Here is a 140,090-nt window from a genome sequence, read left to right as displayed (position 1 = left end):
AAAAGTAAAATGCTAATAAGTTTAGTGTTTGTTGACGGTTATAGTAAAACAGACCCATTTTGGTATTAAATTTGAGGTATTATTTTTTTCGTAAACAAAGTTGGGAGAGGGCTAGTTTGGCCAAAAACTCGCTAGACGTTTAATAAAGTAATTGACGTCAATGAAGTGACTAGCAGATAGAGTTTTATAACTGCTTTATCTGTTTGAAATCGTGTAAACTAGAAATAAATTAACAAATATGAAGCAAGATCTACTCTTTCGAGAAAGGAAGTCAAATGAAGAAGTGGATCTGCTTCTTGTTTCTGATATGTAAGAAAATTATTTCTTTTAATTTATTTTTTACAACCAAACATCAAACGTAGAGATGTTTCTAAAAGTAATATTTTTTTCTCACTTTTTAGCAACCAAATACTCACCCTAAAAGATAGTTGTAGACAATAGTTTTTTTAGGTCGACACAGCTTAGCCGTATAGAAGTCGAACATGCCGACTGTGTTCATATTCTAGTCTTGTCATTTAACTATTTTTCTTTTGAGAATAGTGAAAATCTTGTTAACCCATCAATTCTAGAAGATGATTAAGTTTTAAACTCTTGTCTCATAATTTGAAAGAAAGCTTATCAATTTGATGTTGCGGATTTTAGCTTGGTCAGATACTTCTTGATCTGCATGTCATATTTGATAACTCATAGAAAATATTACTAAATTTATAATTTATACTACTTAATCCATAGATAAACTATTTTAATCTTTAATTTTTTTAATAATCTATTATATAAAATGGTTATGAACGGTAATTGCCCTTGTTTATTATCATTACTATTGTTCTATAAATAGAGCTAAGAAAATATTACAAAAAATATTTAGTTACAACAAATATGTAGATATTTAGGAATGTTAGGCGTAACAAAGTCTGGTAGAATATTTGAAATTTTGTTACGTAAAGGTTGGAGAAGATAGATAACGTGGTCTATTATTCCCTCTCAAGTGAACTAGGTTGGTACAAACAGTAACTTGTGCTGCAAAAATTACAATCTGTCGACTTAAGCTCTTGGTAAAGATATCATCAGTAGTTTGATTGTTGGTGGGAATATGTGGTACAACAAGTGATTTGCGTGCCACTCGTTCGCATATGAAATAATAGTCGACTTCAATGTGTTTGCTTTGTCCATAAGAAATAGTGTTCTTTAAATACCTTAGAATACGTTTGAAAGCTACTAAATGAGTCGTACGCGGTGCATGAAGAAATTGGCAAACTTGTTGCACAATATATGAGATATCTGAACATATGAGTGTTAGATACTACAAAGCTCCAACTATGCTATGATATTGAGAGACGTTAGTTAAGATCTCTCCATCATGACGTGAGAGTTTGCCACTAGAGGTTGTAGGAGTATTGATTGGTTTAACTCCTAATTTAAAAAGTTGTAACAGATCAGCAATATACTTGCTTTGGGATAAATGCAAGTCATGAATGTCCATATGAGCTTTAATCCCAAGGAAAAAGTGCAGCTCACCAAGATCCTTTGTGGCAAAGTGATATCCAAGGTAGCTAAGCAATTGATTAATAATAGTAGATGAAGAGAGGGTGAGGATGATGTCGTTAATGTAAATGAGTATAAGGAGAGTGCCATGAGAGCTGTGATAAGTGAATAAGGAGGCATCGACAGTTAATTGGATGAAACCAAAGACCAATAAAAAGGAACTAAGTTGTTGCTACCAAGCTCGAGTTGCTTGCTTGAGACCATAAAGTGACTTGTGTAACTAACAAACATAGTTGGATAGTGTGGATCGATAAAACCTTCAGGTTGTTACATATAGACTTCCTCGTGTAGAACACCATGCAAAAAGGCATTTTGAATGTCAAGCTGACGAATTGGCTAGTGATTAGAAAGAGCAATAGACAAAACAATCCGAATAGTGGCAGGTTTGGCAACGGGACTGAAGTGTCGCCATAGTCACAATCAGCTCATTTTGTAAAGCCTTTAACGACTAAGCGAACTTTAAAACACTCAAAAGAGTCATCCTGTCTGTGCTTGATGCGGTAAACCCACTTATTGTCAATAATATTTCAATTCGTTGGGGTAGGAATAAGTGTCTAAGTTTTATTTTTGATAAGAGCATTAAACTCCTCTGTTATTACTGCATGCCATTGTGAGTCTTTAATAGCGGAACTATAGCAAGTGGGCTTTACCAAGGTATTATTGCTAAGAAACACAAGGGGCAGTGGGTATTTAGTTGCAAGGAAAGACTTTTGTTTAAAGGTCCCAACCATGCCACGGGTTATCATGCTATGAGTACGAGTAGTTAGCTGAACCAATGAAGAGGGAGATGATGAAGGTGAAAATCAAATTAGGTAGTAGTAAGAGGAGAAGATGAGGCTGTGGTGTGTTCAAATGTTGAAGAAGTAAGGTTACGGTCAGTTTTTCTAAATGATGGTGAAGAAGAGACGTCCAGTGAAGGAGACAATGTATGTAAGGGTGTCGTACTTGATTCATGCTGTGAAGAAGGTATAAGCAATGGAGAAAAAACAGGAAGAAGGTTGTGATTCTACATATGAAATGGGAGGTGATGGTGCAACAGATGGGAAGAAAGTCTCATCAAACACATGTTTGGATATATAGTAGCGATTACTTGAAAGATGTAAGTAAATATAGCTTTTGTAACTTGCAGAATGGCCTAAGAATACGCATGGTAAGGATTTGAATTGCAACTTGTATTGAGTATAAGGACGTAAAAATGGATAGTAAGTACAGCCATATACCTTGAGAGCATTATAGCTAGGTAGGTGGCTACTGAGTTTATGGAATGGCAAAACATAATGAAGAGACTTGGTGGGAAGCCGATTGATAAAATTAATGGTAGTAGCAAAAGTAAAGTCCCAATATTTAGTCGAAGCAGAGCTTGAACTCATAAGAGATAAGCCGGTTTCAATGATATGGCGATGGTATCGTTTTGCTGAGCCATTTTGTTCAGGCGTGTATGGACAAGATTGCCTGTGTACAATGCCATGGTGATCAAAGAATTCATGAAAAGAATTATTTAGATATTCTCCACCATCGTCTATTTGAAAATTTTTTATTCGCTTGTCATATAAAATTTATACCATGTTCTTAAATATGATGAACTTAGAAAAGGCATCAGATGGATGATATCATATAAATTTGCTAAAAGCATTAACAAAAACTATATAGTAATAATACTCTTGAGTAGATATAACTGGAGATGGTCCCCATATGTTAGAAAATATCATTTCTAAAGGACTAAAAGCTAGAAAGGAACTAGGTTGAAAAGGAAGCCTGCAAGTTTTGCCCTGACGACAAGCTAAACATAAGTTAATTATAGTAGAATTGCCTAGAATGGGAAGATGATGTTAACTAAAAACACGTCTGCAAATAGGAAGGGCTGGATGTCCCAAATGTTTATGCCATGTGCCCGAAGAACATGTCCACCAAGCAAGTATTGACCACTAAGTCTTTTATTCAAATTTAGCTGATAAAGTCCATTTTTAGTTAGTCTCTCTAGTAGAACTCGCCCTGTGTGCTACTCCTTAACAAAAAATTTGGACAGGTGAAATTCAAAATAGTAATGATTATCCTTTATAAATTGAGAGACAGAGACTAAATTCTTCTTGATGTGAGAGACATGTAAACATGTGGTAAATGAAACGTAGAAGTGCAAGATGAGAAAGATAAAGAATCGACATTATGAATATCCAAACCTAAACCATTTCCAACATGAATCTGGTTAGTGCCTCCATATTCAGAAAGATCTGAGAGAGTTTGGACGTCACTAGTAAGATGATGCGTGGCATCGGAGTCAGGATACCAATCATTATCTCGCATAAGATCATTGACTACAGTATTGGCTTGTGGTGTTGGAGCAGCAAGTTGATAGTTAGGATCAAACCGATGATGTCGCTGAAGAGCATTGTGTCCATATTGATTAAAGATTTGGCACTGAGAATGTCGTCGCTGTTGGTTATCTTGGGGTGAGTGAATACCTGATTGTTGCTATGGTGCACCATGTCCATGATTACCTCCGCGGTTGCGAGAGTTGTTGTATCGACCATTGCTTTCGCAATCTTGCTGAGAGGAAATGCGTGAAGAGGTACCGATGCTGAGATTTGCCATGGACAAATTGAGATCATCTGGAATAGGTTGGGTGGCAACATCAAGTCGCATCTCATGGGTGAGGAGAAGGCTGTGTAACTCGTCAAGTTTCACTCATCGAGGTTTCAATGGAAGTGACAAAAGCATCATAGTCACTGCTCAATCCATAAAGATTGAAGAGCTAGAGATCTCACTCTAGGATGGGATTGCCCGAGGCAGCTAAAGAATTTGCAATAGCTTTAGTTTTATCCATATAATCATTAATGAATAGATTACCTTTCTTCATAGAATGAAGTTGTGCACATAGACGCAATACATGTGCTCTAGATGGTGAGGTATAAAGAGTCTCCAGGTGGATCCACAACTCGCGTGAGGTGGCCAGACCATAAACATGACCTAGAGCACTAGGAGATAGGGATGATAGAAGTAAGCTCATAAGAATTTGATCGCTAGTCTCTCATAGCACAAACTCTGATTCTCAACAAGATTTGTAGAGTCAAGAGTGGCTAGTATCTTGGCAGGTGGTGCAATGGTAGTACCATCAACATGGCCAAGTAGTTGATGACTACGTAGGAACGGGAGGAACTAAGAACTTCACATTAGATAGTTGGAGCGTTCTAGTTTAATGGAGACAATATGGTTAATATTTTGTGTTAGTGAAAAAGTGGGAAGTGAGATGGTAGAGATAATGGTGGTTGATGGGTTTGGAGAGGAAGTTTACATGTTGATATTCTCCATTCGTTGATGGATGAGCTCTGATACCATAAAATACTTTATGAATGGTAATTATTCTTGTTTATAATCATTACTATTGCTCTATAAATAGAGCTAAGAAAATATTACAATAAATATTTAGTTACAACAAATCTATAGATATTTAGGAACGTTTGGTGTGATAAAGTTTGCTAGAATATTTGGGATTTTGTTATGTAGAGGTTGGAGATGATAGATGACGTGGTATATTATTATACATTTATTGTGAGTTTTAGATAATCCACGATTGTTGAAAAGTTTCTATCCAGAGAGATAAGAGAGTTTTTGTAAGGCACCAAATAACTTTTTTAACGATGATGTTTTGAATGTTGTCAGTAGATGCCCTTTTATAGATAGGTGGTTGAGTTTGATAAGTCTACCTCTTTTTTTTCCAAGTGTTTATATGCATAATGCAATGATTGGGAATAATAAGTCTTATTATCTATTTCACCTCTAAGATAATTGAACAACTTCCTAGTAGCCATTATTTATTTATTCTATTACATTCTAAATAACATTGACTAACTATAGATATGCAATAATGGTCATGTATGCACTTAAACTTTCTCACTCAAGATAGAAAATATAACACCAACCTTTTGGTCACACTCACCCCCACATGCCCATATCGCAAGTGTGACACACATAACGGTCAGAGTTGATGTTAATCTTTAAACAAATCTAAACTCATTATAATCCATTCTATAAATAACTGATACTATTATCGAGATAAATATTTCAACAAATATATATAAACCATCAATTTACAACCAACCCAAGAATAAAAAAATATAGATCAACATGTTTACTTGAATTTTTATTTGAATCAATCTAATTTTTATCGTCATACCTTCTAGTGACGTAGTTTTAGACCTAACTTAGATATTACTACATTACTAGAAAATTTTACTTTTACATGAACATCGGGTCTACTTCTTTAATTATACTTTTTATTTTTTATATAGATCTAATATCTAGTCTTTCTATGAATTTTGAACTTTAAAAGACTTGAATTATATTACTGGATCATGTTATAATTGTGTGGATTATACACTTTCTTACTAGCATTTGATTCTATATTTTAGTATTCTAAATTAAAAATATTCTAATTGTGTTCAATTGTTGTTATTTTCAAGACATTTATTTTTTGGATTTAAAGTAGGATGTGATGGTCATTGGATGATTGCCTTCTTGAAATTTTATTATTTTTATAGATGTTCAGTATTCTTTATTTATCTCAATAATTTGTAGCCTCTTTAATTGAGCATGATAAATATATAAATAAAGATAATATCAAGATATTCATAATGGACGTCGAAACTCTCTTAGATCTTTTTGTTATGCAAGAATATCTAAAAATACCATATGAAATGGATGTCTGTAATTTATGAATAAGAAAATGAGAAGCTAAAGAAGAGTCTCCAAAAAGTTAATAAAATCTCATTGGCATGCAATTATTAGACTTTTAATTAAATAATTTGTTATATATATTTGACAGCATGTTATATCGATCTTGATTGGCAGTTGCATTATTAATTTCATTGATTTGGAGTGACTGTTCACTGGTATGGTTGTTTGTGATGGTATTTATGAATGTCTCTCGGATTGAAAAATTCATGACAAAATAGTTTATATTATACTGGGTAATGCTTAGTAATGATATAGCAACTAGATATTTGAGGGCTAATTTCGATTCAGGAGAAAAATTATATTTTAAAGCAACATTCTTTCAGGTGCAGAACTAACCAATAATATTAGAGAGAGAGGGTGAAATACTTGAAGAAGTCTCCTAATTATTTATTTAAATTTATGAAATTGCTAGACTAGTTAGCTTAACTACAACAAAAGGTGATTATATATTAATATTCCTACTATGCTTGATTTCGCCTTCACATATAAAATGTTTAGCCTTTATACAGATAGAGATGCAAATTATAGGTGGCGTTTCTATTAAATAAGTCAATTATAAATGATGCAATTAATGTGTTTTTTAGATCTTCAATCCTTTCACCAAACAATTCCTTCCAAAAATTCATAATATTAAAAGAATATTGATAGAGAAGTTAAATTCCTTTGATGAATACGTAAATACAATGACGATAGTAATAAGAAATAAATTTGATAAATATTCAAGATATAAGGTAAAGCTTGCCAAGTTCTCTTCCACCAGAATTTATTTCAGAAGTGAGGTTGTTGATGTTATTGATTCAATTCAAATTACTTTATATATAGAAGTAATTACTCAGTTGCCCAAGAACATAGGTTTACTACATTAAATATGGCTGCAAATATATCAAAGATTCTACATTCAAGTAACAAGAGACATATTATAATGATCACCTTAAAATTTGATGATTTCCCAAAGTTTTTTAGTACCATTGGACCTTTCAAATCAGAGTTGGAGATATATTTGCAAGAGCTCCAGATGAAACATGTAATTCTAACACTTTTGATATATAAATTTGGTGAAAAATGAAAACACTAAAGTTTTCTATTATTATCTCTAAGATGACTAATGACATTTTATACTAATCATTGTTGTAGCATCATAATCTGATTTAAAGTGCTGGAAGGAGGATATTAGATGATCATTAAAGAGTTCTATAATGCTGAAGGCAACGGAAGATTTGGTTTGCATTGAGAATTGGATTAGAGATATTCAAAAGAGAATGAAATGTTCATATGTAATTTAATTAAACTAATATTTCAATTTTCTTTATTTTTAAAATTTTAATTAAAAGTAAAATCTTTTTTACTTTAAGAAGAACATATTCAATAAGATGTTTTTTGTATTAATTTGCTAGATTGTTCAACACATGTCCAAGATGATTTATATAACATATTCATATTAATAATGTGAAAGATTGTATTCATATTAGTTGTTTTCGTTGGCTAACTTTTTTCTAATCACTTGTAGATTGAAGGTGACATCGGTGATCAAGATTTATTGGTTTTAAGCACGGAGTGTATCAATTGGTTGAATTTTTTATAACCAAATGTTCAATTGTTCATTTTGTAACCCTTATGAGAATTTTGAAGTGATCAATAGCTTAAACATATATTGCTAGAACATATGGTGTTGGTTTTTATAACCCTTGTGGCCTTGTGGGGGATCTTTGTTAGTTTGTTAGCATTACTTTTTATAACCAAGTGAACATTCAATCACTTGAACATATATTATTGGTTTTGATTTGCTGGTTTTGATAGCAAGCAATTGTTTTGGTGACTTTTGACTACTTTTAGGAATAAATATATTGAAATATGTATAATTATTGATAGTTCTTTATGTAGCACTAGAGGTGATCATTTGGCCCAATCCACTCATGCCCAAGGTCCGGCTCCGACCTGGTTTAGGTCGGCCCAAGCTCGAATAACCAATGGGCGACACAGGCCAACAAGTAAGCCTAACCCGAAAGCCCAGCCCATTTGGCCCTGATAATACCATACTTCTGTAAATAGCTTACAACTAGGTTAAATAGTCATACTATGCTCAGCAATCTGTATATTCCAATAGTAATTTAAGTACATGAGAGACGTAAAATACTTCTTAAATAATTTTTAACATTTTTTTTTCTAAAAATAGGACCAACAGATATATTTTTAAAAATGACACTACTCACCTAATGAGACATATTAAAGAAACTCTAGCTTCCTCCACCCGGAGGGTGAAGATTCAATTCTTACACCCATTACATGCGTCTCTCAACCTCTACCCGATTTAGAAACTCTGGCTTCCTTATTAGACACTTCTAAGAGGTTAAAGTCTATGGCTTAAAAATATTTCAAATAGATTAAAATGATGTTCAAGATATTGTTATAAATTGTAGAGTTAAATATCTTCATTGTGGTCATAATTTTTTTTTGTATTAATTAAGAATGACACTATTCACCTAATGAGACATATTAAAGAAAAACATAAAAAGGGTCAACATGATATTAATTAAATGTTGCTTAGTCAAGGTGCTTCTAAAAATCTTTCTAATTAATGGAATTATAAAAATGTTCATAAAGAATTAGTTAGATATATTGTTCATAGAAATAAACATTTTGCTACGAATGATGATTTGGAACTTAAATATTGTTACAGAGAGTAATGCAAAGATGAACACGAAGACTTTTACGTGGAAAAACCAAAAGGAAAAAAGCTACGAATCCAAACTCGAATCAAAATCAATTATTAAACTTGTAGCAGTTTACAAGATTAACTTACAAAATAACTCGTCGATCCACACGACTTTATTTAACTGAATCTTGTTCGCTAGAGCCCGTGATTCATTACTTTTGTGATTAATCTCCAATTTAGTAGCCCTTGAGATTGATCCTTCGTCTAGATTACCCTTAAAATGAAAGCTTGGTGCATTGAAGATAAGACTGACCTTGTTGGTGAAAGAACGATATATCCCTAATAACTCCCTTTCAAAAGCAATAACCAATATCTCTAGGGTTAGGACATCTCAATTGTTATATTAGTTCACAAGATACGACCAAATCAAAGTTAAAGAAAGTCTCACGGAAGTCTAGAAATATCATATTATGTAGGGCATTCGAACATGGCCCGAGTGTGTTCGAACGCGCTGACTTAATTTTCCAAGTGCGTTCGAACACCTATAGGGTGCGTTTGAGCTGCCAAAACACCATCTCTGTATGTGCGACCCTTGAGTCTACATTTGAATGATAGAAATACCTTTTCTTTATGTGTGAATGTCTGAGACTGTGTTCGAAGTAGTGTGAATGCTTGAGACTGTGTTCGAAATAGTGTGAATGCAGTGACTTATCTGCTCTATATCTTGAATATATTCAGTCCGAATATTTTCAAAACTTTAAAATACTCATGTACATGTATAAAAATACTTAGATTATTTTGTACATATTTGTCAACGCTAAAAACCTAACAATCTCTCCCTTTTATAATTTGTGATAAAATATCTAGTTTTACAAAAATTATAAAGAATTCTAAATGAGCATTCAACACAAGTTTAAAAGATCTGAAAACTCAAGCTGCAAAAAATAACATATCAATCCAAGATCAAGTGAAAGTAACATGAAGTAAAATGATCATGCAAATAAGGGTGGCAAAAATTGACCCGACCTGATAACCCGACACGATAACTTGACTCTTAATCGGGTTCGTGTCATAATCACATCAACCCATGTAACCCGTTTAATAATCGGGTTGTATTCGGATTTACACCAATGACCCATTTTGACTCGTTTGACCCATTTAAGTATACAGGTTGGATTGGGTTGGATCAACCTGCTAACCCAAATACACACACACACACACACAAACATATATATATATATTATAACCTAAATCCCTAATTACTCGTGCACTCTCACAGCCTCACTTCACTTGTAGCTGCCTCCCATTCTTCCTCACACAATTGCCTCCCACTCCCACTCTTCCTCATGCCGTTGTCACCCTCACCAGATCTCCTCTCTTTCTTCCACACCATGTCCTTCATTTGCCGCATGGAGATCTCCGTTGACTCCCTTTACAAGGCTAAGAACAGGTTCGTCTTGCTCGCACACAATGATCTCATCAGCCCCATCCCCGACTTGTTGGGAAATTACTCCAAGCCCGTGGGATTTGACCAAAGTCCACTCATGATAGTCCTCTATTTAAACTGCTAATAATAAATCTTTACAAAAAAGACATCATCTCTTTCTAAAACCCAAATCTCTCCTCATCTCGTGATCTCTCTCCTCTTTCCATTTAGGTTTTAGTGGCTTATCAGAGAGATAAGCTTTACGTGCACACCCACCGTGCCCACATGGCATGTGCGACTCACGCGATAAGACGGATGGGACCGTAACACACTAGATACATCTGTACTCACATCATTCGTCTCAAGATAAATTATGCTATTATCCAAATAAATATATTAACAAATCAATATCTAAATCCACAAAAATTATCCTAGACTATTACATAATCTGACAGGACCCACACATGCCACGATAAATCATCAAGATATAACAAATACAACTAATATAATATCGTCCAACTTGTATAATATTTCCTATTATATAAAACATGATCTAATACAATGGAACACAAAAATATACATAAGTACAACTGAATTTCTAAATAAGCTAACATTTATACTATCTTACATTTAGCTTGCCCCATCTTTGCTCTAAAATGTATCTCCACGATATCTCAACGTGCCTCATATCTAGGTAGTTAGAAAAAATAATAAAAAGAGTCATGAGCTAAAGACTTAGTGAATAGATCTTACTCTGAATCGGTAATGTCAAATAGAGAGTAAATAATGTATTGGATAATATAAATTAAAAATAAGCATGGTGTCATGCATGAGCATGTATATATATGTATCTTTAATAATATATATGTGTGTATAATCAATATTATTTCATGAATGAGCATATTATATACTCAACCAAAAATATATCTTATGATGAAATTATAATATAACATCACCCAATATAACAACATATGATGTATAACAATCATAACTAAGTGATAATGTCTCATTAGTAATGATGTATGTTATATGTCAACCATTCATAATCATATATGTCAGGGTCAAATATAATTCACATATCTCTCACTATCACAATCATTAGTCTCCAGTCTGAATATCATTCACCATGTTAGACCATGGTATTCAGCCCCAAACTTGATACATATCCTATTATCATGCCACAAGCTTAAAGTATACTCTATCGTACGCTAAAAGTATCTCTAAAGATAATCATACCTTGTCATACGCTAAGGGTATCTCTGAAGATAATTATACTCTATCGTACGCTAAGGGTATCTATAACGTCCTCGCCCGGCATGGGCACGTGCACACCCATGCGTCCACACGGCATGTGCGACACACGCAACAGGTCGGACGGGGCCCACCACGCATAGATACACTCATATGCCCATGTAATCATGACATCATAAAATAAAACTTTCTAACATATCCATACTCACATAATCTATTACTAAATAAATCATACTATTAACCAAATAAACCTATTAATATATAAATATTCAAGTCCACAATAATATAAACTAGACTACTATATAATCTAGCAGGGCTCACACAGGCCACGACAAATCATTAAGATACAATTAAAACAACTGATACATGAGTACATTATAATCTGACTTATATTATACAAATCATCGTCTGATATAATAAAATACAAATATAACAAACAATGATACAACTCGATTTCTATATAAAATATTATCTATACCGTCATGCACCTGTAGCTCACCTCATCATTCTAAAATATCTTCTCAAGATATCTCAAGTTGCTATCACGTACTACATATCTGAGTGGGTTAGAAAAGAAATAAAGAGAGTCATGAGCAAAAAACTCGGTGAATAGACCTTATCTTAAATCAGTGATGCCAAATAGATAGTAAATCATGTACTGAATAGTATGAATCACATAGCAGTATCATGTCATGAATGAGTATATGATTGTATCCTCAATAATATATAAATGAAATATAGGTATCATGTCATAACTGATCAAAGTATATAATTCTCGACAATGTATAAATAATTTCATATCATACCATCATTATAACTCTCTCTCAAATATGACACATATGATGCATGTCGACCATGATTATGCTATGATATCAAATGCAATCATAAATGATGTATATTGGCCACTCGGTAATCAAGTATATCAAATGATAATGAAATCATATGCATTTCTCAACATCTCAATCATCATATTAGACCACTATGCACAGTCAACATCGGGTACCCGGTCTCAACATCATGCCCGAAAACTCAGAGCATACTCTGTCATCTACAAGGAGTATCTTAATCATAACCATATCCTTCCATCCGCTAAGGGTATCAACATCCATTCAGACTGAGCACCATTCTAGTTGATAGAAGCACGTGTGGATAACTCGCCACATATGTCCTAGCGAACGGCATGTGTTTGAATGTCTGCTACGCATACAGACTAACGACCTCGGACGTAAGGCCATAGGATCACGACTATGTCGAGCGATCAATCATCCACCAAGCGCGCCCTAACCCTTGCTCCCACGTATCCTCACGCTTTCTATCAACTATCCTATTAATCACATTTCATGCTTTCCTTCTAATGATAGATCATATGCATATATCTAGTACAATAACAAGTTAATGCATAACAGAATTTTATGTGGAATAGGAATTAAGAGAAAAATGATGCAGTGTAGTCTCCAACCATATAGTCAACACATGCATACCCATGCTAATCTATCACATGCATACTCATGCTATAGATCAATTAGATATAAAATTATAACAGTATAGTCATTTCTAATCATCTCTATTTATCATCATCATACTCATATCCAAGATCAACCTAATTACATGCATAATAAAAATATGCTTGACTGTAATCATTTCTAAATAAAGTCATATAATCATGCTAGAAGCCAAAATATATATGTACATAATATACAATATAACCTAATTTGAAAAAGGCGTCTAGGAGATAAGACTACTCACATCTGATCAGAAGACAGAATCACATATCCTTCACATCTATCAACCGAGAGTTAATTCATCACTAACCAGAACCATAGGGTCTCACATAAGGGGTTCAGGATTTAAAAATATTTAAGTAACATGAAATTAGCTATTTATCTAATTAAAATCTGTTCATGTAAAATTTGATAATTTATTAGGTTTTAGAATTTCTACTTATAACTAGTTAGATTTATAATTATAAATAAAGTATAAATATAGATAAAAATCTAATTATGATCAAGTTATGGTTCTAACTTTATCTTGATTAATTAAGAGCTTTGTAGTCTTTACTTTATAAATAAATAAATAAATAAGCCTAGTATTTCATTTGTTACAAAATAATAATATATAATAAATTATTAGAATTACTTAAAATGTATATCATAAGAATATTAGTATATAAATCTAATAATTATAATTATTAATCTAATAGAAATATAAATAAGTAAACATAAGTATTACCTATATTTATGTGTAATAGCTTATAATAGTATAATCATTAATTATACTAATTATAATTAATGATAATCATACTAAAGAATTTATATTAATATTACAATAATTAATATCTAAATAATCTATTTGCATTCATTAAGAAAGAAATACCTAAATAAATAATGAAATAAAATAAAATAAAAGAGCTACCGCTAGTGATGGGCATGGCATTGTTGTAGAAAGATGGGGAGAAGAAGCTGAGGAAGAAGAAGAAGAAAGGAATAAGAATGAAGAAGAAGAAAGAAGAAAAAGAAGAAGGGAATGAGGGGTGCTGGGCCAATGGGGAGGGGCTTGGTCGCTGCTGGCCAACTAGCGGCCGACCTCTTGCTGGCGACTCGACTCCAACAAACCCGAGCCCAAGTGAGAGAGAGAAAGAGAAAAGGGAGAGAGAGAAGGAGAGGAGAAGGGAGCGGGGCGATGAATAGAGATAGAGATAGCGAGAGAGAAGAGGAGGAAAGAAGAGGCTCACCATCATTGGTAGCACGGCTATAGTGGCGGCGAGTCGGTGGTGGTAGCAGTGAGAGAGAGAGAGAGATAGTTTGAGGGAAAGAGGAGAGTGTGAGAGAGAGAGACCAAAGGAGAGAGAGTGGAGAGAAGAAAAAGGGAGAGAGAGGCGGTGGGGAGGAGGGGGGACGGTGGCGGCTACGACGGCGCTGAAGCCCATTGCGCCACGGGTCGGCAACTGGGGGCACGTGGCACCCTCAGCCCGCCCGTAGTTGTATGGCACGAGGCCGACCACGCTATGGTCGGCTACGTTGTGCCATGCACCAATTAATTTTGTTTTTAAGATAGGTTGTTACAGTATCTTAGTAATAATCTATATCTTGCCATACACTAAGAGTATATCAATGATAGTTGTATCCTATCATATACTAAGAGTTCAACCATTAGTCATCATCATACTCTATTATACGCTAAGAGTATGTCTAATACTAGTCCGGACTAGATATTGTTACAGCCATCACATCGCATATACATATATCTTCATGATTTCCTATACATGATAGATCATATGTATGTATCCAATACTATAACAGGTTATGCATATCAGAATTTAGGCGATAAAAAAGCCAAAAGAAATATGATGCAATGTAGTCTCTAATCATATATCTATCACATGTCTACTCATACTATAAATTAACTCGACTAATAAAATATGCACAAGATTTGTCTCTAGTCATTTCTAAATCATCTACATACTAATGCCCGAGATCAAACTAATAAACAAATAATAAAAATATATTCAACTATAATTATCTTTATATAAGATCATATACTCATGATGCAAGCTACCCACAGTCTGAATATATAATATATCATAATTTAAAAATTATGTCTAAGAAGTAATACTACTAACAGTCTGATCAGAAAATACAAAACATGTATCCCTCACGTCCGTCAACCGAGTGTCAACTCATCGCTAGCAGGGTTCACGGGATCTCAAATAAGTGGTTCGGGATATAAAAATGTTTTGGTAAGATAAAGTTAGTCTTTTATTCCAACTAGAATCCATTCGTATAAAATATGATATTTTTATTAGATTTAGAGTTATTACTTTTATCTTTATTAACTAACTAGATTTACATCACAGATAAAATTCTAACATTATAAATATACTATTATAAAATGTCAGTCATAAAACAATAATAAAAGGTTACTCTTTTTATATACAAATAGTTTAAGCAAGAAATTATGAACTAAAATAAAAGCGCTATATATATAGTAAATAAAAATATAAGTATATATAAAAATCTTGTAACACCCCAAATTAAAAAAAAAAATTTCCCTCTGACCGGCATGTGCGTTAGACCCTGCCACTCCCCCCCCGTCCTCTCTTCTCCTTCTTCTTTCCTTTCCCTTGCCGTGCACGCCACCCTCCCCACCGCCTTTATCTCCTTCTTCCCCTCATTGCAGCCATTTCAACCACCCCATTTTCTCTTCCACCTCACTACCTCTCTCCCTCTCTCGCAGGTTGCCGACGCCGAAGCCAACGAAGTGTCGGAGTCGACGGAGCCCCAGAACCGACGAAGCTGAGCGAGCGGATCGCAGTAAGCCTCAACCTCGTCGTTAAATATTGATAGCTAGCTCCCCTCCCTCTCGCGATCATCCTTAGCTGCCGCAATCCTGCGTTCGGCCGCCGGTCCGAGGGCTCCGGTGGGAGGAGAGAAACCCTCCCTGATGGGCTTCGGGCCCTTGATGAAGGGAGGAAGGACCCCCCCTCCCCCCATGGCTGCCTGCCATGGAGCGTGGCCCACCGCCGTCGAGCCCTCCTCTTCTCTTTCTTTTTTCTTCCCCTCTTTCTTTTCTTTCCCCCTACCTACTCGTCAGACTCGTAGCCGTGCCGCCGGTCTTGTGCTGCGCCGTCAGCCTCGTGGCTGCGTCGCCGGCCCTGTGGGCCTCCCCTCCCTCTGTCTCCTTCCCTTGGAAGGCAAGGGCGTGCGAGGGTGGGGGTGGTTTAACCCCCCACCCACACCCCTGCTGGGTTGCGGCTTAGATCGCAGCCCACGAGACTTGTGGGCTTTGGTCCAGCCGCAGCCCATGAGCCCATCAGGCAAATGGGCTACGATTCAAACCGCAGCCTATGGACCCGCAAGGCCTGTGGGCTGCGGGTCAGACCGTAGCCCATGGAGCCCGTGGGCTGCAGTTTGGACTGCAGCCCACGAGGTGTTTCCTCCTTACCTGCTGAGTTGGGCTTGAGCCAAACCCAATAACCCCCAGCCTAGCCCATTTGGGGCCATTTGGACCCTATAACCCCGTTTATCCATTTCTACCTGCCTAACCCCGTAATGATAATTTATTATCACGTGAATTTTAGGATAACATAGGACTCACCCTAGGAGAGTATATGCCTAAATATAAATTCTCTAATAAGATAATTAATTCTATTAGTTGGCTAATCTTACGTATGGTTTCCTTGCGTTAATTAATAGGATTGACACCGCGTGAGGAAGGTTTTGGGATTCCGGAGGAGCCGGCTAGCTGAGGAGATTTAGTGTAGACCCCAGGCGAGTAGAGTTATATAAGTTTAGAATAATGTAGTTACAGTCATTATATCTGTCATGACACTGTAGGAAATATCGGTATTAATACATGTATTTAGTGTACCATATTATATCTTTACATATGCAGTTATTGATAATTTACTCATCATGATATTATGAGAATGTTAATGTAGCATAAGCATCAGTGTGATAATGCTCTACATGTATCTTGTATGATATACCCTTGCATATATATATATATATATGTTGTGAATATAGAATGTAACGATCATAATGACTATGACATGCTTTATACACTCATAGAAACTGCACCACTTTCACCTATCATTATTACTCGGATTCTGACTAGGTAGTACCCTTACTAACTCAGCCCAAGGTTAAAGGTAGAGTGTATCTTATATGACTATACTATTAGCGGCCTACACCTGAGGTCGGGAGCCGGTGTGGCATTCAGGTAGTTATACTGCATAGTCAGGACTAGATTATGATGATAGAAGAACATGATTGTGAGGCGGGGATATAACTCTAGCAGTACCCGACGACGTAGGGTTAGAGCGTCTGTTGATGAGCCGAGGGCTCTCGATTCTCCCGCTGAGGGCGGTGATGATTTAGAGAGAGAGAGTGAGATATGGGCTTATGACCTGGGTCCTTAGCCTGATGGCCACAAACAACCGGTCACTTGTAGTGTCGCTATACACGTGTAGGTGGCATTACCGCTAGATGTGTATATATCCCCCTTCGATGTATTAGATGATGGATGGTTATGTGATGGATGATTATTCTGGAGAGTATTTACCCTGTGTGGTGAATAGTTCGGTGTGCTATGATAAACATGATTAATGCCTTGGTAGGCACGAGATGACTGAACTATTCTTTTATTGCTATGGATAACATGAAAACATTATGATTGAGATTTGTATGAATAAGAGATTGTATCAAGCTTTATATCTGTGTATACTTATCGTGATAAGTTTAGGAATTGGCATGTTCCCGGATAGTGACTGGTAATCTTTATCGATTGCATTGATTTAGTAACTCATGGTAAGTTATTTCAATAAGCATATTGTTATTGCTAGCAAATATAGGCATACATTGGATATACATATGTGATTTCATTGTATGGATCCTACTCGCTGAGCTGTAAACTCACCACCTCTTAGTGGTATTATTTCGAGTAATAAGGAGTAGCCGTCTTTCTTTCTTTCATTATAGCGTTATGATTGATGATGTATTTTGGACTTTAGCATTGTATTTTGGATGTATATTTAGAATGCTTGTTGTGGCTTGTGGAACTTGTATCTAGACTCTTATGGTTAAGTTTATTTATGGTGAATTTGTGTTGTTGTGTGTCTTGTAAAATTATTGTACTGACAGGTCATATGATGCACCGCGTGGGGGGATTTACCCACGCGGTTTACATGTGTATTTGGAGGTTTGGGTGTTTCAAATCTAATTATAACACTCTATCTTGATTAATTAGAAACTACATAGTCTTTACTTAGGCATATAAAATAAAAAATAAATATACATCCCTAATATCTTATTTGTTAAACAATACTATATAATATTTATTAGAATTTTCTCAAAAGGTATATATATTATGAGTATTAGTGTATATTTATAGATCTGATGATTATAATCAATGAATCTACTTATTCATCTAATAAACACACACACACACACACACACACACACACACATATATATATATATATATGTATGTATGTATATATTAAAATAGTACATACATTATGGTTAATAGTTTATGACATACTTGCTAATTAATTATACTAATTATAATTAATAATAATAATCATATTAATGAATATTGATTATTAAAATAATTAATGTCTAATTAGTCTATTTGTATTAAGTAAAAATAAATACCTAAATAAAAAGAAAAAGAAAAAAAATAATATCACAGTGCTATAGTGCTAGGTTGAGCATTATGAACCTGTGATGAGTTTTTTCAAGTGTTGAGCTATTTGCTGAATCCAACAACTATATCTCTAGTTCTCTTGGTCACCGGAACCTATGATGAATTTTTTTCAAGTGGTTGATCCACCAATATTAGTGACCATCAGGATCAAACTACCAATCTCAGTGACCCTTGAGACATCAACTCACTACAAGAAAGAAAGCAGCAATAATCAATAAAAAATCTTTGATGAATCTCATCTCTCATTATCTTCTAACTGTCACAAACATTTTAACAAAACTCTTCTAGGGCTTCAATTTTTTTTTTTCAATCAGCATTCACCCTTGACTTAGGGTTGGTTGGTTTTTATATGTATAAAGAGAAAGACCAAAAACCTAATTGAAGTCGGATCGAAAAATTTTAGTTTTGGCTCTAGTGTTCGAATGCTCGAGAATTCATTCGATTGGTCAGTGGAATGCAAAGTGATTGTTCCAACGTCTATGAGTATTTTTTGTATTGCTCCAAATATCATGACACAGTTTGAACATTTCAAATACGCTTTATACTGTTTGAAATATTATAAAATTATTAAAACACCTTTTAATGATTTAGAATATATCTTTAACTCATCCTAACTCTCCTAAAATATATATAAATTCAAGCCTATAATCATGCTTATACAAAATATTCTGAATATATTCGGATAGGTTTCTTGTACACAAATTGCTAACATAAAAATTTAATGAGATTTAGAAAACCTCTCACCTCCTTAATGGTGTTAATGGAAAAGATCAGAATAGCTATTTCACTCTCAACTTTTTTAATCACGTAATACTCAAATATTCATTTCATAAGTTTTCTATAGTTAAAATGGTCCGTGTCATTTAAAGAAAGTGTGTGGGGTCCATAAAGAATTTAGCACCATTTTAGTGGTCTAAAGTATAATTAATTTCAGTTCTCTTGTTTTATGTAGTAGATTTTATTTCAGTTCTCTTGTTTTCGAATTCGTTTCTACATAGAATCAAAAAACTGAATTCTACTCAAATGATTTCAAGAACCCACAACGAAACCACTGTATCTTTAATTCTTCTCATTGTCGGCTCTGACCATCAGCTAAGGGATGACATGTACTCTTCACTTCTAGATGCTTTTGTACAGCTGTCACCAGCCTGTTTCACCTCCTCCTTTGACTCCGCCGCCTCTCTCTCTCTCTCGCACGCGCGCGCACACACACACACATTAACCTTCGCTCGCATCGTCTGCCTGGCTATCTTTGTCCACATGAGGGGTAGCCGGTTAGGCAAAATGGAACCCACGGTGCAGCGGAAGTAGTCGCCTTGAGAAAGGTCAGCGGACCTTCCCCTACCTTTCCCTGGTTTTCAAAACTTGGACCTCTCATTAGCTTCTCTTTCCCCCTTCGCCTTCCTCTCTTTCTCTCTCTCTTTGCTGTTCTTTTGAGATTTTTGGTGAGTTCTTTTGCTCCCTTGTTGATTCCTAGTAGCTTAATTTGGCGTTTTTCGATTTGGGTCCTTTTCGATTCTTAGTATTGAGATAAGATCGGGTCTATTATTTATCTGCTTGTTTCTTGTTGTTCTCGTTGGTTTGATGCATCGGCAAAGATTGGTTTTTGTCACTCTTGACAATTGCGTAGATATGTTCGACGAATTGATGGAAGAATTGTGCTTCATATTGATGTTTGTAGAGTAATTTAATGATAATTGTCAGCTAATTATGCTATTGGTTTGTGCTAGCTTCTCATACGGTAGGATCTTTCATTAGTGGTAGAGAGGATGTCAGGAGGGGGAACGCAGAAGAGCTTGAGGAAATATCTCGGGGCCATTAAGGATACAACAACTGTCAGCTTGGCGAAAGTGAACAGTGATTACAAGGTCAAAAGTCATGATAGATGTGATGAGTGCTGTGTAGAATTTTTCTTCGTTTACTTCACTTATGGAGTGGATCTTATGGTTCTGCACTTCTGTGTATCAGGAATTGGACATTGCAATTGTGAAGGCCACGAACCACGTTGAGCATCCAGCCAGGGAGAAGTACGTAAGAGGTGTGTGGCATTTCTTGCAATCCTATGTTGAAAGTTGATAGATTACTAGAGCTTCAATTTTGCTGTCTGGTTCATCGACAAATTTGCATCTTCTGACATTGTCTGATATTACTTCATATGACAATGGAAAAAATCTAGGGCGCGGTAAGATAGAGGAGGAGAAAACAAAAGAAATTGACGAAGAACTCTTGAAATTAAATGTTTGTCTGATAGAACTTCATTATAATTCTATAATTTTATTTTATTTAAAGATGCTTAAAGTTGATGTCTGACATCATTAAGAAATTGATGCTACATTAAGCATCTACTTTGAAACTCTGAATAGTCTTTTTTATATATAAAGCTCCTTTTGCCTAGTCTTGGTTATTTCTTAACTTTCAATTAATAATTTTTTGTAGCAAACTTTCCTCTTCCATTACAAAATATGTAAGTGTTTCCTGTTTGTTTCTTTCTTTTCCTTCTGTCTGTATCGGTTTGTGGTATGAAGGTAATTGATTGTATTTTTGCATAAGACATCATTACTTGGACCAATCATTGTCACTATTTGCAGCTGGACACTTCCATTTGCAGAAGATCCCCAAACAATCAAATACACAACACAAAATCTGAGATATCCTACCATAATTTACCTCACTAATTTGAGCCAAACTAACAAATATGCAACCCAAAGATCTGTTTTGTTGGGATCTGCTAACACCACTTGGGAAACCTTGCCCACCTCTCCTTTGCATTCTTCATCTGCATTGTTGTCCTTTTTGTCTTGTGATTGGCTTTGTTCTCTAAGAAAGCAACTGTCTGTGAAGAGCAGAGATTATGGGTTCGAAGTTCTAACTGATAACCACAGATATCGAATATATCAAAATATTGTCTTTCATCTTTTCTTTTCATAACAAAATATCCTTCATTGTTCATATATGTGAAGTTCCCAGACAACTCATATGAACATGTCCTATACTTTTTCCTTTTGTAGATTATGATCTATCTCTTATTTTGTCTCTGTTGTTATTTATGTCTAATAATATATTACTTATAACTCCAGTTAATGGTAGTTTGAGCTTATGGATTTCATTTGGTTGGCATAAAATGAGTTTTCCACTACGAAGTTTCTGTTAGTGTAACTACAATGCTTAATTTGAGTACTAAACTATTTCTTCTGAGTGGATTTGTGTGGATAAGTAAATGTTTGTTTTGTATCTTAATCAAGTCATCTTCTTTTTCAAGTTATTCATTTCAGCGCAAATTTTATGCAATACTTCAAGAGTTATCTTTGCGCGAATCTGGTTTCCTCTTGCTTTCATCCTTCCCTTGTTTGTTTGTATACCTAATATGATTTCATGGAGACCATCAACTCTACCTGATACAGTATTCACTTTACTGGTTTGCAGCAATTTTTGATGCTATTTCAGCTGCAAGACCTCGAGCAGATGTGGCTTACTGCATTCATGCTCTTGCTAGACGCCTTGCAAAGACACACAATTGGGCAGTATGTTTCCATGCACATTCATTATTTCATGTTTACCATTTTTATAGAGTTTAAGTCAGTTATCATCAGCTGCACATCTTTCATGCATTTCTTACTATTTATACACATTATGTCACGACCCAAATTAGGAGTCATGACCGGTCATATATCGCAATAGACTTGAAATCAAGATTCTGAGACTTAGTATCAGGATCAGGATCAGGATCAGGATCGATATATCGGTTGTATCGACTGTATCGGTTGTATTAATTGTCTTGGCCGCCTATTGGATCGGACTATTTTAATTTCGTAAAATTTGAATATTATTTTAATACGTTCTAAATTTAAAAAACATAATAGAAAAATAAGAAATAAAAATTAGTCATATATGAACTTTAAAAACTAAAAAAGAAACTTACTCAATTATAATGAATTTTGACTTAAATTAGACAAATTTTTATACTCGTAAATTATTACTGTAGAACAATATGAAGAGAGAGATCTTTCTTTTCTGCTATTCTATAGCAATAAGAAAAGAGGAGTTAAAAAATGAGTGAGAAAGAAGAAGAAAAATGAGAAAAAAAAACTCATCCGAATTCACCAAAGTGGACTAGCCAAAGGACTCATCTGAACGGCCGTTAAATAAACTCGGTGAAGCGTAAGAGTAAGAGGAGAGGGTGCGTGAGATATGGAGAATAAAAACTAAAAATTTGAAAATAAAACAATTGATGACATCAATTATTAATGTCTCCTATATTAGATATATTTTAGATGCGACCTGAATCTTAAAAAAAATATAATTTCAGCCGATATTGTTGTTTTCAGCTGATACGGCCAAAACTGCCCGATATCGGCCAATACTGGCCAAACTGACTGATACTGGCTGAAATTGGACTGAAATCAGTCTGGTTGGGATCAGTTTTGGTTGATCCCGATTCGACTTGGGATCAGTCGATTTTGGGATCCATACTTGAAATACACGAAACCTCAACTAATTATCCATAATATAATAAAACTCAAAATTTATTTAATATCTCCAATTCAAAAACCTTCAAAGACATAAAATACCTAAATTATACAATCAATGTCTTCTAAATATCACTAAGGCAACATTTATCCTTTTAATTTAAAACTGAAAACAACTATTATATTTAAAAGTGTGAACGCCAAAATCCTAAGTGGAGGTAGAGTCTTGGTGCTCATGTTCATTCGCCATGTGGACTAGCAACAATGATTCGCTTGGTGAGGAAATTTTACTCTGACAGCGCTTCGACAATCCAAACCCAGCAACGACTTGGTGGTGAAGGAAAAAGAAAGCTAAGGGGAAGAAAGGGGAAGAAAGAAGAGAAGGAGAAGATCTCATACCTCTTGAGGAGGGGTTTGCTAGGCTTTATAGGTAGGGCATTGCGGAAAATCCAGTAATCGCTCCTATCCTGAGTCGGAGAAGGAAAGAAGATAAGAGAAGGAATGGAGGAGGAGTAGGGTGAGGCACGTGCCTCACATGCGCCAGCCCTCTCCTTTATTTTTTGAATATTACACATTCGGTTTGCAACTATGTGTTGACACAGGCTCTGGAGATCAACATTAACTTCTTCTTGTTACTAAATCCTATAAGCTAATCCAAAGTCACCTAATTGGTTTCTTCGTGCTGAATTTCACAGCTTGCTTCATTTATAATCCAGTGTTTTAACCCTTTAGGTCCTCAGTTACACTCTTACATCACTCTTACATAAGAAAAGGTATGCAATTATGTATCACCTAAGACAACAACCACCTTCATCCACAGAATTAAATTGATAAACCTAAAAGCCTAAAACCTCAAGATAAGTTATTAAGTTCCAAAAGTTGAAATAATTGCAAGTTACTACTTATTATCTTGTTGTTTGTTACTAAGCACACATTTTTCCTTGTTCTTCATTTTAACTTATAAAATCTAGTTATTGTCCTGCGCATCGATATTTTAAGTTTGTCTTAAAACACAATGGGTTTACTTCTTGAAATATGAGATATAATTGGAGTGTTTCTATGTAGCATTTGGGAAATGGCTAGATGTTTTTACTTTTTAAGTAATGGATGGGTTCTTTAGTGTATGTAAAAATTCCCATCTGCTATGTTTTCTGCAAATAGCTCAAGCTGCTCAATACACATCTCATAGAAGTTGGTATCAGCAAAAGTAGGAACATATTTACTCACTACTTCATTCATAAGAAAGATGTTTTTCCTTAAAAATTGGATTTGCACACTCTACTCAATTGTCTAAAGTTTTATTTCGTGCGCTTCCAAGCAATAATTGTTTTGCTAGGGGCACGATGCGTGTTGACATTTGCTCGACGCGTTAGGTATAGCCGGCATGTGTTGTACTAAGGTGATGTGTCGTTAGCATTCTAAAATAGTGTTGACATGCAAAAAAATAATCTTTAAACCGTTTTAGGGCCAAAATAAGTCTTAGGAGCTAAATGAAAGTCCTTTAATTATAGATATTAGTGTAACTTGTAACATATTTAATTAGATTCTAATCTCATGATTTTTCCCAATTTTTCTCGCTTCCTCTTTGTTGAGGCAAATAACTTGGGGGAAAATGAAATTTCTCTTGGATTTCTAAAATTTGAAGTATAATTTATATAGATCAATCACCAAAATACAAAGAAGTATTAGAAGCGATGAAAGTGCCTATAAATTAGGTTTCACTTAAAATGATATGCTCAATTGCACTAGATATTAGTGTAACTTGTAACATATTTAATTAGATTCTAATGTCATGATTTTCCCAATTTTTCTTGGTTCCTCTTTGTTGAGGCAAATAACTTGGGCTTGGATTTCTAAAATTTGAAGTATAATTTATATAGATCAATCACCAAAATACAAAGAGGTATTAGAAGTGATGAAAGTGACTATAAATTAGGATTTCTTAGTATGAGTGGCTATGAAGGAGTATCGAGATACTCGAATCAGTGCCGATAATTCACTAGTATGATGCATATCGTCCTCTGCAGACTGGCATGACAATCTATACTTCTAAGTACCTAATGAGAATGTGAAGAGATAAACTATAAACCATTTTGTTGTAAGCCATATACCGTTGCACTTGTAGTTTTTTAGACTGTTAATAAATTGCAGAACTCAATGTATGTTCCATGAGTTCAATCAAGTTGTCTTTAATTTCTTAAATTGGGTTTATTGATTTCTTAATAGTAATCTTTGTTGTCTCTTATCTCGTTAAATAGCAATGCAGGTGTCAGTTTCCTATAATGTTTCCTGATTCATGAGGTATTTTCTCTTAAGGTCGCACTAAAAACATTAATAGTCATACATCGTGCTCTGAGGGAAGTTGACCCCACTTTCCGTGAAGAACTCATTAATTATGGAAGAAGTAGAAGTCACATGCTCAACTTGGCGCACTTTAAGGATGATTCCAGTGCAAATGGTACTTAGATTTTGATCAAATAATGATGATGCAAATAGTGCGAACTGTTCCATGACTTATTAATTTTTTGGTGTTCAGCATGGGATTATTCTGCATGGGTACGCTGCTATGCGTTATTTTTGGAGGAGAGACTTGAATGCTATCATGTTCTCAAATATGATGTTGAGACAGACCCCCCGGTATGTGATCTAATATGCTTTTCCTTTTCCCTTTACCCTTCAACATCTTTCTGTATTTTCATGTGCCATGCAAACTATCATGTGGTTCTCATTCTAATTAAGATACGTAAGCATTAGAAGATTGGAAACCTCCACATATTTCAATTGTTTCCACCTGGAGTTTTAGTAGACAAGTACCACAAATTATATCTTGTTTATGTAACAAAGGCTTCCCATTTGGTGTGATGGTATGGCTTGCCCTTTGCATCCAAGAGTTTATGAGTTTAAGCCTTGCAAACGACCTCTGGAATGAGAATAAGATTGTGTATATTGCCTCCTCCAAGACCCTGCATAGGCCGGATCTTCGTGCACTAGATGCCCTTTTTCTATGTGGTAAGTGCAAACTTAGGCCCCTTAAGTATTTGCGATATAAACAACACAAGAAATCTCCCTAATGTGTACCTTGAATTGAAAAAGATGATAAGTTGTTATCCATTTCACAAAACCATCCAGTTACACCCCTTGGAGAGCTTATCAAGATGTATTACATGATATCAGAATTTATGATGGTGATTAGCATGGAATTCATTAAGGGCTTGATTGAAGATTAATGTTATCTTGGTACTGATAACCATCATGGATTTTGTAACAATCGTGTCTCAATGCGCATCTTTTTCATGAAATACTAACGCTTCGTACGTTGGGCTAGGTGTTTAGCACTGGGCCACTAGCAAGGAAAGATCTGTGGAGACAGGATTTCTGTGTTTCAGAAAGCAAAACTTTGATTATCTGACTTAGGAGGAACTATTTGATTAAATTCAAGAACATTGAGATAAAGTGATTTTTTTCTGATGGTGGTTACATACAGTCAGAAGTCCAATAATCATCTTGTCAGTCTCCAACTCTCCGTGCCTCTTATCCCTGTCCTTTCTACTGACTATAGCAAAGCTGGATTGACATGGATTGCAACAAAGAGTCATTTACTAAATCCACTGATTTTTCAGTATTCTTATATAATTTGTGAAGTAGGAAATTCCTCAGTAGAGTTTTACTAGCATAGTTAGAAGGAAAATTCTCATCTATATCATCTTATTTATGTTACACTGTTACACAGAGAACTCGAGATCTTGATACTATTGACTTACTGGAACAACTGCCATCATTACAGCAACTTCTGTTTCGCTTGCTTGGTTGCCAGGTAATCCACTTTCTGCTCTCTTTTAAAAGTTTTTTATTATTGACTCTCAAGTGATATCTTTTGATATAAACATAACACTTCTTTTTGACATTGGAACTTGATGTTAGCCACAAGGGGCAGCATCCTTCAATGTTATAATTCAACATGCACTTTCCATGGTAAGCTTTATAAGTTTATATTCAACTATGTTGAGTCAGTTTACTAATTATCTCTATAATCAATATCCAAAACCTTAACTTTATTTTAATTGTTATAAAAGGTTGCTCTGGAGAGTGTTAAGATCTATAGCGCCATTAGTGATGGCACAATCAATTTGGTTGATAAGGTACAACATTCTTTGTTCATTTTTGGCAAGCAAATTTTCCCACTATGAACTGTGTTGGCTGACTGATCTCATGGCAGTTTTTTGAGATGCAACGTAATGACGCCGTCAGGGCTCTTGATATCTACAGAAGGGCAAATCAACAGGTACTTCTTTAAGAGTTTTCCTTGTATAGGGACATTCTCCTTTCGTTCATATTTTATGCCCTAGATCATCAGTCTACTTTGCATTATCTGAACCTTTGGTTGCTCACTATTGTGATGATCGGTAGACCCAATATGGGCTGATCATTGCTAGATAGTTCAAGCTTTCAGTATTACGATAAATTGATAATTGCTGATAACAATATCAATGAATCTAATTGTTTACTATTGAAGTAAGAGGAAATCTTAATGTGATATAGAGGACACATTTTGTATGTTTAGATAAGGGTTTTGAATTTTTAATGAGTGCTTATATGAGCTACTTGCCCTGTAAGGGTAGCTGGAATAATGTCTTAGTCTTTTTGTTTGATGGCAAAGACAATAACAATGTGAGGCTAACTTCTGGCAAATGGTAGATGGGCAGAAGATGTATTTATTGCATTGTGGTCATGAGACACCTTCAATTAATTCATTTCTTGGAAGACTTGTCTTCAGGCTTGGTCATAAAGGACATGGATGATCTGCAAGCAATAACTTATGGACACTAACCTTCTCTCTTAGGACCCTGAGAACTGAGAAGTAAGCAACTACTTAAAATGCAACTAGAAGTCCAAACTAGTGTATCTAAAACAGAAAAGGTGAAGACAGATGTATTTGCACTCAGATACCCAGACACTTGCAAGCAACCCCCAAAAATAATATATATACATATGCATATGTGTGTGTGCATATAGTTATAGACTCTTGGAAAAACAACTCTATTTCAACTTTACATATACTTATGCATGTTCTTTTCTCCCCCTAACTTCTAATTTGCAGGCAGAACGACTTTCAGAGTTCTATGAAGTCTGTAAAACCATCCATATTGGGCGTGGAGAAAAGTTCTTAAAAATTGAGCAGGTTTTGGATTCAAGGCTATGCCTTCTTTATTACATTTCTTTCTTTTGATCTTTTACCCTTTTCCAAACTACTGATGGCCATCATATGAAATAGTAAAAAGTAAAATTTAATTAATTTGCAGCCACCAGCATCATTTCTCACAACTATGGAAGAGTATGTTAGAGATGCTCCACGTGCTTCAACCGTTCGTAAAGATCAGGTTTGTAAGTTCTTAGTGGTTTCTTTAACATGATTATGTGCTGCCTGGATCATAATATAGTATTTGAATGTGCATACATAGACTTGGTCGCCTATGGTGGAACCACTGTGACTGTCTTGCTTTAAAGCCATCAGTTGTTTAGATATTTTACATTTACTAGTTAATCGCATGTGCTTCATGCACCACTGGGGTTAGGTGAGGGAAAGTGTCAAGATGAGGATAACAAAAGGGGAGACACTAATTTTCCATCTTTCCCCAATCAAGATGGTTCAGTTATTAGGATCCCCTCTATCACGGCACTGCTGTCCTCTTTTAACCAAGGGAAGAACCTGCATTATATATTGCAGCAGACTATCAGTCACATCAAGGTTCCGAAATTCCTTTTGCTGCTTCTGTGGATCTTGACATTTGTTATGTAATGGTTTTGGAGGAGCATTAACTGACTTATTCGTTTTCATCTTCTATATTCCTTCCAGTTGCTGTCACTATCAGGTGTAGGCTATTTGCTGACTTACAGTGAAACTGTTTTTTTTTCACTGGGTGTTTGCTAGAACAACCAATAATGGGCATATTTAAAAAATATAAGTGTCTGTTTAACATTGCATATTGTTGCCAGATACCTCTATAACTTGATTGTTGAGTAACTTGAATTAAGGAGATAACGTATATGAATTCTTCATCTAAGGTTCTATAGATTAATGATCCCTAAAGGTTCATGTCTATAGGTCCATACACTCGTCTAATAGGATCAGAAATTCAATTACTTGTTCAAAAGACTATTCCTTGGTCCTGTCTTTGTTGATCTTGGCAAATTATTGGCAGGCCTTGTATGAATGAGAATTTCTCTTTTACCTTTTGGTCATGGGTTCAGGGTGCATGCTACAATCATTATCACTGATGAGGTTAAACCAAGGTTCCAAAAATCGGTATCGGGATCGGGATCGGCCGTCCGAAAAAACGATACGTATCGGTTGTATCGGCCGTATCGGCCGCCTGTATCGGATCGGACTATTTTAATTAAATAAAATTTTAAATATTATTAAAAATGCTAGAGAAATTTCTAAAAATTTAGAAAAAATTATAAGAAAATAAGAAATAATAATTACTCACATATAAAGCCTAAAAAGTAAAACTATCTTATTCTCCCTCTCTTCTTTTCTATCCTTCTAATTGTTAGTCTAAACTCTAAAGTATTCATTCTCTCTCACATTCTTTTTTTTATCTTTTTTCTCTCTCTTTCTCACCTTTTTTTTTAATCTTTCCCTCTCTCTCACTCTCTCTTCCATTTTTCCTCTCTCATACCCTTTTTTTTAATCTTTCCCTCTCCCTCACTCTCTCTTCCATTTTCTCTCTCTCATACTCTCTTTTTTTTAATCTTTCCTCTTTCTCTCACTCTCTCTCGCTTTTTCCCTCTCTCTCTCTCCTTTTCTCTCCCTCACTCTCCCTTCCTCTCTCTCCCTCCCTCTCTCCCTCCCTCTCTCTCTAGCTACTGCTGACAGCAGCAGCTGAAACTCGAATCCTTGGGTTAAACTAGCTGTAGAAGATCTATCATATAGATGGACATAAGACTTTGGTAGAGTGGCTATATGAAAATTGTTTATTGAAATTTTGCACAGTTATGGAGATCGGAAGTGAATCTTCAAAGATTGGCAGGAATCTTTTGTTACCTTCTCATTATCCATTCAGTGCATTGAACAGTAGTGGATGTGTCTGCCAGGATGCCATATTGTTATTTTTATTAGATAATCAATTAACTCAAAAACTTAAGCTATTAGATAATAGGCCAAATACTCTTAACACACCTTTTCACATGCGACACCCATATACTGCATGTGAATAGATGGAAGATAACGAGTGTGCTGCCCTCCACAATGCTAAAAAATAGATAGTAGAAAATAGAAATCAAATGAGGCTATATGAAGTTTGAACTACAGACCTCTAGAAAACTAAGTTCTGATTCTGTGTTATATAATTAGTTGACCCAAAAACTTAAATTGTTAAGAAAAGGACCAAATCGTAATAGATAGAGAAGAAATGTGCTTCTTCTCACTATATTAAACTTTTATCAGACTCTAAATCCTAACAAATGGTGAGAAGGTAGGTAATCTTTGTGTTAAGGGAGTTACTACTCAATGGTGGCAACAAATTACTGACGAACAGTGGCTTTCTAGTTACTGCAATAAAATTCTTGTTTTGACAATTAGTCATACTGTAAAATTAAAAATCATCTATGATCTTCATTATCCTCCTTTACTTCTAAATTAGAATGTTGACCTTTATTCAGGCCATAGAGGCTGCTCCAAAGATACTGGCAATAGAATACAAGAAAACAGCTGAAGCACAAGAAGCAGCTCCACCACCACCACCTCCAACAACAGCACCTCCTCCACCTCAACCCCCAGAACCAGTTAAAGAAGAGGCCCCCATAATTGAGGAGCAAGTAGATTTGCTGGTAACTACATATTTTGCACCAGTTATTCCATAGTTTTGAATGACAACAGTTCCTCTTACTAATAGTTTTATTCATGCTTCTTCAGGGATTGAGAGATCCCAGCCCTGATACATCTGAACTAGATAATAAAAATGCGTTGGCACTTGCCATTGTCCCAGTCGGTAAAATCCTTACTGATATCCATCTAGTTTCACTACTCCCAACTAAGAAAATGACCCAATATTTTCCTTCCTATTTATTGCAGATAATGTATCTACTACTGCACCTTCTAGCAATTTCAGTGCAGAAAATGGCACTACTGGCTGGGAATTGGCTCTTGTCACTGCACCAAGCTCAAATGAAACTGCAGTCACATCAAGTAAATTGGTACGATTTAGTGTTCACAAATTTGCACTGACTGGAATGATGATTATGTGTAGGAATCCCTTCTGGGAAGCTAGTCAGTTCATTAGGCAGGGCTTGCCCAAATAGATGGCCATTTAGGCAGTCGCACAGGGCACTCATTGGGGCATGAAAAATTACTCCAACTAATAGCTTATAATTAACATATAAGGTTAATTACACTTAGACCCTTGTGAATTATCATTCATATTTATATGGACCCTTCTCATTTATTTTTACAACACTTTTGACCCTCTTACTATCTTATATGTACAGCTCCCCAAGAGCTGTTGGTGGAAGAAATTTAAACTTTAAAGACCATTTTGGCCTCAATATCTCTTTCTTTCTTTTCTTTTCTTTTTAAATATGTCCTTAAAGTATCTAAATTGATCACATTGCAGCCACATGACATCTATTTAACAGAAAAATCAAACAAATAACTAATAGAAGGGATATTTGAGAGATTTAACATAGTTTATGAGGGTCAATGTGTTACGACATTTGAACTTGGGATTTTTGTAAAAATGGACAATAGTTTATGGGGTCTAAGTGTAATTATCTCTAATATAAAAATTGGAAAGATCGATATTGCAATGTCGATCACATGACCTCAAGATAGTCAAACTTAAACTCCAACAAGTTTGCTAACTACATATTATCAGGCAGTAAGAAAGAATTTATATTGTTGACATCTAAATATTGAGCTGAAATGGGCCCAAATGGGTATTGTCTCAGCTTTGTCTTTAGGGGACTAGTTTACTTGCTTTCATTTCTGAAATTCTTTGAAATCATTGATGCATTCAATTTGATGACAGGCTGGGGGGCTGGACAAGCTTGTACTAGACAGCTTATATGAGGATGCAGATAGACGAGCAAACCAGACCGCAAGCTACAATCCATGGGAGATGGCACCAGTGGCCGGTCCTTTGATGCAACCTATGGTTCAAGACCCATTTTATGCCTCCAATGCAGTGGCGGCACCTCATGCAGTACAGATGGCTGCGATGACCCAGCAACAACAAGCATTTATGCTGCAACAGCAGCAAATGATGATGATGGGTCAGCTACCACAGCAAGCCACTGCAAATCCATTTGGAAATCCTTACACAACTGGTAGTGTTCATCCCTATGGCACAGGGATGCCTCTTAATTCATCAAATACATATACAAGACTTATTTAGAGACCAAGTGGAAACCATTTTTACTTAGAAATTGGTAGTCAAATTGAAGGATCCATTATAGTGTGAGCATGAATATATTGGTTAATAGTGTTGGTAAATTCTTAGTCGACGGTTGTATCATATGCCTTGTATGTGCAGGTAAAAAGCATTTCCTAAAAGTGAGGAAACTTTAAGATTTGATTATTTGCAATCATAAGCTGTAATATTGTGACATTCTTTTTGTGAAATACTAGAGATTTTGGCCTTTCAATGTCTTGAAATTTTGATGCAACTTGATTGTTGGCTTGGGCTTAGCTATGGAAAATGAGTTGATGTCACTCCAATATTCTGCAATAGAGCTGGGTTATCCTAAGCTAACATACCGTTTGTACTCTTTCACTGCTCTAGTAGAAAAAAATTGTTATAGAAAATTCTGGTCTTTTAATAAACCAGAACCAGTCTATACAGATGTCGTGTAAGTTTACAGCTTTAACGTGGATTTTTTTTTCTTAAAATCTCATCATTGAATGTCTATCCTACCACAGTTGAAATTTTATTAAGCTTTAGGGAAATTTATAAGAACAAATATAGCCTATATGTACTGCTTTTATTATCGATAACATCTTGCAATATAGATATTAATTATTAAAATGCTTTCAATTTGATCATTGGCCACATATAACAAATATGATACCGTTACTCATTCAGGGGAGTCCGCATGTTTACCGGAGCTATCAAATTAGTCGCACCAAACTACTTCAGAGCAGTTTAAGATTGCCGACGCTTTGATATCGATTGTTAGGGAGGCGAGGAGAGCCCTAGTTCAAGTGTAACAACATAGTTATTAAAATTAGCCTAGATGTAGACTAATAAATCGATGAACTGATAACCAAGCCAGTTCAGTTTTGTTATAAGACCGAAAAAATAATTGATTCATTAAAATCTATCAATCCTGGTTCAATGAACTGTGCAACTCGGACAGATTTTTGCAAACCGACTAGGTTGCTCATTACTTAGTTATTCTTAATATTTAATTTATTCTTTTTTTATTCTAAGAGTAATTTAATACTAAAGTTAAAGTAACTATATCTTTAAAAATTAAAGTGTAATTAAGATATGATTTTGTTTGTCATAATATGATTTGATGTACCTAAGCCTAAAGAAAGGCTAAATAATAGAAGAACTTTAATTATATTGCTTTTTAGCCATGTTTTTTTTGGCTTTTAGAATGAATTATAAGTACGAATAAATATTTAATATATTTCTAGATAGATAATGATTCGCCCAGGTAACCCACTAGTTGAACATTAACCTAGTGACCCGATATATAATTGATCAATCTTTGGTCTGGTTCTAACAAATGTATAGCAAGGTTTAAAACAAATCTTAAAATAACTCGATGTAAGACATTTTATCCACATTTTTCTCTCTTTTTTTATGGCGGACTAAATCTCGTATATGACACTCAATGAGTATTTACTTTATAATAGTAAATAATTGTGATGATACTACAAAAAAAAAAAAAAGCTTTATTTTATTCTTATTTTAATGTTTCCGTCATCCAATAACTATAATAATGTTACGAACTGGCTTGATCTGATTCGAAACGGCATTGGACTAGATTGAGACATAACTTTCAAAGAAAGCTGCGGATAATCTAACAGTTGGATTTTCCTGAATTTTGGATATGTTATTGCCCTTAAAAAGAGCTTTCCAACGAATTTAAGATTGCAAGGTTTGGATGACTAGATCTTGAGATTTCGACCAAACAGCAACTGAAGGTTAGATAAACCTTAGATTGATAGCCCTTCAATAGCTAGATAGGTGCTAGGTTAATTCCTTTGTTTGAAAGGTGAGGACTTGTTGTAGAAAAGGGAGATTAGAAGTTAGAGGAAGCCGACCTAAGACTTGGATAGTGGAAGGAAGGAGATGAGAGAGGGAACTAATGGTTAGAGTAAGAAGAGAAGGAGATAAAAGCACAATGCCGACTTCAATTATCAAGTTTACTCCAATTAGGGTTTCCCCCACATATTTATAGAGGCTCACCCTAGGGACCCATCAACTAAGTTAAAAAATTCTAACAAACCAATAATTTTTGCCCCAGTGCCTTCGAACACACTCGATCTTCTTCGAACGCAGAATTACAATTCTCTGTTGTTGAGAAGTATGCAGGCATTCAAATGATCACGTTTGTACGGCTCGATTCCATTCAAATGCATAATTTGTGTTCTCTATTTTTGTGAACGCGTGTAAGCGTTCGCGTAACCCATTCGAATGCGGTTCCTGTGTTCGAACGTCTCCTGACAAAAATCCTATTTCTTCAAACAAAATCAACTAGATAAATAGGCTCATCACAATGAACCCAATATCGCGAGTGAAGCCAATATGGACTGAGTTGTATCACTCCACCACGCTTTCATTCACCTTGCCCTCAAGGTGTTAGCTCAAGATAGCGATTCATGAAGTCAAAATTGGGCATCCAAGTCCCCTCGTCCACTATGCGTCCCCACCACTCCACCAAAATCTTAGTCACCCACTTGCTTGGACTCGAGTGCATCGTTTGGCTAGGATTCGAACTGGAATAGGGGTACTTGGTTCGGCTTTTGACTCATCGGGTTCAGCCCTTATTGGCTCGGGTGGAATAGCTCCAATCGACTCAGTAGGGGGAACTCGAGCCTTAAAGACTTGGGATGTGAAAAACTAGATGTATCCTCACCTCCTTGGGTAAGTCTAGGCGGTACGCCATTGGCCCAATCCTCTTGGTCACCTAGTATGGTCCATAAAACTTTGAAGCCAACTTTTGATTAGGAATGGGTTTAATCGAGTTTTGCCGATATGGTTGGAGTTTGATGTAGACCTAGTCCCCAATCGAGAAGGACCTCTCTTAGTGCCGCTAGTCGTAGACTTGCTTCATCCGATTTTGGGCAATCACTAGGTGCATCTTGAGTCTCCTCAACACCTCATCACAATCTTGCAAAACCGCATCCACCTCAATTTGGTCGGCTCGGGCCAATGGCAAGTATGTATGCAAGGTCGGAGACGGCTGACCATAAACAACCTCAAATGGGGTCATGCTAATAGCCGAGTGAAAGGCCGTGTTGTATGACCACTCAGCCCATGACAAATAAGATAGCCACTGCCACGGTTGCCCGCCGACAAAGTATCGCAATTACTGCTTTAAGCAACAGTTTAGCACCTCAAATTGGCCGTCCATTTGAGGATGGTAGGCTGAATTTATACGAAAGATAGTCCCTTGGAGAGCAAAGAATTTCTGCCAAAATTTACTCACAAATATAAGATCATGATCTGAAACAATCGATTTTGGCATACCATGTATCTTGGCCACGTTGCGCACATAAACCTCTGCGACCTTCCTTGCCGTGTAGGGATGTGCCAAGGCTAAAAAATGTGCATACTTACTAAAGCGATCTACCACCACCATGATAATGGAATATTCTCTGGCCTTGCATAGATCGTCAATGAAATCCATACCGACATCCTCCCAAACCTTCATTGGAATCGAAAGCGGTTGTAGCAAGTCAGCAAGTTTTGTCGACTCCGTCTTTGCTCTTTGACACACCTCACAAACCTTCACGTAGGCTTGTACATCCTTATTCATTATAGCTCATGTGCAAATTTAGCTCAGTTGTTTATAGGTGTGCAATACCCCTTCATGTTCAGCTATGGGGGTGTCATGGAAGTGGTGCATCAACTCCAAAAGCAAGTGGTGGTCAGCTAGAACAACGATCTTGCCTTTGTCCACCAAGAGTCCGTCCTTCACCATAACCCCTTGCATACAACTGGGATCTACAGCAAGGTCATCTAACATCCTCATGATGTTCGGATCCCTCTTGTAGGCCTCCCGTAGTTGCTGAAAAGAAAGGAAAAACCGGCGCCAACTTAGGTGGATTTGGGCACCTTGATAAGACATCGGCGATGTTGTTTTTGGTCCCTTTCTTATACACCAACTCGTAGTCGGATCCAAGTAGCTTGGACACCCACCTTTGCTCAGCTAGTGTGTGTATGTGCTGCCCAAGGAAGTATTGCAAACTCCTTGATCGGTGCGGATTATGAAGTGTCGCCCGATGAGATAAGGCCTCCACTTAGTGATAACATAAATGATGGCGAGCATCTCTCTTTCACAGATAGATAGCAGTTGTGAACGCTTGAAAAGAGCCTTGCTCATGTAAGCCACGGGTCTACCTTCTTGTATCAAAATAGCCCCAATGCCAACTCCAGACGCGTCACACGCAATGCTGAATGGTTTGGTGAAATTAGCTAATGTAAGGACTGGGGCTGAGATCATCGCCTTTTTCAAGGCTTCAAATGCTTCCTTTGCTTTTTTCGTCCATGTGAATGCACCCTTCCGCAGCAAGGGGAGCCGCAACCTTGCCATAGTTTGCCATAAACCGACGATAGTAGCCGATTAAGCCGAGGAAACCACGTAGTTCCTTAGTAATCTTGGGCAGCAGCCATTTCACCATACGTTGGATCTTCTTAGGGTCAGCTTCTGCACCATCTTTAGATATGATGTGGCCCAGGTAGTCAACCTTTTGTTGCCCCTATGAACACTTGGAGTGCTTGGCCTTCAGTTTGTGTTGCTGCAATATGCCAAGTATTGTCCGAAGATGTTGCAAGTGCTCCTCTCATGTACAGCCCTATACCAATATATCATCAAAGAATATTAGCACATATTGTCTCAAATGAGGCCTAAAGATATCATTCATTAAGCTTTGAAAGGTGGTAAGAGACTTGTAAGACCAAAATGTATAACGAGGAATTCGTAGTGCCCATCATGAGTTCTAAACGCCGTATTATGCACATCTGATGGTTCAACTCTAATTTGATGGTAGCTTGGAGAAGTAACATGTACCCGTCAATTCATCTAGCAACTTTTTGATCACCAGTATGGGATACTAGTCTTTGACGATGATGGAATTGAGAGCTCGATAATCCACACAAAACTGCCACGATCAGTCCTTCCGCATAGGCAAGACCGGTGAAGAATAGGCACTTCGACTTGGTCTTATCACCCCGCTGGACAACATTTCTTGAACCATCTTTGTTATAGCCTCCTTTTGGATGAAGGGATAACAGTATGGCCTCATATTTGCTGAACCCGCCCCGGGCATGATCTTAATGCAATGGTCTTGCGTCCTAGGTGAAGGTAATCAATGTGGTTGCTGGAATACATCTTCAAATTCCTACAAAATAGACTTTAGGTCAATGGGTAAGTGCATTGGATCATCCACATCCTTGGCTCCTTCAATGAGTTGCATGAGAAATTCGTGGCACCTAGGTTTCGACAAGCCCTCTAGGGACTACAGTGCTCCCTTGACTTCCTTGCTTGATGCAGCTACTAGACGGATCGGTTGGCCTTCATGACTGAATTCCATTGCCATGGTGGTGAAGTTGAAGGTTACTGGTTTAAGATTCCGAAGCCATTGCACCCCAAACACTAAGTCGGCTCATCGTAGAGCCAACAGAAAAAGATCAATTCAGAAGACATGGCCTTAAATATATAGCTAGACCTTGCGGCATATGCCCTCCATTCTCAACATGGTGCCATCACCGATAACCACATCAAAGCCGTTGGAAGGTTCCGACTCTAATCCTAAATACCTCACCATTCGAGAATCCACAAAATTATGAGTGCTTTCTAAACTAATAAGAATTAGGACTTTATTCTTCTTGATCATACCTTTAACCCAAAAAAGTTTTTGGAGTCGACTCGCCGGCAAAAGAGTGAAGGGAGAGCTCGGCTTGGACTTCAAGCGGGTTGTCCTCTTTGGTTTGGTCACCTTCTTCCTCTTGCTACTCTTCAAGATCTTTAGTGGGATATCTTTGATCATCTCCTCCATGAGCATGATGGCAGCAAGCTGTTTGGAGCATTTGTGGTCTAGTGTGAAGCGCTCGTCATAATAGAAACATAGGCTCATCGAGTGCCGATCTTTGATCTCCGTTGGTGTGAGGCGTCGTCCTATCATCCATGGCTGTCCCCTAAGGTTAGGGGCTGTCCATGGTGGGGGTGGCCGATTGAGGTTTGGCTGAATTGATAGGTTCTACGGTACCAAAAGATAGACTTTGATATCAATGATAGGTTACGAAATGATTCCTTTAATATCTGAATTTATTATAGGAAGCAATCTACTATGCAAAGGGAAAATATTCACCAAATATCTCCCGTAGTTAGAAAATTACGAAACCAAGTGGGATCGATCCTTAACTCCTTGATATATGTTTTCTTGTATTAGGACGAAAATACGATATAGTGCGGATGATGGTGGTGGTGACGGGTGGAGTTGATGTTAGGGTTATGGATGATAATAGAGATGATGGTGGATGATTGATGTTGTTTAAGGGATAAAGACGAAGGGAAAGAAGTGGTCGAGATCCCAAAGAAGAGGGAGGACTCGACAGACGAGCGAGATTAAAAGTTAGAAGAGACCTTGCCAACGATAGAGGTGGTAGATTGATAAATAGGGAGGAGGGAGATTAGGATAGAGAGGTTAGAGAGATGATAGAGAGGCAAGAAATCAATATTCCAATAGTATAATGATTTTGGCTGGCATCCACATCTTTATAGAGGCTAGCCAATAAGCTAAAATAATAATTATTAATCCTAATTCTAGTGGACTCCTGCCGATCGCGTTCGAACGCACAAAAGGTGTTCTCTGTCGATGCGAATGCGATGTAGATGTTCAAACGCACCCGACCGCATTCGAACGCGTATTTTACGTTCTTTATTTTTGCGAACCTGATGCAGGCGTTAACAAAGGCATTTGAATGCACCCCCAACTGTTTTTGAACGTAATCTACAAAAAAATTATTTTAATGAAAATAAATAACTAATGCATTAAAAAAAGACCTTAACTAAGTGTATCACGAACCCACCCCAAATGTGCCATACTCGAGACCGGCGATCTAGGGTTAGAGCACTGGTTACTAGTGCTCCATGTTGGACGGTGTGTCTCCTTTAACTCTTTTATCTTCTCTTCCATCATTTGATCCACTGAGAACGCTTCCAACAAAGTAGTAGGATGAGTCACCTTGACTTCCGCTTGAATATTAGGACAAAGCCCGTTGATAAAAGTGCTTTTGAGAGCTGAGCGACCACCCGTTGATTTGATTGCTAATTCTTTTGAACACCTCTTGATAGGCTCTTACAAAGGTCTTTTAGGTTAGCTTCGTCAAGGTGGCTTGGAAGTTCTCATAGTCGGAGGGTTCAAAATGCACACAAAGTGCATCGGCGAACTCCTCCCAAGTGGTGAAAGCACGCGCACGATGTGCTGCTTGAAACCATCTCACTGCTATGTCTTCAAGATGGAATGAGGCCAGAAGCACCTTTTGGTGGTCAGGTGTCCCTTGATAGGTGAAGAATTGCTCCATTTTATAAATCCAATCCAACGGGTCACCTCTGCTGAATTTAGGAAAATCAACTTGATCAGTACGGGGTTGTAGCATTTGGTCGCATCCGTACTTGCATCCTCAGTGAAGCGGCTCTTGTTTGTTGGATCCTTAGTTGATATGGGGGCTCCTCCCACTCCTCCCAAGGCTCATCCTCTAGATATGGGGTCATAAGTGCCATCGGGTGCAAGGGTGGTAAATCGGTGCGGCGCCTGTGCAGTTCGCCATGTTGTTGCCATGGTGCCTCCAGGAACGGTCCTCGTCGGCTCCCATCTCTTGGTAAGGGATGATGTTCTCATCTTCGATGATGCTTAGGAGTACGCATTAGAGGATTTTGGTTCCTGTCAGCAAGGGTTGCCTTGATCTCCAACAATGTTTGTGCCATGAGCGCCATAGTTTGCACGAGATTAGGAGGGCCCTTTGTCCATCCTTGTGAGCTTTGTGGGGATGGAGATCTTAACGAAGTCATGTAGTTCGTCTCCAAGACTTGATCGCTTATTTGCTTTGCCGCCTTCAATCTAGTGGTGCTCATTACAGTTCAAAGAACGTTTGCTCTAATACCAATAGTTACGAACTGGTTTGATTCGATTCGAAATGGTGCTGGACTAGATTGAGGCATGACTTTAGAAGGAAGCTGCGGATAATCTAACCATTGGATCTTCCTAAATTTTGGATATGTTGTCATTCTTGAAAAGAACTTTCAACAAATCCAAGATCACAGGGTTTGGATGGCTAGGTCTTGAGATATCGACGGAACAGTGGCTGAAGGTTAGATAAACCCTAGCTTGATAGCCCTTCAATGACTAGATAGGTGTTAGGTTAATTCCTTGTTGTGAAGGGGGGAGAAATTGTTGTAGAAGAGGGGGATTAGGAGTTAGAGGAAGCCGACTAAAGACTTGGACGGTGGAAGAAAGGAGGTGGAAGAGGGCGCTAATGGTTAGAGCAAGAAAAAAAGGAGATAAAGGTACAATGCTGACTTCAATTATCAAATTTACCCCAATTAGGATTTCCTCTATATATTTATAGAGGCTCAGGGACCCATCAACTAAAAATTCTTAACAAACCAACAATTTTTGCCATAGGTGTTCAAACGATGGCGTTCAAATGGTTCGATTCTGTTCGAATGCACAATTTGCATTCTATATCTTTGTGAACATGTGTAGGCATTCGCATAACTCGTTTGAACATGGTCTCTGTGTTCAAACACTTTTCAGCAAAAATTCTTTTATTTCTTCAAACAAAATCAACTAGATAAATAGACTCATCCAAATGAACCTAATGTTGCGAGTGGAGCCAATATGGACCGAGTAGTATTAAATGAATTTTTAGAAAAAAAATAAATTTGTAGTTAATTAGGTAAAATTTTCAAACTTATTAGAGAAATATGTGAGTTTCTAATTTATTTGTAAAAATAGATTACCATTTGTGTTCTGTCTAAGGAAACACTATTACTTATTGCAGAGTGTTAAACCTGAAAAAAAAAGCATGTGCGGCCCCTTCTCCTCTCTTCTATTACGCGACGAGGAGGAGGTGGCCATGGGAATTTCGACCAACACGTCAGATTTTTTATTTCTATCCAAAACCTACATATAAATCAAAACCCTTACCCTGATTCTTTTCATTATACTATTATATATATATATCGTTGGAGCTTGCGCCATGGGATTCAGATTGTTGGAATTAGAGATCATCATGCGAATTACCGGTGGTGATTCTTAGTATGTGGATGGGAGGTTTCAATCATTTCACCTAGACTTAAGTAAATGGGTTCAATCACACCTTTATTTTGTTTTTTTTATCAAATCACGTATTTTTCTATGTGCAAGTTAAATATCATATTTCTATGTGCAATTTAAATATTATATTTTTCTATACAATTTATACTTCTATGAGCAGATTAAATATTATATTTTGTGTGCAAAATATATGACTTAGTGTAACGCCCCCACTCAGCACAGGCATGAGCTCGCCCACGCGACTACATGGCACATGTGGTGCACATGACAAGATGGATGGGGCAGTCATGCATAGATACACCTATATTCAATATAATCCATCTTAGAGATAAATCATATTATCAGTCTAATAAACTTGTTAACATATGAATATCCAAGTCCACAATAATATATACTAAACCACAATATAATTTGGTAGGACCCACATAGACTACAACAAACTATTAAGATACAACTACTACAGTACCATTCAACATGTACAATATCTCATATTATACAGAATATAGTCTAATATAGTAGAATATAAAAATATACAACATTGTACAACTTAATATCTATATAAACTATCTTCTATACTATCAAGATACAGCTATTATAGTACCATTTAACATTTATATAGTCATTTGTCTTAATGGGTCTATACCCTATGCATCCACATCAACTAGAAGTCACCTCGAGATGATGCTCGGGACTTTTCTTCATAGCTAATCCGGTTAGGGTCATCAGATGGTATCACTATGTGATCAACATACTCTGTCTTTTCCACTAACCATTAAGAGAGGTTAGAGTCACCTAGAAAATTTCTCATTCATCCTAGGACTGTTCCCTAACCCCACCAGGGTCATCTAAGAAAGTCACCGCATTAATCTAATTTAGGACTTTCCCATAGACTTCTAGATAGACTTGAGTCACAACGAAAAATCGTAAGCGATTTATACTGGGATTGTTCTCTAAGTCGTACCAATACTAGTCTCATTTTTCTTTTCACTAAAATTTAATATTTGCACAAGGTATGGCGATGCACTGAGTATAATGATTAAATACACACAAAAAATGTAACAATTAAATTTGCACGTAAGGAAAAAATAAATAAATTTGTACACAGAAAATTACATGGTTTGATAAAGATACGAAATATAATAAAAATAAATATATGAGTGAACCCACTCATCTCAGTCTAGGCAAGACAATTGAATCTCAAATCTCTAGCTCACGTGCTAAAAATCACCATATTTAATATTAAATAACAATAACATTTTTAAAAAAAAATATTAAAATTTTTCTATAATTTAACTCAAAAATTAATAATTTAGGCCAAAATAAGCCCAAATTAGTTAGGTTGGGCTGCAGTTGGCCCGCAGCCCACCCAACCAACACTTAAATGGATTGTGCCCAAGGCCCAATCCAATTAAACTAATGGAACCGGGTCGGGTCCCTTGGATTCGGATCCAACCGGACCCGAATCCAAAAACTTGAAGGGAAAATACTAGACTCAGGTTGCCCGAGTCTACCTTCTCCAAATTGAAGGGAACTGAAGGGCGAGAGAGAGAGAGAGAGAGAAGAGAGAGAGAGAGAGAGAGAGAGAGAGAGAGAGAGAGAGAGAGAGAGATGTCGGCGGTCACTGTCGACGATGGTCCATCGGTCGCACCCTAACCTCCTCAACACTCTTGCGACCCAGTAGACCACGAGAGGTAGAAGAGAAAGCCGTAGATGACGGTCGACAGCTCGACTCCATGGCTGGCGGCAATGGAGTCGTCTCTACCACACATCGAGCCACAAAGACTTCAGGGAAGCGTGCCTGCGATACGAGGTTGACGACGCGAGGCTTTGGCACATGAGCAGCAGCGACTCGAAGCCGTTGGTCGGCATGAGTCGCCAACGAAGCCGAAATCCCACAAATTAAGTATTTTTGTTCTAACCTATTAAACTAAAATTAAAGTTGAGAGGGGGTGGGAGAGGGCTTACCAAGGAGTCACGTGGTGGTCTCTGATGGCTCCGGCGATACTCCGGCAGGCTGATTCCACTACGTGACTCTGATGGTGAGAAAGAAGAAAGCGAAGGAGGAGAGGAAGAAGAAAATGGAAACAACTAGGGGAAAAGGGGTTGAGGAGAGAGAGAAATATTAGGGTTTAATTTATAGAGCAAAATCAAAAGTCTAAATTAGATTTGGATTTGGCGAGATTTCTGCGACTGCCTCGTAGCATGCCGGAGAGGGAGAGAAGAGGGGGTTGCAGGTGCAGAGCATGTGCATCCCTCCTCTCTCAACCATTTTTTTCGGTTCTTACAACTATTCCCAACAAAAAGAAATTTCGTCCTCAAAATTAAAATTAGTGTAATAAAAGGATAAATTAATATCGTAATAGTCGCTATGAAGATTGAGGAAATAGCTCCGGATGCTTTTCCCTCATTTCATCTTCACGCTCCCAAGTTGCTTCTTCCGGCTTGTGGTTTTGCTCTAAAATCTTCACGAAAGAGATTACCCTATTGCGAAGAGTTCTTTGCTGAGTCTTTACAAGTTGCTCCTCATAAGATAGATTTTCTCGGATCTCCAAAGGCTCAAAGTCGATCACATGGTCTGCACTAGGCACATACTTTCTCAACATGGACACATGGAAGATATTATGTACCTTAGCTAACCTAGGTGGTAATGCTATTTGGTATGCCGGGTAAGGCACGACGACCGAAAGGGGTAAGTATAGGGAAAGAAAGAACAAAAAAAGAATTTATCGAAGGGGTCGTGCGGTTGGCTTCGTTAGCTTCGGTGTCGACAACTCGGGAGAGAGAGATAGCGGGGTGGAGGGAGTAAAATGGCAGGGGCATTGGTGGCGTGCATGACAGGGGAAGAAGAAGAAAAGGAGGACGACCGAACGGGGTGGCAGGGGGACTGGGACGCACGCACGCGCTCGAAGCGTGTGCATGTCCCCCTTCCCTCCTTTTCTTTTTAAATTTTAGGGTGTTACATTTTATTATTACTTTTTTGTAAGCATGCTTAGTAAAATCATCATTTTGTATTGTTGGACTTGGATTTTTTTAAAAAAATTATATTTATGGAGTTTAGATTTATTTGATTTTTAAGTAGATTCCACTTACTGAGCTATAATTTTGGCTCATGAGATCATTTTTTTAACACTTTAGGTTCTGGCCATGGCAATTAAGGGAGATGTACTGGGACCTTTACCTTAACTTATGATTTACCATTTTATCTTTTAATTGTATTAGTCTTTATGTTCTAAACTATCTGTGATTTTAGTTTGGTTGGAGTCACATTAGTGTTGCCATTTAGTCATGTTTATTATTTATTAGAGTTAAATATGTATATTAAAATTCTTGTCTTTGTTGTCATCGTAGACCTAGAAAAATATTAGTTGTAATTTCGTGTATCTCAAGTATAATAAGATACATGGTCAGTCATGATTTTAATTTCAGGTCGTGACAGAAAGCAACACTAATATTGCTTCGAAGACAGTGCTACTTCAAGTAAACTTAAAAGTATTCAAACTTATTAACCGGCATTGGTGAGTAAATAAATTTGTGAGCTTTAGTGATACCTAAGTGTGAGATTGAATGCTATAGTAGTAGTGATAGTGCAATTTGATAGTAAAGAGTTTTGAGTGAAAGAGTAAGGGCTCAGTTAGTACAACATGTGTGGTACAAGAAGAGTAGGTATATTCATGAAAATAGTGAGTTGGTGAGCTTAGATGGCATACGAGTTATGAGATTGAATTATGTGAGAGGAAAAATATAGTGTAGTGGTAGTGAGATTTTAACAAGAGCAAATTTGATACTATTACAATAATTATATTATTAGAGTTCCATAATATTCATTCCATTCTACAATATCAATTGCTTTACTATTACTAAAACTAATGGCTACTTTAAAATTTCCATTCTATAAAATAAAAATCTAACTAACCATGATTAAAACTAAACTTAGATTATGAAAAGACTATTTTTTTTTTCCTTTGTATAAAATAATTAAAATGGACCAAAAGCTATATAATAATATATGATTTCATAGTACAAGAAAATAAAATTATATCTTTTGCAAGAAAAATATCAAACATAAATATTCTATATTGGGCTGTAAGAAAAAGGTTATCTTAATCATTTATATCTATTTGTTAGGTTTAAAATATCATTTTTTAGAAGAGTAAAAAGATATTTTAGTGGCAATTATAATATTTTAAGATATATAGTGTCGATTATAATATTTTAAAAGTTTTTAGTAGCATAAAAGCTCCTGGATATTTGCATAAAAAATTCTTTATTTTTTAAATAGTAAGTGAGCATATTCTCTTATATAAATTATATATTTATATATATTATTATAAAAAAATATGCATTTAGTATGAAAAATAAATAAATTTAATTTTAAGAGTATAATCCAGCTATTATTAAAATTTGTCAATTTTAATTAAAAATTCGTCAGTTAAAAAGGATACGTTTCCATCGTTTTCCTTTCTTTCCCCCGATTAAGTCATAAAATAATCCCACAATCCACCCCGATTGCCGATTATTCTTCCCAACCTCGACTATCCATGAAATTATCCTCCTCCTACTCTTCCCCGTATCCTCACCCCTTCTCGTCGAAACCCTAGCCATGGCTCGCGGGTTCCGGGGCGTGAGGGATGACCTCTCCGAGCTCGGCCGTCACCTCGTCGATGTCGCCTGCTTCCTCCACCCTCTCCTCTCCCCCTCCTACGTCGACTCGCCGCCTTCCACGCCTCGCCGCTCGCCGTCGCCGCGGCCGCCCTCGTCGCGGATGATTGCTGGAATCCTCGGCGACCTCGCCGAGGTCAGTGGGGCCCTTCGCGGTGGCCTTTCGCGCCTTTCCGTTGCGATTCGTGGATCTCCCGAGAGGGGCGTGGGGGCCCCGGACGATCGGGCGAGGGTTGTTGGAATCTCGGATGATGTGCTAGAATTTGTTCGTGATCTCGTGAAGTCCCCTGAATCCTGGGTCGATTTCGCGGTGCCTGTGGGTGAAGATGGTAAAAACCTAATTCTTTTATTGTAGTTGCTGTAAAGTTTTGCATCTGTAGGGAGTCATTTGTCAATTAAATACAGCTTATCCTTTTACGTTGTATCCACTGCTTCATTCAAATTTGGCTAGTCCTAGATTCGCTGGTTACTTGTTAGTACGCGATAAGATAATTAAGCCAGGCTCAACAATTCTGTTGGTTGCATTAGATAATTGAGCAATTAATGTCAGACTTCCTATTTGGTCGGACTGTCAACTTACTGTCTTCTAAGTCAAGATTGAGGACTAGCTATGCATGATCACTAAATGTACCATAAAAGGCTTGCGATCGAGTCAGTATAGTTCTTTTAAGTCCACTGGACCAACAACTGATTCACTACAACAGAAAGTAATTACATCTTCTTGTTTTAGGTGAATGGCACGGCGTGGGTATGGATACACATTAACAGCAAGGTTAATGTTCTCACTTCTCACACCTAAGATTATCACAGTGGACTCCTGTTGTTTCTAATGAACTTTTGGAGATCCTGTATGTATGTCATGGTGAAGAGCTTCGTTATGGTTGATTTGCAAGGAATAAGCAAGAAAAAGAGGACAGGAGGATAGGGAAATTTAAATAACATAATAGGCTTATCTAAACAAGACAAGATAGTGTGCAATTACTAACAATATAGCTATGATTTGTCAAAATCATTGTTTTAGAAAACTTTCGCCTTAATACCTAGACTCCCACCTTAGATAGAATATAAGTAGGCTCTACTTAGGTCCCACCTAAGTGACCGGCTTAGCATCTCATAATATTTTAATATGTAGATTGACTTCAAAATTCAAAATGATTGTACATGTTGATGAATTAATGGATTCAAATAGCTTATTCTATATCTTAACAAGAATAAATTAGTGTATTGTTTAGATTACAAGTATTAATTTTAATTTATTCTCTAACTATTATTTCTTTTATTTATTTATTTATTTAATTAATTTATTTTTAATTGTCTTAAATTCTGGGTGCCCACTTGGTGCCTAGGCTCTGCATCATCCCTTGTCCATCTGTCTACCGCCTACAGTCTTCTAGAACCTTGATTAAAATAATGATGAATGCCCTGTAACATTGGTAATTTGGTACGTTGTTTGAAGCTACGAATATTTAAATACCACATGTGAATATTGGAGTTGCCTAAACAACTAAAATTCTTGACCATGGATATGATTTTTCATAATATTTTTGGTAACTTCTCCTACCTTTGACCTTCTGCACTTTAATCCATTGAATGTTTGCACTGCTTCTACCTCTTTTATCTTGAAGTCTTTATTGATTTTTTGGTACTAGTCATGTTCTGTCTCACTTGTGATAGTTGGCAATTGCATTTTGTTTTGCCTCATCATAACGCTTTTCTCATTCTGTGCTTTAACAAATTCTGTTGCTAGTTAATGTTATTAAGAGTCTCATTTGTAAAATTTAGCACATGCCATAAAGTTTGTGTTATTGGGTCTAAGATATGCAAATTCCAATCCTCAAGCCAAGCTCATCTTTGGGTAGATAATGCAAGCCATTAACCATATGTAACCTTGGGCCCTGACAGTTTATTGAAAGTAACATTGCAATAAAAAGTTATTGGGATTGCATTAGTAGTTCCGCTCATTAACCGGAAGCTTCATAGACGTAATGGTTTTGTTAGATACACTAGGCAACCACAGTAATCTAGTGGTGGAAAAATCAAAATGTAAGACAGTTGCTAGATATTTGTGTGAATTGTAAAATGTTCATTTTCTTACTACTGTGCTGTTGCATTTAGCGGAAAAACAAAAATGAGGCACTTACAATCTGTAAGGATAGGAAGAAACTAAATTTAGGATTGTTGTCAGTCATGATAACTTTAGTCAGAATGATTTGTTTCACTTAGGCTGTGGTCGTTGGTGTTCTTAGATTGGATCTGGCCCTGATTAATATTAAGATGACAGAGCACTGCTGTTCCAAATTTCAGAAATCAGAAAAAAAAAAAAAAACAATTGTCAAGAGCCACTTTTCCTGGTTAATCAGATAGGTAATTTTACGATCAATCCCAGCTTCTCCATAAAGAGACGGGTTGATATCAAATCATTTCAGTATTACTTTGTCTTTGATTGTTTTTCCTATTTGCTTGTTAGTATCAGAAGTATGCTGACTTACATGATTCTTGCTAGTTGTTATGTAATTTGAAGAAATAAGTTGTCCACCATTGAATTTTTTTAGTCAAAAATAAGGTTTGAAAAATCAGTATTGGGATTGGCCTTCGGAAAAAACATTACGTATCAGTCGGATCGGCCATATCGGTTGCCTGAACCAGATCGATTTTTTAATTACGTAAAATTCTAAGTATTATTTAAAAATGCAAGAAAACTTCTAAAAATTTAGAAAAAATTTTACCAAAAATAAGAAAATAATGAAAGAAAAATTATGGTGTAATAAAATATTAAAAATAAGAAGAGATTAGAAAGAGAGTAAGTCATGGTGCAGTGAAGAAGAAGAAGAAGAAGAAAAGAGACGAAAAAGATAGTGGAAGAAATAAAAAAACTGAGAGAAAAAATAAAGAAATAAATTAAAAAACTATACACCAGAGTTCCTCGGAGTTCGTCGGAGTTAGATCTCTCCATAAGAAAAACAACGATTATATGGTAAGGAGAGAAAAAGAAAGAAAGAAAGAAAGAGAGTAAGAGAGAGTGAGAAGAAAGTGTAAAAGAGAGAAAGAGGGAGTGAGAGAGATGCTTTGTTTAAATTTGATTTAGCATGATTTCTTAATCATTTCTTCAAGTTTACTTCATGAACTTTGGTGTTTCGATCATCTTTGTTAATCTCTCTATATCGAATTGGTGGTGGTTCCTTTCCAAAATTCAACATTTATTTTAATTTCCTCTTATCTCTTATTCCTTATTATTCTCTATCTTCCCATTGCAGTAGGACCATGCAGCTGGACAACATTATACACCTATTATACTTAAATAATATGGTTGCCTTAGTGCCTTGTGTCGATATTAGATTGGCCCCCTTGTATCAATTACCATATATCTTCAAGTCCCCAAGCCAAAAGCCACTCAACTTAAGTGGGAGAGAAGATTAAAGGGCCTACATTTTATGTGAGAATTCCCTGATTTTCATACTAGGAAGTTTGAGAATACCAAAAATGGTGAACATTGAAAGGTGGATCATTTAGATCTATAATTTGTAGATCATCTCATTCAAGAATTTAGGGTGAAATTGAATTTCAAAATTTGAATTTCTCTAAATTGTTTATGTCACGACTTGAAATCGCGGCCACATACCCCAATAGACTTGAGATACACGAAGCATTCACATTAACTTTCCAAATCCACAAGATAAAGAACCCAATATAAATTAATAACTCTTAAGTCAATTAATAAAAATTCTCAAGGTAATAAAGAGGTTCAAAGTATGACCAATGTCTTCCTGAATATAATATTAAAAGAAACTAATGTGACTAAGGGGAAAAATTAAATCCTAAGTGGAGGTTAAAAGGGGTTCTAGTCAAGGTTCCAAAAATCGGTATCGGGATCGGGATCGGCCGTCCGAAAAAACGATACGTATCGGCTGTATCGGCCGTATCGGCTGCCCTGTATCGGATCGGATTATTTTAATTAAATAAAATTCTAAATATTATTAAAAATGTTAGAGAAATTTCTAAAAATTTAGAAAAAATTATAAGAAAATAAGAAATAATAATTACTCACATATAAAGCCTAAAAAGTAAAAATATCTTTTTCTCCTTCTCTTCTTTTCTATTCATTCTCTCCCACATTCTTTTTTTTATCTTTTTCTCTCTTTCTTTCTCACCTTTTTTTTTTAATCTTTCCCTCTCCCACACTCTCTCTCATGCCCCATTTTTTTTAATCTGTCCTCTCTCTCTCACTCTCTCTCTTGCTCTTTCCCTCTCTCTCTCCTTTTCTCTCCCTTCCTCTCTCTCCCTCACTCTCTCTCTCCCTCTCTCTCTACTGCTGCTGACAGCTGTCAGCAGACAGCTGTCTGCTGCCTGCTGCAGCCACCTGCAGCAGGCCAGGCCGAAACCGAGTGGTTTCGGCCTGGATCGAGATCGGCTATAGCCGATCCCGATTCATTTCGGCCGATCCCACTTGGGATCGGCCGAAACTCAAATCCTTGGTCCTAGTGCACCATGTTCATTCACTATGCCAATAAATATTCAAAATTAAATTTGTTAAGATAATTTTATGAGCTAACAATTTTAACATTATAGGTGAATCCACACAAAAAAATAAAGCCAAACATGCTCATAACAAGAATACTAAAGCACGAGTATAATAATACAATGGTAAATTGATAACAGGCTCAAGTATCATAATATAGAACTTCTCAATCTCAAATAAATATCATATTTCTCATCTTGGGCCTTTGGCCATGGATCCATATCAATTAGAATTTAGCTTCGGGATGATGCTCAAGCCTTTTTCTCATAGTAATCTGGTTAGGGTCACCATAAAATATTACTGAGTGATAAACGCACTATATTTTTTTCTAATCATTGAATGACTAGAATCACATCATGTTGATTTTTGGTATAGCCTGGAACTATTCCCTAACCTGTTAGGGTTGCATAAACAGATTACCGTATGATTAGTAATCTATCTGTTCTCTAGACTTCAAAGTAGACTCTAGTTACTATAGGGAGATTTTAGATCTAGCGTAGGACTATTCTCAATGTCTTACCTACCCATAACCAATGTTTCGTTAGATGCACAAAGAATAACATTTCACAAAGTACAACATTGTCTGAAGTATACAATTGCACGGAAGATAACATAACGCAAAGAATACCATTGTATGAAGAGTATGGTAATTAAAACAAGTAGTATATATATTTTGCAAAATATGATGCAGGGTAAAATTAGGTGAATCCACTCATCGGTGATCCACATGAAATAGCTTAAATCAATATTCCAAGTACAAGTAAAAATCTTCACTTTTATCTATAAATAAATTTATATTTTAATTTAACAATATACTAAAATTACAACTAATTAACTTTCAGGCTCGCAACCCATTTACTAATACGCTTGAGCTAGGACAAGGTCCAAACCCAACTAAGAGGGGAAAGTGGACTGGGCCCTAGCTAGCCTATCCTAGGTCACGGGCTAGCCTATAACCCATGCAATCTTATCTTATGGGTTAAGCAAGGCCCAATCTATACCCTTCTTCTCCTTCAAAGAAGGGGCAATAAAGGAGGGGAAAGCGAGGTGCAACCAGGGGAGGGAGCTATCGGCGCCTCTGTCGGGTGATCCAAATCGACGATATCGAAATATTCCTCACTATTAGGGCAACCAAGATGAGGTGGAAGGAGGTCTTTCAAGACAACTGGCGGGGAGAAGTGCACCATCTATGGCCGACGACCATGGTAGTAGACAAGATTTCGCACTAGGCCTCATAGGCACCATCAAGCAACAACAACAGTCTCATGCAGAGAGAAACTTGTCCAGAGGGGTGGACGCGATCGACGTTAATATTGATAGTCATATGCGGAAAGAAAACTCATCGACAGGAGGCTATGTGGTGTATCTTCCCTAGAACTCCAAAGTGCATGAGAAGGCACGTGCGCTTACTATTTTATTTTATTTTTTTGGAAAAAATTTCATTTTGTACCTGTGTGTGTGTGGTGGGAGGGATGGGGAATTGATGACTAAAACTCATCACTGTCAAAGTATATATCTTGTCGATCTGCCCTTAAATTATTCATCCCATACTAATGTTGTAAAAAAGCAACTACTTAATCTGGCAGTGAAGCTTTCAATTAGCTCACATATGGTGCTTGCACAAAGGTAGGCTCTCCTGTGTAGCTGAACAATGAAACATTAAAAATGCTATACTAAATGTTTTATTATTAATAAACTAGTAAATATGTAAAAATAACTACATAATATATGAACAATTGTTCAAGCTTCAGTTTCGGCCGATCTTGACTCATGATGATGTTGCAAAAGATGAGACATTGACGTAGCCAATGTGGTTGTGCTGGTGGGTATAGGCAAGGCAGACAAGGTTGCGACATGTGTAGGCGGTGCCGTAAGTGAGATGAAGTGATTTTTTTTTTTTTTTGAAATGAGAATGAGATGAAGTGGGAGACACGATAGAGATAGGGAGAGAGAATGGGAGAGAGAGAGTGAGGGGAGATTAAGAGAGTGAGTAGGAGAAAAGGAGATCTTTTATTTATGTGAGGAAAAAGAGGGTGAGTTAGGATAGAAATTGAGAAAGTAGTATCTTTTTTAGTTTTAACATTTTGAGTAATTTATATTTTATATCTTTTTAAAATTTTTAAGATTTTTCATGTATTTAAAAATAATTTTTATAATATTATGTAATAAAAAAATAGTTCGATATCGGCAGGCTAATACGTATCATTTTTTTGGACAGCTAACTCCGATCCCGATATTAGAAACCTTGCAATTATCTTCATCAAAGAGATCCACATGCATAATGATAATATGATCTCATGATTACTCAAGTAAACCAAGAAGTAATATTTCTAGTAATTTGTTTAGTTGAATATCAACAAAATTTTAGTCACCAAAATCTTAATAAAGATAGATACATTAATAAAAACAATCTAGAGTGCATTTGCATATTTGATTCCCTAGTAGGACCTATATGTGGTCTAACTGCATGAAAGGACCACATAATGCATATTTGGGGCAGTTTACCTGTCAACACTGCCTATGCAACCTCTTTATGTCCCATACAAACCTATTAGATTTAAGGCTAAATTACACCTAGATTTCATGAACTCTGGTCAGATACCATTTATATCCTCTAAAAAGAATGTGATGTTTAGGCCTCCTGAACTATTATAATTTTTATAGAAGGTATATTTTTAACATAAAAGTTAATTTTACAAAATTGCCCTATATTGTTATGCATATTTTGACTGGAGGGAAAGGAAGAAAGTTTGATAATGATCGAGAGGGAGATAGATTGAGAGAGAGGAAGATGAGAAATTGTATCATGATGGAGCTTGGGATTGGGGGAGAGAAAAATATAGGAAATAAGAGTTTGATAGAGATAAGAAGGGAGACCGGTTGAGAGAGTTTGAGAGGAAGAAGAAGAATCGAAATAATATTACAGTATAAGTTGTTTTTGGGAGGGGAAAATGTGGGGAGAAGATGAGAGGGAAATGATTGGCAAAAATTGGTAGGAAGGGAATGTGAATGTTTTGGTAAATTTGGGTATGAAGATGAGAGCAGTTTTTGGTACTAATGAAAGCAGCCAATCACATGCCAAATTTGGATGACCAAACAAATGGTACGCGAAGAAAAGGGGTCATCTTTTAACATTTGAATAGTTTTTTTGGGTTGGTTGGGGGTGGGTTTCTTCTATAGGGGATTTAAGCAATATGAGTCATAGTTCAGGGAGTTTAGGAATAATTTAACCTAGATTTAATGTAAAATTTTGATGAAATGGGGAAACTATATTATACCTAATTTCTAGCATGTTGGTAGAATAACAAACCTAGATTTAATGTAAAATTTTGATGAAATGGGGAAACTATATTATACCTAATTTCTAGCATGTTGGTAGAATAACAAACCCTTTGAAGAAAGACTAAAGCAAGCAGTAGTATTAATTGATCATTTGTGAATATGAATTGCATAATTTTAAAATCAAAGACTTTCATTAAAAAGCTGCATGAGGGATGCTGAGCTATGCCAGCCATGATACTGCAGTCCTAGTGGCAAGACTGGACATGTCCTTTGGCACCGCATGACATTTATTAGCTAATGCCACCCTAACTGTAAATGCTACAAATTTCTTATTTCTTCTCATCATTCCCTGTGCAGTAGACAAATATTGCAAGATTTTACCTGATAGAATCAAGGCAGTCTTACAATCAAGGGCTGCCTAGCTTTTCTACACTTTTCTAACCCTCAATTATGTTATCCTTTTCAAATTGCCTTCCCATGGAGCCCTCAATTGTTATTAGCCTTACCAGAATTTCCAATTTGTTACTGGTCCGTCTTATGTCATATTATTTACCACGTAGTTTTTGTGCTATAATTGTATTGTTGCAGATTTTAATATGTCTCATCTTCAAAGAGATCATGTAGCAGCTGTTGAACGATTGTCTCCAGAGTTAGCAGAATTGCGTGTTAGACTGTGCCCTGCTTATATGAGTGAGGATTCATTTTGGAAGATTTACTTTGTATTGTTGCATCCGAAGCTGAATGAGCATGATTCGGAGCTGTTATTGAGTCAACAGGTATTAATTTAACTTATGTGTCATGCTTAATCATTTTCAATTATTTTTTTATATCCTAATAGTCTTATCAACCAAATTACATTAATTCTTGTTGGTGCATGATTTTTTTTTGTTGTCTCCCTAAGGTCCTAACTTATTAGACTCTGTGTACCTTTTTACATATCCAAGCAAAGAGATGTACCAATTTGAGAAAATGGTAAGATTTTTGTTGTTCCTTTTTACTGAAAAATAATGAGCTTTAAGTTTTACTCAACAAGGTTGTCTCTTGATTTCCACCTTTTCCTATTGGTAACAATATTGTCAAATACGACTTTGCATTTTGCACCTTTTCTCTATATATTAAATGAAGTCTTGCTTTATTAGATATTATTTAATTTATTGATATTGTTTTGGAAAATGACCATGTTATTGATTATTCTTCAGTTGCCACCTCGGAAAGCTTAGTGGTTATCTTAGTTTTTTGTGTAATGTAATGTTTTACTACGAAAGATAACCTTGAATTTTCAGAACAGTTAGCAATGTCACCAAACTGATGGTGATATTAAGGTTTCTGTTCGATATATGTAATTGTTATTTCTCTTTTCTAATTTGTATATTGTTCTTTTCTTTTTTTAACTTCATACTATTTTCTAGAACGTCCAGACTTCTTCTTAGGTGCTCCCAGTCGTGGGAACTAGGTGGTCTTTAAAACCTTAATATTTATTAGATAATTTCGCTGGTTATTGTTACTTTATGCTCATATCATAGTTGGGCAATTATATCTTGCAAGTATGTACTTACGATTTCCTGAAGCTTGCTCGTGTATTTTATTGAACCTCACAAGTCACAAGTGTTCAAAGATGATATATTTTGACCTTGTACTGTAAAGATTAAATCTTCCATTATGTTATTTATTAGAATTTATGATTTCTGCGACTCTAATTATCCCCTGTGAAGTCTAGCTTTCTAGGTTGCCTTCTCCTGATTTTCTTTCTAAGAAGTAAGGAAGTATGATGCAGAACCTCATTTTTTTCTCTAATGTTTCTGATTCTTGTTATCCATAAAACTTGTTGCTATTGAAAGAGGTTATGTATATCTTGGACCCATATCTAGTTACACATAGAGCTTTTTCTCATTTTTTCTTTATTCTTTGTGAAACCTTGTATCAATGTTTTGAAAGGCGTCGATAGTGGACGATCACCCCACTGCTTAGCACCAAGGCAAAAAGCGGGTGATAAGGCGGGCTAACATTTTTATATTAAAAAAATAAAATAATTGTTATATAATATATTTATAATTTTTAATACTAATATCACATAACATAATCACAATTCACAATTCACAACTATAACAAGTTCACAAATATCACAACTAAATACCCAAAACAAATAACATGATAAAAAATTAAAAATTATCTAATTCATAATAAGTTAATAAGAATCACAATCAAATATCCAAAACAAATAACATGATCAAATATTTAAAATTATTATATTCATAGCAAGTTCACAATCATCAGATCCAAATATCTAACAAGTTCACAATCATCACAAGAAGCACATTCATAATAAGTTCACATTCAAAATTAGACTTCTAGTTTTCTTTACAATTTTTGGGGGGAGCTTTATTTACTAATAATTTATTATCTGAATCATCATCAAGCTCTAACTCAATATTATCATCATCCTTTATTTTCTCATTTGACTGGATCAATTGCTCGTCTAGAAAAGTGGAAGGAGTGCTATTAATAGTACCTCGAGCAACTCTAACACTCATCCTTGATGATAAAAATTCTTTCGCACTTGATGCTTCTATTACCATCTCCCGAGTTAATCCTTTATCCGGGAAGACCTCTTGCTCTTGAGAATTATTATCTAACTTATCAATTGCATTATTTCTCTCTTTTGAAGCCACAAGATTCTTCTCTTTTGATATCTTTCGATCTTTTATTCTTGCATTAAATTGTACATAAACTAGATCATTTAATTTTCACTTCCAATCTATTTCTCTTCTTTGAATGAATCTAAAAACAAAGACCAAATTAACATTAGTCAATTATAATTTAGGATTGATAATTTCATCTTTTTTTCACATCTGGATGAGCTACATGTCAAATTAAGAATCTTAAATGTCATGGTAATGAGTATAAGCTTTATATACACTTCGCCAATGAGCTAATAACCATACAAATTAGAAAATAACTTTGTAACATATTAACATACATAAGTGGATAAGACTAAAAGACATATGCTTTATTACATATGTTGAACTATTAAAAATACCTTGGTTGAATTTATCATTATTAACTTCTCTTACCAATCTTGCTAGTGGTTTCCTAAAATTTTTAGCAGCATCCTTCTATGCTTTCAACCCTATATTTATAATGTACACTTGAATGGACATATCTGGATAAAAGTTCTTAACACGACTAAGAACATCATCCATTATATTTAAATCACTCTCAATTTCATCACAATCTTTATAAAAGTTATCCTAGCTCACAATTGACATATAAATTCGTAATGCTTCTTCCTTTTCAATTTGTCCAAGTGTCAGTCAAAATGGAGCAATTATTTTTCTTCCATGCATCTCTATGATTCTTCAAATTATCATTTATTTTGGCCATTTGCTTATTCAAAAGTGGCTCACGTAAATCATGCATAGATACTGGCTTGAACCCTGAACCATACTGACTAACGCTTTCATCAATACATGAAATGATTTATTACTGACGTCATTAAAGAGAATGCCACACTTATAAACCTAATGAGCTAAGTCCATTAGCAGTCTATCTCTTTGTTCTTTTGTAAAAGTATCTTTTATACTTATTTTTACCAATTTATCCTACTCTCAAATTGCAATTTCTGGATTAATAGAGGTATATCTGTCTAAAGGACCTCTACTTCTTGGTCTTTTACTTCCAACATCTAAAATTTTTTAATCTTTTCTTTCTCCAAATATTTTTATTTCTATCCTCAATTCTGCTTTCTCTTTTGATTTATCCTCTTCTCTTTTTGTTCCCCTTTATATGCTCTTTAATAACTTTTGTTGCCTCATCTGTAGCTTTTGGATAAGGTGCAACATCGCCCTAATATGTGCAATATGCTTATTGAATCTACTAATTCTTCTCTTTGTGATCTTCTCACGAAATCTGTATTTTATCGTGTTAGCATCATTTTTATTTGGAAGGTATCTATATTGTCACTTTGGATCATTAGAGCCAATAGGTACAAAAAACTCAGATGATGTTGATTCAGCTATGGATGGCTGTGCTAGTAATGGCACGGCACTTGACATTACTGGCATGACACTTGGCACGGGGTGTGCCAGTGGCACACCCCCGTGCCGACTAATGCCGATCGGCACGGGTGCATGCTGACCCGTGCCAATCATTGTGCCATGTGAAGCCCTTTTTTTAAATTTTTCTTATTTTTATTAATCATTATCGAATCAATTGATTAGTTGATTATTTAGAAGGTTTAAATAAAATTGATAATAATAAGAATAGAGATGATAATGATGATGGTGATAATGACAAGACTTAGTCTAGTGCAGTGATGATGGAGATGAGGCATGCGTTTCTGTTACACAATCTTCTGAAAGAGATTATTTTTACAAAGAATTTGAGTCTGTAAGTAGCAACACACCAGGAGAGGCTCACCCATAGGATAATATGAGTTCATTATAATTACCATCATATCAATCACACCCACTATAGCTAGGATAATATTATATTCTATATCCACATTCTGCATATGCTTATGGTGTATCTATGCCTATTCGATGACGTTTATTTTCGTACATATTTAATATCTATATTATATTATAGGAGAATTGCAAAATTTCTATTTATATGAAAATTATGTGAGATATTATAATGAGCAATACTATTAGTGAATAAGTTTTGAAAAATATCGACAGTATTTAATGCAATATTCTCATATTATTCTTGTGGCGACAAATGAAGTTTTTAATCCTTCTCGTCATTTTACGACAAATGAAGTCTTTGATCCTCCTCGTCATTTTATGTTTAACTAGATATAAATTTTAATTATTAAACTATTATCAATTGATGTTATGTTTTCAATTATATTATGGAGTATTCAATTATATTATAGTGTTCAATCATTAATATTAGTTTTAATGAATGTCTTTAATCATAGTATGTGTTGAATAATATTTATATTTAATTGTTGCTTTATCTTTAAGGATAATGGTAACCCTATTATTAACTAGTTCATTTTTATTTATTAATTTTTTTATTAATTTTATAGTAATAGAAATAGATGTCCTACCGAGATAGAATTTGTAACTTGCTATCCTCTTGCCTAGCAGGTAAAGATCTACCTTTGATCCTATTAACATTGGACCTAGTGCTCAGGTAGTTTGGCCAATAGTAGGTTAAGAAATATTGAACGATAATGTGGGCAGGAGTTTTTGAGGAATACAAATAACCTCGATTTTTTTTTTCTAAAATGTCATTTACAAAAATAATCTAAAGATAAATCATTATAATGTAGATTTTAAACTTTTATACATATATTTAAACCAAAAATCAAAAATTGACATATCGAAACCAAAACATCTTTAAATGTCCTAAAAAGCTTATTAAAAGTATTATAAATGCGTGCCGGTGGCACGTAGGGGCGTGCCACTGGCACGGTCGACTAGCATGTGCCATGCCGATTGCACTGGTACGACCATCGTTGGATCTTGCCATAGATGCTGTTTGAGAGGAATTAATGATCATATCTGACTATTTGTGAATGAAATTGGGCAAAAAAAGGTAAAAAGCAAATATAATTCATATTTCACATTTTTAATTCCTCCAAATAATAATCAGTAAAACACTAATTAGTGAGGATAACTCTAATACTGTAATCAGTAAAAAAACAAACAGTAATCAGTAACTAATTAGTAATTACTAATTACTGTTCACGTGAATCAGAATCACATTTCAAAATCCTCTAATCAGAAATTTATACATACTTAATTAGCAGTCAATTAACTGCAATTCCCCAAATTAATAATGCAAGACAGTGAAAAGATAAAAATAAAAAACCAGTAATCTTAAATCTTAATTCAATAATTCATAAACCAATTAAGCAATTAGCAATTAACTTTTCTAAATTTCTAATTAATTCCTATAGCTGGATACCATAGTAGATTAAGAGTAAGTAATTGAAAAATTAAGCTAGGGAAAATTTGGAAATTAAGCTAGTAAGCTCGGGAATGACTGACTGACTGAGAGAGACTGAGAGAGTGGGAGAGTGAGAGACTGATTCACTGGGAGAGAGACAGAGAGAGAGAGAGGAAGACGCAGGCTTTCGCCAGTTGCTGCACGCTGCTGCCAGCCACTTGCCGCCTTCATTGTGGGAAGATTGGTCCCTGCCTTTATTGCCGCCGGTCGTGTAAGGGAAATAGCCTCTAGGGTTTGCAGCGAAAAAGTGAGAGAGATGAAAGAGATATTGAGAAAGAGAGGAGTTGGATGTTTTTTTTTTATATATCGGTTAATTATTAAACCCGATCTGCTATAAAACCTGATCCGTTTCACTTATTATTTGCATTCAACTTGGTGGGCCGAAGCGCCTGCCCACCTAGTGCTATCTAGCGCCTAGGCGGCTGGCCGTCTTTCGTCGACGCATTTCAGCATACGGCGGCCGCCTATTCCACCTTTCAAAACATTGCCTTGTATACAATTCATTTGCTTGTACAATCTTCGATTTACTCTTGGATGCTTCTAGGGTTCTTATATACTTTTGAGAGTTTAAAGACAGTCCAATTAGAGTTTTTCTATTAAGTGAAGAAGGTTCTATTTACAACAATTATGACCCTAAATGTTCTTTTATTATGTATCTTCTGTGAATTTGAATTTCGAAGGGAAAAAATATTGGGATTTCTTGCCATAAATGCATTATGAACTCATGACTTATAGATAAAGTTTGTTGCTTGTAATATAATTGTCTAACAGTTGCTATACATAATTAGCTTTGTCGGTGAATAAGTTTAAGATGGGCTTAGGTATGTATATTGTCACAAGTTACAACAATAATAACCTTAATTCAATATAATATTTTTATTTATATATATATATATATATATACACGTATATATGTGTGTATCTACACCTGACATATCCTTGGTGTTTTGTATGATGTATCCTTGTTTTTTTAAGATTTTCCATATATAGATAATATCTGCTTATCTGTATCATAGCTTATTAGTATCCTATATCCATATCCATGCTTTATAGATTATGTGCTTACTGTTGTTCATGGCATGTTACATGTATGTGTTTTGTACTGTTAATTATGTTTAAATTTATGACTTTTTATATGTTGAAGTTTTCACTTTATTTTTCTGAAAAGAAAAGTGTATCGCATTCTATAGTGCAGCTGTTCATAAGCTTGATGATCGTCCACTTCACGTTTCGATATATCAAGATAAGTTTTAACTCGACATTGATTTCCTGTCAATTGTAATTTGAATTAGGTATTCAATTATCTTTTATTATATTAGAACCCATAATAGCTTAAAAGTCAAGCTTGATTTAATATGACATTAAGCAAGCTTGGTTAAGCTTGGAGTCAATGTTGATCTGAATTTGACTCATTTAATTGTTGTGTTCTGCTGCACTGGAAAGTTGCTCAAAATCACGATCAGAACATAAATTTAATAAGCCAACCTGCCAAGCTTGACTATGAATCTCAGGATCAAGAGGAAAAAAAAAACTCCAAGGTTGATCTCATGTAGTCTAGATTGTGGTCAGCTTGCTTGCAGTCTCTCTATCTGTGATGATTACACAAGACATGTATGTGAATCACTGCTCTGCTTTAACCATCCTTCATTAATTTGATGCTTTATGAATATTACCATCTTGTATCCTCCTTGAACTTGGAACAATCATTTCAACATTGCTAATTTTAAAATAAAGATCATGATTCTACATCCTAAGAACCAAGATATTCTTGAGCTGTTACATTTTGATGTTGTCCATAATTCCGGCTTACAATTGATCCTCATTTTAGACTATACTGATTATGAGAATGAGGCATCTAATTTGATAGTTACTGATGTTGTATAAGAGCTCATACCAGATTCTATCTGTAATTTTCTTTTACAGCGTTCCAATTGCATATTGGCATTGAACTTTGCCTGGAAGCAGCAATGTTGGAAGATGCTTAATTTCCAAATTGATGTTAGTGTATTACATTTGCAACATAGATGGAAAACTTGGGCACATAATATGCGTACTGACTTCAGGCAAAATTTTATTGGCTAGAAGCAATTTTTAAGGCAATCTAATTATCTTTAATATAGGAACATGACCATTTCTGACTTCTCACAGCTTTGATGAGTCATAATGAAGAATTGAGAAATGAATTTGAATTCACAAAATTTATCTATATATTTTTATATTAATGAATGTAGAATGCTTGTATTGGACCTTCCTTATCTTTATATTGGCCAGACTACAACTTTTTGAAAAGTGAACTATTTTGTAGCCATTGGATGTGCCTTGAGATTTGTAAAATCTTATCTTAAGGTAGAAAGAAAGTGAGAGAACTCTATACCTGCATCTTGGGATAAACTTTTTATGATCTTGGGAAGTAATCAATGTCATGAAATAAAAAGTTCTGTGCTGGCTGTTAGCTATGTAGCAGAATTTGAGCTATGTAGATTAACCTGACCTGGGGTTGGCTGTTGAAAGATCTAACATGAAGTGCTTGGAGGTAGAGTTATATATCTATATACTGTTGATATTCGTACTTGAACTGGAGTTTATGGCTGTTCCTTTTGCAGATTGTAGACTCTATGCATGTAGTGATGGAGATGCAACAACATCATAACTCTGAGACAGAGAGCTTGCCTATTATGCACAACAGGGAAAGTCAAATTGTACAAGAAGATGGTCAATCTTTGGGGTCTCAGACATTCGTTAAGGTAAGGTCTGATCAAAGCATTGGTAAGCAGGTGTTCACCAAGACAAGATCAGAACAAAGCATTGATCAATGGTCAGAGATACCTTCTGATGTGGATGCTCTCAGTGATGGTAAAAGGCAGCTTAGAACTGAAGACTTGTTATCCAGTAACATAGATGGTGGCAATGCTGTTGTTCTGGAGAAGTACATGGACTCACTTTTAGTAGATGAAAACAAATTGCAATCTCTTAGTCCATCAATTAAATGGGACCACATAAGAAGAAAACCTACTCACTTTGGTGATTATAGTAATCATGCTCAACAAGCATCTCATGTTAGAGTAATATCAAGTGATGAATCGAGTGACTGGCATGCCATCGGAGATGCTGAAAATGACATTATCTAGAAGACACAAGTTAAGAAGATCATTTTGAGTCCTTTGGCTCAGTATTTCTTGTCTTCATGCTTGGAAGCTGTAAATTTGTATATGATGTTCTTGGAATAATGCTTGTTCAGGAAAAACTAATTCACCTATCATATGATTATAAAGATCTGTGCATACATATAAGCTCTTATCTTTCATGCTTAATTATAGTTTTCTCCAGTCAGGATTCAAGATACATCATTTTTGAAGTTTAGTATCACAGTATGATCAGGTGGTTGTCTTGGGGTTGCCTAGAGGCGCAGTCTGAATTTCTTTTGTCTATTTTGATGTATGGTTAATATATTATTATGGTAATGTGTAAATATGCAAACTGTTAGAATTGGGTCAGGCTGGGGATCGAATTTTGAACCGATCAACCAACCGCTAGATCAGTTAGGGTAATTTTGTACGCAGTGATATGATTCTAAGGGTAATACAGTCATTTACTAATTATGATTTAATTTTATTTGAAGCCTAGTTGGTCTATCTGTAGAGAATTAATGTGTAGTATATTGTAAATTGGGGGGTTGGGGGGGATTACGTTTCCTAGGCCTGACAAATCTGATCCAAGTAATCAATACATTATAAACCAAGCTTTATCCCAAGTCTCACTGATATCTTCCTTACGTTGTTACGGAGTGCTTCCTTAAGCCTTTTATATAAGCTAGTGAGTGGTCCCGACCAAAGCCTCTAAAGAAAGTATTTACGGTAACAATCTGATTCCAAGAAGTCATAAAAAATTTGATCAAAAATAAATTAATTAAATAAACTTATAGATTACAGAATATAAAATTTTGAATAGTTGAGTCTAGTGTTGGACATTATCTCCTTAAGACTAATTCGTCCTCCACTGATTGCTTCTGGAACAGTGGACATCAGTTTTTCAGGATACGACTGTCTTGCACTCGAAAGGAAGTAGCATTCGAATGCCATGCTAAACCTGAATCGTGCTGTGCTCTTTCTTAAATGCAGACTCAAACTTAAGACTCGACTCAGATTTAGAAGGAATGAACCAAATTTCTGTGTAAAATTATGCAGACTGACAGCCTATTTATAGAATTAAATAGGCTCGACGAAAGGATGCAAATGGTCACGAATAGATGCACCATTTCGGATCTGAAACCAATTAACAGTTACAACGTGAAGGGTTGCACCATTTTGGATTGGGTTCAACCAACTAACTGACTGATTAACTGTTCATCGAAAGGACACACCACTTCGACGAACCAGACCAGATTTGAACCCGTATCAGGCAAAAAATTAAAATTGAACTTAACCCGTGCGTGCGAACTGAATCAAGCTAAGCAGCACACGCATGTGAGTTAAGCTTCATCATTTTGGATTGGGTTCAACCAACTAACTGACTGATTAACTGTTCATCGAAGGGACACACCACTTTGACGAACCAGACCAGATTTGAACCCGTATCAAGCAAAAAATTAAAATTGGACTTGACTCGTGCGTGCGAACTGAATCAAGCCGGGCGGTGCACGCGTGTGAGTTAAGCTACATAGTAACCTTTACCCACAAACGGTATCCCTTTTGGGGCCCAAAGCCCATAAGAAGATTGTTACTCATATACCATACTAACATTTTTCAAATATCTAATATGGTACTAAACTTACTTTTCTTTATTTTTCATTGTCATGATATCTACTTTAGAGTTAATTTTCATTCACTTCTCTTCATGAATTTGACTAAGTGAATATATGACAATAAAATACTCTTTGAGCTAAATTAATTCCACCATTAAACCATCATTAATAATGTGTGGGCCCCACTTAAAACTTAGCTCAAAGTTAATAAAAAAATTAATGTCAAATACATGAAATTACCAACAGAAAGCTACCCTATCCTTAAGTAGGCCCACATCAAATAAGAGCCAGTGCTTCATGTTCCCATAGAGATACTTTGCGTCTATTATGCCAAACCAACTATGGGTCAAGTCCCATAGCGGGGAGACAAAAAAGTTGTAGTAGAACAGTGGTTAATGATCTCACTGACAATCCCACAATTTGGACAAGTGCTTTTAGGGCTAAGGTGAAGGTAAAAAAGGATATTACTTGTCAGCAATTTATTCTAACAGAGCTTTCACATAATTTTTTTATTAAATTTTGGGGGTTATGCAAAATCTCTAAATATTCTAGCTCCCATTGAGGCTGATCAAGAATACTAGACTTTCTAAGAAAGTAATAAACAGTACTCTTATCAGTAGCAATACCTCGAGGATGGGAAAATTAGATCCACCTATTAGCCTTATAATGAATGGCCAAGACGATGGCAAAATATTTTTCACATAAGGCATAACAAAAAATATTAAGGATACTATCTTCATTCTAGGTCCTGTTAGCAATAAGATTAGAAACTAATGTGAAATTTTGTAAAGAATGCATTTTAATAAAAATAGGCCATTTGCTAACAGGGATGCTAGATAACCAAAGATCAGCCCAGATGCTAATGCTGGTGCCATCACTAATGGGCTTGAGTAATCCCTCTCTAATATTTTTCATGAATCTAGAACAAGGCACCAACTCCGAGCACAATTCGTAGTATAATATTATTTTCAAGGATGCATGAGACCATATTTATTAAGAACAATGTTGGCCCGAGGATCATCCACCTGATTACGGATAGAAAGAACTTTCTTGGCAACAACTAAAAATCTAACTATCCAAAGGTCACGAATAGCTAAACCCCCCATCTCGTTTAGGCCTAGTGATTTTGTCCCATCCAATCAAATCAAGGCCCTTAATTTGCTTGCCTTAGATAACTTGAAAATGCGATCAACTATTGCCAGAGGAGTCCAAGAAGATGAGAGGAGATGAACCGGCATAAAGTTGATAACGGAGCTAATCAGGGTAACACGCCCCGCTTTAGAAAGCATGACTCATTTCCAACGTGCTAACTGGGATTCAACTCTTGCCAAAAATTCCTCATGGTATTTACTTAAAAAACGTCGAGACAAGACCTTAGCACTAAGGTAATTGGAAGAAAAAGAATCCTCTTGTATATTAAGAGCACTTAAGATAACATATTTTCATTTGAAGGAAAATTTGTACGGTATTTTTTTTTTCAGATTTCTCTATTAATGCACAAATTTTTAATCCTATGATACGATTGAAAAACATTCATTAACTCTCCATAAGATTGCACGTTATCTTGAATAGTAATGAGAAGATCATTTGTATACATGAGATGGCTAACATGACATCTATAGTTAAGATATCACCATTTAAAATAGAATCTCTCATTAAAATAGAAAACAAGTTGGTCACAATGATAGATATGAGGACAATGGATCCCCTTGCCGAACGCCTCGTTTACTATTAAACCAGTGAGAGGCACTACCATTCAAAACCACAAAAAAACTAGAAGACGAAATAGTAGCAACAATCCACTTAAACAAAAATATCTAGAAAACCCATATGAGTCATAGAACTAGTAATGACCTCCCAATCATAGGCCTTTCAAGATCAATCTTAATCATTATAAATTTTTTAGAAGACCTACTCCTATTTAAAGAATGAATAATTTTCTAAACTACAGCAATGTTATCATGAATATGCCTACCTTAAATAAATGATGTTTGCTCAAGGCTAATAAGATTAAGAAGTAAGCATTTCATTCTGTTAGCCAAAATTTTAGCTAAAATTTGATAATTCAAATTGCAAAGGGAAATAAGTCTATAGTAACCTTAGCCGGGTTAACCATCTTATGAATAAGGGAGATATATGTTTATCCCCAACTAGGAGGGAGAGAATAAGATTAAAAAAAAAATAGCGGATGGAATGGACTAAATTCTCATCAACCTCCTCTAAATATTTCCTATAGAAATTGGCTTGAATATCATCTAGGTCATACGCTTTCCTAGCTGATAAAAACCATAGAGCATTTTTTTACCTTCGACTCAAAGGTCTTTGTAATAAGATTATTATCGTAATTTCATTTTTTTTCCTTGGACCAAAGTCTCCGATAAAATTTAAGAAACTCATCCTCATTATCCTTAGCCTCAGACACATCCCACCCCTCAAAGGTAGTTAGAGAACCAACAAAATTACAATATTTAATGCCGCATGCTATTTTACTTTTTAAAACTTATTTAAACTTAGATATTTTAAAACCTTGTAATTCTATTGTTTAATAATATAAGTTTCAAAATATATATAAGTTACTCTCTAACTACATCAAGAGAAATGCCAGCGATTCTAGGGAATGTTTTTCCTCGAAAACCAAATTTTGATAAATATGCCATTTACCTTTCTGACAGTGGAGATTTGCTATTGATAGGCAGCCTAAAAGAGGAGCAAAATGGCATTGATGGGTTCTCCTAGAATGCCCTCTCAATGGGAGATAATTTGCATAGTCTAATAATCAATCCTTGCCTACCTTATCAAAGCTCAGTAAGGTTCTCCTGTTATGACTTATGACGCTTCCTTACTAGGAGCCTACTCTAACGCCATCACATGCCTCTCCTTTAATTGAAAAAAATTTGATTAACTATTTAGTATAAATGCTATTTTGATATATCTTGACTCAGGTTGCATTCCCTATCCTCCTAAGATGTTCAATTTTGAGAAGATTTGGCTTCCTCACTCGAGCTTTGACAACCTCATATGCCAATGGTGAGACTTTGCTTCTTCTTCCCAAAATGCAATTGCTTCATTTCTCTTTAAGCTTTATTTCTTTCAAAACATACTGTAGTCTTAGTGACTCTCATATTTTTATAGTATTTTCCGTTTGAAGGCAGCTATCCTTATATTCTCTCTCTTGATAGATAGGAAGATGTGGCCCCCTATCCATGGCTCAAGGAAGGGATTTCAAACATCAAATCTTTCAGTCTTATGCAAATGATAGACATACAAATAATTTCATCTTTTCCCTACTATTTCTTTTAAGCCTATAAGGATCACTTCAACTCCCCTCTCTCTCTCTCTTCATTGGTTTTCTTGATTATTTAGACCTCTCTTTTCCCTATTGGGGGCTTTGATCTCTCTAAGCTTAGACTTGATCATTGGGCCCAGCCCGCTCGTGCTCGGCCCGGGCCCGAACTACCAATGGGCGGCAAGGGCCAACCCTTTGCCCGCCCGGCCCAGCTCATTCAGCCTGCCTGAAAGCCCGCCCGTTAGGCCCACCTGCCCGTTCAGCCCACTGCTACAGTGAAAAATAACTGGAAATTTTGTACACTGTACCGTTTTATAATTTTTTTAGCCCATCTCTCCCATCACAATTCAGCCCAAGTACAAGTATTGTTTAAATTTTTTAGCCCACCTCTCATCACATATCAGCCCATGTACTATTTAATTTTTTTAATATACTTTTTTTTAAACATAGAAGAGCAGAAATATTTTAAAAAATGTGACGGTAAAAAATATTCTAAAAATAGCTTAAAAAATTCTGAAAATTAGCAAAATAGGACCTCTACTTTTTTTTTACCATTTTACCCTTTTAACAGAAATAAACAACTAGTTTATAGGGGTATTTTGGTAATTTTAATTTTCCTCGTGCTTATAAATAGATGATAAATTTTCTAAATTCATCACACATTCTTAAATTCTCTAATCTCTCAAGTTCTTTCCACATTAAAAGTTTCAAGATTTTTAGTTTTCAAATTAGTAAATTCTCTCCAATATGGATTCCTTTGATGATCATATAGAATCTCAATTGGAGGGCGGAGATTCAATTAATCCTACACTCGCATCTCAACCTCAACCTGATCTGGAAACTCTGACTTTGGCTTCATCATTAGGCAGTTCTAAGAAATTAAAGTCCGAAGTTTGAAAGTATTTCAAAAGGATTGAAACGAAAAATGGTCAAACTAATGTTATAGATTGTAGAGCTAAATGTCTTCAATGTAATCATGATTTTTCTACATTAACTAAGAATGCCACTACTCACCTAATGAGGCATATTAAAGACAATCATAAAAAAGGTCAACTTGATATTGGTTAAATGTTGCTTAATCAAGGTTCTTCCGAAAATATTTCTAATTTTTAATGGAATTATGAAAATGCTCGTAAAGAAATAGTTAAATATATTATTTGTAGAAATAAACCTTTTGCTATAGGTGATGATCCGGAACTTGAAGGTTGTTTACAAAGAGGTTTTAATCCGGCTTTTAAAAGAATTTCTCATCATATAATTAGAAGAGATGTTTTAAAATATTTGCTGAAGAAAAAGAAAAATTAATTTTAGATTTTAAAAAATTAAAATCTAGAATATTTTTTATTAGTGATATTTGGACTTCATACCAACATTGGTCTTTTATGTGTATAAACGCACATTTTATTGATGATAATTGAAAAATGCAAAAACGAATAATTTCTTTTCAAAAGCTTGGTGAGAGTCATACTAGTGAATATTTTTTTCGTACTATTATTCAAGAGTTAACAACTTATAATATCCAAAATAAGGTTTTTTTTTCTCTCACTCTTGTAATGCATCTAATAATGATTCCACAATTTCTAATCTTCGATGTTTTCTTCTTTTACTTTATAATGGTGAATTATTACATAATAGATGCATGTGTTATATTATAAATTTAATTGTATAAAGTGGTCTAAAAGAAATTACTGAGCTAATTCATAAAATTAGAGAAATTATACATCATATTATTTTTAATGATAAAAGAGCTAGAACATTTACAAATATGTGTAAAAGGTGTGGATTAAAAGCTAAAAAACTTCAATTGGATGTACAACATAAATGAAACTCTACTTATGAAATGTTAGAATTAATACTCGAATATTAAAAAGCTATAACTTCTTATGTTTCTTTAAATATTAATAACGAACTAGAATGTCCTACTGATTTAGAATGGGAAAATACAGAAAAAATAAAAGATTTTTTAAAACATTTTTTGATGCTACTAATATGTTATTAAGCTCTTATTATCCTACAATTACAATTGCTGGTATGCAACTTGTTAATATTGTTCAACATTTTATTGCTTTTCAAAATGATCAGACTTTATATAATATTTTACAAAAAAATGGAAACTAAATATGCTAAATATTTTGAACCTTTTCCTTTACTTATTGGTTTTGGCATTTTATTAGAACCTCAACTTAAAGAGACCGGCCTTTTCGATATTTTTAATGGTTTATATGAAGCTAAACAAGATGACTACGTTTCTCGTGCAGTAACTATTAAAATTTATTTTGAAAGGCTTTCTAATGATTATATATTATATATAGTTCTTCTTCCTCTACGCCTTCATCTTCTGTTATTCCTCCTGAAAGTGATAGTACTAAGAAGTCATTGCTTGCCCGACTTAAAATGAGGAGAACTTCATCAACGTCGGGGGGAATCACTGAGCTTCAAGCATATTACAATCATTTTTTGTAAATGAGGATGAAATAGATATTTTAGTATGGTGGAAGGCAAATGAGACGAAATTTCCAATTGTTGCTACCATGGCCCGTGATATATTGACCATTCCTATGTCTACTATACTTTTAGAATCTGCTTTCAGTACAAGTGGGTGATTGATTGATCAACGTAGATCATGTTTGGGAAAAGAAACAATTGAAGTGCTGATGTACCTACAAGATTGGTATGCTGCCGAATCTAGATTGCAAATGGACGACCATTTTGCAATAGAAAATATATAATTTGAGTTTTTAAATCTCAATGACTAATATAATTCTATTTTACTTTTTATAATTAATGGATGGATTATGCAAATGATAGATAAGTAGGTGGGTAGGTGCCAACCTAGTTGGGATGTGCTCATTCTATAATAATACAAAAAATATCCTCCTAATTTTGGTGTAACTATTTGTTTAATTATAAATTTTTTTCTATTTACTTATTTGTTTAACTTTTTTTTTTCACATCTGCTCATTTATTTTTATTTATTTTAATTCTAATTTTTCATTTACTTTATTTACAACGCCTTCTCTGTATGTGCGAATACCTGTTTTTTGCATTCGAACTGCCTGAATGCATTCTCTGTATGTGTGAACTTCTAAGGGCGCGTTCGAACACAGTGCGAATGCGGTGCGAACACGATGTGAACGGAGTACTATGTAAATTTGGGTGAATAATAATATGGAGTATTTTATATAAAACTCTTAAAAAATCCCACCAAGTGGCTGATAGCCTGAGTAAAAAAAATAGCCACCACCCACAATGGCACAACTCCATAAGATGGCAAGACCACAACTCTTTATCTCTCCATCTACCCATTTGCCCAAGGCCCTAAGCTACAGTAGCCTACTTACCTCAGTACCTTGGACCCTTGTGTTTATCACACTCGGATCCATTTTTGTTGTCAGCGAACCGCCGCTGCTCGGCGCACTCAGCCACAGCGAAGAACTCCTCGATCTTGGCCTCAAGCGGTGCCATCTCGGCGGTCGATTCCAAATCGGCCCGTTTGTCCCTTAGAGCACTCATCGGCGTCGTCTCTTCCGGTCAATATACCACAATGGCAGCTCTTCCGGCGGCACCTCGCAAGAGGCATTGCTCAAGCAGCATGAGATCCGCTCGAGATCTACAGTGGAGCGTCGCCGACCGTCGGAATTCTACTCCGTTCTCGACGTCCGCAGCTTCATCAGGACATTAGGGCTTCGGAGTTGGAGGTCGGAGATCTGGAGCTCTGCCATTGCCCTTGCCTTTCGGCCGCGAGATCTCACCCCCTCCGTCGTGGCACCGCCGCCAAAGCCAGCGTCCTAGCTCTTGTCTAATACCTCACGGGTCGAGGTTGCTAAAAATCTTAATTGGTAGAGCCCGGCCCGGCCAGCCTGATATCTCACGGGCCAATAGGTGGTAATGGGCTAGACTATTCTAGCCCGGCCCGAACCGCCTGATGATCACGTCTATCTAAGCTTTCCCTTCTATTCTCGAAGGATGAAGTTTGCAAGGCTATGTTTGACCTTGGGTGCAAACAAGGTTCCTAGCTCAGATGACTTTCTAATCATTTTTATTAGCGGGTTCTAGGACACTACAACTTCAAAATCTTCACGAAGATTATGGCCTCTTGTCTCCGCCTTTAACTTGAGAATTTGGTTCTTGATTCTTGGTTAGCATTTATCAAAGGCCGACTTATCCTCGACAACCTCGCAATCTCTTACAAGCACATCTCTTCTTTTACTAGGCTCGCTTCTCGGGGAGTCCTAATCAAGCTTGAGTTCTCAACGGCCTTTGATTGCATTAGCTAGGATACCCTCCTCTTTATCCTCTAAGTGCATTGCTTCTTGCCAAAGTGGAATGTGGGTCATGCTATGCCTCTAATCCTTTAAGGCAGTAGTCCTTGTTAATGGGCATCCTTCGAACCTCTTTTTTCCTTAAGGAGGGCCTTAGGCAAGAAGACATGCTCTTCCCTTGCTCTTCATCCTGAGTATTAATCTTCTCGCTTGCTTTCTTTTTAGAGCCCAAAGTCTAGGTCTGGTTGAAGGTTTGGAAACCCCCTCTTTTGCCACGCCTATCCTACGGTTTGCAAATAATCCTTCTCCTCTCTTCTAGAGTATCTCCTTGATCCTCAACCTCAAATATATCACCCTACTCTTTGGTCTCATTTCTAACCTTATCATAAACTTTGATAAATCTTGTGCCATTTCACTCAACCCTTCTTCCAATTCTTCTTTCTAGGCCTTTATATTTGGTTGTGCACCAGGTTCGCTCCCGATTAATATCTCAACCTCCTTGTTAAACTTGGAATGCTGGCTGCCTCAGAATGGTTCCCGATCATTGACAAGTGTGAAAAGAGGTTGTTAGCTTAGAAGGCTAGGACCCTTTTTATGGGAGGATAGTTGACCTTTGTTAAATTGGTGCTATCATCTATTCTAACTTACTTCCTGTGAGTTTTCTAGGCTCCCAATTGGGTTATAAACATGATTAATATCCTTAGGCAACCCTTCCTCCAAAGGAGGGGTAACAATATCTCTAACTTTCAATCTTTAGTAAACTGGTAATTAGTCAAAATTGTTTGGTAGGCTAGGAATCCTTAATCTGTGCCTCTTTAATATAATGATCGATCACCCTTGACTTTTACTTCAAAAGACATGTCCCCTTGAAGGATCGCCATTAGCTTTATGTGGAAAGATACCATCAAATCTTCTAAGGCATTTTTGTCTACTTTATGACATACGGCAATTAGACCAAGTTCTAGGTGGATAGGTGGGCTAGTGGTTTGCCTCTTTCAACCTTGTTCCCGAAAGCTTTTGTCATGTCATCCCAACAGGGCATTTTCTTCTTAGAGGATCTATTTGTTGGCCAAGAACAATTGACCAAGTGACTTCCTCATAAATTTTGGATCTTGAAAGTCTTTTATTGGAGATTCCTCCTCCCACCCAAGGGCCTAACTCAATTCTTTTAGCCTTCGTTCACTTACGAATAAGAGTAGAATGGGCATAGCTATTCTAATATTTAATACCAGAAGAAATGAGATAATACTAGTATAAGTTATTCTAATATTTAGTTTAGTACTATTATAAGATGTGATATACCATAAAATTGATATTACAATAATAAAATTATATTAAGAATTAGTGATATTTTAAACCAAATGATGAAAGTACCCTTAAAAATATATATTAAATACTATGGAATGACCTTTCTACTACAGACTTCCCTACATTATATTGTATTTAAAGCATACTTCCTGCATTTCCCTTTTCTCCACATTATATTGCATTTAACGCCTATTGCGTTGTCGGTTCTAAATTGCGATTTGCTTAACCTCTCTTTGCATCTATAACAAAAACATCGATTTGCAACAAAATGCTGCATTCACCCAGGTAAATTTATACATAACAGTTTGCGTAAATTCACTAATCTCCTATCTTGGATTGGATTAACGCAAGGCAATTATTCCTCGCCAGGAGGGCTATAGATGATCAATTAGGCACTTTTTGGTTGTTAATTTGGAAGGAAAGAAATCTAAAGATTAGACGTGCACTCCCTCCAGCTTATGATCGATCTCCTGCTCTGAGATCTGGTGCCAATAGAGCTTTGCACTTTCCCCCTTGCCCTCCCTTGTTGACTTTGAGTCCTCCCTCTTTTCTCTATACGTACTAAGGGCTTTTGCCCGGATTTCTTCCCCTTCTGTTAATAAATCTAATTGGGCTAAGCCACTTATTCTCAATAATAATAAAAAGAAAATAATCTACAGCATTGTTAAAACCCATGGGTTTCACTCTCATTCATTAAATAAATCCGTAAAGAGAGGAATTCATATGCAAATGCTAGAAGATAATCAGATATAAAGATAGTGGCTAACTTCGAGAGACCCAATTTTTGTTTCTTTTCCTGCTAATAAATTATGATCGAACAGGATTTTTTTTGAAAGAGAGTACGGAGGTAAAATGAGCCCTACTAAATACATGTGGCAAATAAGAAACATGGCGATATTTCTCTGTAAGTATTTGCTCAAATAAGAGTCAAATGTTGTAGAAACAAAGATATGCATCTCAATAAATTGAAATTACATTAGCCAGTTTCATAAAAAGTTCAAAACCACAATCTCGAAATAACTAGAGAGAGGAATTACATTTCTAGATGCAAAGCTACAAATTATATTATACAAGAAGCATATCTCGTAGAGGCGGCATAAAAGAATATTGAAACAGAAATTTCTTTTAAAAGTAAAAGGATATCTGTTTGAAACCACACCGAACTATTAAGCATAATAATTTAAGCTGGATTTCTTCTTCGCTTGGACTTGTATGATCCCTTCATTGAAATCCTCATGTGTCACCTGCATGGGCACAAAATAGAAGTTGCAGATGTTTTTAAGTTCTTGACAACTAACAGACAAAGTTCTAAACATAAGGTTTCTACTATTGCTTGGATGTGAGACAAGAAATACAACTGACAAGCTGGGTGAGCAACTGAGATACTTCTATATTCTTCAACTAGTTTTTCTCCACAACAACAACAATGAAGAACACTTGTGCAAGCAAACAATGTCTTGAAAGGAGTTAATATATGCCAGTACTACAATGAACATTCTGAGATTACAAGAGAGATGAAAGAGCAGATTACTATGACAAAATCTGACAAGCAGCAAAGACAGGTGGGGCCATGTATTGCCTACAGGATGTCATGGGCCTCACTAAAATCATGTACATTATTTTAGGCTGACCAACTGAAGTACTTTCCACATCCTTCATCTTGTTTTTCTCAACAGAAAATAATAATAATAATAATAATAATAATAAAATAAAAAACAGGCATGCTTCAGCTTGTGCAAGCAAATGTTTTGAAAGAAGTTAATGAAGTAAATATATGTTGGCACTATCAGACAAACATTCTGATGTATCACAAGAGAAATGAAAGAGCAGGGTACTATGGCAAAGTCTTGGAAGCAGCAAAGATAGCATAGTCATGTATTGCCTACGAGAGGTAATGAGTCTCACTAAAATCGTGTACCTTAATTAGCACAGAACATAATTTCCTTCAAAATGTGATAAAAGAGTTACTGTAAGTGGCCACCACATCTCATGGAGACAATACACCTTGTTCTTTATTTGAATAGGAAGTCTCTCCATCAGTTTTTTCTATTTAGCAATTTAAAGGAATCAAACTCCACCCACCTATAGATTTGGCATTTTCTACTACAGGATTCCTAAAGATATGATTTGCTTTGATGGGTTCCCCATTAGGATTAGTTACCTTAACTTCATTGTGCACTTCACAATTACTTCTCCACTATTTTGAAAATCAAAAGGTCTAGGCAAGAATAGAGGCTTAGAGAAGAGAAGTTAGATTATATGATTATCATTAATTTGCTAGTATATGTAGAGCTAATTGGCTCTGTATGAAAGAATTAGTGATATGCAATTATAATATTGATTTGCAGTTTAAGTTGGTGGCCCACAAAGATCCACCTATGGTAGGAAAAGTTGACAATGAAGTCTATACGTTGGATAAGACAGCCTGGGATTCAGTGTGGGCCACCCTGTCTAGGCTGGTCTGAGTGAGCAATCGGATGAGTGTCACCACATCAATCACATGCATCTAACCACCCCAATTGCATCCGAAAACAAATACAGGGGGTTATAAGATTAGAGCGCATATAATCAGGACCATTAGACGCATACGGTCGATGAGTTGGTTTGCATCCTGCATCTTACGACGTGCTCGTACCGACCTGCAAGGGATCGGCTTGCACCAAGTCCCAATCTAAGACCCCTAACATTTTATGATGAAGATCTACATAAATATAAATGAAAATTTTAATATTGGGTTATCAAAGGACGAGAAGAAAGAATGTTAATATTTCTCAAATGAGAAAAAGACCTAGTGAACTCAAAGCAGTCATAAGAGAAGTGTTAAAGACAATAAGAAAGACAGCAAAATAATCAAAGTTTAACATGAAAGTAGAATTACTATGTAAATGAGGAAAAGAGATTCTAACCTCAGTTGCATCTCGCCGCAATGCGAGCATACCAGCTTCTACACAAACAGCTTTCAACTGAGCACCATTAAAATCATCTGTTGAACGAGCCAACTCTTCAAAGTTGACATCAGGGTGCACAGTCATTTTCCTTGAGTGTATCTGAATAATAAAAGAAATCAAAAAGGTTTTCAATTATTTCTGAAACATTCAATCAGATAGTTCTTGGTTATTAGGAAAAAAAGTGCTAAATTACTCCATGTGATTTCAATTATGTAAACTTAGTCCCCATTGTTCCACATATATAGAATAGATCCCTGTGTCTTGTAGCTTTATAGATTTGATTGGTTTCATATCTTTAAAAAAGAGAACCCTATAGTTTAGTACTATTATATAATAAAAGAAAGTACTTGTGATATGTGACCTTTTCAAAATTCCCTCTGACATTAGGTCAGGGCATATTAGGAAGTGGAAGAAAGTGACTTTATAAGTGAGCTTCTAGAGATGTCACTTTCTAGGAAATAGTTGTGACTTCCTAGTGTTTGCAAACTTTTAAGTGTTTGATGAGATTGGTAGCTATGGTAAATTGGTAATTATGTTCAGATGCAACACATATGAGGTGGTTAAGTGTCATTCTCTTAAGGATAGAGCTGATTGAGTCAAAATTTGACAACTTGGGTGGTTTCAAGGAGACCATTTTCCAATCTACTCTCCATTGAAACAGTAGAAAGTGGAGCACTTCCAAATATTGTCACTTTCTTCCTTTACTTCAAACACAACCTTATAGAGGGACTAGGGAGTAATCTTTATGGTAGAGTAAAACATAGAGACTAAATTGCTGCAGAAAATAGGAACACTTATATAAAAATAATACCATAAGGCAATTTATAAAAGTTGCAAACCACAGAGATCTCTTCTATAACAATGAAACCTATAGGACCAATTAAAAACATATGAACAAGATTGATTTAGTTTTTCGTTCTTTTTTCCCTACTCAAAAGATCTAGATGTGAACAATGAAAAGAACATAATGAAGAAAAGTGAATTAGGGATGTTATTAGGAGTTTTAGGACCACCTGCAAGATTCGGGCTCTTGCTTCTTCAGTTGGATGAGGGAACTCAATCTTTCGATCCAAACGACCAGATCGCATTAGAGCTGGATCAAGTATGTCAGCTCGGTTGGTTGCAGCTATGACCTGTTAATCATCCAAAGTCATGTAAAGAAATAAACAACTAAACTGACAAGAGACTAAAATCTAACCAGATTGTTGCTTAAAGAGAAGCATTTACTTCACTACAAGGATTTGAAAAAACATAATTTTTAAGCAAATAAATGACAGCTTTTGAAGGTGTATTACAAGTGACAATAACGTCTACCACCATCGACTGGTGGTGCTCCTTAAGTCATGAAAATAACATATATATACTACGAGTTATTGACCAAAATACTGCTACAGTGTAATTTATTTCCTAAAGCACATTACTTTAAACTATTTCCCACTACTACAACAGAGAAATCGTTGTCTCAAGTTACGATTTTTAGTGGATTAATTAATTTTCCAATACTTGTCTTAGGCAACAAATTTTTTTCACCATTGTTTCTAAATAGAACGTTTTCACAGAAAATGTTTTATAAACTATTATATAAACAATTTGAAATTGAAATTTGGAGCTATGATTTTTTTTTTGCGATTTCGAGGACAGTTGGCTGCGGGGAATGACTATGTAAGTCTAATTTATAAATCTTTTCCAATTCACGACGATATATTTTATGACTAAAATGAATAGCCCAATACAAAATTACAATAATCTAAACTTTATCTTTATATTTTAGCCTATATCTTTCTCATCCAAGGTTCAATTAAACTTTGGTCATAATCATTATGTTCATTTCTCTTTAATCTTCGCGACGATATATTATATGTCCAAAATGGACTTGTCGTTACAAAGTTATGCTCTTCCAGAGAATAATTTGATAAGTAAATTATTTTATCAAGTTAAAACACATTGATTTCTGAATAAATCGCTTTCCAGAAGAGTGATTTACAAATCACCTTCCAAAGAAGTGATGTATTAATCACTCTTACTAACAATTTTTGAGTGTATTGAAAAACTAATTAATTTACTAAGAATCATCCTCTAAGATAGCGATTTCCCTGTTGTAGTAGTTTGGGAAATAGTTTGAACAGTATTGTACTTTAGAAATACTTTTTACTGTAGTAGCACTTTGGTCGAAAACTCTATACTAAAGTTAACATTGCTTTTATCTTGTTTTCCATATAACCCACCTTGGCAAGATCCTCGTGCACTAGATAGGCTTCCGTGATGGGTTTTTGAATTTCTCAATCAGACCAAAAGGTAATTAAGGTATATTGTTGTACCATGTAGCAATGCTCTTCATCTCTCTATGTATTGAGACAGTGAAATTAAACCAATTAACATCAATGTTCCCAGCTAGTCATTCTGCTCCAAATATAATCACACTGAATTCATAGTCTCACACACCATAACAAAGTATGTCAAATGTAGAGAAAGGAGAACTATTTGACATTATTCCCGGAAGAAGGAAATAAATAATGAGGAATATTATCAGTTTAAATAACAAGAAAGCCTCTTCCACTGCAAAGATTGGTGCAGACAAAACTTCATACCACAATTAATTACAAACTTGAAAATGGAGATAACATGTGAAAGAACTAATAGAAAGAGCTCATTCATAGGTTGGCATTATTTACATCAATTAAAAAACAAAACCTCAATAGGTAGTAGTAAACTCTAAAGTGTACCACCATAATTCTGACAGTACAAGCCTTCTACAACTAGGACCATTTTGTGTATGTTTTCTTTTCTTTTATGTCAATTCTGTAGTTATAGCTTTTGGACCTTCTCTAGCAACAATCCTAATAGTTCGGTATAACACTAAAATGATATTGGATTGTTACCCATACGGTTGTACAATCCCTCAATTTGCTTCCCACCACCTTTACATGTAGAGCCAGGTATATTTCCAAACAACAAAGACAACATTGCATTTTCCAATTCTTAAAGATAGCAATTTGTAACATACTTGCATGTATGTTGAACTTAAATCAGTTGCATACATCTAGTTTCACTGTTAAGTCAGTCATTTCCCTCTGTTGGTTGGGATATTAAATGTGTATGATATATGCCCACTAAGATCAGATCCACAGGTCAGACAGTCTGTCTCAAATGTTTCAACAGTCTAAAGTCATCAATCTGGAGTAACAACGTGTTCATTGACAACATAACAATTTCCATTCAGAAGATACTTTTAAAGCAATACAGGTCAAACTATATATGATACTTATATATAATTATATATATGCATCATACATATGCATATAGACATATAGACAAATAGACAAATATGACATCATACAGGAGAAAAGTTCGATAAAAGGGGACCTTACTATGCCCCTTTTTTCTCTTATTCCTCTAATGGTATAATCTTTATGTTTCTAAGATAGGCTAGGTCCAATAATCTAGTAAGAGTTCTGTAGTTCAAGAGACTGAATTAAATAAAACAGAATCTTTCTCTGACATTCTTTCTTTTCAAATCCTAAACATCAGTATTTCTTTTCAATCTAAATATATATAGGTCTGAACTCACTTCAAATGTCAATGAGACTTTACCAGCCCTATCGACATAGTAATACCACCAGTTTAGCTTGTTCTCATAACTATAAACACCAGTGTAATAAGTTCATTTAAAGATATGTATAACTGATGCAAGTGCAAAAGAAAGTGAGATATAGAGAAAGGGAAACTTCTCTCAATGAAGAATGTAGAAGATATAGGCCAAGTTAAATTGACTACCAAAAGGTTCCTAAATGAAGAATGTAGAAGATATAGGTCAAGCTGAAGAGTTGTGAACCAAGGTTCCATTTCATTGGATTCAACAAATTTTTTATCCCTCATTCCAATGTTTTCAAACTTGAAAACTATTTCGGATTTGACTTCCATTGTGCCTGATCCATGAAATAACTCCAGAAGTTTCATCTGTCCACATTCTTATGAATGAAATCAACTGTAAGTTCATTTTCAGCCTATTGGACATATATAGCTATAATAAAAGCTATATACCGCACTATAAAAAACCACGAATACCACAAAGAACACACTTATCATCATATTTTCCGAAAGCAAACGCATAGGCATTGGTGATTGGGAAACTGCCCTGCATATGCATTATGCAGTTATAGTACATATGGGCAGCATACGTGGAAAATATATGCATATGCACCACTTGAATTCCAACCTTTTGGTAATTCAGAAAAGGAAAGATATGTTAAGAGCTTGGATCAGTGCCCCAACTATGTTTTGCTTCTCAACTGTGCTCCCCTCTGGCCTTTCCCTCTTAAGTCATATGAACTACCAGTATCAAAAACTAGTGTTATGTCCATGTCCTGCAATCCTACCTATTACTGCTGAATTTTTTGAATCAAGCATGATCACCTAATATAGTAGCGTGGATAATAAGTACCATCTAAATTATAATAAAGTGTTTTTTTGCATGTATACCCTTAAAAAATCCCTTATTTGCTTATATACCCCACTAAAGTTGATATTTGTATGTATAGCCTCAAAACACAAGTTTTTGAATGTATACCCTTTAAAACCTTATTTTTTGCATTTATATCTTTCATAGTTAACTAACAGTTAAAATTTGAACAATTTAGATATAAAAAGGACAAAAATGTTTTATTCTAGCTTTCACACATTTCTCTTAGTTAATGGTTTTTTTTTGTTTTTTCCATTAAATTATTGAGGCTTTAAGCCTTTAATTTTATATTTCTTGATAAGTAACCAGGAGTGTATCTGTGCAAAAAATAATAATTAAGTTTCAAGGGCTATACATGCAAATATCAACTTTAGAGGGGTATACAAGCAAATAAGGGATATTTTAAGGGTACACATGCAAAACCCTACAATAAAACCAAATTAAAACTATAGTGATAATTTAAAAAAAAAACAAGATACACCAACCTTTATGCGGTCATCATTGCTAAAACCATCAAGCTGATTAAGCAATTCCAACATTGTCCGCTGCACTTCCCTGTCTCCACTTACTTCACTGTAATAGAATAAATAAATGAAGGCATTACACACAATAGAGTAAACAGTGCACCAGAATCCACTATGCTACTGGTCCAATTATTGAGAATATGTAAGCTCTCATACCTACGTCATAGTGCTCAGAGTTCAGAAGGGTCACTTATTAATTTGTAGACTGTATATTATTATCACTTGTATCAAGATAATTCAATTCCTTATGTTAAAATCATAATTTTAGGTTTCGACCACAAAACTGGTAACCTAAGCGGTTTCAGGCTGGTCTCAGCTGGTTTTGGTTGATTTCACCATAGCTGCCAAAACCAGCTAAACTGATGGTTTTAAGTCCTATTGTAGGTTATTAAGTTTGGAGTTTGGGTATTTCTCTGCCCAAATTCAATTAAATTTGAACAAAAAAAAAACAAAATACTTGCTCTCTTTCATCTCAAATCAATGAGGAAAGATGGTCGTTAAATTGTATGCCAACTGCACCAACAAGTCATCAAAAAAAAAAAAATCATTTCGGCAATAAATATTGTGCACAATTTTTTGTGTGGCAATTTTACGAATTTCTACATTGATTTTCTTCCCTTTCTGCGTGTCTATAGTGAGATCTTTCCGGAGGCTATTGCTTTATATTTCCCACAGTTGCAGGCAGTAATAGACTACCTAGTGAATGATCCCTCCTAGAATTCCATATTATCTAAGTGATAATTGAATAAGCCAAGTAATGATTTCCTAGTTCCTATTATTTTTCTGTAATTGTCATCAATTTTTCTGGATCTTTTTTTTTCATATTAAAAAGGAGACCAAAATGCAATTAATGCCAAAACTAATGATAGAAGCTCTGAAATTATTCGTTCCCCTCACTGAACAAAACCAAAAGCAAAACCGAAACTTCAAATCTTGGTTAAAATGCTTCAAGAATTAATCATCGGAGCTACTCGAACATCAAATAGGTTGTAAATTGATAAATCTGTGATGCTTATGGAAGACAAACCATGCCTTCTTTCGCATTTCCAAAAGCATCAGAAGAGATGTGGAGAGTCATATTTGTAAGAATAAAGGAGTTTCTTAACTGTCAGTGAGTAGTATAGTCATCAAAGGCACAATACATGCAAAATAGACCCTCAGTAACTAACAAGACTTTGTTAATCATGTCTCTTGCGTCACTGACATATCTAAGTTGTTCTAATTGCGAATTCCCTGCAAATTAAAACATATCTTTTCATTTGTTTTCTACTTCAAAGAGGATGAACATGCCTCAAGAGATAAACAAAAATAAAAAGAAGCAAGCATGTTTTAGGAATTACAGAGGGGTCAATCAGATAAGGAGAAAAATATTAGACTAATGAATGCTGGCAGATGCTATCATAACCTGCAGAACAACATAAAATGTCCAACAAATGAACCAGAGAGCTGCGGTTTAAAGATAAACTTCATTTGTAAAATACTGGCAGCAGTATTAATTCTTCAATGTCAAAAGAGTTTAGAGATCTAAGTATTGGAGAAGCAGCACATCAGTAGTCACATGTAATCATAGAAGTATTTCAAAACAATATTGATGAAAATAGTTACCACATATATATCTACATTTTCATAAAAATCATTTGCTCAAAAGCCAAGACATGCCTATGTTGTCGGATGCATAAAAATTTCAACCATACTAGTAAATAAAAAGAATGAACATTTTAAGTTTATATATTTTAAGCAATATAAAGATTGAACTCTCACAAGACATACCTATCGAATCGCTTAGTTCCTATTGCATCAATCTCGTCAATGAAAATTATACAGGGAGACTTTTCTTTTGCAAGCAGAAAAGCATCACGAACAAGTTTTGCTCCATCACCAATAAACATCTGGACCAGAACATGAATGTATTAGCCTTTTTTTTCTGATCATGGTTAAGAAAACCAAGAATAACCACTTTCTGTTCAATATTACAGTGGATAAATGACTTCTTTATTTTAGACCTTCTCTTCTTTTTGAAAACAGAACAGGTGAAGCAATTGTAGAATCAACAGTTGGTATTTATAATTTTATATAGTGAGTCATGACAGGACAAAACAAATCTGCATGATATGGTACAGTTTTGCAGCAGTCAGCTTATGAGCCAATGCCTTTTGATCTTATTTAGCACATTACTTAGTTTTAACTTGGAGACTATAATAAATCATCTCGTATATCTCTTTGCCATGCAATAGATTAGATATTGCATTGTTATTCCTCTGCACAGACCATTCCAGCTGAAGGCATGATCAAATTAGATATTGCATCGTTGTTCCTCTGGACAAACCTTTCCAGCTTAAGGTATGATCGAAGAAGACTAACTTTTAGTAGATCAAGGGTGGCAGATTATTCGTTGAAAAGATAATCCGGTAAGATGATCATCTTCTTCATCATAGCTTCTCTTGGTAACCCCAGTAGAGTGGTGGAACATGGCATTTAGACTGAAAGATCGTGAGACTAGAGTGATGGTGGCACTTAATTCAAAACTGATATCTTACAGATCATATGAGATTCCTCAATTGAATCATATCACTATCATCCAAGTATTATAGCAGCCTTATCAAGTAGGAAGGACTCACTTGAGGAGGCTACATCGAGGTTGACAAATTTATGAATGTTGAGAAACATTAGACCTGACTTCTGGCCAAAAGATAAAAAAGAAATAGAGGCTTTATCAGCAAAAACCTATAAAGCTACTCACTGAATAAGTTAGCTATCTTATTGCCATCATTTAGGCTCACACAACCTAGAGTCTCACCAATACAAGTTACTCATGGGATTAGGACACTTTGCAAATCGGTGTCCTAATATGAAAATCAAGAGTAAGACAATCAAAGCTACATGGGATGATTCGAATGATTCAAAATCCGAGTCAAATAAGGATAAGTACATTCCTTATACTTTCTTTCCATTGACATATCTTGTGAGCATGGATGGCTGTGCCGACTAGCACTTACCATGCCGGTGGCGTAGCGGCATATGGCACGAGAAGTGCTGCACGACACCCCTCTTAGCAGCTTTGCCGCTTGCTCGCTTGCCGCATTCGTCGCTCTCAGCAGCTCACTCACTTGCCACGCTCGTCGCTTAGCGAGGGCGGCGAGCGGGCGAGCGCAAGGTCAACGGCGAGTAGGTGAGCACAACGTTAGTGACGATGACGAGCCCATTCTCTCTTCTCTCTCTCTCTCTCTCTCTCTCTCTCTCTCTCTCTCTCTCTCTCTCTCTCTCTCTCTCTCTTGTGGCATGGCTAGCAAGTGCTATTCCGGTCGGTGATTGGCACGATCCATGTCTGTGGCATGACCATTGTTGCTTGTGTGAATGTCTCAGATAATCATACGGATGATGGGGACGTCAACACTAATATTTAGATGACCTACAATACGTTTTTCCGTGAATCATACAAATTGAGAAATCCAAAATGAAGATGACGAAAAAACTTAAAGTGGCCAATGATGAATGGATGTATCTCACAAACCAAATTGAGGATCTCACAAAAGAGCTTAAGAAGACCAAAGAAGAGAAAAGCTAAAAAAGATTGTGCACAAAGACTAAAAAAAAAATCTCTTTCTCATTTTCTTAAATATGAAATTCTTCTCTTTTGGACAAAATTTGGTTTTGAAAAAGAATGTGCATGAACAAGCTAGTGAAAAAGAGAGCCTGCTTGAAAAGGTCAAAAGCCTTGAATCTGAAATTTCTAACTCTAACTCTATACTCCAAAAATTCCAGAATGGCTTAGTCAAATTAAATCAACTCCTTGGAGAACAAAGAAAGAACAATATAAAGGAAAGACATTGGCTATGTCGGAAGCAACACCTTAGATGTACCATCAACTTCAAAATGGAAGGTAATGTATACTCCTTCCTGATGTTTGTAAGCCTCATGTATGATCATAATGTGCATGCTATGAGTAGGAATGATCAAATTAGAAAATCTTCGATTCTTACATGTCATAGATGTGGTATTAGAGGTCACACTAGAGCTAGGTGTTTATTCCCTTGTACGCTTGTCACTCACACTTAGGATTTGATTGTGACTATATGCATGTTAAGTATGATTCTATGTTAGGAAGTAAAACAAGGGGTAAAAAAGAAAATTGCCAAAAAGCAAGAGTCAATTATGAGCCGAGCCAGCGAAATTAAAAAAGGCAAGTACAGTGGGTCAATTTCAAATATACATGCTGTTTGGATTAGAAAAAGCAGTGTCAGTGCACTCCATTGGGTTGATCCTTGTGAGTGATCAACGAAAGATAAGTGATCCTTTCATGAAAATTACTTAAACCCTAGTTTTTTGTTTTCGAACGAATTTCAGTGTTTCTATATTTTGGCCTTTGTTTAGATTTTTGTGGATTTCATTTGGCTTGATTTGATTCTTTGTGTTTTAAAAGATTTGTATTGCTATATAATATGGTCGAGATTTTATATTAGTTTCCTTTTTGATGCATTTCCTCTTTATTTCCCATTTTCAGAAAAAATATAAAAATGTCTGAAAAAATTGAAAATACCAAATAGACTTTGAGACAGAAAGGCGTCTTGATTGTCTATATGTTTGATCTTTATATCTTGGTCTAAATATTTCATATATTATTCTTCTAGATAGCAATTGTCATATTTGATTATTATATGTTGGTTTGAGAGTACATGATTTAGAAATGCGTAGATATTAAATTAGAATTCGACCAAGTATCCTCAATGTCTAGTACATTTGCATGATATCCATATTTGATCATACTACATTGACATCATTAGCCTCAATGCAATTGCATATTAAAACAAATTATATTGCATTGAATACCTTAAAAGATAAGAGTGAAAGCCACCTTGATATGAGCATTCCAAAAAACCTTGACTTATTAAGATTTTACAAAGTGGTGAAATTATAGAAAAAAAAATCCTTCGGAGGAAATTGAAAACAAAAAAGAGAAAAAGAAATTTTTGCATGAAAGCATTTTGAAAAAAATACAAAAAAAAATGACTACTTAAGATAAGTTTGAAAGTCGTCATTGCAAGTTATTACTATTCATGCATTGTTATAGGCCTATTTGACTTCTAAATTGTTAAAAGTCGTCATTGCAAGTCATTATTATTCAGGCATATTGTTATAGGTCGATTTGACTTCTAAATTGATCATTTAACATATGTGTACATATTAGTGCATGGTTAGATTTTTATTGAATTTTGGAACTTAAAATCATGCATAATAGGAAAGTGCTAGATTTCCATACATTTTGACCAATTTGACATTTCTAATCAGAGTCTAATATGTTTCTATTTAGATTAGAGTATTTTTGATTGAATTTGAAACGTATCAAATCAACATAAATTGGGAAATTTCAAATCACGTATCAGGTTCTACTTGACATTTTTTATGTGATTTCTGTGCTTTCTGCAGATTTTTGGTCTTGGATATATATGAGAAACAATGCTGAGGGCTTTCAAAAAATTGGTTTTTCGAAATTTCTGGATTTTTGGCCAAAATTGAAGATTTCTGGAAAATTTTGGACTGCATTTGGCATCCGACGGGCCCTAGACCATGCGGATGGCGTTTTGAAAGGACTGTGGACACCCTCGTGTCATCCGGACAGCACTCTCGTGCATATAGACGCCGTTATCACTCTGAGAATAAAACCATGCAGGTTCTTTGGTTTTTCTCTGAAAACTCTTCCCACCTAGCTTGTCCTCATGTCGGAACATTGTGCATTTGGCTTGGTTTCATTCTCTCTTGCAATCTAAGGTATTTTTTTCCGCGTTATTCACATTTTTCCTTTGATTTCATTTGGGATTTTTCTGGAAAGTTTTATAAAATCTTGGGGTTTTCATGGTGTTTTTTCAATCTACAGTTTTGTTAACCCCAAAGGCAAGAACAAGGTCAGTTCCCCCAATCTATTTTTCTCACAAGTGACCCAAAAGTCCATTACAACACATTGTTCAAGCATCATCTTGTTTTTATGGATAGAAAGGTGATAAATAGAGAGTTTGCTGATGAGGATATTCCTCACATCTTCACCGCTCATGGGCGGAACAGACTATTGACTCCACAAGGTCCAACATGTTGATTTGTTCCGAGAATTCTACGCTAATGTATCTTATACTTCAAACTCGGTTAACACTTATGTCAGAAGGGTGAAGTTAATAGTAACCACGAACACTCACCTCCATTTTCCACTTTCCACAGGTAGAGCATCCTAGCTATCCCTACCTGCATGGACCGAAACCAAAAATTGATGCAATACAAAGGGTTGTGTGTCAGGATCCAATTGAGATGGTTCCTTGGCAAATGATGGTTCGATAAGGCAATCTGAAGCCCTACTATAGATTGTTAAGCTTAATTAGTTTCTACATCCAGCTTCTGAGGAAAAGAATGAGAGATCTAAATTTTGATCGAATTTATTTCATTATGCTAAAGCTAGCGGCATTCCGATTGATCTAGGGGAGTTGATACAGTGATATATGATGAATATCATTAATTCAGTGTCTACTGTTGAGAGCTTACCACCGTGGAGCTTTCATCTGTCAATTGTGCATTACAAAGGGCATTGTCGTGGATTGATCTGAAGATGTAGACACCAAAAGCCAATTGACAGTAGCACTATTTGGAGAGTGTAACTCGGATTCGATGAGTTCAAACTCACATTAAGGAGATCAAGTCTAAGGGGGAGGATGAGAAAACACCTGAATCTGGATCTGCTTTATCGAGCGTCTTCACAACTCGTTTTGATCGACTTGACTTGTCAATTCAATGTCTGGATGAGCGGATGGACAGTATGATAGCTCGATATGATAGTCGATTTGATAGTTTGGATGGAAGTATGGACTATTTGACTAGTAGCTTCTAGGACTTTCTCTCCTACTTTTGTCAGTACTACCCATCTCTGTCCTAAGTTTACTTTCCATGTCTACATCCTCCTTGCCAATTTGAAACAAGAAGGGGCGAGTGAATCTTATTTCTATCTCTGGCTAGAATTTGTAGTTTACATATTCTTCATAAGTTGACATTTACTTGGCATTTTTTTGATAATAAATATTTATTCATGACTTGACATTTAATTTAGCATGTACTTGATATATTTGACTTATTTGTGTTAGTTACATTGCCTTGCCATGATGTATGGGGTGTTTGATTTGTTTGCCATGTTTTATATGACCTATATGTGCTAGGATTTTATTACATAGTTTTGACTTAGCCATGAAATTGATTTTGGACATATTGATTTGCTAAAATTCAATTAAGAAAATCGATTTGCAAATTTTCTTTTTTTCTAGTGTGTTTTATCTTCATAGGAATTATTTGCAAAAATCTGAAGTTCATGTATCTTGACCCTATGAAATTTTGTAAACTCTAAAGGATTGTTTAGGAATTGCATTTTATCACGAAGTTGCCAAAAGGAATATTGTCAATGTGATATTTTGGTAAAGTAAATCCGTGAGCAAATTTACATATAATTGAGTTGTAAATCATGTGTATGATCAAGTCACAGCTTTTGGAAGATCAAATCATGCAAAGAAATCGAGATGGAATGAGAAAAAATTAGAATTCAACATGCATATTTCGAGACTGCATCCGGACGGGATAAATGGCTTCCGAACCGATAGACACTTAACTTAAGAAAACTTAAGTAGCGTTTAAACGGGATTAATGGGGTCCTAGCAACGTGTGCAGGAAAACAAAAGCAAGTTCAAATTTTGAATCGAATTTAAAGTTTCATTTGAAGGTTTGTCCTAGCACAAATCGTAGATGTTTCTCATATCTATTTAAGAGACTTAAAGCTAGAGGGTGAGGCATCCATCCAAATGAAAACTTGAAGCAATTAGAGTTACAATCTAGAGAGTTATCATGTTCCCTTATGGATTATATGTTTCATATTTGAGTGAGGAGAACTACTTCACATGTCCGAAAACTGGTAATACAACTGAGGATGATCCTAGAGTATCGGAGGTGTTGGAACATTCATCCACCATATTCTAAACTGCACGGATTGAAGAGTCAACCTGTTGCTTAGTGGCGCAATAAATTGGAGGCTTTCTACTCACAAAGTAGTTAATTGAGAAAGATCTTTCAACATAGATCTAGCATTTTGATGTTAGATCTATGAAAAATACTCTTTCAAATATAAGAACCAAAGAAAAATTTTGATTTCCTCAAATCATATCAAAAGATAATTTTTTTTTCATTCTCTTAAGGTTTTTTTACTCTTTAAAAACTAATTTGGGATGCACAAATGAATCTACAAAGTTGCTAAGGATCTTTTTACATATTTAGCATTTTGGTGTTAGATATATGAAAAGTACTCTTCAAAATGTAGGAATAAAAGAAAAAATTTAATATCCACAACATGCATATTGCTATGGCGTGCATGTGTTGGTTATTCTCGTGTAAGTTCAATATGCATATCACGTGCATGTGTTGGTTATTCTCGTGTAAGTTCAATATGCATATCACGTCATGTGAGAATTGCATACTTCATATTTGTATGAAAAGTATGTACAACATAACCACGAGCATTACTATTAATGAATGAGTTTTGAGGATTGTCGACAATATTTGATGCAAGATTCCTGTGCCGATAAATAAAATCTTCAATCCTTCTAGTCATTCTACATTTAAATAGGTTTTGGTATTAATTATCGAGCTATTATCAATTAAGGAATATATTCAATCATATTATGCGTTAAATAATGTTTCAATTTGACTATTGCAATATCTTTAATAAAATAGATTGTTTAAATTTTTTTTAAGGATAAAAGACTCTAATATAGACTTTAATACGTATCTTCAAACTAAAACATATCTAAATATCCTAAAAAAAATATTAGATTTGTGGCAAAGGCGTGTCGATACGTGCAACCGATACATAGGGCATACCAATCGAAGATCAGATTGGAAATGCAGGGTATACCAGTTGGAGATTGGTTCGGCGACGCAGGGCAAACCGACAGAAAATAGACATGGCATGTGCCTTTGGAATGACAATCCTTGATTGGAATGCATAGGTAGTGTGATCTCTAATAATTGTTTGATACAAATCTAGTATGAATGCAATATTTTGAAGAACAATCGACCCAAACAAGTAACTAAAAATAAAATATAGTACGCAATAACTAACAATAAGTTAATCGATTAAAAGGATCACTACTAGATGGAAGAAGAGAAAACCACTTAAATAATGCAATAACTTCTTCACTCTCAAATAGGTATGTTGATAGTAGAAATGCCTAAAATATGGTGTAAGGAAAGACTTTAGAGTTTAAATTTACTAACAAATGGAATAGTAGTATTTTTACTTTGAAACCAAGTCATCCTCTTCACGTCTAAGCACCCAAAGATTCTCTTTCACTAGTGGAATCTTCTGGACAGCAACAGCAACCAATGAAAAGTAGAGATTGAAGGAGAAAGGTTTAGAGCGAAAATAGAAGAGATTAGAGAAGAATCTTAAGATGAAAGAGGAGAAAGAGGGGGTGAGAGAGAGAGAGAGAGAGGAAAAAGATCACAGGGAGAAAATGAGAGATTTCAAATAAATCTTATTCAATCATCCCTTGTTTCTCATCCAATAACCCTTAAATCGGTTAACAACTTTCATTCTATTTGAGTCTAATAAGAACTTATTTCCTAATAGGACTCTAGTTGATCATTTTACCTAAATTGACTAACCCAATTTAGGTAATAAATCAATATGGACATCCCCCACATATAAGCTTACCATAACTATCAATTGAGATCCTAATAGGATCCTAATTGATTAGATCTTACTTAAATTGACCAACCCAATTTAGATAATAACTCAATACGGACATCCCCATATATAGGTTTACCGTATCTATCAATTGACTAATTTAATTGATCATTTGAATTAAAAATCAACTCAACAAATTAAATGTGAAAATAAGTTGAGCCTAGTTAGCTCAATTAAACTAAAATTGGACTCAAGCAACTTTATTTTAGTCAAATTGAAGATGATGCCCACATCATTGTTCAAATAAGATCGAATATTAAGCTCTGTGGCCTATTCTTTATGATTGAATAATGAAGTTGTCCAAAGAAGATTCAACAATAAACTAGGTGACCACTATATGAATAATAGAGACCAGCATTAACAGATGCCAAATTCATTCAATAAAAATATGCCAAGAGTTTTCTGTAAGTATAAATTTTATATTAGAGGCAATACTAAATTAGCTTATAAGAAATTTTAAAGTGAAACAAGTACCTGAACAAGTTGTGGACCTGCTAGCTTTAGAAATGTTGCATTTGTCTGTGCAGCACAAGCACGAGCCATTAATGTCTTACCAGTTCCAGGTGGTCCATACAAAAGCACTCCTTTAGGTGGACGAATTCCTAATTTCTGAAATCGATCCTTATGCGTCATCGGCAGAACAATTGCCTCAACAAGTTCTTGGATCTATGTAGACAATAACAGGCAAATTAGTAAATGAAACAGAAATTCTGAAGAATTTAGGTGAATAGATCACAAACGACAACCTTAGAATCAGTTTAAACAGTTTGAGCTATCTAACTTCTACATTGCATATACAAGTTAAAGTTTTCCAGAAGATCTCAAAAGCCTGATATACCTGCTTCTCAAGGCCGCCAATGTCATTGTAATCTTCTGTTGGTTTTTCATCAACCTCCATCGCCTTTACTCGTGAATCATATTCTGAAGGAAGGGTGTCCAATATCAAGAAGCTGTCTTTATTTACTCCCACTAGATCTCCAGGCTTCAACTTGTCAGGGTCAACTAAACCAATGACAGGAAGGAATATGGTCTGCCACAAACAGAAGACATAAGTGGAAGTCACATGACCTCACTTTATGACCAAAAAGATCTGCACTAAATGATTCTCGTAGTTCTCAAGATAATATCATAAGAGATCACCAAAAAGTATCACTGGTATTACAAAAAACTCATCGTTAACTTGATTGCAACAACATCAAGCAAATAGCAGCATGCAATTTGTTTTAAATATGACTAGGAAAGTTACAGCAAGTATAAATCGTTGGAAAGAAAAATAAACTAGCAATAAAGTTTTGCTATCAGAATTATATTTTATGACTATGCTACTCAAAATTAGATATAGTATTTCATAGTCAAGTATATGCCAATCAGAAGCATCTCAGTTAACAAGCAGCTGCAAATGAAATAGGTTTTGCCAGTATCACTAAATTTTTCACTATTTATATCCATGACATAATTAATAGAAACCAGCCTCTTTGGTACTTGGCAATAACTTTTTAAAAAGCAGATATTTATAGGATGAACTGCTCACTTGTCGGGTTGAAGTCTTCAACACGACGCACTTTCCCTTTCTTTGTGAGTCTAGATCAACATTGGCCCCGTCTTCTTCAGCCTCATCTTCTGGATTCATCTCCAAGATCTAAAGCAAATAAGAATATGCATAGATCAATAGAGTGATAATGTGATCCAATTAATGCAAGGAAAAATAAACTAGAAAGACATTTGGACAATTAAGTACTAAAAATTGAGTAACACCAAGCAAAATAAACTAGAGAACTAGATAATGTAAATTTCGTGTGTACAGATACTTCCATTCTTCAAACAAAGCGTGCATAGTACTAACTCTAACAATTTTGTGTAGCATGCCATTTGAGTAGGAATTCTGCATAGACTTATATCTTTGGTTTTGTTCTAGGTAATAGCTTTGTTGTGTCCAGTTGCCCCAAGCAACCATTTCAGCTTTCTCACACTAGATCTAACAATGCATGATTGTGGTGAAATCTAATATAAGGTTTTGGAAAATGAGTATCATTAATTTACTACGATGTTCTTATTTCCTAACTTTTCTTTTCTGGAGTGTTAATGTTAACTTTCACCTCTCCAATATATTTATTACATAACTTGTTTACATCAGAAAAGACTTGTCCTCTACGTCCACCTAAGCTAGGAGTGTGTAACTGCTGCAATATGAAACATTTAAGCTACGGGATGAGTGCACAAGCAAAATCTTTATAGTAGACTGTTTTGGTGCTTAGGAATTAAATTTAATTATACATTGCGTAAGTCACTGAAGTGTAAAATAATTCTAATTTATAAATTATGCCATTATATGAGTTACATTTTAAGTAGCAGAAAAGTGCATGAGTCAAAAGAAAAACTGAGGGTGGTTCAACCTTTCACATTGTTGTAGGCTTCGTAGAAATACAAATAACTAGATAAGCAAACAAAAAGCATGATTTGAATCTATCATTGTAATATTAGGGAAAAAAGAAAGATGAGATGGAGGGAAGTCGGACTCCCCTTAGGCAGTCACACTCGGACTCCTCCAAGTAATAAAAGGAGATCGAACTTATTTCCCTTTAGGACTCTACTCTCTCACATCTATAAAGAAGGCAAGAGGTAGGGCCAAATCCCAACACAAAATCAAGATAGAAATCAAGAAGAGAGTGAGATTTTTGGGAGAGATCAGAGTGCTATGACGAGTTGGCTAACTCCGACAACGAAGCACTATATAGATTATATACTTTTGAAAAAGCTATGTGTTGTCTTTATACTCAAAATGAGCTTAATATTTGAAAGCTTTGTAAAGCTATATGTTAAAATATGAGCTTGCAAGCCTTTACTTGAGTCATTCGATAATAACCATACATTATACCTGTCAATTAGTGGGTAAACACTAACATATGATTACATAGAATGAAATCTGAAAACTCTGATATCCCAGAATATAAATAATATAGACATTGGTACCCCAAGGGGTTAAAAGGGGCGAACCCTATTATTGGAGCCAATACACTAATACTCTGATTTTTTTACTATGATACATGGATTGATATTTGTGCTTTGACGCTTCACTTTGGAATTGTGGAGGGGTTAAAAGGGGCAAACCCTATTATTGGAGCCGATACACTAATACTCTGATTTTTTACTATGATACATGGATTGATATTTGTGCTTTGACGCTTCACTTTGGCATTGTGGCTTTCTATGATTCTATTGCATATTTCATTTTTTTAAAGAAGTTCTATTCATTAAACTAGGATATGAGCTCATTAAGTTATTTCCCCTATTGCAGATATCTCTTAAGGAATGTGAGGACGTAGCAAGATTCTCGACGTTGTGAGTTGTATCATTTTGTATCCTACCTTATCAAGAGTAGATAGTAGACACATGTCGCTCGTATTTTAATGTCGAAGCCCACAGGTTATTGTATTGCATAGAACATTCGGCTTGGTCCTGTAAATGATATCACAAAGTTTATTTAATATTCAAAAGTTTGCTCAAAAGCACTGCTGCATTAGTTTGACATTTTGGTTACTATGTCTATTTTAAGCTCCCATTAAATATAGTGCAAGTGGTGTTATGTAGGTCTTGCACTCTATCAAGTATAGTCTCAGCATTGTTGCAGTCTGCCATGCTCATGTACTATAATGTTAGTAGTAGAGGGTGTGACAATAGAGAGCTTCTAGAAAGACACTTCTTATAGAACTTTTCGGCCATGAAGATAGGAAGATATCTAGTAAAGTTCCTGAGAGGTGCTTTCTATCAATTTCTCCAAAGGAACTTCTGCTCAATCTTGTTGATCATTAGTCATTTTGGATAAGGAACCAAGATTCAATCCCAAGGTCATTGCTGTACATTATTGCAAAACTAGCATTGCACGAAATCATTGATTTTACTCCCTGATTTGTCTAATTACTTGCCGAGCAAGAACTACTGAGGGTTACGGACTACGAATCAAAGGTACTGTCCCAACTATAGTATCATAAGATATAACGAGCAGTCACTTAATTTTCTCTTCTGTAATTAGACATGTTATAATGTGCACCGACAAGGACGGAGAGGAAAAGAACAACCAATATATCTTAATAAAAGAATTTGCCCGACCCAAACATACTATTTGATGATCTGAGGTCTCGTATTTTACAAACTGCACTAGCAAACAGACTGTTGACTCCAGCAGTACATTTAAATAGCGAAATACTATCCAAAAATATTAACAAATCTTGTGAGCGATTCAGATAATAAAATAAATTAAAAAAGAAATGGAACAGATATTCTCGTGGTAACAATTGTAGATTGTAGTCAAAAGGACAGCTTGAAAGTTCTATCAAGCAGTTAAACTAACAAAGAAACATTACCTTGAATTTTAGTTCTATCAGATTTATCTATCATTAATTGGCTAACAACAAGTGCAGATGCTGTAATAATTTACGGTCAATAACTCAACAGCAGTAGAGATATAATAAAATCCAAGCAAAAATTGACGATTATAAAGAGATAGATGAGAAATCTTACTTCGACAATGTTGCCGACAAGGTAGGGAAGCTGCTTGTTGAGCTTGATCTTCTCTTGATTCTCCTTAATCTTCTCTTTGAAAGATTCCAACTCCAAACTATTTCTCTGAAGCTCATCCTACAACACGGCGACAAGATCCCAGAAATGAATCGATAGATAAAGAAAATCTAATCAAATGAATCGAAGGAGAGAAGATAGTGACCTTAAGAACACGAATCTCGTTGTCGAGGAGGCGAGAGGCGCGCAAGATATCGTCGGTGGACATGGAAGCGAGTTGATCGTCCTCCACATTCGACTCGTCCATTGGAGAAACCCCGGTGGAAGCCATGAAAAGAAGAGGAAAGGAAAGTACTTTCTCTTATTTTCTGTTGAGGGTGGAACGAAGAATTTGCTTGGGGCCGAAGGCACTCGGAGATGCGGACTCAAAATATGGGTGCTAATATCCTATCCGAACCCGCTAACCCGCATTTGCATAAAAAGGGTCCGATCATGGAGAGTTCGTGATCATCGGGCGGGCAGGGCCGGGCATTTCGAGCTAACCGGGCTTAAGTATTTGTTCACGGCTCAACCCACCAATCACTCGGGCTGGGCCGGGTTCAGGCTGGGCTAGAATAGTCTAGCCCATTACCACCTATCGGCCCGTAAGATATCGAGTTAGCCGAGCCGAGCTGGGCCGAGCTTTGCCGATTAAGATTTTCAGCAGCGAGTTCTCATCGCAAAGAGGAAATTTTTCGGCTTGAAGTCGCGGTGGACTACGCCATGCTGGTTGGTGGCAAAGCTGCACAACCTCGACGATGGTCCTCGTGACAGTGGCGGCGGCTCTCTCCTTGTAATGTTTTCTCACCACGATCCGATCAAAGAGCTCACCACCCTCGCAGAGCTCCATGACCAAATACTCTCGTCCTCCGGTCCTCGCATGCCTCTTTCAAGCTCACAATGCTAGGATTCCGAGGCAAATGGCGCATGATGGCAACCTTGCAACGCACATCCTTGACGTCGATGGCAGTGCGCAACTTGCATATCCTCGACGTCTTCGGTGCTATTCTTGAGCACAACTAGCTGCTTCGAGTGGTGGTGGTGGTTCTTTCCTCCTCCAGCGCCAGCTTCGGCGTCGCGTACTTGGCTGTTGGCCAACGGCCAGCGCCCAGCTATTGGGGTGCTGCTTATGGGCACTGGCTAGCGCCCAGCTTAGGCGCTACCGTGCTAGTGCGCTACAGCCCACAACGGCACAGCCACACTGCCACTTGGCCTTTTTTTTTATTTTACTCGGCCACTTGGCCTTTGAGAGTTTGAGTCTTTGACAGTTTGACTCTCTCAAAGGTTTATAAGAGAGATTTTTTAAGAGTTTTATAAAAAAAAACACCCCATATTTCACCATTATTATTATTCACCCAAATTTGCACACTACAACTTTTAACAAAAAAATAAATAAAGTAAATGAAAAATTAGAATTAAAATAAATAGAAATAAATGAGTAGATGTAAAAAAATAAATAGTTAAACAAATGATAAATAAAAATATTTTTACAATTAAACAAATAGTTACACCAAAATTAGGAGGATTTTTTTTTTTTTGCATCACTATGGAATGAGCACATCCCAACTAGGTTGGCACCTACCCACCTATCTATCATTTGTATAATCCATCCATTAATTATAAAAAATAAAATAAAATTACATTAGTCATTGAGATTTAAAAATTCAAATCCTATATTTTCTATTACAAAATGGTTGTCCATTTGCGATCTAGATTCGACAGCATACCAATCTTATAGGCATATCAACGCTTTAATTGTTTCTTTTCCCAAACATGATCTATATTGATTAATCAATCGTCCACTTATACTGAAAGCAGAATATGAAGGTACAGTAGACATAGTAATGGTCAATATATCACGAGCCATGCCAGCAACAATTGAAAATCTTGTCTCATTTGCCTTCCACCATATTAAAGTATCTATTTCATCCTCACTTACAAAATGATTATAATATGCTTCAAGCTTAGTGATTCCCCTCGATATTGATGAAGTTATTCTCATTTTAAATCAAGCAAATAATGACTTCTTAGTACTATCACTTTCAGGAGGAATAACAAAAGGTGAAGGCATAGAGGAAGAAGAACCATATATAATAGAATAATCATTAAAAAGCCTTTCAAAATAACTTTTAATAGTTATCGCACGAGAAACATAGTCATCTTATTTATCTTCATATAAACCATTAAAAATATCAAAAATACCGGTCTCTTTAAGTTGAGGTTCTAATAAAATACCAAAACCAATAAGTAAAGGAAAATATTCAAAATATTTAGCATATTTAGTTTCCATATTTTGTAAAACATGACGTAAAGTCCGATCATTTTTAAAAACAATAAAAAATTGAACAATATTAACAAGTTGCATATCAGTGATTGTAATTGTAGAAGAATAAGAGCTTAATAACATATTAGTAGCATCAAAGAACGTTTTTAAAAAATCTTTTATTTTTATTTTGTATTTTCCCATTTTAAATAAGTAGGACATTCTAGTTCATTATTAATATTTAAATAAATATAAGAAATTATAGCTTTTTGATATTCAAGTACTAATTCTAACATTTCATAAGTAGAGTTCCATCTATGTTGTACATCCAATTAAAGTTTTTTAGCTTTTAATCCATACCTTTTACACATATTTGCAAATGTTCTAACTCTTTTATCATTATATATGATATGATATATAATTTCTCTAATTTTATGAATTAGTTCAACAATTTCTTTTAGACCACTTTATACAATTAAATTTATAATATGACACATGCATCTATTATGTAATAATTCACCATTAAAAAGTAAAGGAAGAAAATATCAAAGATTAGAAACTGTGGAATCATTATTAGATGCATTAACTCTTGAATAATAGTACGAGAAAAATATTCACCAGTATTACTCTCATCAAGCTTTCGAAAAAAAAATTATTCATTTTTATATTTTCTAATTATCATCAATAAAATGTGCGGTTATACACATAAAAGACCAACGTTGGCATGAAGTCCAAATATCACTAGTAAAAAAAATTCTAGATTTTAATTTTTTAAAATCTAAAATTAATTTTTCTTTTTCTTCAGCAAAATATTTTAAAACATCTCATCTAATTGTATGACGAGAAATTCTTTTAAAAGCTGGGTTAAAACCTCTTTGTAAACAATCTTCAAGTTCTGGATCATCACTCATAGCAAAAGATTTATTTCTACGAATAATATATTTAACTATTTTTTTACGATAATTTTCATAATTCCATTGAAAATTAGAAATATTTCCGAAAACACCTTAATTAAGCAACATTTGACCAATATCAATTGACATTTTCTATGCTTGTCTTTAATATGCCTCATTAGGTGAGTAGTGATATTCTTAGTTAATACAGAAAAATCATGATTACATTGAAGACATTTAGCTCTACAATCTATAATATTATCTTAGTCATCTTTCGTTTCAATCTTTTTAAAATACTTCTAAATTTCGGACTTTAATCTCTTAGAACTGTTTGATGATGAAGCTGAAGCTAGAGTTTTCAGATCAAATTGAGGTTGAGATACGGGTATAGGATTAATTGAATCTTCGCCCTCCAATTGCGATTCTATATGATCATCAAAGGAATCCATATTGGAGAGAATTTGCTAATTTCAAGACTAAAAGTGTTGAAACCTTTAATTTGGAAAGAACTTGAGAGATTAGAGAATTTGAGAATGTGTGATGAATTTAGAAAATTTATTATTTATTTATAAGCATGAGAAAAGTTAAAATAACCAAAATACCCCTATAAACTAGTTGTTTATTTCTGTTAAAAGGGTAAAATGGTAAAAAAAAGTGGAGGTCCTATTTTGCTCATTTTCAGAATTTTTTTAGTTAATTTTAGAATATTTTTTACCGTTACATTTTTTTTAAAATATTTTTGTTCTTCTCTGTTTTAAAAAAAAAGTATATTAAAAAAAATTAAATAGTACATGTTGGGTTGATATGTGATGGGAGAGGGAGAGGTGGGCTAAAAAATATAAATAGTACTTGTACTTGGGCTGATATGTGATGAAAGAGATGGGCTAAAAAAATTATAAAATGGTACAGTGCACAAAATTTCCCGTTAGTTTTCATTGTAGTAGGCGGGCCGAACGGGTTGGTCAAACGAGCAGGCGGGCCAAACGGGTGGGCTTCCGGGCCAGGCCAAACGGGCGGGCTTTCGGGCTGGGCTGGGCGAGCAAAGGGTTGGCCCGTACCGCCCATTAGTAGTTCTGGCTCGGGTCGGGCCGGGCCCAAATTGGGTTCGGGCTGAGCTTAGCCTGGTCCAAACCGGGTCAGGTCAGGCCGGGCACGGGCGAGTTGGGCTCGATGATCACGTCTAAGAGTTCGTAAGGTGGCAATTAGTCGCGTTAGGCAAATTCAAATTGGGTTTGGTCATGATAATGCAAATATGAACCTAACTTGTTTATTAAGTGGGTTAGAATTTCTAAGTATGAATATGACCTAATTATTAAACGAGTCATAAATAGGTTATCAGGTAACACAAATTATTTAAATTTTTATAAGTTATTTGAGTTATAAACGAGTTTATTCGAGTTGTAAACAAGTTATTTTAGTTATACGTAGGTTTTTTTTTAATATTCTAAACGAGTTAATCAGGTCATAAACGAGTTGATAGATTATTGTGTCATAAATAAGTTGGCAAGTTGAATCATAAATGGATTAATTAGGTTGAGGTAATAAACAAGAACATGACCCGTTTAATAATCAGGTTAGACGAGTTGATATGTTTATGATCCGAAATCGATTAGACTAAATCCAAATCAGTTTAAAAGCCAAGTTACCATGTTGGGTTATTGGGTAGGTCATTGTTTGCCACCTTGCATAGTTTGGCATGAGAGAAATATTGGATCTGAGGAATTTGTACTTTAACCCCCTATAATTTAGCTCAATTCCATGAAACTCTTTTGTACTTTTAATTTAAGCACTTAACTCCCCTTGTGGTATAGGGTAAAGTGTAACAATTATTTTCTCTCTTATATTTTATCAAACTAGATATCAAATTTGAAGAACCTCACTAAAGATAAAGTTGTAAAAAATTTAACAAAATTTTCAACATATCTAAATAACATCGTTCGATTTGAGATAGTAAAGATATGACAACTATATTAAATAGATGTATGATTTTATTATATTTCTATCATCTGAAATATGATTGGTATTATTTTAAAGGTGTTGGAAAGCTTTACAAATCCCCTAAAATTTTGTCAATAATGAGGATCTTAATTTGATCTCTAATTTAGTCAAATATGATAAAAAAAAACTATCAATTGCAGAGCCCGAACCACAGAGGGTTTAACTATTTAAGTTGAAAGTACAAAAAGATTTCATAAAATTAGTCAAACTAAAAGGTGATAAAGTGCCAAACAACCCTTTGGATTTTTTGGGATAATTTATAGAAAACACCCTATATTTTACTATTATTATTAGCATTGTATGATATGAATATTTATTAGGGGTGTAAATGAGTCGGCTTCAGCTCAAACTTGGCTAGAAATTAGTTTCAAGCCTACTAGCTTCGCTTAACTCATTCAAGCCAAGCTCAAGACAAGCTCCAGTCTGAATTGAGCCTATTATCAAAACCTATTCAAGCCAAGCAGGATTGAGCCCAAGCCGAGCCAAAAATTATTCAAGCCAATAGTCAAAAATCAAGCCCATGAATGTGCAAACCAGATCTCAAATCACCAACTGCATACCAAAACATTTCATCCATAAAATAGTTGTAGAGTAGAGACTCCAATCCCAACATAGCCTGCAATAATGGAGTTCCAAGAGAAGACATTTCTACTAGGCATTACGCAGAACAGGATACAAGCTGAGGTCATGCCATCGCATTTGGAATTGGCATCGAGGAGGGAGGTGGCAATAATGAGGTTGGAGAGGAATTCATGGCGAAGGACTTGCCCAATGAAAGATAGGGAGAGGCGGAAGTCGGAGGCGATGGCGCATGAGGCAGAGGAAAAGGCGAAGGGGTTTGGGCAAGGCGAGAGGTGGAGGTAGGAGAAGAAGAGGAAGGCATGGGAATAATGGCCGAAGAGGAGGAGGCTGACAAAGGAGGTTGATAGAGGAGGTGTCATGAAGGAGGCTTGGAGGAGGAGGATGTCGCTGCGGCTTGAGGAGGAGGAGAAAGAGGCCCGAAGGAGGATGATGAGGTCGTAGATTGAGGAGGAGGAGGAGGACTAGCCGATGGAGGTTGGCTGGTTGGGAAAGGAATTGAGAATTTGGGATTAGAGTTGTGTGAACAGTGAATCAATCAGTTTATATACCAAGTATATTGAGCCGCGCCTGAGCGAGCTGGCTCCAACTTAGGCTCAGCTCAAAATTAATTGCAAGCCTAAAATTTAGGCTTAAGCTCAGCTCAACTTAAGTCGAGCCAAGCCGAGTTAAGGTCGAGCCACTAGTTTATTTTGACACCCTTAGTATTTATCATTGGTTCTTACCTTTTAGTGTAGTTTTTTTTTATCATAGAGACTTATCTAATTACTCTGTATAGCATCATTAGGTCAGGGAAGAAACAAATAGCTATCTAGTGATTAAGATTTATCAATATTTTGCACTAAGCTTGCGTACTATTGTTCATGTATAGAATAGGCTCTATTCATGAGGAATCATCCCTTACAAAGATGAACTGAAAGCCAAAAGAGGATCTAACCCATTAACTATTATATAAAAACTCTCTCTCTCTCTCTCTCTCTCTTTCTCTCTCTCTCTCTCTCTCTCTCTCTCTCTCTCTCTCTCTCTCGTTGCTCGCCCCCCTCTCTCACTGATAGTAAAACCCTAAATTCTTAACCCCTTTTTGATCATCCTCTCCGACTCTCCCTTTTACGGTCGATGGTAGCGAGCGACAAGGTAGCTAAGTGATGTGATTCACACTAGATTGGATCACCTCAAAAGACATTGGGCTTGATAGATCAAGTCTAGTTATCTTATTTATTATTCTTATGTGGTTTAGTCAAAGTCTTAATATGTTAGGATTTTGTTTAAATAGCTAAATCCAACTCTGCGTAGTTTTGGGAAAAATATTTGCATAGTATTCTATAGATATCTGAATAATATCAAAACATTTGAATAAGATCGTCAACCTCATATCTACAACTTTGGTATTCATGACTTCTCTAGATTCAGAATCTATCTACGGCAAAACAAAGGGTTAATCCGAGAAGATAAAGATGACTAGTTTGGTTAAATTTATTTTAGACTTTTTTATTTAATCTCTATAAATAGGGTCTTATGGCTTGTATCTTAGGCATGCTTAGAATGAAAGATTAATTGGCTTTTGTCTTGGCATCTCTCCCAACTAGGTCATCGACCTCTACATCTCTCTCCTCCCTCTTTACCAACCAGCGCCAACTCTGCTATTGGCACGGTCTCGTCTAGCTTTTAATCTCCCTCTACTGCCGATCCCTCTATTGGCATGGTTTTCCCCTTCGTCTCTTTATCCTAATTGTCTCTATCTCCCGTACGGTTTCTACCATAGTTGTAGGCCAATCATAGCCTTCAACTATCTATCGCATCCGCATCCGCAACCCATCACCACCATCATCTATTGCCAAGCCACCTTCATTAACTACTCAACCCCCACTCTATCATCACCTCCATCAAATACCTAGGAATTCGTGCCTTCACCCACAGATCCCAAATCCTATGCAAATCTAAATCTCAACCACTACGAATCGAATCAAGCCAATTCGTAACACTAAGGCGGTGGCTTGTGGCAACGTGCGACACGATGAAGTGGACAACGATCGATGGTATGGTGTCCACTATCCATTGTCCTCTTTCCCTCTGTCTCACTAAGTCACTCTCTCACAATCTCACACTCCCGTTCACTCTCTCCCACTCTTATAGTCTCACTCTCTTTCTCACCATCTCATTCTCTCAGTCTCTCACATCGAAAGGTTTTGCTAGGCAATAGCAATTAATCTCTTTCAATTATGTCTTAATTAGTTAACTTATTAGTTCTTAACTTCGAAAATTAATTGAAGTAATTATCTATCATTTTGTTAAAGAAATTAATTGAAGTAATTATCTGTCATTCTATTAAAGAAATTAATTGAGGTAAATCAATAATTATTTGCTAATTTGTTGAATTGTTTAATCTTTAATCACTTAGTCTGTTAATTTGATTGCTAATCTATTATTCGTCCAACTTTAGTTTACTTAATTTTCTCTATTGAATGTTTTAATTTTTGAAGGAAAATGTGTTATTGTTAATCACTTAATTTGTTGATCATTTTAGTGTTAATCTATTTTTGTTGAATTAGTGAATTATGACACAAGAATTAGTTAATTAGTTATTAGAGTGCTAATATGAATTATTGAGTTAACTAGAGGAAGTAATCATACTGATTACTGTTTTTACTTTTTAGATTTTACTAGGAGAGGTAAAATAGTAATTAATTACTATTTTTAAATTTAAAATATGAATTGTTAATTTTATATTTATTTATTTATATTAAAAATACTAGATCGTCTTGTCACCCACCTTGTCGCTCACCTTCCGCCTAGGCAGCACTAGGCGCTAGGTAGTGGGGTGACTTCCTGCCACCCACGATCGTATTTTAAGATATTGAATGGATGAAAAATATTCATAAGTAGGAGGCTTATTGTATAGAACCTCATAATGTGAGATACCATTGAAGTTTGGTGTAGGTAACCTATTGATGGTATAAGTTGTCGTACCAAAAGCATCGACCCAAAACTTTAAGGAAAATGAGAATGTAATAGTATCACCAGGCCTTTTTAAATTACGTACCTATGCTTGCGTTCCACTCGACCATTTTGGGATGAAGTCTATGGACATGATATTTGGTGATCCATACCACGAGTTTGCAGGTGGTTTTAAAAAAGATTGCTAGTAAATTTGGCTCCCCGTCACTTTGAAATTTCTTTAATTTGGTTAAGAATTGATTTTCAACAAATGCTTGAATTTGTAAGAAAATAGAAAAGAATTTAGACTTGGATTTCATAGGATATAACCATGTGATGCAACAGTAATCATTAATGAACAAAACATAATAGCGGTAACCAAATATAGATGAAATAGAAGCTAGACCCCATATATCACTATGAACAAGGCCTAAAACTTTAGAAGAGTGTGATGCTTATTTAAAGATTATCTTTGAGGCGGATCTCACATGCTTTGGACTTGTGACTAAAAGAGTTCTTTAGGGCAATACAAATTTTGTGAGAGGTGGAGAGGCCAATCATCTCAAGCATGAGTTCTTAGTAAAGGAGAAGAGGAGGCTAGAATTCCATTCAGAAATAATAGTATAATTTGGCATGAAAATAATAGTATAATTTGGCATGAAAATGATGCCATTAATGTAATGAAGAAGATCTTGGCATTGCAATAATGGTGTGATTTAATTTCGCCAAAGAAGAAAATTAGATGAAGAAAGCTTGATTATGATTATATGGACCAAATTATTATAAGAAAGTGTAGTGGAGGAGGTGGTAGTTTTGAATGCCATTGGATTGACAAGGGAGTTTGAATCCAAATTGTGCTTTGATATCATGAAAATGTTTGATCAATTAAATATTTTTCATCACATATTATTGTGGCATTGTTGATTTATATATATATATATATATGGAGATTACAAGTTATTAGGATAACAACAATATATATTCTAAGTGTTTGTAACTAAGTAACCAAGTGATTATAACCAAGTGTAAAAATTAACTAAACAACTCTTAGATTATAGTAGAGCAAGCAAATCATCATCATTGACATAGGGAACCAAAGACTAAGTCTAGTTGTAGAGGCAAAGCTTGATATTTGTCACCTATGGCTATAACCATTTTGGATCAACAAAGCCTCTTTAAGCCCATGGCTTAGGAAGAAGAGGACGAGAGATAGTCATAAGTGCAAGGGGACGTCGAGTCCTGTCATGGGATCGTGTGACCATGGAGTGGATGTTAGCGATAGTGGGCGGAGGAGTCGCAATGTTAGGATCAGTTGGGGCAGAGGAGATAGTGAGCATGTCTAACAAGTGCAAGAGGACGATCATTTTTGTGGATGATGGCAACTGAGGTGAGGTGACTAAATGAGGTGGCGTGGACAAGGAGGTGGCAACGGAAAGGGGCTCCAAGTTAATTGGCAAGCTTTTGAGAATTAATGCTAAAGATTGTTTGATGCTTAAATGCTAGTGCTATCTTTGATGATAAGTTGGTGCAAAGTTTTCCTTTATAAAGATTGTATGCCAAGATACATAGAGATAAACAGTTGTTAGGCCAAAAAAGTAATATCCCTTGTGTTGCCCACAATAGTTGAGAAAATTACAGCAGATAGTTTTGAAATCAAGTTTGATGCGTGCGAAAGGCTGTAAATAGGGGTAACATAAAAAACATAAAATACTCACTATCGAACACACGTGCTCCTCACATAGATAAAACCCACCTGGTACTCACGTGATCCGTTGGTCAAATATTTCCACATGGTATCAAAAATAATAAGCAAAAATTAACTAAAATTTATCCAACAAGAAATTCAAATTTATTATAGGCTGCAACAAGTCTCTAAAATACATGTCCATAACAAAATGATAGACGATAAATACACACGCAAGCGCAACAAGACTAAAATAGAAAATTAAATAACAATCTAGCTAGTTTTCGTCTACTTCTCTATGACCTCGATTGCATCTATTAATTTGAAAAAATATTTCATTAAAGAGTGGGAGCATAAAGCCCAACAAGTATATACCTTTACAATATAAGAACAACATAATACAAAATGCAATAATATAAGTCATGCTTAAACAATAGTGTATTAAACTCATAAATAAGGTAATAAGTCATATCAACATATTTTACTAGAGTCTCAAATTCATGGCAATTAATAATATCACATGCTCTCATAGAGCCTCCATATCATAATAAATAATAATATCATAAGCTCTCATAGAGCCTCAATCAACGAGAAGGGATAGACATCTAGCGGTAATATTGTTTGTACATGCCTAGCAACGATGTATATGATCGAATATTTATGGGGGTCAAACTTATCACAATCATCAGTTTCAAGATCAGCAAATATCTGACCTTCATATTTGGCGGTAAACACGCATGCTCAAACTCTGTAAAATTTACCAGATTATCTCCCCTAGGATCAACGATCTTAGGCATGGATTAATATATATATATACACACACACATTCTACCCCTAATTCTAGCTAAGTGAGTACAATGATACTGTTGAAATAGAATCTAACTACTTGGTGATACATGTTCGTGGTGCAATGTTTAATACACATGGCATAATCATCATAGCTAAAGCATATACAATGTGCAAAGTATGTATTCAGTCCTAGTAAAATAATAATGCATAAATGCTAACCAATAACACATGGACATGGATTTCATAATATTATTACAGTATTAAAATGCTAGCATCATCACATCATGTTTATATTATCCTTAGATTACAGAGGAGTCACTTGCCTGAAATCACTTCTAGTTATTTGCTTCCCTCTACATCATTGATATCCACATACAATAATGGATATAATAATATGATGAATATAATTGCATCATAAGCAAAAATAATCTAATCATAGAACTATTTAATTAGACATAACATAATACTTTTATCATAGGCTTGGGTAGGTTCAATTATTAATCTGGTCAAAAATAGCTATAAGAATACTAAATCCAATAGTTATTATAAATAATTAATTTAAATGAAATATTATTCACAGTTCATATCCTATAATATTCTAAACAAATTAATTATCATTTTTTGATAATTGAATTTCGTATAGCTTGATTTAACAAAGTCAAGCTAAAAAAATTAACTAAGGAAATTAAAATTAACTAAAACTAGTAAATTGGGCTAGCCCATAACCCAAAATAAAAATGGATTGGCTATAAACTGCCCATAGCCCATCACCACCAGCTCTCGGGTTGGGCCATGAGCCCATGCTTGCTTGATGACCAAGCTCACAAGGAATGGGATTTGGCCACCTACTTCGTCATCTTCCTCAATAGGAACATTGAGGGAAAGCAAAAAATTGAAAACCTCCATTAAACCAAAAACTAATCTAACCAAAGCTAGGTAAAAGTTGCCTAGAAATGATATGATCCATGTCTAATCAGATTGAATCATAAAGATATTGGACTTAATGGATCGAGTGTATTTATCTTTATGTAAACCCTTAAGATAAGTTTAGTTAAATCATATAAGCCACTAAGGCAAGTTCAATTAAGTCATGTAAGACATTAAGATAAGTCTAAATTAAGTCATGTAAGTCTCTAAGGCAAATCCTAGTTCGAGTCATGTAAGTCTTTAGGGCTACGTCCTATAGGACTTATTGTACTCGACCTCTAAATCCGAATATGACTCATTATACCCAACATCTATATATAGAGGGGCTGTACTTCTTTGTTTATTCATCTAAGTAAGTATTTGAGAAAAAATTGAGTTTATTTATTTTATTATTATCGTATTTACTCTTTTATCATTACCGTTAGATCGTCTTTTATCTTCATAGAGTAGATTATAATCGCAGAACTCTTCCAAGCACCCTAACCCTAACCACTATCCTCCACCACAAACCACTCTACTATATGGCTATCCACCACGATCCTTAGCCGTCCACTACTTTCCGATGGCCGCCACAACGTCGGATATTTACCGTTCTATCACGTTTTGACCTTGCTCCACTATTTTAATTATATCTTTTCATCCAGATCCAATTAACATGAAATTAAAGTTGTTAGAACCCTATCTCGTGAGACTACCATCATTTTAATTTTCATAATTTTATTACTTCTGAATCAATTTAGATCTGGTTCATAACAAGAAACTTCACAACAAGATACAAGATGATAAGGGGAACTATATTAGCCGAAAAAGAAGCATGGGCGATGATAGCGGTGGTCGGAGCCAAGTTGCAAGGTTGGCGAAAAATATCCACATGGCTTAGTCTCAATCGAAGGTTGAATTGGCCGATGGATGGTACCACTAGCAGCACGACACTAGGAGGAAACTTTCTGAGTCGAAGCCAGCCTGAACAGCGGTCGTCAATCGACAAATTTAACTAAAAAAGAAGAAATAGAAAAGTTAATATTATAGCCCTTTATACTATATAAAAACTAAATTAAATGTATGGAGCCCAATCTCACTAACCGGATAAGAGGATCAAGTGGTTGAAGGGGTCAGACGACTCATCGGTGGTGAAAGAGAAAAACAAAATAGAGAGGAAGGGCGACCGTGAGAGAGAGGGTTCAGGGAGGGAGGCGCACAAGAGGTTGAGAGGAAGTGTGGCCCATGTGTGGAGCACATGCACCATTTTAATTTTTTTTTTAAAAAATTACCTAACAAATACTTTAAGGGAGAATAATTTTTTGACCCAAAAAGAACCTCATACGGTGTGTGTTGCCGACAAGGGCTTGGAAGAAAGTCTGTTAATGAGATATACTGCCATTGATAAAAGCATATTGCTAAAATTCCTTGGAAAGATGTAGCATGGGCAAGAAGAGTGATCCTTGTCTCTACAACATGATGGTTATTTAAAGAACAAGAGAGAATTTCTTCTGTTAGAATATGATTTTCTTCTGTTAAAAGGAAATATGGAAGACTTTCCCAACTTGCAACTAACACAAATATGTTCATTTAAAGAACCAGAGAAATTAAGAACAGAGGCTAAAGACTTACAAGCCATGAGATAAAAGATGACCCAACCACTCGTGCCAAAGGTTGCCATCTATTTTATCATGCATTAAATTTATTGGAGATACACCTTATAGAGATCACCATGTCTAGGTCTAGTCAACAGAGTTCGACCGCTCTGCAAGTCCTTAACAACAAAACCTCAAGGATAAAGTGTGAAGTAGCAATGACTGTCCCAAGTAAACTTTGACATATTTAACAAATTCTTTTGTAAATGCAACACAATAAGGACTTTTTGTCCAACTGTTTAGAAGAATTTAAAGGGATGGTGGTCATGTGATGCCTTAGTATCCGCATACCAGGCATTATCATCATGCTGGTCAAAGATTCTAAGAGCAGCAAGAGCATATGCTGCGTCAAAGGACAAAATAGGAGTTGAACAAACATTGGTTTTGTGGTCAATATATTAAGAAAAGAATCACCGATGATAGGAGCTATAAGAGGCCGACCCTGCCACCATGGCCGCGCCGAAATGTGCTAGTCCTATGATGTACCGGCTTAGTGTGGCAGTGGGAGCCACCATGATCGCCATCAAGATTGATGTGGGCCAGTGGTGTGGGTGGATAGTAGAGCCACAAAAAAAAAGCAATGAAGTTCTCAGTTGTCATTGACAGTGCACGGGCCTAACGAATGTAGTCATTGATGGAGAGTGCTCCTTTGGAAAGGCAATGAAGTTCTTGGTTAGACACTCTGCATGCAATTTTGCATGACAGTGCTGTAGAGGGTCTCAAGCATCGACGAAATCTTAGTAGTTGAGGGACAATGAATGACCTATGGAGGACTGCATCAAAGAGAGAAGATGCAATCCAAGCTAACACCATTTTTGTCTAGACGAAGCCAGACTGAGATGGGCAGATCAAAATCAGAGCTGGCGGGCACTCCATGGTTCCGTGCACAAGACCGATGAGGCCATGACACCGGAGGACGAGAAGGACTTGCATCTTCCAAATTAAGTAGTTGGAGGTTGATCAGTTTTAAGAAGATGTCCTGAGTAATGGACTTTACCGTAGGAAGGGTAGAGGAAGTGGGAAAGGTGGTATTAGCAGTGGAAGAGGATGCCATGGGCAAGTAAGGAAGGTGGGTGGGATGTCAAGAGGAAGATGACAATGGAGATAGTTTTTTTTTTAAAAAATCAGAATATTTAGATGCTCCGATACAATGTGAGAATGGGAACAGGCTAGTTCCTTAGTTTTGTTTTCATTTCACTGTATAATAAATGTGTACCTTGAATATAGTAACTAATCCCTCTAAATATGCCACAGAGTGAAAGAATAATGAGATTATAAGATCCTTCAAGTTTAGTAATTAATCCCTCTAAATCTACAACCGAGTAAGAGAAATATGGGGAGGATTGCGCTGAAATCTTTGATATCTTTCATAAAATCAACATCAATAAATTAAATATAGTGCGCTAAAATAGACTTAATGAACTTGCAATTAAGGAAGACATGGAAGGTTCCTCCATATTAGCGTAGAAGCAGCTAATTGTTGGAAGAACAATACTTTTGGAAATAAGGATATCCTTAATGTCCAATCTATTAAGAGCAGCGAACCAAAGAAACTTCTTAACTATGGATGCTGCCGAGGACTTCCATAATGTAGAATAGAAGCTCTTCAAACCACTGAAAATAATGAATTTGTGCAAAGAGTTCGAAGAGAAAGAGTCAGATGAGGAAGACGCTAATAAGAATCTCCACATGGGCTTCGAAATTTTAACCAAAAGGATATTTTGTTATTCAGGAGCTAAATAGTCTTCTAATGAACATATAGTCCAGAAGCTATCACAGTTTAATCTGAGAAGTGTCTGTAACTTTAGTAACTTAAAAATGCTTTCTTAATGCAAAAATTTCGTAATAAATTATTGAATACTTTCCTAGTTGGAATCCAATCTGCCATTTTTGGTCAATATGATATGTATAGTAAAGAGAAATCTCTTTGTACTAATGATTAGTAGCAATGGGACCAAGGTCAAACATTAACCATCCAACTCGGACTTCCACATTCGAGATTTGCCGTATCATTCTTATGTTTATGTATGCCTGATTGCAGATATGGGTTGAAGAATCATTCTAAACAACAGCGCAGCAACTCAAGAATAGATACATTCCTTCTGCTTCTTTTGTGAATCCCTAATTCTTGGTTCCATCTATGTTACTGTATTATATAATACAGTACCATGAATTTTGTATTTGATAGGTGTGCAACATATATGAACATATACACAATATCCTGTGGAGAAATAAAAATGACATAATTTCCATATGTACAATGATATACAACCTATTATTTTCTTTGAAGCATTTCCAAGATGTGTTCTGGTTTTCTAGGCTCTTTTCCCTTTAGGGGATATGCTGAACCAATTCTGGAGCTAGAGCCAGGAGGATGCTCACATCCATCCTGATGCTCTTGTGCCTTTTCTATATATTTGCCCAATTTCAATCTCTTCCTTCCCAAACCAATAGACATGTTGACGGATGCTCTCTTGCTCTCAGATTCATCAAATTCATTTCCTCCCAGTGTCCTCTTGCGCATTACTGGTGCGGTAAGTCTCTCAGACAAACCTTCAACTTCTTCACGTGAGAAGGCACCGTAAGCATGAAAATTGTTTCGAAGATCTATCTTTCTAGTTCTTGATAATTTGACTAACTTTGTGATTAAACACTGAGGGTACTGCAAGTTTACTTTCTGACCATATGTTGCATTCCAAAATGCAACAGTTACATCTGCGATTGGTGGATGTGGATGATCAAGAGTAGTTTGAAGGAGAGGTGCTTGAATCATAAGTAAGGAAGAGTCAAATATTATCAGTGGCTGGCTTCTCTGCAAGCAATCCAATGTCTGGCCCCAGAGAGATAGGAGCTGATAAATGATTCCTTGTTGCATCTTACCATATAGGAGAGCACATGAAGATAGCCATTGACACAATGGATCGGAAAGTATCTGCATAAAAAGATACATGTACATGTCTTTCAAGATAATCTCATGTGCTTCAATGTAAAATTATCATAAAAAAACACATGATATTTCTACAGACCTCCAAGAGCAAAAGGATGTCTTTTTGCAAGACAAGTTGTTCCGCAAAACTCACGAGAGATGTGAAAACCCTGAAACTCAAGTATGACAAGAGACGAGTGAACACTAAGAAAGAGTATAAAGTGCATATAAATGCCATAAAATTAAAAGGACGGGAAGATAGAAGGTATGCAAATTATTGCCTGTTAGTAATCTGGTGCTCAGCTTGTGGATTTTCTTTTAGAGGTACAAGTGACAACTCCAAAAACCTGCATACATTGCAAATAGAAGCATTATCAGGGATGTTGAAAAGTATTCGTCATCACAAATAAAAGGTCATTTCCAACTAAAAGTTCTAGAGAAGTACCTTCTTACAAGCTCCAATCTATTCTTGATGGGGCCAAATTGTCTACAATCTGCAGCCCCTTTATCAGATTCTTTTGACTCCGTTGTAGAAAAATATAAAACCTGGCTATTTTCCAGTATCTGAATGCTTGCTTCACCAAGAACAGAAAGAATAACAATTCTTGGAGATTTCTCCCATAAAGAACACTTCAGGTTGTCTCGAAACAAATCAATATTCTCATCAAGAAGTCCAATTAAAAATTGACATAGGCTCTCCATAAAATCATTTACGGAAGTTGTCGTTGAACCATGACTGGAATAATCATGTAGTGATTTGTACACCTCTATAACTAGTTCCATCTCTGACTCTAGTTGTGAGGAAGCAAGTAATAACTTGGAGGAACTTTGATTGTTAAAACTGGCAGATGTATTCTCAGGAGGAAGTAGTATCAGGAAGGGATAGCACAAAAACTGATAAACTACTTTATAATCAGCAGTAGAAGAATCAAAGATACAACTGATTTGCTCTTTCAGGCCCTTTGCAACTATGCTCCACATTGTCAAACAGTTTAACCTCTCATCTAGAGGTTTTCGGATGAGCATATACAAAAAGCTGACGACAGAATGGAAATTTTCTATGGTATTCACTGAGAAGAATTGTAAGTTCTCCTGTAAGATAGGATCTCTAAGTGACAACTTTATTGTAAACTGAGCTAACATAGAGAGATAAAAAACTGTTGTGTAGACCATTGGACAAACCATGTTCATGTAAGCAATAGGCCTTACTCCCAGAACTGATATCTTTGGATAACCAATATATGCTGGAAGTTGCAAATCACTAATGTAATTGATATCTAAACTGATCTCATAAGATGGAGATGATAGCACGGAGGGCTCCAATTCCTCTCTGATAGCCTTCACAAACTGCAGACCTATACATAACAAGTCATCACATTGACTAGTAAGTTGTTTCAAAACCAGATCTTCACAAATCTCCTTTGCAAACTTCATAATACTTTTGATGCTGACTTGTATATTTTCACAAGTGAATGACCTATTAAATTCAACATGGACAACCTTTAAAACTGATCTGAAGATTTTTAAGGCAGCACTCAGAGCCAAAATTCTGTTCTCAGAAGTCGTAGCCTTCATAATTTCTGGATTGATGAATCTACAGATCATCTTTAAATGAAACCCCAAGTAACTAATATCCCAAGGCAACCATTTGATGGGATAGAACTCCTGTAAATCTTTGCCATACACAAAAGATCCAGCTAAAGTAGACCTCTTTACTTGATCACACAAATTCTCTTTAGGCAAGGCCATCTCTTTAATATTTGACAACACATGCTCATGAAGAATATCAAGGCAAGAGGTCCACAAACACATGTTCTGTTCATCAGGTCCCGAGGAAAAAATTGCGTTGAGTATGGGTACATAAGCAACCTCTATAACTGAACGATGGTTGACCAAGGAATCAAGTTTATGTAGTACATAGTTCCATGTGTTCAGGCAGGAATACTGAACCGCAATGTTACATTTTCTTGACATGATGCCTAATAAGGGCACCATAATGACCTTCATTTTCTTTAACAGGTCACTTATGTCGGAATTCCTTGTGGATGTTGCAATTGGTGCAAATTTGGTTTGCTGAATCATATTTTCTGATGATACCTGATTCTCAAAGTTTGCTATCCCAGGTAGAATAAGTGCATCCGCTAAATGTCTCCATGCAGCCTATGCACCAAAGGATATAATCAACATACATCTAGAAAGCCAACTTATTCTCAGAAAGACACAGAATTATTCATTTAGGTGTAAGATGAATGTCAACTGGCTTACCAGTGAACCAATCTGGACCTGTGGGTCATGATCAGTAAATGTCTTTTCAGGAATCTTCAGCATTTTATTGACCAGATCTCTGTTCTTCAGAGCATTGGAACCAAGCAAGGATATATACCATCCCCATGCCTTAATGACATGAACCTTCTGGACATGATCATGCAACATCTCTGCCATACATGGAAGCAGCTTTTGCTTGAGGTCTGACAAGGCAGCCTGCTCAACCATGTAGCATATGAATTGGAATATTCTGCCAAACATTATTCATTTTCAGAAGGAAATAGTAGTAGGAAAGATTCAGCAAATCTCTGGCAACAGCATGATAGCAAATTAAAGTTAAATGGCAGGAATGTCACAGATGCAGGGCAATATTAAAATGTTGCATAATTTAAGGTGGATTAAATCCATGTCTAAAACAATCAGGACTGTCAGTTTTCTTTCATATAGGATATAACATTAATTTGAAGAAAATAAAAGCATGCCTCTCAAGTGCAGATATGATCCAGATATGCCAGAGCCTTATTAGCACTAAGGAGTATTATCGAATTTCTTGACGATTCCCCATAGAGTTGCGCTTAGCCATCTGTGTCATGTCAATGCTGTGCAGAGTTTGTGCTAGCTCAACACAAATTATTTCAAGCTACGGGAGTCTATTTGGCATGCAATATGCTATTCCATGCTTAGTCGGGACATAGGGGGTCAACAATTAACTCGTTTAGGGTTATGCTGCAATAAGTATACCTAGGTTTAGTTAAAATTTGATATGCCAGGACAAAAGGTCTGAAAATGGTACTCAATCTAAATTTTGATTTTTGTACAATCTAAACTCAACAAAAAGTCAAAGGAAGGCTATTAAGGATATGAATCTGACTAAATCAGTAAATAGAAAAATAAATAAAATCCTTTTCCAGTAGATATATCAGACTAAATCAGTAAGTTTCAGGAAAATGGATATGAATCTGACTACTTGAAGTTTGGGATGGTATGTGTAAGGACATCTGCAACAATATGAAGTATTTAGAACATGTATTCTTCTAGCATTCCACCTAGAAAGACATTGTTTAATACAAAAAGGAGCATATCAATATCAGTTCTTAGGGTTGCAATAATTCATATCATTAACAACCAAACTGAAATTAAACTCTGCAGACAGAATGAATTTGTTGCAAGCATCAAACCAACTACAATATAACTAACTGTATAAGATTCTCAGCAAATAATGTAACAAGAAGATGTCCATGTTACCTCAGAAAGAAGTGATGGAGAAGGTAATATGATGGATGAAATCTTTATGAGGCATCTCTCTGCAACATTCCTTTCTATCTTATTAGTGCTTAAAAGTCTTCTGTAAATTGGTGGGACCCATATGCTTGACAAGTCTCTCATTCTTTTAGAAATCTGGCAAGCCAGTCTCATAACAGCCTTCAAACGAACATTGCAGAAGAGTTACAAGGAAAAGTGGAAAACAAAACATCCAATTCTTTTTTTCATTTACACCACCAAGTAGAGAAAACCATGTGCTTAATATTTGGGAAAATTGCGGTAATGGAAGCTTTGAGTGCTGTTTATGTCAAGGTTGCTAGGATTATTATAGACATCTCAGTACGGTTTTAGAGCCATGTAAATCAAATAAACTAAATTTTATTTATCATACAAGTCAATCCTTTTAGTTGCTTTCCAACTTTGTTCTTTGTCTTTCTACTGTTCTGTGTTCTGTGATCGTTCTTGAACTGCAGCAGTGTATAATTATACTCAACAAAACAAAGCATTGAATGTATAAATTAATAAGGTGGATCTTGTATATCCTCCACACAATCTAAATAGAAATAAACATGAAAATAATAAGTAACTTAAAATCTCAATGCAACAACGAAGTTGAAGAACATTTTGGTACTTGAGGTTCACATTAAGAATTTGGTAAGTTCTGCACTAGCATGCCGATTTTGGTGTTCAAGTACTTGCCAAGATATATCTTCTCAAGATGAAAATCCCATATACGTCATACATCTAATGGTGGGAATCTTTAAACTATGCATAAGTCACACTTTGATCAAAATTTGGATGGAACACAATAAATAAATATATGTATATATGATCGTTCATGATTACGCTACTAACAATAATTAATAATTTGAGCAAGCGAAAGAACCTGAGTTGCCTCATAAGTTGTCGACAAGGAACCAAACGGGTTCTCAAGGGCATGCACAACAGCCCCAACTAATGAATGCACTCTCAACTCAACAATTGAAGAACCAAATTGCTGAACCGAGAAGCACCAAACTCCCAGATTGCAAATAGCCTGCAGTGTGGAAAGAATCCAAATCACCACTGATCCATCATCCCAAAACTACATCAAAAATCTACGATTCAAATATCAAACAACCTTCATGCAGGTAGTCGTAATTAGCTTCACCAATGAATCCAACGCCATTCCACCCATCTCTTCTACAACCAAAATATCCAATGATTCTGATCAGCATTTTAAAAATCAGTGAAGGCAATATCAAGGTGCCCATCTATGTGTTAGGCTGGTCCTTGAGACGGGTTGAGTCTAGGCACTTGCATAAACAGTTAAACGGGCACCTGGGTAGTCAAGCCCTATGTGATAGGTGATTAGGCAATTTTAATACTTGTTATCAATTCTAGTACAGCTATTAAGTATAAAATACTATTCCTACTTGGTCTTACATATTATTCAAGTTCCAAGGGGTTCCTATTAAATGAGTGTTTTTGCCACAGTTTTCTTAATTCTCATCCTCTCTCCTCTCTCTTTTATTCTTGTAAGGATTAGTAATGGCAACCATAACAGGGAAGGGCAACAGCTAGAAGGCTGTTGCTGTTAATCTAAGACTACTCTTCCAGTGGCAACGACGACCATTGCCTCTATGCATGGAACAACAACAATTTTTTTCGTGGATACATATGAATATCTTAATGTTTCACAGCTTTGTATCACATGACCGCCTTAGTTATAGGCACTCGCTATTCACCCGCCTAGTGCCTAGGCGCTAAGTAACCCGGCCTGCCTACTGCCTACAATCTTTTAAAGCATTGGATCCAATGAGTTCATTGACTTTTATCAAACAATGAGAATAAAGAAAATTATATACCTGAAATTGAAGAAACTATAGAGGGATGATACAACATGAAGCCGAGGCACTTCAGAGATATCGCAGCGCTGTTCCAGATGCATTAAAAAAAATTAGAAACAAGAGAAGGTAAGACGTAAGAACTTGTTAAAGGAAAATACATTACATCTCTTCGTCCTTGTGGTGGATGTCATCGAGGAGGACGCCGAGGAGAGGAGGGGAGAGGAGGGCGAGGGATTCGATAGAGGAGGGGTTGTCGGCGGAGCGACGCTGGAGGTGAAGGAGAGTGGTATAGGCGAGGGATCGGTCGGGATGAGTCTTGATCTCTTCGATCTGGAGGCGGAGGGGTTCCGCCATTGTTGGAGGAGGGGGAGGAGAAGGAAGAGAGGGGTTTGAAGTCATTCGCGCCAGAATTTGGGGATTGCGGTGGCGGAGAGGGAAAGCCCGGGTGTTTATTTACCAAACTAGCACTCTCACAAGCTTTATTTATTAGGATTTGTACATGATTTCCCCTAAAATTTGCACTATAATTAATTTTTATTAACAAAAATATTTAAATGACAAATTATCCTTATTTTTAAAGTTGGGTGTAACATTTCTATCAATAATATTTTTTTTTCTTACAAAATTAAGATTTCTTTTTGATAATATTAGGAGTTTTTTAAATGGAAATCCCTCTCCCTCCCTCTAGCGACCATCCGACTAGCCCGAGCCTCAAGCTCCAAACCCCCACCTCCACCTCGCCCTTCGGATCTCTCTTCGAGCAAGGAGCTCCCTTTCTCCCCACTCACGAGTCTGGAGCTTTGTCTCCTTCTTTGACCCCCATATCTTGGGCACAATCATCAAAAATGACTGCAAATGCTTAGCTACTAAGGGTGCTTCCCTCTTTGTTGAGCTCCCTCATGTAGAAGGTTAAAGGGAGTGCGGCTGGCTTGGTCACAATCGATCATAATCGGTAGCGGCCAATCATGAAGAATATCACTTTAGCTTTATTGGTAAGTTCCTTAGTTGCCCCTTCCGTTGATATGCCTAACCGTGGAAACCAAGCATCGATGTGCTCTTTGCAAGTCATAGGTATGCCATCAAGTTTCTTTATTTTAAAATTCTTTGATGAGGATGATATGGTTTTGTCTCTTAATTGTCGTCCCCTCTAGAATTTTTGGGGGCTTGCCCTTAACCTCAAACCTTGGGAGCCATATTTTCAACCTCTTTATGTGAGTTTAGTTCGTTGGATTATCTTTTGATTACTAGACTCTAGATATTCTCATGGAAGTTGCCTCTGTCTACAGGAGATCGATAAAGGTTGATGCTTATACCCAGGCTAGGGTTCGTGGTAGATTCGCCAGGATCTGCATCAAGGTTGACTTGTCTTAGCCTTTAAAGTAAGGCCTTTATCTAGGGCTCCCGAGCCAACAATTCTTCCAACCTGTCGCCTATAAGAATATCCCTATTGCATGTTTTAAATGTAGGAGAATCGAGCATCATTTTTCTCTGTCCTATTATTCTAGTGGCCATAGAGGATACATCATTTCCCCTATGCCTACTATGCCCCTAGCTAGAGGCAAACCTTTGCAGGTTCCACCATCGTCGAAGGGATTGCTATCATGCAGGCGAGAAACGAGAAAAAATTGGTCCTTGGATTTGTTTGGTTCCCAGGACTCACAAAGGCCACTACCCAATTAGTGGTTAGCCAACCGCTATGGTGGCTAGCAGTTTCGACAAGCAAATTCTTATTATAACTATTAGGAATGCCATTGTCTGGTAATGTTATCGTGCCTTATCCAAGTTGTTGTAAGGACGCTGGGCACGCACTAACTCTTCGATAACACCTTGGGCTCCCACTTATCCCGCTTGGCATAGTGGGCACGCTATTGGTTATACGCGTGGCCGATGTACCACCAATCATAAGTTGAGTGCTTCAGGATGTGGGGTCAGTAGAGAACTACACTATCTTTTCGCTTTTGATGAAGCCACATGTTCTCAATCAAGCGGCCCAATATCTTCAACCATTAGTAAAATTGCTTTGGACTACTCTTTGAGTCACACAAACCATGTTGTTTCTTAGACCATTAGATCTATGGCTTCGAGGCACGTGACTGAGGAGGATGTTTCAGAGATATCAGTGCGTGTGAAAGAGTGAAGGGTAGTTAACCCCGAAACTCCTCAACATGTGAGTGATCGATCTAGTCCAAATCTGCCCTCAATCATGGAAGCTCTTTAGCTAGAGATGATAAGTACCATGAATCGAAACCATGAACAATTGGTCCATATCCTTACACCAATGGTCATTGGCCTCAATCGAGACCCCGCCCAAATGCCACAACCTAGACCTCCAACGTCGGTTCCGAATGTTCAAGCTTCACCACCGGCTCCTCAAGCTCCTCTCCTTCTTCCTTACCATAATATTGAGACCTTGCTACCCTATCTAGGAGTTGCTAGAATAGCAAGCACAGCCTTGCATGAACCGGCAAACGACAGGAGCAAGAATCGGTTCAGTTTGGAGAACTTCAAGGAGAATGGTAAAAGACAAGCACATGAAGACTAGGAATCACAGCTTGATGAATCCTTTGCCAAGTCTTCACTTGGTTTTGAAGAAATTGTTATTGGTGTTGGCCAGGTTGTTAAGATTGATGCAGCAAATACTCATGAAAACGCGAAAGCTGCATTAGTTAAAGATTTGCCTTCAATCCTACCCATTCGAGAAGCTATTAAATCTTGTAGTTTTCATCCAAATAACGAGAGAAGCCTGGTAAAAAGAGATGTTAAACAGTGCTTCACTTCAAGTGTATGTGATAGAATTATTGTTGGAGAGGTTCAAGTTAGAGGTCAGGAGCACTCTTATTTGGAGCCTCATAGCAGCCTAGTTTGGAAGGTTTCTAAACAGGTAGTTCATATGCTTTCTGCTGCACAGGTCCCCTATGAACAGCAGGTATTTGTTACTCTTGTTCTTGACCTTTTGTTATCTAAAGTTGTTTGCAAGATGAAACACATTGGTGCTAGCTTTGGTGGAAAAGAAACAAGAACTTGCAGCATTTGTAGCATCATATCATTTGAGGAGACTAGTGAAAATGGTTTTGTTAGTAACTTCATATATCTGACATGAATTTTTATTAATTTTGAGCTAAGTTTTAAGTGGGGCCCACACATTATTATTAATGATTTAATGGTGAAATTAATTTAGCTCAAAGAGTACTTTATTGTAATATTTATTTAGTCAAATCAATGAAGAGAAGTGAATAAAAATTAGCTCTAAAGTAGGTATCATGGTCTAATGGTGGCATGCTGTCAAAGAGCATGGATCCTTCAATCACCTAGACCCCAGCAACACATCAATGTGCTCCAAATTAGGTCCATCAATTGGAGTAGCCATTGCAGCTTCAATTTATCACAAATGCTATACAAAATTCTATGGCGTCGATGGTGATGCAACAGCAAGACGCGCACATGCTATGGATCGAAGCATGGGGTCAAGGAGAGGCATGCGACATTGGCGGATACACCTTGTATCATGGCGGAGCCATCAGTAGTACATTGGGCTGACTGAGTTTTATACTCAAGTGAACCGACTCACTTGTTTTACTACTTGTGCCTAAATTTACCTTCTTTCTAAGATATGAATGAGCACATCTAAGAGGGAAGAGAGGCGAACCAACTTGAGCTTGAGAAGGTAGAACTCGGCTATGATAGATTGATGCGAGGGGACCGGTTCCGTGACCTTGACCTGGAGTATAAAGGGATTGAGTCCACTTTGACGCGACGAGATGTTATTGAAGTTAAGGTGGTGGCATGGTGGGTTGGAACCAAGCTAAGATCCACAGTAAGGAGGTTTAGGATTAGCCTTTCGCCTACTGTTTGGATCGGCCTTAGGGGACCTGAGTTACATGGGAGATCCATGTATTGCCTCGGATGGTCGGGATTTCTATGGAGCAAGTTGTGAATGTGGTTATACTCAAGCTAGAGGAGGAGAATAAGGTGAAGCTAGTCCGTGAATTAGCTAGATGGCGACATCGATCAGGCACGTAGATAGAGATGGGGATACTAGCAAGTGGCTTGACAAGCCACCCAATGGAGCCACATTACAGCTCAAGACAAGTGTGATGGACTATTCCCTCACTTTACACCTTGAGAATAAGGTGAGGGAAGTGTGGTGAAATTTTACACACCAAACTGGATCAATTGAGCCACTTATTGGAATTAGTTGCATGAAGTAGGTCAAAGGCATTTACATATTCTCTCCTAGCTAATTATTGATTTATATTTATTCTTGCATTTACTTTTTAGTTGCTTTTGCTTATGTGTCTTAGTATTGCTTATGTGGATTAGTTGGACTTGAGCCTGTTCAATCTAGCTAATCAAGTCAGGTTCAAGTTTAATGGTTTATTAGAGTTGTAATCGATAGGCGTAGAGCCTAATCTTGATTTATGTATTAGGGTTGGTTTGTGTTAGTGGGTGCTAAGCCGAAGTGGCTAGGTCAACGAGTCAAGTCAAGTTGGATAGCTACCTAATATGTTATGGTGTGCACCTAATGGAAATGGGTTAGGATTCAGTTGTAAGTCGGTTGATCTAAGCTAGCCTAGTTAGGTTGATCTAGTCAATTAGGGACATAATATAATCTGTAGTGAAACTCTAATGAGGATTATTGAATGAATATTGAACCCATTAGCTTTGCCCTAAGACTTTTCTCCCCCGCTTGCCTCTTCGTGCAACCTCTCTCTCTCTCTCTCTCCAAGTTTTATCCTTGGTTGTGGTTAACGCCATCGTTGCATTTCTCCTCTCTCTCTAAGATTCATCCACGGCCGTGGTTAATGCTGTCGCTGCCCCTCCCTCACGTATGATCGTCCCCTCTCATCTCTAAGAATATGGTCCACTTCTCCCCCTTTATCTAGCTTTATGTTTTATCCCACTACCGCTACCATATTCAACCTTCCAAACCCTAACCCTAACCTTCGATCAATATTTCCACTATAACTTCTAATCTACACCTTCGATCGTCTTGATTCTAGTTGCGTTGGATGCCTGACATCTAGGGAACAACTTACAAGAGTTTCATGCCTTTTGGACAGTTTGAGCTAATTCTGGTTCCAAAATTTGTTTGAGCTAATTCTCTGTTGCGATCACAACCACCTTGAGGGTAATCATAACAAGGTCACAAACTCCCTACCGCCAAAGAAGGATTTAGTTTTCATACTTCCCTTCCATTGCTTATGGTCTCTAACGACATGGTTTTCTAATGAAACTCATTTCTTGGAATTATAACAACGCCAAGAGGGAGGGCTGCTCATCTTTCTTAAATTTGTTATCTAATAATGCTATTAGATCCATAAGGGGAGGCTATTTTATCCACTTTCTCTAATAATGCTATTAGATCCATGATTGCTAGAAATAATCTTATTGATATGGATTCCTTTGATTTTACTTATACTTGGTGTAATAATTGTCATGGGGATCAAAGGATTTTGATTAGACTTGATAGAGTTTCCTTTAATTTCGCTTTTCTTAATGTCTTCTCGGCCTACTTTGATATGCATCTTCCTCAGATTGCTTCGGATCATTATCTGATTCTTATTTCTCTTAATGTTTTTAATAAACCAATCATGGACCTTTTTTATTTGAATTGTTTTGATTTAATTATCCAAAGGTCTCCAAGATTGTTAAGCATATCTGGGGTCTACTGGGCCACCAAGCTATACTTCAATTCCTTGTGGAGATTTTCCATTCCAATCTTGCTTGTATTTCTTGTAACCTTTCTAAATGGAATCGATTAGATCTCTGCTATCTGGAAGGTATTCTAGTTAAGGTCTAGGCTGCCATTTGTGAGTTGGAGCTTAAGGAATTACTCTCTCCCTTATTGGAATTGGAGAGCCAAAACTTGGCTTGCCTCAACAAAAGGTGTGTAGCCATCCTTAGACAAATCTATCTTAAGTAGCAAAGCAAGGCTAGGACCAACTAGATCAAGGATGGTGATTCAAATACTTAGTTTTTTCAATCATCGACTAAAATACATGCTTAGAGAAATCTGATCAAATTCTTCAATCTTGATGATTCTACTAGTATTTTTTTATTACTTTCTTATTTTAAGGCTTTCTTGATTATTACTCAATTCTCTAGTCTCAGATCTTTCTATAGATTCTAGCCCCTTTCCTCCGATTTTTTCTCTTCTCTCCCTGAATTTAAATTGCCAGGATGAGGTTCTCAGACTTTTTGGTATGGAGGTGGTGAAATCAGTCGTTAATTTAATGCCGGCAGGGAAGGTTCTCGGTCCTAATAGTTTTCAAGTTGAATTCTTTAAACTTACTGGAATGTTATTGGCTATGATCTTGTCTCGACTTTTTAATGTTTTTATTGTAACAAGTTTCTTCCCCCATCTTAGGTTAAAACTTTTATTACTTTTATCCTAAAAATCCTAACCTGACTAGAGTGTTGGATTTTTACCTGATCTCCCTTTGTGACATAGCCTATTGTACTTTAACTGAGATATTAGCCAACATAATTAAGTGTTCCTACATAAGATAATTACATCTGAGCAATCTCTGCCTTTGTAGTTGGAAGGCATATCTATGACAATATCTTTATTGCTCATGTGCTCATTCATTCGATGCATAAGCTCCCTAACTCCACTGATTACGTTGTTCTCAAGATTGATCTTGAGAATGCTTACGATAGAATTTCATGGTATGCTATTCTTAATATTCTTAGTCGTATGAACTTTTATTTGAGATTTGTTAAAGTTTTGGGCTTGTATTACCTCAATCTCCTCTACAACCATGCTTAACGGATCCTCCTGGTTTATGGGCCACAAGGGGATCAGTCAAAGGGACCATTTATCCTTGTATTACTATTGCTTTAAATAATAATGCGGTTGATTTTAGTAATTTATATCCCTTTAAACTTGGTAATTTTACTCTTAGTCATCTGATGTATGTTGATGACCCTATGATTATTATCAGAGCTTATCTACTTCCTGTTTGTTGCTTACGAAGATCTTTAGATAGCATGAGCTTCTTACTAATCTTAAAATTAATATGTCTATGTTTGACGTTTTATTGCCGCCTAACCTTAATCCCTTTATTTCTACACATATCCTAAACATTTTGACCATCCCTAGGGGCACCTACCCTTTTAAATATCTTGAAGCCTTGATCTCCCCCTTGTGCATTCATATCCACGATCACGAGGACTTGATTACATGCATTTATAAGTGGATGGCTGAGTGGAAATAGTCCAATTTGACTCAAGCCAGTTGTTTCACTCTGATAAATTAAATTCTCAATTCAATACCTATTCACCTCCTCTCTTCATCTTAGTCTCCTATATCAGTCATTGATTATATTGCGAAGTTGGCTAGAAATTTCCTACAAGGAAAGGTGAGTGGCCAGAGAGGGCTTCACCTCATCGGCTAGGAAAAAGTCACCACTCCTAAGGCTAATGGTAGTCTAGCCATCAAAGACCTTAGGTTGGTCATACTTGCTCTCATGGCCAAGAGGATATTGGCTCTTCTCAACTTCAATGACTCTTTGTGGGTTAGGTTGGTTCAAGATAAGTATGTCATTCCCTACCATGGAAGGGCAGTTATACTCGTCGCTCTACTAGTATTTGGAAGCTTATCACTTCTACCCTCACCGAACTAAGGCTAGGTTCCAAAACGTTACTCAGGATAGGAGTCCACATCATTGGTTGCAGATTTGTGGATCAACCATGTTCCTCTCAACAAATGGCTTATACTTTTTAATACTAGATTATTAGCAAGGCTTAATTATATCTCGAACATTATTTTTGCCAAAGCGTGGAATGAGGAGCTTATGCTCGACCTGTTTGGCTGGTCCCTTTGTAAATGCATTCTTAATATAAATATTCTTATCAAAGGTGAGGCTAAATATTTTCGAGCCAGCCTCGACCAAGTCAGCCTACCGTTTCCTTCATCTCTTAGAGGACTCCTCTCCCCTCTCAAGAAATGGAAGGGCTGGGACTTGATTCCTATAGGTACTACCCCATTTATGAGACTCATGAGGAAACAGTAGCACCTTTTCTTCACCTACTCCTTTGTTCAAGACCTACGGGTTGAGCACAAGGATCTCTAGCCCATTGAGTCGTTGAACCTAGCTTGGGCTGAGGGGTCTTAGCTCCTTAAGTTTAGCTTGTTGCCTGATATCTCTTATGCTTTGCTCTTGGTAGTCATTAGGGTAATGTTCTAGAATATATGGAAGCACCATAACAACTTTCTGTTTAACTCAATTTGGGAACTTCCTATTATCATTTGGGAAAGATCTAATGCCTAGCCTACGAATATTATAAAGCCCTATCTCTTTCAGGTGCCAGGCCTTCCACCCCTTCTCATCTCATCCGATGGGAGCCCCGTTCACCCCACTTCCATAAACTCAACACCAATGGCTCCTTTTAAGGTCCTAACGAACCTAGTGGGATGCGCTTCACCTTGCACACCTCATTAGGTTCCTTGATTAGCGTGGGTTGTCGGCACGATGTCTACCATTTCACTTTGGCTACCGAAGCTTAGCCTTAGTGAGGTGCTCCACTTCCTTCACCAGCACAAGATATCTCACCTTATCATCAAAATTGATTCTCTTTTTCTCATGAAAAATTTTGAAAGCCACCATCTAGTTCCTTAGGCTACTTCTGCAATTATTGATGACTATCTGTATTTTTTATCTTTCTTTCCTTTTTTGTTTATAAACCATATTTACAGTGAGGCTAATTAGTCGGCTGATTTGCTCACTAATTATGGTAAGAATATGGCTCTTAGTTGCACTTAGGAGGGTTCTTCCTCCTCTCTACTACTTATTTTGGCTGCTAACTTCAGCAACGTTTTTTATACTATGATAAGTTAACTAATACACTCTTTGTTTTATTTTAAAAAAGCATTAGGCACTTTTTAAACTATATTGAGCAATATATAGGTGTAAAATTGTCTTTTGCTAATTTCAGTTTGGATATTGATAAGTGTAATTTAGCTAAAGAAATGACATTTGTGAGAGTTCAATATTTACGATGGCAATTATGATAATTTGAAGAATGTAGTAGCTATTATTTCTTTTAAATTTTAGTGGCAATTATGTAAGTATCCTTTTTTATTTGATTAAGATTGACAGTTAATTTTGGGACATTTTAGACTAATTAGCAGGATAATTCTATTTTATTATCAAATTGATAAACACAGACCAAAACCTATGTTACTTGAAAACAAGGGCTATTTTAGTTTGTAGTGTGCTTATTTTATATATAATTAGTAAAAAGTCATCTTGGGGCATGGATAATTTTACTAAACTCATTAAATTATTTGTCATTTTATATAGAATCACCTCCAATTTATTTTTAGGATAGATTGACTCTCTTAAGAAGTAAGCATTATGATCTCCTTCTAAAGACCAAAAAACTACCAATAGTAAAGCGCACTGTCAAATGTCCTGGATTGGAGTGATTGTAACACTAGATGTTTCCACACTACTACGACACATAAACATCGCACTTATATAAATGCCCACAACCTTGACAATAACAATTGGGTCTACAACAGTAGCGTCATCAGAGAAGTCTCTATATCTAACCTTCCCTCCTCAGGTAGGTGGACTAGTCGAACATCCCAAATTTTCATCATGTCGATAACTTTGAGATGACCATGTCACCTTTGTATCAGAAAATTACTACAGCTCTCAAAGACCTAGGTCCAAATAAAACCAGGCATAATTCTTTCAAATCTTTTGGCTTGAGTTGAGAGCATATGTGTACAATACAATATGGAGGTTCTTCACCTTGGGGAAGATAGATAAGAACCTAAATAGAATGTTGTTTGTCCTTATTGCTAAGAAAGACATGATTTATCCAGGGTGGCACGGGCACTTATAGACCTATCAGCCTATGTGATTATAGACCTTCATTTTTCGGCTGACAATTTGTTAATTATCAAGTATTAGTGTGTGAGTCCTCCATTATATCAAAGCGTCCAAAATTAAGTGTAGATCTCAAAGCGGACTAAATATTTATCATGTACAATATAGAACTTTTTGGGTAACCAAGAAATTACTTATTGAAGAATGTATGTGTGAAAAAATCAAACAATGTGTTATGATCTCTGTGATGCACTATTTCTCATGATATGTCTCCAAATCTTGGTAACCCTCTCGAGGTTGATCATTCTGTCTCAGTGACCCTCGAAACATAGTTCTTCTAGATTTGATGTAGATGTATAGAGTTTAGAACGATTCAGCACGTTCCACCTAAAATAGAGAACTAATATCCGATGGCCTCCAATAGATAATCTCAATATTGATCGACAGCTTTTCTAAAAGATGATATCCAATTTAATACTTAACGGTGCTCAATCCCAGGGTGAGATTAAATCCATTTATATGCTTCTTAGAGATAAAGTAAATATCTCTTAGAAATAAGATAAATATTTATTCAAGAAAAGTAAATATCTTTTAGAAATAAGATAAATATTTCTTCAAGATTCTCCATGAATTCTCTTAAAGCTAAGATAAATAGAGATGGACTCAAATCTAAGTCAAATCAACTAAGACCATTTGAATGCCCGTAAGGCCTATAGTGTGTTTTTGCTCTTCGAAAAATGTGTCCGAATGCTCGATAGTCCATTTGAACAATTGAGCAGGTAGTTCACACCTTCTTCTTTCAATTCAGAATTTTTTTTGTTTTTCTCCCCATATTATTTTTATGTCAATTAACCATTTTGGTACAATGATAGTTTTTACACATGAGTTAAGTAGCCCTTTTCTTATAATGCACTATATTACATATATAGATAACTCATAATATAAAGGTACACGATATCAAACTGGACACTTTTGAGATGATTTTTATATTAATCACGTGGTAGCCTTTTTCATTAATATTTTGATATGGAGAAATATTAGAAGAGTGAAACCAAGTCAAAAAGCCAAACAGTTAATGTCAACCTAATGGAAAAGATATCTAAAAAACATCTAATGAGTTACTGCTCACATAAAGATTAAATTATAATAACTACAATGGATACACATGAAAGGTGATAAATAATATCTAAGAATGATACTTTATTAGAGTGAAGTTGTACTAATGTTGTATATATTTGTATTCCATTATATTAGATGCTGATTTATATAATACGGGTTGAGTGGCTTTTGTAAGTCCTACTAGATCATGGTATATGGAATGGATTCTCTTGAGTATAGGTTTATCATTATGTGAAGGACTCGTCCATCCTAGCCCATGCGTCATGCATGCCATGTGGTCACGTGGTTATGTATGTGACCAGTGGGTAGGGGTGTTATAAACATTCCCTCCAAAATCAAAATACTTTTGTGGAAGCTTTGTTAGGATAAACTCCTAACCAAGCCTACATTAGTTGGGCTAGGATTTTGTTTCGACATGGCCTACCCTGTTTGTGGGCTTTGTAAGAAATCATTCCTAATTTCTTCTTCTCTTGCTCTTTTACTTAAGCCATGTGGCTACATTCGATGGAGTTTGGCTCAATGGACCGATGGCTCCTAGCCCCTTGATAGCAACTAGTTGCCTATTCATTCTTGCTCTATTCTCCTCCCAATCATTAGTGTGATGTTCAAGCACATCTAAAAACATTGTAATAATATTGTTTTATAACTCTATTAAAGAAACTAAACTAATGTGGTCTAGGAAAGAACTCTACCTCTCTTATCAATAATTTGAAATCCTTTCTCCTTTCCCTACCACCTTAAATTCACCTTCTATCATACATTTTGAAACTTCATCTATTTTCGTCAAGTTCAATACTAATGGCTTATTTTCGAATCCCAACAAACCTAATGAGGCAAACTTTTTTCTTATGCTCATCACTAGGTTTTCTATTAATAGCCAGCAGTTGCTTTGTCATCCACCATTTCACCCTTGTTGTTGAAGCAATTTGGCCTGTGGCAGGCTATTCTTTTATTCAACACCATGGGATTACTCATCTAAAAGTGGAGATCGATTCGCTACTCTTAGTAAACATTATGTTAGGTTTTTATTTGTTGGCAATTGTGTACAAAATATTCTAAGTGTATTTTTTCATGTATATGAGCTTTACACAAGTCTAGAATATCACTAGTGTGAAGAATTTCAAGATCATTGGAGAAAAGCCGTCGCGTTCTCAGCCGCGTTCACAAGCGCGTTCGAACGCGGGCACTGCGTTCACACAGACAGAGAGCCGCGTTCACAAGCGCGTTCGAACGCGGGCACTGCGTTCACACAGACAGAGAGCCGCGTTCACAAGCGCGTTCGAACGCGGGCACTGCGTTCACACAGACAGAGAGCCGCGTCCACAAACGCGTTCGAACGCGGGTACTGCGTTCACACAGACCGAGAGCAGCGTTCACAAACGCGTTCGAACGCAACCTGAAGAATTCAAGCTGTCGCGTTCGAACGCACTTGGGCCCGTTCGAACGCAAGTGAGATTAAGTTAGGCCGTTCGAACGCACTCGGGCCGCGTTCGAACGCACCTATGAAGTTTGCAATTTATTGGATTTTCGTGAGTACGAATATTACTTGGATTTGGAAATATCTTGGAGATCATATATAAGGATAGTGTTGCCCTAACTCTAAAAGGGTTGAAGGAGATTATTCAAGGAGACCTTTTGGATGCTACATTGGTTCTTCAACAAACAAGGCCCTTCGCATCTAAAAATCTTAATCTTTCGTCTTAAGGGCTATCTAGACGAAAGATCAATCTCGAGGGTTACTGAGATTGGACTTCAATCACAAGAAGCAGTGAATCGTGGGTTCTAGCGATCAAGACTGAGAGGAACAAAGTCGTTTGGATCGACGGGTTGTTTTGTGAGTCAGTCTTGTAACTGCTACTATCATAGTGATTGGTTTTGATCCGAGTTTGGATCCGTGGTTTTTTACCGTTTGGGTTTTCCACGTTAAAATCTTGGTGTTCATCTTTACTTTCGTTCTTTATATTTCTTCGATCTTTTACTTAAGCAAACGAGCGAGATCATTGCCTAGTATTTAGATACATACGTGTGTCTAGGGGTTTTTTCACATTATTAATGATGTTTATCTAGCACGTTAGACTGTGACCTCTATCACTGATGACTACAAGTTCATGCTTTCTTTTTCTTCTATTCTAAATCTGTTAACTATATCTTTAGCAAAGCTAACAAGTTTGGTATAATGACTCACAAATTGTGATATAAATATAGGTTACTACAGTACATGGGTAGGATATTTTCCTAGCATTTTAGTATAAATTTTGGTCGCTGTTATCACTAATGACTAAAAATTCTCTTTCTTAAAAATTAATGAAAAATTGCACCAAAATTTTACTTTGTTGACTTTTCACATTAGGGTAATTTTTGATGTTCTTTAAAGTGATCTGTTGCTTCCATATAAACCCTGAACTATTACCCATTTTTACAATCTCTTGCTTATTTATTTTTGATACCACATTTATCTCTATAACTATGTAGAACCTCAACCTCTTTTATCGGTTGTTCTTTCGATTATTTTTCATTAAAATGTCAAGTGATTATTATGTGATCAAATTTAAGCATCTAGGGATTGTTTTCTTTCTATTTTAGAGGAAAGAAATAGAAAAGTAGAAGATAAGATGTCCATTTAATATTTTTCATCAATATACTATGAGGGCAGCGTGAGATATTAAATAGTTGAGGGGATTAAAGTGTCATAGAAAAATAAGAGGCCCATGTAAAAATAGCCGGTAGTTCAAGCAGCTAGGTGTAATTAAACATAATTTCTATTTCTATTCTTTAGTTTTAGAGAAGTGGAAACTTATTAGTTGCTAATTTAAACCTGTGTCATTGGGATTTTAATCGACAATGCTTATATTATATAACAAGAGTTTGTGAACCATTTAAATACAATCCCATTAGCATAAGTGCCCTTAATCATTTTGGTACTAAATATAATATTTAGGATAAATTATAAATTAATTTTGAGATAATCAACATCAATTTAAAATAATAATTACCATTATTAGTTTTATTTATTGATGATAGTAATATTGTTCTATTTAATTATCCTATTCATAGTCTTGTATAAACTAAATATGGGACTAAAATTGAAATATATGATTAATTATTCTAAAGGATATGTTATCCCTCGAGAGATAAGCTGAGGGATGACTTATTCTTTCTTATCAACTGTTATAACAAGTGCTTAAGTTATAAGTTAATATTGAGTTATTTCTTATGATAAGTCTAAGGTTGACTTATTCTCCTTACAGGTTTACTAGCAGTTATAAATAGGTGTAGACCATAGAGAGATTAATAAGTACTTTAAGCTTGAAGTATAAGTAGATAAGTTAAAATCAAGCTAAATCACATGATAAATAACCAGTTGCGTTAATATTTATTTACAAAATGTTCACTCAAATATCTTTGTAGCAAATGATCTTTTTCTATACTTTTGCACGTCTCTCTTCTAGGGTGGTCATATCTTATTTATTTCAATCTTAGCTGCACCAGATATTACCTCATGCTCCAAGTTTTATCGCCTTCTTTTGCATGAGTTGACGTGGATAGATTGCAACCTTTGACAAATCTAACCTTGAATTCGCATACGGTCTACGGACAGTTACGTTGTAGACCGTAACGTCGCTTTGCGAACCTTCATTCGATATCAATGATAGGTACTTAAGGATGAATCGCATCAGTTATGACGTAATTTGATGGGATAATTTCTTTTTTTTCCACTCCTATGCTATCACTATTTTTCACAATGATTGCATCTAAATTGTTTTTTGATATATAATGATCTTCTAAACTATCAAAAATATCTTATCATCTACTTCACGTCGTTGAAAATAACCAAACTGACCCTCTATCTTGGCCAACATAAAATTCTCTTTTAAATTCTCACGTGACTATCACATGACAACTTATAGATAGAAATAGTTAAAAATAATTTATTCTATTTAAAATTATTCTATGATGTGGGGCTGATATATTAAAAAAATATATTTTAACTCCTTGTAATTGAATCAAACTTTTTAATTTATTCATTATCTCTTCTGTAGTTCTAACGTCTAAGGATCCTTAGTTTTCTCATTCAAAATTCATGGTGAAGATAATTTTCTACTAAACCAGTTGAGATGAAGGAAGCATAAGACAAGAAAGATTTTTCACATAAACATTTAAGCGTAAATTATAGTTTAATTGATGTGATCGAAGCTGATCGAGTTATATCGGAAGACATTGGGCTCAATGGGACGAGCTAATTTATCTAATTGATTTATTTGTTTACATATTTAGAAGGTGTCCTAGTTGATTCAAGCACTTGCTATTCTGGTAGAGTCCTAGTTAGCTAAGTCATTTACTAATTTGTGTCTAATTAATTAAATTATTTATTTGGGTTAATTGTGTTACTTATTGCAATAGGAGTTCAAGTCAGATTACTCTCTCTCTCTCTCTATATATATATATGTGTGTGTATGTGTGTGGAGAAAGCATCTAGTTTATGATTATTGAATCCTAATCTCCATCAAGTCCTTCAACCTAATCGTCGCCCATCACCAAGGCCGACACCCTCCTCTATCCTTCCCCTCTGCTCTTAGATATGATCATTCACCACATCTTTCCTTTGTTGCCAACGCAATAGCACCAACCAAAGCCCCAAACAACACTACTCATCGCCGCCACCTCGGCCTCCAATCTATACTCCCTTAATAATCCGAGATTAGATTCCGATTAGACTCATGATAAAATCTGAATCTAAATAGGATCTAAATGCAAAACTCATAGATCGAGATATTATAGATGTAATCGTTCTAGCTTCATGTTTTAAGCATTGTATGAATATTTCGTGAATATTCTCATAACATTGAAATTTTCGCAACGAACCCACCACTAACACTGCAAACCTAATCCCCTAAACCCACTATCCTTCCACCATCTTAGTCCCTTAATTAGGGTTATATCATTAATACTCTATTATTTGGCCTAATTAACTACTATGTATTTTAAACTTTGATCACTTATCTTACTTGTGATCCAAACTAAATTTCAACTTTTAGTGTGAAAAGATTAAATTACCTATAAATATAGTCTGATTTACGGTAAAAGAGCCAACATTGGTAGGGGTAATGATGCGATCCAAGTCTTAGTTGAGTCAAAGTCAAAATTAGTTATTACAAGAATTTATGGTCATCGATCAGTGTGGATAATAAAGCAGTGATCAATGAGATATGGATGCCTTACCGCATGAATAATGGGCAGCATCTCTCGCTTATAAGGCAATGGCTCGACTCTCTTGTATGAGCACAACTCCAATGTCTACTAAGTTGCACTTGACAACGTCTTTGACAAAATGGGTATCACCAAAATGAGAGTGGAGGTCATGGTTGCCTCCAACTTTGCAAAAGCATCTTATGCCTTGTGAAAATCATGGCTGCCATGTAGCTCCCTCTAATTCATCGGTAGTGGTCATCTTACCATATTTGCAATTTTCTCGAGGTCTGTCTCAGCCCATATGGTTGAGGTAATATATCTAAGGTAATATATTTTCTGCTAAAGCCAAAAGACACTTGACCATCTTCATATGTAGGTGATCTTGGTGAAGTAGTAATAACACCTCACTAGAATGTCAAGTGATCCTCCCATATAGGACTATATATTAAGATATCATAAAAAATTTAAGGAAAATTGATAAAAAAATATTATGCATTTTGCTTTTATTATCATGTACATCCTACCTTATCGATATTTGTCGATTGACCCATACATTATAGATTTTATCCTAAAAATATACCCTAATGTTAGTTTTCTTAACCAAAGGTAACTATATACATTAGTAAACTTACCTATAGGTGCAAAAATTCCAAAATAACCTTTAATAAACTTAAATATAGGTGCAAAAATTCCAAAATAACCTTAAATAACTTTTAGTGAAGCTCTCTCTCTTCAAAAAATTCTCCCCTAAAATACTGGAAACCCAATTCCCAAAGTCACTCTTCTCCTCATCAAAATCTATCTAGAATCGTTGATCACCTATAGTGATCTCTTTTCTCCTCTCTTTCTTTTCACTATGGCAAGAATGAGATGGGTTGGGGAAGAAGAAGAAGAGGTGTGAAAGGGAAGGTTTAGTGTAAAATGAAGAATAATTTAGATATTTTTATTCTTATTTTTGAAAATAACTGAATATTCTTGATCTTGTTAGTTGTTGTCATGTTAAGTTTGAGTAGTTTTGAGGATTAAATCTATAATATATGGGTCGATTGATAAATATTTATAAGGTACGGTGTAAATAATAATACAAGCAAAAGACAAAGTGTTTTCAATTTTTCAAAATACAAATATGTATTACCATCATATAGAAGTATTAAGATATCATTCATGAGTTTTTGAAGGTCGCTAACGTATTGGTGAGGCTGAACGGTGCCACCAAAAATCATAGTGTCCGTCACGGGTGCCAAAGGCTACTGGTGCACGTCTAGTAAGTACACTCAGAGTTGATGGTACCCGACCCTCAAATCTAACCTAGAGAGTAGGCCATCCTTACTAACTCATCTAGTAGTTCCTCAATTACTAAAATTAGATATTGATCTTTGACGATGATACCTTCTGTGCTTGATCGATAGGTTTATTCAAAATTGCTATGTCTCGTCCTTCTTTTCCACTAGCAATATTGACAAGGAGTACGCACTAAAATTTAGACAGATCCCGCTAGGCATCATTTCAGCAACCAATTTGATGATTTATTTTTTTTGGACATACGAATAACAATATGACCACATTCATCGATCCTGTGTAGAGCATGATCTAAATTCGGTGGCCATGAGATATCATTATTCTATTTTAGTTATCTTAGGACTCTTTGTTTTATTTCCTATAAATAAGTCGTCATGTCTTGAATTTTAAGCATTCATTTATTGAATGAAATATATATATATATATAGACTTCTCCTTAGCCTTGTCGATTATAGCTTTCTCCCTCATCCTGCTAGTCCTCTTTCTATTCGTGCACAACTCATTGGAGCCATTGGCATACGTTCTACCATCATCTACATTAGCACTAGCTATCTATTTACCATATCCAAACCCTAGATCTTCATACCACCTAGCTAAGTCATCCATATCCCTATCTAGGGTCCAATAGTTACCAATTGTCCTCCCTTAATCTCTAGATGCACCATCTAAATCCCCATGCATAGTAGCAAACCAAATCAATTGAACCAGCAGTTCAACCATGTGTCAAGTGCGTACCGTGCAATCCCAGTGCATACCCCTTTTAGAAACTGAGACCGACAGTTTGAGCCGATGCACACTCGCCAGGCTTGGTACAAACCGATAACCAATGGTAGCCCGAGGAACCCTTTTTTGTTGTTTAAGACAAATTCAGTAGCTAATTAATTATTGTAAAATAGAAAAGGTATTTTGATTTATTTAATATTAAATTAATATCAAACAATTAATATATATTAGAACTATAAAGTAGCATTTGGTTGGTGCGTACTTATGAACTAGGCTTCCAGTATACATGCTTTGTAAACAAATATTCACTTAGACAAATTTTAGTTAAACCCTACATAGAATAGATAACATGATAGTTTATGCACAAACTCCCATCTTTGGTGGAAGGGTGCGATAGATGTATGTACATTAGGATACGATAAGATATAGTTATCAATTTACCCCTCTACACTATCTTAACATAACAAACATGTCCTTATAAAATAATAAGTATAATATCTTACTATAAACTAATACATATCATTGTAAAATGTGAAAAAAATACATTATACAAAATAATATTCTCTTTACCAAAATAACCTTTTTAACATATTTTAAGAACAAAAATATGTAATTATATTATATAGATAAATTGTATTTGAACTAGTACATCTAACGGGGGCAATATGGTATATAACAAGATAAATGTATTATTGCACCATTCTATACATGTAACTTGGAGCATGAGAGCAGATTAAGCTTTGCCTCGGTGGATTCTCACACTGCCTCGGTGGATTCGGTGCCCACCGTCGCAGTCACACACCCGGATAAAACAAACAGCTACATTAATCAATTTACCGATGGCTTGCGGAATCCAACCATCGATGCATGCATGTGACACCCCAAATCTGCGGACTTCCAAACAAACGCAATGAACGGTGGTTCCTGCGAGCTCAGGGAATAAGACCGGATCCAAACTGGCAACTTTTTTCACCGGTCTAGCCCTCAGTCATAAAATATATCTATTTGACTGTAACTGTCGTTAAAGAAATTTAAATTTATTAATATTACTTAAAAAATGTTAGGTTAGATTATATTAGTAAAGTCGAGTCGAATTACTTAATTTATTTTATTTTATTATTTTAAATTTTAAATAAATCGGATAATTTATATATGAATCCGATCTGACTCTACTCCTATAAATATAGAAGTTGTCATGAGTTAATTATCATCATTGAATGATTCTATATTTAGCTAAATTATCTTTTTCATCTTTATCTTTTTTATATTTCTAGGATAGATTCTAACCATAGAAGTCTTTCGATCTTTTAAACTTTAGTCACCATCTTCTTCTAATAGCCACCATACTCTATGGCCATTCACCACCACTTTGGTCGTTTGTTGCCTTTCGACGGTCACCGCAACGTCAGATATTTACTATTTTGCCCCATTTCGACCTTCCTTCATTGCTTTATTTATAACTTTTTATTTCGACGTCGGATTCATATAAAACTAAAACCATTGGAATTTTAACTCACGAAGCTACCACCACATAAAATATCACAATTTCCTTACGTTCAAATTACTCTAGATTTAGTTCATAATAAAAAAGAGAAATAACATATTTAATGTTTTCTTATATGTAAGATGTTGATCTTCATAGTTTTTTGTTTAGGAAAAATAAACTAAGACAAACTTAGTAGTTGAATCTATTAATATTTTATCTAAAAAATTCTAAAAAAACCGTTGATAAATCTGCGTATATATTATTGATAAAATTAGTGTTTTACTTTATTAATTTACATATATAAACACTAAACTTATTATTGGCGTTTCTATATAAAAGTATTGGTATTAAGTTTGTAGGTTGGAATGGTAAAAAAGGATTTGAGACAGGGGTAGATTAGTCAAAAACTGTACTGTAACTCATGGACTCATTGCTTTCTACTCTATTCTAACTCGTGGTTCATATAAAACTAGAACCATTATAATCTTAACTCAGGATGCTACCAGCACATAGAATATCTCAATTTCCTTACGTTCAAATTACTCTAGATTTAGTTCATAATAAAATAGAGAAATAACATATTTAACGATTTCTTATATGTAAGACGGTGATCTTCATAGTTTTTTGTGTGGAAAAATAAACTAAGACGAACTTAGTAATTGAATCTATTAATATTTTATCTAAAAAGTCTAAATAAACCGTTGATAAATCTGCCTATATATTATTGATAAAATTAGTGTTTTACTTTATTAATTTACAGATATAAACACTAAACTTATTCATGGCGTTTCTGTATAAAAGTATTGGTATTAAGTTTGTAGGTTGGAATGGTAAAAAAAGGTTTGAGACAGGGCTAGATTGGTCAAAATCTCTACTCTAACTCGTGGACTCATTGCTTTCCACTTTCTAGAGTCCAACCGTCTTAGCCGACTGTCTGGCTTACGTTGCTGAGAGGGAATGTAAATTACACATAACACCTTGTACTTTCAGTATTTAGATTTTGAGCCCATATTTTAGACTATTATCATAAGAAAATTATAAAAAAAGTACTATAAAAACTTTCATGAAAAGATGAGCGTAATAAGATATTTATGAATGAATATTATTTAGCATGTTAACACGAGAATCAATATTTTAACCTAGTTGTTTCGCCTATATTTATTTCACCCCTTATAGTTTGATTTATATCGTTTTACACCAGTTATATTTAAACTAAAACTATTACTTTTTTTTATTTTATTTAACCAATCTACAAATCGATCTTAAATAGAAAAAAATTATAAATAATTGAATAAGCATATGAACGCATTAAAATAATATTGATTAAATTTTAGATATTAAATATATAAAATATATGTTGAACATATGTATATTTTTATTATATTTTTTTTATCTGAAATCTATATTATTTTTTAAGAAAAATTTGCATATAACACCCTATTTTTTTACTGAAATTGTGATTTACACCCCATATTTTTTTTTACTATTTATAAATTGAACCCTATGATTTAGCGGATATGTGCAGAAAACACCCTGCCGTTAATAAGTTAGTTAAACTTAACCAAATCTCTTCATTAAGTTAACTATGCTAAAAAAATTATAAAAATACCCTCAACTAAGTCATGCTAAAAAATATATAATTTAGTTATTTTAGAAATAAAATATCTTTATTTAACGGAATATTTTCACAGTATTAGTTACACTAAATCATAGGGTTAGTTTGTAAATGATAAAAATATAGGGTGTAAACTATAATTACGTTATAAAATAAAACAGATAGAAAAAAATAACGTATAACTCTATAAGTCTATAAGAGAGTAAATAACACAAATAAACTATAAGAGGGAAAACAAAATTAAGCATCAACATAGGGGTAAAATGTAATTTCCCTTAGAAGATATTTTTTTGGAACTGCATGAGAAAGTAGATATATTTCTTAATCCTCTCCCTTACTCGAACTTATTGTCGTTAGCCGCTTGTCACTGTTTGGTTGACGTGGATCCATCTCAATCCACATCAACAAAATTTACTTTCTTCCTCGGCTTTTATGTTTATGTTTAATAAAATATAAATCAATTCCTTTCATCCCTATAGAGCTGGACATTATCCAGAATTGCAGATAGGATAGCATTAAATAAGGATGAACATGAACTGAATATTTCTGTGGATGTATTTATAATATAAATATTAAATAAAAGTTCTTGGTATATAATATAGCAAAAGTTCTTGAATAAAAGAAAATGTTCATAAATTTAAATTACTCTTCTCTCACTTCTTTAATAGGAATAACATTAGTTTTGACTTCCATTCATCTTGTGGGATAAAAGGTTTGGAGGAGAGTCATATATTTTGTATTTGGTTGCAATACTAGGAAAGTAAATGCTAAATGGATGCAGTGCCAGGAATT

The 140,090-nt window shown here is 35.7% G+C and overlaps 4 protein-coding genes across 4 annotated transcripts; 2 read left to right on the top strand and 2 right to left on the bottom strand.

The window, feature by feature from the left end:
* Window positions 1-20,099: 20,099 nt before the first annotated feature.
* LOC140759969 (putative clathrin assembly protein At5g35200) lies at window positions 20,100-32,914 on the top strand. The gene is made up of 16 exons (XM_073096714.1): window positions 20,100-20,251; window positions 20,537-20,674; window positions 20,775-20,844; window positions 22,230-22,327; window positions 25,589-25,730; window positions 25,809-25,909; window positions 27,003-27,086; window positions 27,194-27,244; window positions 27,346-27,411; window positions 27,489-27,554; window positions 28,371-28,451; window positions 28,573-28,650; window positions 30,935-31,102; window positions 31,188-31,263; window positions 31,347-31,468; window positions 32,299-32,914. Exons 2-16 carry the CDS (start codon window positions 20,576-20,578, stop codon window positions 32,662-32,664), a joined length of 1,668 nt encoding a protein of 555 aa, XP_072952815.1. The 5' UTR covers window positions 20,100-20,251; window positions 20,537-20,575; the 3' UTR covers window positions 32,665-32,914.
* Window positions 32,915-46,258: 13,344 nt separating this feature from the next.
* Window positions 46,259-63,488, top strand: LOC140760080 (uncharacterized). Its single transcript, XM_073096884.1, has 3 exons — window positions 46,259-46,774; window positions 54,832-55,019; window positions 62,802-63,488. The coding sequence occupies exons 1-3, from the start codon at window positions 46,387-46,389 to the stop codon at window positions 63,324-63,326; spliced, it is 1,101 nt and encodes a 366-aa protein (XP_072952985.1). The 5' UTR covers window positions 46,259-46,386; the 3' UTR covers window positions 63,327-63,488.
* An 11,204-nt stretch (window positions 63,489-74,692) lies between these two features.
* Window positions 74,693-96,402, bottom strand: LOC140760602 (26S proteasome regulatory subunit 6A homolog). The gene is made up of 10 exons (XM_073097626.1): window positions 96,210-96,402; window positions 96,008-96,124; window positions 93,021-93,128; window positions 92,328-92,519; window positions 91,964-92,155; window positions 83,497-83,615; window positions 81,688-81,775; window positions 77,757-77,876; window positions 76,702-76,842; window positions 74,693-75,039 (listed from the first exon to the last, which is right to left on the bottom strand). Exons 1-10 carry the CDS (start codon window positions 96,333-96,335, stop codon window positions 74,962-74,964), a joined length of 1,281 nt encoding a protein of 426 aa, XP_072953727.1. The 5' UTR covers window positions 96,336-96,402; the 3' UTR covers window positions 74,693-74,961.
* Window positions 96,403-111,876: 15,474 nt separating this feature from the next.
* Window positions 111,877-118,416, bottom strand: LOC140760377 (uncharacterized). Its single transcript, XM_073097310.1, has 10 exons — window positions 118,191-118,416; window positions 118,046-118,113; window positions 117,319-117,380; window positions 117,085-117,234; window positions 116,181-116,357; window positions 114,936-115,151; window positions 113,116-114,830; window positions 112,952-113,017; window positions 112,771-112,840; window positions 111,877-112,676 (listed from the first exon to the last, which is right to left on the bottom strand). The coding sequence occupies exons 1-10, from the start codon at window positions 118,379-118,381 to the stop codon at window positions 112,020-112,022; spliced, it is 3,372 nt and encodes a 1,123-aa protein (XP_072953411.1). The 5' UTR covers window positions 118,382-118,416; the 3' UTR covers window positions 111,877-112,019.
* Between the last annotated feature and the right edge of the window lie 21,674 nt (window positions 118,417-140,090).

Source organism: Typha angustifolia, chromosome 5 (assembly GCF_048772165.1).
Source record: "Typha angustifolia cultivar Huaian chromosome 5, ASM4877216v1, whole genome shotgun sequence".
In the NCBI taxonomy this organism is placed as follows: Eukaryota; Viridiplantae; Streptophyta; class Magnoliopsida; order Poales; family Typhaceae; genus Typha; species Typha angustifolia.
The sequence above is the reverse complement of the archived record's forward strand: the minus strand, read 5'-3'. Positions and strand labels throughout refer to the sequence as shown.

Coding starts and splice junctions, on each gene's coding strand:
- LOC140759969 (XM_073096714.1), top strand. CDS start 20,576: ATGTCAGGAGGGGGAACGCAGAAGAGCTTGAGGAAATATCTCGGGGCC. Junction 20,675..20,774: donor AAGTGAACAGTGATTACAAG/GTCAAAAGTCAT, acceptor TCTGTGTATCAG/GAATTGGACATTGCAATTGT. Junction 31,103..31,187: donor AGGAGCAAGTAGATTTGCTG/GTAACTACATAT, acceptor ATGCTTCTTCAG/GGATTGAGAGATCCCAGCCC.
- LOC140760080 (XM_073096884.1), top strand. CDS start 46,387: ATGGCTCGCGGGTTCCGGGGCGTGAGGGATGACCTCTCCGAGCTCGGC. Junction 46,775..54,831: donor GGTGCCTGTGGGTGAAGATG/GTAAAAACCTAA, acceptor GTATTGTTGCAG/ATTTTAATATGTCTCATCTT. Junction 55,020..62,801: donor AGCTGTTATTGAGTCAACAG/GTATTAATTTAA, acceptor TTCCTTTTGCAG/ATTGTAGACTCTATGCATGT.
- LOC140760602 (XM_073097626.1), bottom strand. CDS start 96,335: ATGGCTTCCACCGGGGTTTCTCCAATGGACGAGTCGAATGTGGAGGAC. Junction 93,129..96,007: donor TTGTCGGCAACATTGTCGAA/GTAAGATTTCTC, acceptor TATTTGCTTTAG/ATCTTGGAGATGAATCCAGA. Junction 76,843..77,756: donor CAAGAGCCCGAATCTTGCAG/GTGGTCCTAAAA, acceptor TTTATTATTCAG/ATACACTCAAGGAAAATGAC.
- LOC140760377 (XM_073097310.1), bottom strand. CDS start 118,381: ATGGCGGAACCCCTCCGCCTCCAGATCGAAGAGATCAAGACTCATCCC. Junction 113,018..113,115: donor AGATTGGAGCTTGTAAGAAG/GTACTTCTCTAG, acceptor CAATGTATGCAG/GTTTTTGGAGTTGTCACTTG. Junction 112,677..112,770: donor ACATCCTTTTGCTCTTGGAG/GTCTGTAGAAAT, acceptor CTTTTTATGCAG/ATACTTTCCGATCCATTGTG.